The 141,751-nt window shown below is 44.5% G+C and overlaps 14 protein-coding genes and 3 pseudogenes across 15 annotated transcripts; 7 read left to right on the top strand and 10 right to left on the bottom strand.

The window, feature by feature from the left end:
• Positions 1-5,753: 5,753 nt before the first annotated feature.
• LOC133910778 ((+)-piperitol/(+)-sesamin synthase CYP81Q2-like) lies at positions 5,754-6,596 on the bottom strand. The gene is made up of 2 exons (XM_062353050.1): positions 6,097-6,596; positions 5,754-5,929 (listed from the first exon to the last, which is right to left on the bottom strand). Exons 1-2 carry the CDS (start codon positions 6,548-6,550, stop codon positions 5,754-5,756), a joined length of 630 nt encoding a protein of 209 aa, XP_062209034.1. The 5' UTR covers positions 6,551-6,596.
• A 4,660-nt stretch (positions 6,597-11,256) lies between these two features.
• LOC133913363 (cytochrome P450 81Q32-like) lies at positions 11,257-13,408 on the top strand. The gene is made up of 2 exons (XM_062356493.1): positions 11,257-12,264; positions 12,606-13,408. Exons 1-2 carry the CDS (start codon positions 11,332-11,334, stop codon positions 13,221-13,223), a joined length of 1,551 nt encoding a protein of 516 aa, XP_062212477.1. The 5' UTR covers positions 11,257-11,331; the 3' UTR covers positions 13,224-13,408.
• Positions 13,409-21,952: 8,544 nt separating this feature from the next.
• LOC133913364 (cytochrome P450 81Q32-like) lies at positions 21,953-23,698 on the top strand. Its single transcript, XM_062356495.1, has 2 exons — positions 21,953-22,971; positions 23,063-23,698. Exons 1-2 carry the CDS (start codon positions 21,979-21,981, stop codon positions 23,672-23,674), a joined length of 1,605 nt encoding a protein of 534 aa, XP_062212479.1. The 5' UTR covers positions 21,953-21,978; the 3' UTR covers positions 23,675-23,698.
• A 19-nt stretch (positions 23,699-23,717) lies between these two features.
• On the bottom strand, positions 23,718-26,594 carry LOC133913365 (TIP41-like protein). The gene is made up of 8 exons (XM_062356496.1): positions 26,374-26,594; positions 25,648-25,833; positions 25,191-25,281; positions 24,949-25,056; positions 24,821-24,880; positions 24,677-24,718; positions 24,131-24,265; positions 23,718-24,039 (listed from the first exon to the last, which is right to left on the bottom strand). Exons 1-8 carry the CDS (start codon positions 26,517-26,519, stop codon positions 23,935-23,937), a joined length of 873 nt encoding a protein of 290 aa, XP_062212480.1. The 5' UTR covers positions 26,520-26,594; the 3' UTR covers positions 23,718-23,934.
• Positions 26,595-27,003: 409 nt separating this feature from the next.
• On the bottom strand, positions 27,004-32,817 carry LOC133911252 (uncharacterized; annotated as a pseudogene).
• A 1,945-nt stretch (positions 32,818-34,762) lies between these two features.
• On the top strand, positions 34,763-38,722 carry LOC133911253 (uncharacterized). Of its 2 annotated transcripts, XM_062353452.1 has the most exons (8): positions 34,767-35,500; positions 37,037-37,123; positions 37,202-37,246; positions 37,337-37,432; positions 37,567-37,668; positions 37,947-38,033; positions 38,239-38,306; positions 38,413-38,722. In XM_062353452.1, exons 1-8 carry the CDS (start codon positions 34,943-34,945, stop codon positions 38,495-38,497), a joined length of 1,128 nt encoding a protein of 375 aa, XP_062209436.1. In that variant the 5' UTR covers positions 34,767-34,942; the 3' UTR covers positions 38,498-38,722. The 2 variants fall into 2 exon arrangements, with proteins under 2 accessions (XP_062209437.1, XP_062209436.1); XM_062353453.1 differs by lacking the exon at positions 37,337-37,432 and having other exon boundaries at positions 34,763-35,500.
• A 1,301-nt stretch (positions 38,723-40,023) lies between these two features.
• LOC133911255 (peamaclein-like) lies at positions 40,024-40,957 on the bottom strand. Its single transcript, XM_062353454.1, has 2 exons — positions 40,603-40,957; positions 40,024-40,451 (listed from the first exon to the last, which is right to left on the bottom strand). Exons 1-2 carry the CDS (start codon positions 40,697-40,699, stop codon positions 40,258-40,260), a joined length of 291 nt encoding a protein of 96 aa, XP_062209438.1. The 5' UTR covers positions 40,700-40,957; the 3' UTR covers positions 40,024-40,257.
• A 1,225-nt stretch (positions 40,958-42,182) lies between these two features.
• On the bottom strand, positions 42,183-44,149 carry LOC133913367 (upstream activation factor subunit UAF30). The gene is made up of 2 exons (XM_062356498.1): positions 43,508-44,149; positions 42,183-42,562 (listed from the first exon to the last, which is right to left on the bottom strand). Exons 1-2 carry the CDS (start codon positions 43,826-43,828, stop codon positions 42,443-42,445), a joined length of 441 nt encoding a protein of 146 aa, XP_062212482.1. The 5' UTR covers positions 43,829-44,149; the 3' UTR covers positions 42,183-42,442.
• Positions 44,150-44,302: 153 nt separating this feature from the next.
• LOC133913366 (probable protein phosphatase 2C 34) lies at positions 44,303-52,027 on the bottom strand. The gene is made up of 4 exons (XM_062356497.1): positions 51,547-52,027; positions 51,097-51,464; positions 45,044-45,280; positions 44,303-44,942 (listed from the first exon to the last, which is right to left on the bottom strand). Exons 1-4 carry the CDS (start codon positions 51,806-51,808, stop codon positions 44,667-44,669), a joined length of 1,143 nt encoding a protein of 380 aa, XP_062212481.1. The 5' UTR covers positions 51,809-52,027; the 3' UTR covers positions 44,303-44,666.
• A 13,916-nt stretch (positions 52,028-65,943) lies between these two features.
• On the bottom strand, positions 65,944-70,714 carry LOC133910779 (protein arginine N-methyltransferase 2-like; annotated as a pseudogene).
• A 384-nt stretch (positions 70,715-71,098) lies between these two features.
• On the top strand, positions 71,099-81,598 carry LOC133910780 (pentatricopeptide repeat-containing protein At1g77360, mitochondrial-like; annotated as a pseudogene).
• A 9,175-nt stretch (positions 81,599-90,773) lies between these two features.
• LOC133913368 (subtilisin-like protease SBT1.7) lies at positions 90,774-93,511 on the bottom strand. Its single transcript, XM_062356499.1, has one exon. It carries the CDS (start codon positions 93,341-93,343, stop codon positions 91,064-91,066), a length of 2,280 nt encoding a protein of 759 aa, XP_062212483.1. The 5' UTR covers positions 93,344-93,511; the 3' UTR covers positions 90,774-91,063.
• An 8,198-nt stretch (positions 93,512-101,709) lies between these two features.
• On the top strand, positions 101,710-105,610 carry LOC133913370 (probable prolyl 4-hydroxylase 9). Its single transcript, XM_062356501.1, has 8 exons — positions 101,710-102,256; positions 102,367-102,480; positions 103,444-103,601; positions 104,041-104,143; positions 104,503-104,598; positions 104,961-105,026; positions 105,095-105,214; positions 105,367-105,610. The coding sequence occupies exons 1-8, from the start codon at positions 102,113-102,115 to the stop codon at positions 105,445-105,447; spliced, it is 882 nt and encodes a 293-aa protein (XP_062212485.1). The 5' UTR covers positions 101,710-102,112; the 3' UTR covers positions 105,448-105,610.
• A 1,142-nt stretch (positions 105,611-106,752) lies between these two features.
• Positions 106,753-112,335, bottom strand: LOC133913369 (casein kinase II subunit alpha-2). Its single transcript, XM_062356500.1, has 10 exons — positions 111,984-112,335; positions 110,518-110,647; positions 110,154-110,348; positions 109,444-109,601; positions 108,855-108,945; positions 108,660-108,725; positions 107,622-107,704; positions 107,477-107,540; positions 107,333-107,401; positions 106,753-107,155 (listed from the first exon to the last, which is right to left on the bottom strand). Exons 1-10 carry the CDS (start codon positions 112,208-112,210, stop codon positions 107,096-107,098), a joined length of 1,143 nt encoding a protein of 380 aa, XP_062212484.1. The 5' UTR covers positions 112,211-112,335; the 3' UTR covers positions 106,753-107,095.
• Positions 112,336-112,750: 415 nt separating this feature from the next.
• LOC133913372 (uncharacterized) lies at positions 112,751-114,225 on the bottom strand. The gene is made up of 3 exons (XM_062356503.1): positions 114,136-114,225; positions 113,689-113,810; positions 112,751-113,590 (listed from the first exon to the last, which is right to left on the bottom strand). The coding sequence occupies exons 2-3, from the start codon at positions 113,767-113,769 to the stop codon at positions 113,012-113,014; spliced, it is 660 nt and encodes a 219-aa protein (XP_062212487.1). The 5' UTR covers positions 113,770-113,810; positions 114,136-114,225; the 3' UTR covers positions 112,751-113,011.
• Positions 114,226-122,423: 8,198 nt separating this feature from the next.
• Positions 122,424-124,041, top strand: LOC133911256 (peroxidase 50-like). Its single transcript, XM_062353455.1, has 4 exons — positions 122,424-122,711; positions 122,830-123,024; positions 123,164-123,329; positions 123,449-124,041. Exons 1-4 carry the CDS (start codon positions 122,487-122,489, stop codon positions 123,850-123,852), a joined length of 990 nt encoding a protein of 329 aa, XP_062209439.1. The 5' UTR covers positions 122,424-122,486; the 3' UTR covers positions 123,853-124,041.
• Positions 124,042-137,841: 13,800 nt separating this feature from the next.
• LOC133913373 (peroxidase 51-like) lies at positions 137,842-140,722 on the top strand. The gene is made up of 4 exons (XM_062356504.1): positions 137,842-138,384; positions 138,529-138,729; positions 138,876-139,041; positions 140,083-140,722. Exons 1-4 carry the CDS (start codon positions 138,166-138,168, stop codon positions 140,478-140,480), a joined length of 984 nt encoding a protein of 327 aa, XP_062212488.1. The 5' UTR covers positions 137,842-138,165; the 3' UTR covers positions 140,481-140,722.
• The last annotated feature ends 1,029 nt before the right edge of the window (positions 140,723-141,751 follow it).

A 141,751-nucleotide genomic window follows, 5' to 3' on the forward strand; every position in this document is an offset into this window, starting at 1 on the left:
TGAAATCCAAAATTTAATTCAAATATTTTGAATTCAAATCCTCTCCCAAAGCCAGAGTTTCAAATCCACATCCCAATTCAAATACTCTTAATTGAATTTATGCCAAATCCAAATCTATTCCAAATCCAAATTCAAAATTTCCTTTTAAATTTAATCCCAAAACCATTTCCTTTTTCTTTTCTTCTCTCCAGGCTTCCCTTTTTCCTTTTCCTCCTCCGCGCGGCCCATCTCCTTCTCTTCTCTCTCTGTGTTCCGACCCACGACAGACCGACCCAGCTCACCTCTCCGCTCCTCCGCGTGCCCCTGGACCGCGATGCCTCCCCGACCTAGCTGGCACGCCAGCCTAGCGCGCCAACACGCCATGCCGCCCCACTCTCCTCTCACCGCCACGCGGACCCCATGCCCAGACCCTTCCTCCTCCTCTAGCTCACGTTCTCTGAGTCGCTGCAGTCATCGTTTTCTCTCCTCACCATTAAGGCAACGAAGGCTTCCGTGCACCTCTCCGACACTCTTTCCGCGCTCTCGCTCTCTCTCCCTCTCCCTCTCTTTGGCAGAACACGCGCTAGTCGTGTTAGCCAACACCGCGACGTGATTGGCCAGTGGCCGAGCAGCCATGCCTTGCACGAAACCCGGGCAAAAGCCGCGTCGTCGTCGTCTTGTTCATTTGGAGACCGAAGCTGCACCGCCTATACTTTTCCTCCCTCTCCCTTCTTCTATAAGATGGAGACTCGGCCCCTTTTTTCCTCTTTTACCCTTGCGCCTACATCGCCGAATTCACCTCTGATATCATCACGCCACGTTGCCGTCGCCTTCCACACTTCGACCCTCATCGCTTTGTGCCAGTGGCTGAGTACGAAATGGAAGCCGAGGGACGAATTGACACCGTGGAGCCAAGCCGGGCTCACCAATAGTACCATCATGAGTCTTCACCGTCGGCCACCTTTTCTCCCCCACCCGGGCACCGGTGAGCCTCCACCTTTTCTCCCTCCCTCCTTCTCGGTGGCATGCTAAGGTAGGTAGAGCCCTCCCTCCCTTGGCCAGTGGCCATGCGTGCCACGGCACCTCTCACCGCTGGCACGCACATCCTCTCTGTGTGAGCCTGCCTTCGTGCCGAGGAGTCCCAGGAACACTGGGCTCCTTTTTCGTGCAGGTGAATTGCGCCAAACTCAGGGGAGGCTCTGCCCAAAGTTTGTGCCACCACCATGGCCATCTCCGGCCGTCAACTAGGCCCGCCATGGTGACCGGTTGCTGTCGTTGACCACCCTAAACGAGTTTGCAAGCCCACGTAGACCACCAGCCCCTAACCCTTGACCCAAGCCGTTGTCTCCTGCGCAACTTCGGTGAGGCCTCTATCGGGCACCACTGTGTTCGTCCTCTGTGCGGCACGGCGTGAGCCAGACGGGTCGACGCCCAGGTCCACTTGATCGGTGCATCGTGGACTAGCTCCACACAGCCCTTTAGTCCACAACACAATGAACTCGGTTCGTGGTACAATACGGACCGGTTGGTAGCAAGCCGCCATGGGCTCGACCCACTTCCTAGGCCTGCTCCTTCCCTCGGGCTGGCCTATTTTTCTTAGCCCAGCCCAGCTAGCACTATGTAGTAGGGCCCACAGGGCCCTGTATAGTGGGTCCCACCAGCACTATGTAGTGGAACCAACCAGTTACTGATTAGTGGGACTCACCTACGGGGCCCACCTATAAATAGGTCCTTTTATTTTGTCCTCAACTTAATTTTATATTAAATCTTCTAGGAGTTATAACTTCTCCGTCTGATTTTGATTCCGACGATTCTTTCATTTAAATTCATCTAAATTTGAGATCTATCTTTCTGTCTCAGTGTGATATCTATTAGAGCTCATTTGGTTTTTCATTTGATACTATTTGATTCTTCACTAGTATAAGCCATCGTTAATCGTAATCGTGTTTGTAGAACTGGAGAAATTCGCGAAGGAACCAGAGAACCCTGACTTCGACCAAGGTTTAGAAGAAGACTTAAGAAAAGACAAGTTCTATCTTATTGATCATTTTGAGCCTGTGTTTTCAATAAACTAATTTGACTTATCATCGCATGTGCTATGTATTGTATTATTTCAACTATCCACAGTAGTTAAATCCTATAAAACAATTGACAGCCTTAAAATGTCATTATCCAGAATATATATTACCCTAGAATTTACCTATCATTATCTATATTAACATCAGGCAACGCCTTGTTATCTAGAATGCTTAGGATGGAATACATATCTTCGAAGATGTCACTATGGAATACATCTCTTCAGAGATGTCGCTTCAGTGATCAATCAATTCAACTCATATGCTATGAATTTGATGATTGTGAAATCCTTGATGTCGTATGAGATATAGCGGTTGATGTGTAAAATAGGTGAAAACTGTTTTAGCAGGGGTAAGTGGAGTAGTCCTCCTATAAGAATACTCTTGGGGTCTTAAGTTACCTTTATGATATTCATTGCCAACTGAAGATGTTTGCCTCGACTGTATAAGTATCGGATCATTGCGTCGTCGTGCTAAGCAACCTGGTGCAATCATACGTTATGTATGAGCATAACTTGACTTTTCTATTTTTGACTAAGCTGGAGATTTTACTAGGAGGTCAAGGGATGCAACGAGAACCCAAGCGTCTGTCAGTTGCTCTATGTATGTGTTTCTGACCCAACCACACTATGATGGTTAATGGGGGAGTGCACTTTATACGAGACCTAGAACATTTGGGATATCTTGGTACAGTGTACAATCTCTGCAGAGTGTAAATCTATTCGAATAGCCGTATCTACGGTCATGGACATACAAAGCAATGATCTCATTGGTTAGACTTGGGGCATATGTATTTTTGATGGGTGAGTGTGTGGACTAGATATCCGTATAATGAGTTTGTTGGCTCAACCTGTCAGGAGCTGTGTGATACTAAAGATACAACAGACATATTGATAGAGACTGTGGAGTGAGATATAGCCCCTCTTTAAACTATTTCAAAGTTAACAGTAGATAATATAACAGGATATCTATATAAACTGCTTTGCGCTTAAAACTAAACTATAAATTCTTATCTTTGAGTTATCCTTTATACATCTATCAAACTCTTGCAATAGTATATGATTTGTTGAGTACCTTCCGTACTCATTCTTGCTATCATTCAGATGAGGAAACAGATACCGACTTCGTTGGAGATGAAGGTGCGAATCAAAAGTAGATTAGTGGTCGTGTTCGCACCCTAGCTGTCTGTGGCTTTAGGTTGTTGTTCTGTTGTGCTTTTATTGCCTTGTTGGCCAGGCTTGTAATATGCTCTATGGTTTAAGACTTTTGTATTTTTGTAACCTTAATACTTTTATATACGATATATGATTATGATGTCACAGTTGTTGTACTGTGCATATCAGCTACATGATCCAGTGACTAATACAGAAGGCATAGAAGATCCCAGAAAAAGGGTCTCACAGCGCCCGATATGCATGGGCATGGGTCTGAGATTTCACCAATGCGCATGGAAAGTCAGGTAACTGTGAAGTCACGGGTTAGGCACGACTAGTCAGGTACCACGAAGTCATGGGTCAGATATGGATATTACAATCCGCCTACGGGTATACCCATGAAGCACACCCCAATAGTCTAGCCCAATTACCTCGGGCTCTACCTAGTCCATCTAACTTTAAGTCTCTAACCCTAGATCTTCCCTCAGGCAGTTTGAAGTAAGGCACCCTAACCCCAAGCCGCATACGTACACCCCCACGCCGTAGCACACCGAGCCTCGCTCCAACCCCATCCGACCACCGCATCTCCTTACCCCAGTCCATCGCCATTCTGCCCCACCCCCAGTTGATCGCCGCCACATCCCTAGCCACAGATCCATCCGGTTCTGGTGAGTTTGATTCCCTGATATCTCTCTCTCTCTTTCTCTTGTGTTCGATCTGATTATAGTCCTTCGTTGAAAGGCTTGTCCGCATGATAATCGATCACAGATATGCGAGTGCTTCATTTGCTCATCAAGTTAGATAGGGTGTGCGTCAAGCATGGATACAAAAGGCAAGGGGATGAGCATCAAGGATGTGAATGCTTCTGTTCTTATTGTAGGTCGTATACCCACATGCAACCTGTGTTTTCGGGTACTCAATAGGTATGGGCATAGGTACAAAATTCTTACCGTCACCTTCGCGAGCATAGATCGGATAACCCGATTCAAGTTTCGCATCAGGTACAAATCTACTTCGACATACCTGATCTGACCCATTGCTATTTAACTAGTTATGCGAAGATTGAATTTCGCAGAAAATTTATACGTGTGCTGTACTCTTGGTACCATTGATTATTAATCGAGAGGTACTAAAAGGTGGTGCCTCAGATACTAAATTTTTTAACCTTGGTAACTAGGGATCTGATTCCCAATTTACCACGGGGAATTCCCCCATTAGAGGATGGGGATGGGGAGATTTCGTCCCCTGCAAACTCATATAGGGACGGGGATGGGAAGATGCTTCCCGTCCCCGCTCCCCGCTATATCCCTGATATCACATATATACATATTTTTTTTAGTATATAAATGTACAAACATTACATTACGTAGAGTAAATAATATATTACTCTTATTCTTTTTTGTTTAACCTACGATATTTAATCAATCTTGTATTAATTACCCTCGTATACATCAATAAATTACTTATTTATACAACGTGCATATTATTAATATATAAAAATAATCAAATATCATTCAATTTTACATCCTCATTAGGGACCCGATCCCCACAAATTCCCCGCGGGGATGGTGATAAGAGAAATCTTCCCCCCGATAGCTAAATGGGGACGGGGATAGGGAAGCATTCCCCGTAAAAATTAGCCCCGTTACCATCCCTATTGGTAACAAACTCAAGTTATACCTTTTTTACCTCTTGATACTTTTTCAAGGACCATAAAAATGCTCGTGGTGTATACCTACCTCTATGCCACTTCTATGTTCTCATCTATCATCTATGGCTCCTTTTGGAACTAATATCCAGTGTATAGCCACTAATTTAACAACACGGATTTCTCATTTGTCCAAGCGAACGCTCGTACTATCCATATTGTTAAATTGGTTTTAACTTCAAAGCTTTGTCATGTGAGGTCGAGAAGATGAAAAAGGTCCTGCCTATGCATCTACACAAAGGAAAAATCAACCGCTTTGAAACCTAGCCTCGAAGTATAAGTTGCACTCGTGGCCTCAACAAGTGATCGGAATTCGGAAGTACTAAAAACATTGCAAGACTGAATTTGCACTTTAGTGACACCTTGGGCAGCCAAGAACAAAAATTACAGAACTGCCAGGCAACATATCTGAAACAACATATCAAGCCCCACTTCTTTGATGCTTGAAAGCAACATTGACTCGCCTTTATTTTTCACTCCACTGAAAAACTCGAGTCTGTACTATATTGAAAGCAGCAGCAGTGAAAGCCAACAATCCATTCAAATCGAGTCTGTACCAGCTATTTTAATTTCGTTTTACAATTTTTATTTTCCTTTTAGTAGTGAAAAGACCGAAATTCGTAAAATTTCGATAAAATTTGGATCATTTTTCCTTCTTCTGCTATGTGAGCCCCACATGTCAGTGTAAAAGATTCTAGAATTAAATATTTTGTTCTCCTCGAAAATTCCCAAAATTCGTAAAAAATAGTCAAAATTCGGTGAATTAATATTATAAGCGTACATGGATAATGCTTTTATTAACGAAAGCATGCTTATTATACGTAGCCGCCACAAATATCAACGATTCAACGTCGAATCAAGCTTTCTCCCATTCATAACGAACATACTAACTTGATAACTAAATGCCAGCTTCTCAAGCACATGACCCATAGCTTGGCGTGGCTTGCACATGGCCTCAAGAGGAACAACCCTCGGGAGTGTGATCCCGGCCGCTTCAGTCATGTCAACCTTGCACCACCAGTAAAAGAAAATTATATAAGATTCTTCATCGAAACACTTCTATAAAATTCTGATTCATACCGTTCTTCTCTGATCCAACAACTAAGTATATACAACTGAGAAAAATAATAGAAACACGTGACATAAACAAGAGAGAATGTTTCTGTGAGACCAAATCTTCTACCGCCGATCGTATCCCAATCGAAGCACTGGATCAACATCCCCAGGACCAGCCCCACCGTCCGCACCGCGAGCGTCTCCCCGGGACAACTCCACCGTCCCATCCAGAACGGTATCATGAACGACCGTTCGGGCTTGCCATTTTCGAACCTCTCCGGCTTGAACGCGGTCGGGTCCGGCCATACCGCCGGGTCCCTCTGGATGGCGTACATGTTGACGAGCAGCATGGTTCCGCTCGGGACGTGGTAGCCGCCGGTCGTGCAGTCCGCGATGGGCTCGTGCGGCACAAGCATCGGCGCGGCAGGGTACAGGCGGAGGGCCTCGCTGACGATGCACTGGAGGTAGCGGAGGCGCAGCACGTCCTCGGAGCCGATCAGGCGGGAGTTCCCCACGGACGCGTCTATTTCCGCCTGCGCTTTCTTCACGACCTCGGGGTGGTTTAGCAGCAGAGCCATAGCCCATTCGGCCGTCGTCGCCGTGGTCTCCGTTCCGGCACTGAACAAGGTCTGCAAATTAGCAAAACAAAAGGGCGGGTTGTGTTGGTGACCACTGAGTTGCATCGCAGAGTTTACTTGAGATTGGGACGATGACAACGTACGAAAGATGTCTATCAGGATTCAAGAAATCGCAGCACGAACACAGTCACGGCATGGCACAACGTACAAAATAGGTATACCACGTTCTCACTGAGGTGACATGCTGCCCTATCACAAGAAGTTGACCACTACAACTACAAGCACGTAATTGACTCGGCAACGATGAATTATTGTTGCAACTCACTAACCAGAACGGGTATTTATAGCAGATTTTAAATTCTATCACATATAGTTATAAGTTACGTCTTTGTAAAAGTGTCTATAATATCGTTACAAAAGGTTTTAGAACCGTCTGATACACAAATGAATTTTCTAGATAACTGTCTGTACATAGTAGGAGTCACATACGGTATTATTTAAATCCGTCTGAGAGTGCTAAGAGTCACATATGAGTTTTGTTTGAACCCGTTTGTGTTAATTGTCGTAGATAGAATTTTTTTTTAAGATCACACTTTATGATTCTCAGACATATACACACTTAATGATTCTCAAATTAAACATATTGATATATTATTCAGAATATCGATCACATATTATTCACAACATAAAACATAGGTATTTACATATCACAAAGATTAAAAACATCACATATATATACAAATCATACATTGTTCAAAACACATAAAAGAATAAAATGATTGGTATCATGGCGACATCACACCTAATAGTTTGACATGTCAGTATCAACATGCACATTTACACACCTAACTATCAATTTCAATTCAACAAAAAGATACAATGTGTTTCATGACATGAACACCAAACTAACGATTTCTTTATTCAAGTTCATGAAATCCAATTGAGCATTCATTTTCAAGTACATGAACACATTTGAGATGTGTGCATACATATTCAGTATGATTAAGAAAGTTTGACATATTCAGTACCATGTGATCCTGTTTGGCCAAGACCTAAATATAGGTCAGCCCCAATCCCACCCCGATGTAGGTCCAACACAACAGCAAGGTCATCCTATTTTATTTCCTAAAGTCCAACACTAGTTGAATACATAAGCTTAGGTCCTTGAATCCCTAATAATAAAGAAACAAAAATGTTGAGTACTCAAGTTCATGGTCTTAAAGTGGAGCATATGTGATTCTGTACAATTTAATCAACCACAAGTCATGTGACTACAGCATGATATTCCAAACAAAAGATGCAATAACCTAGATCGATCTCAAATCTCAAATCTCACAAACTCCATCTCAAATCTCAGATCAGCACAAGATATACATTAACAACTGCATATCAAATCTCAGATCAGCACAAGATTTAAACAAGAACATAACCTAGATGGTTGTTGAAAACAGCACTGAATAAAAACAAATATTTAAACAAGAACAAAACATAAACACAAATGAACAAGAACAAGAACAAAGCCTACGCCACAGATGAACAAGAACAGTGCAATGCAGAATGGACTGTTTCTAATCTAGTTTCTCTGATCCCTGGTCAAAAGTTTTAGGTTAGGAACAGCCTAATGGCACCAATATGTTTATTAACTCAAGTTATCAAACTATACCTTAGAACAATGAATACATGCGGACGACCTGCATCGAATGTCTGGTTAGAAGATTTTAATACTGTGGTTTAGAGGTACTATGGTGATGATACTTTGATAAGTATGAAAATGATGCAGTCAGAAAAATTTAAGGTTTTCTGAGAACAACTGAAGTTGGCAAATGGTGACACATTATTTACCATGAAGAAGTAAATGTACGATAATTATTATAGTACTTTTTTTTCGGAAACATCTATTTTTGCATGTGCCCACACTTGGGGTCAAAACTAGATAGTGGGTGGTGCACTCATTCGACTTTAACATTTGCTAAAATACGAAATGAAGAAAAGAGAATATATACATGACGAGAGTATTCTTCTGCTCAGCATTTGACTTATGCTGTTAGACAAGACACTTATATAGATACCATACACGATATGATTATTACATGGACCTAATATGCTGATTTACGCGTGATGTTACTCAGGTCTAGATGGCATATTTTCTGACTATATCGTTATATCTAGGATAATTTGAAATAGTCTAGGCCAGTATATCAAATGATACCATCTTTCACAGGTTTAATCAATCCAAACACATACACAATTTTACTTGAGCTCCATAATTTCAGACGCTGACTTCTACTGCAAGGTGTCACAGCCGCTGCATGCTATGGATCTCTAACAGACTGCGTCTGTCGCTACGTTTGATGATAGTATATAAACACATATACTGCTCTCATCAATGAGTAATACACTTGGTGATTATTCCTCAAAGAAATATAATATATACTTATTTTTTATGAAAAATTTAGGTGTACATCTATATACCCATACCTTCACTTGGGCTCGCCCCTGCCTTTGACCGGGCTTGTGTGTTGATGTTCAAGGCAATCAGTAATATAATGCACTATTTAGAGATATTATAAACCGTGTTATCACCTTAAGATAATAAAAGGTGATTATATAATCTTTGAAAGTGATTAGTATATACAATGACAACAATAGAGTTATGAAGTACGCAGTGAGTTAACATCGCGGTAGGAAATATCAGTTGTACCCCTAGTTCTCTGCTCCTCACCGTCTGAACCCCACCCACTAATCGGTCGCTAGGATTTCTCGACGCCATGCTAAACAATATAAGCACAGGAGTGCATGAGCTCCAGATAGAAGTGCGGATCCTTGTGGCTTAGTCATTTCAAAACCCATGGGTCTGTTGACCGGGAGCCACTCACCGCATACATGTGTTGTTGCTTGTGTTGGCACAAGAACTAATTAGTTCGTGTGCCAACCTTGTTTTGAGATTATAATCTAAAGAAGAAGAAAGTTCAAGGACTTATATGGCCAATACGAGACGCCGAGGAGCAACCTGAGCTAAGAGTGAAACTTTGAGGACCAATTATTGCTCTATTTTTATGTGTTTTGCGCTTGAGATTCTCAATTAAAAAAAAAGCGATCGGAAAAGGATGGCTCCGGCTAACAATCAAATCACATTTGACATTGCTAACAACGCTTGCCACGAGGTAAACGGAAAAGGATGGCTAGGACACAAGTGAAGCTAAAAGTCCAGACATAGCCATTTCAGGCTCAAGGGCACATCCAATGCAATTTGGCTTCAAATAAAGCTGGCCAACTTTGTTACATATCTAGTTTTTTAATCTAAAATTTATAATTATTTTTTGGTATTTAAATGAATTTAAATAAAAAATATTTAGCTATAAAGATGTAGATATCATCGATATTTATAATTTTTATATAAAGATCGTCTTCATCCGATGTCATATGAAAAATTATGATTTTTTCTTTAAATATCGTCGAACACAAGACATATCGGCATACTGCCACGTAGCATGTCGGCACGTGAAATTTTGACAGATCTATATTTCTGCATATATCAGATTTTAAGTATTATTTTTATAATTTTCTAATAATCTAATATTATTATTATTTTAAATCCAGTACTGACGACCACACAAGGAGGTGACAGCTGCAACGAGTACAAGTGGGTGGAGTGGCTAAGGGCGAAGGCAAAACTAGAGGTCGAGTGGAGTCATGGAAGGATGAGAGTAGGAGCTCCATTGGATCTTAACGGTTGCAAAAGTAACTCGAAAACATGCCATTCGCTAAAAAGACCTAAAAACGTTCTACTTTTGCACAGAAAATCAGCTACGATCAACTTTTCTTTGAGAGAATCAGAATTAGAGTATCTAAAACTAAAACAAACATGCCACAAGACTGAAAAGGCTTATCGAAGTGGAAGTGGATAGATGGATATTAGTCCTGGCCGTCCTGTATATTTTTGGTTGCAAACAGGTAAAAACATATATATGTCGGGCCTGTTTCAGGTAATTGTGCGATGCTATAATCGGATGGAACCCAAACGCCCACGAATGGGCGGCCATGTCTATCCGCTTGCATCATTGGTCGCTGATGGGCCTGGGTGTCTGGGTCAATAATACTCAGCAGCGATGATGCAAGCGCGTGTAGTTTTATCCACACGAAGATCACTGCACTTCCTTCTTTTTCTTCTTCAGATGAGGTGTGCATTGACTAAACGCTCATCGGACTATCAAGTAGTATCAACTGTACGAATTGGTGACGGCTGGTTCTGTGACTTCGTCTCCAGTTCACGTATGCTGAATTATTGATCACAGGATACTCCGGGACAATCACCTCACTTACATTACTTGCAGAAGAATCCACTGACCAGGAAGGATCGCAGAACGAATTAACTAATCATCGAGTTCGAGCTTCTTGTTTCCAAAGAAATCCGGCGTTAGTCGTACAGATCTCGCAGTAGAATCCGAGGGGCAGACCTTTGGAAGACGCAATCAGACAGTGCTCTCTCGAGTCCCGTAGAAGCAGACGCATCCACACGACCACGCCCCCTCTCTGTTTCTCTTTCTCTGACAAGATCGTGCATATCCTGAGCTGCAGGAACCATCCTGCCCAGACGTCACTGATTGCGTCTGCAAACTATATGACAATATTAGCCATCAAGTCACTGTAGATGTTGGCTGTTGGATCTTGGGGTGTGTATATATGCAGCCATGCAGGATGGCGCCACATCAAAACACCAGCTCACCATCGATCGGTAGCACTGAAACACATCACTCTTCACTTCCCCAGTTCACCCAGTCATGGATAAGGCCTACGTGGCCATCCTCTCCTTCGCCTTCCTCTTCTTGCTCCACTACCTCGTGGGCCGCGCCGCCGGCGGCGGCAAGGGCAAGGGCGCGCAGCAGCTGCCGCCGAGCCCTCCGGCCGTCCCATTCCTCGGCCACCTCCACCTCGTCAAGACGCCGTTCCACGCGGCGCTGACCCGACTCGCCGCGCGCCACGGCCCGGTCTTCTCCCTGCGCATGGGGTCCCGCCGCGCCGTGGTGGTGTCCTCACCGGAGTGCGCCAAGGAGTGCTTCACGGAGCACGACGTGGCCTTCGCGAACCGCCCGCGCTTCGCCTCGCAGCAGCTCTTGTCCTTCGGCGGCGTCGCGCTCTCCACGTCCAGCTACGGCCCCTACTGGCGCAACCTCCGCCGCGTCGCTGCCGTGCAGCTCCTTTCCGCGCACCGCGTCAGCTGCATGATCCCCGTCATCTCCGCCGAGGTGCGCGCCATGGTGCGGAGGATGAACCGTGCCTCGGCGGCCGCGCCCGGCGGCGCCGCGCGGATCGAGCTGAAGCGGAGGCTGTTCGAGCTGTCCCTCAGCGTCCTGATGGAGACCATCGCGCAGACCAAGACGTCCCGCACCGAGGCGGACGCTGACACGGACATGTCACCGGAGGCCAGAGAGTTCAAGCAGATCGTTGACGAGGTCGTACCGTTCCTTGGCTCGGCTAACCTATGGGACTACCTGCCGGTGTTGCGGTGGTTCGACGTGCTAGGCGTGAGGAACAAGATCCTAGCCGTGGTGAGCAGAAGGGACGCGTTCCTGCGGAGGCTCATCGACGCGGAGCGACGGAGGCTGGACGACGGCAGCGAGAGCGAGAAGAAGAGCATGATCGCCATGCTGCTCACTTTGCAGCAGTCAGAGCCGGAGGTCTACACGGATACTATGGTCATGGCTCTGTGTGGGGTGAGTGTTTCTTCCAACTTGATCTCTCTCAGAGCAAAGTTTCATTAGCATTTGTCCGCATGCTTATTTCCTGCCTTTTTTCATTCTTCAATGATCGATGGTGAGTCAATGCTTCGTTTTTCCTGGTCACTTGAGTCAATGGCTTCACCTGTGTGGTGAATCTGCACTCAGTGGTCACTTGCCCGGTAGATTTGCCATATTACTATGCTGGATGAGATTATGCAGCTTATGCTAGTCCAGAGTGTGACATCTTTTGTCCCATGCGATGCCTATCGCCAACGTGACTGTCCACTTTTCCATCTCACTGACTGTTTTTTATTCTTTTTTTATTTGTGAACCAGAATTTATTTGGCGCCGGAACGGAGACCACATCGACGACGACAGAATGGGCCATGTCGCTGCTGCTGAACCACCCGGAGGCGCTCAGAAAGGCGCAGGCCGAGATCGACGCGGCCGTGGGCACCTCCCGCCTGCTCACCGCGGACGACATGCCTCGTCTCACCTACCTCGACTGCGTCATCAGCGAGACCATGCGTCTCTACCCTGCCGCGCCGCTGCTGCTGCCGCACGAGTCCTCCGCGGACTGCAAGGTCGGCGGCTACGACGTGCCTCGCGGCACGATGCTGCTCGTCAACGCGTACGCCATCCACAGGGACCCCGCGGTGTGGGAGGACCCGGGTACGTTCAGGCCGGAGCGGTTCGAGGACGGCAAGGCCGAGGGCCGGCTCCTGATGCTGTTCGGGATGGGACGGCGCAAGTGCCCCGGGGAGACGCTCGCGCTGCGGACCATCGGGCTGGTGCTCGGTACGCTGATCCAGTGCTTCGACTGGGACAGGGTTGATGGGGTCGAGGTTGACATGACCGAGGGCGGCGGGCTGACCATCCCCAGGGCCGTTCCCTTGGAGGCCATGTGCAAGCCTCGTGAGCTCTTACGCGATGTTCTTCATGAGCTCCGATAGAACGACTTCTTGGCATCTTTGAGTCTTCAATTCATGGGGAAAGGGGGCGTCAGCATTGAGTACTCTAGTACGCTTGGTTGACAGTGTGTGATGTACTGCTAAATAAGCTTGTGAGCATATTCGTGTTGCCGTCTGTAAATTGTGCGGGGAGATTTATATGAACAACTAGCAGTTGTTTGAGAGTAGGTGGTTTAGCAATTTGTGATCTTTTGCAGGTTGCCTTGTATCATTATTCTACGCCTAGTATTTCAGAGAAGCGTAGTTGCTACCTCGATCTTTTATTCTATACAACACATCAACCTGTGCATCTGAACGGGCTAAATTTTTAGAAAACACATGAATATTATAAATTCATGGAAAAAGTAGATAGCATTATTTTAGACATATCATTGGTTTTGGGTTTGTATCTGACATCATCGATTATATTATTATTTGAGTGTTAAAAGGAATTACTCACAAAATTGCCACGTAAATTGAAAAAGAAAATATTATACACTACTCATTGTTATTAATGGTCTAGATTAATAAATCAAAGAGTCCATATCAAACACGATTAATAAATAGCTAAATCCGAAATTAAAAATTATAGAAATTTAGCCGTTCAATTTTAATATAGATTATGAAGCAAAATATATAAATAAAAAGTCCAAATAAAATAAATTAATAATAATTGAAATTGGGATTAGAATAGAAAAAAAGAATGATCCATATCAAATATAGTCTTTGAAAAAATAAATTATTATAAAAGCAAATATCTAAATAAAGAGTCCACGTAAAATACAATTAATCAATAGCTAAAATTCATAATAAAAAATAATAATTTTTTTCAAAAATATTATTAAGATAATAGATTAAGAAGTACCGTGTAGCTCAATGTTATCATACAAGCAGACATCAAGTAAGGAATAACACGTAAGCAATGCAAATTTATTCTAATTTTGGTTGGGATCCCTATAGACGCACGATTTTAGTAGTTGATCAAAATGTATACAAACTGAATCAATACATGTATACAATTTAGGTATAAGTTTGGAGCAAAATAATTTTTATGTGTTTTGTAACTAATGACACTAACCTTATAAAAAAAACTAAAGAGACTAATTTTTAATCAAACGTTATCATGACAAAAAGCGAGGCTAGCCACGATATTAGCGTGGGTCTCCTGGCTAGTGTTGTTCATTCAAAACTCACATATCATTCACACACCCGCCTATGATAAACTAGTAAGGTGGCTCACATTAATAGCATGGCTATTCTGGTTGTAATATTTTATCATGACAACCTTTAATTAAAAATTAGTCTCTTATTATTATTATTATTATTATTTGGACTCTTTATTTAGATATTTTGCTTCTTGAACTGTATGGAAATCGAACTGCTAATTTTCTATAATTTTTAATTTTGAATTTAGCTATTTATTAATTGTATTTGATATGGACTCTTTAGTTTAATCTAGATAATTAGATGTTCATAATAATGAGTGGTCTAGATTTTTTTCAATTAACATGTTACTTTTGTGATCTTGAGAGCGAACATAGTGGCTCCTTTTAACAGTCAAATAATAATATAATAGATTCCATGCCTATTTAAGTTCTAGATTAGGATTAGTCAAAGCTAAACTCCAACTTAGTCATACTGGTGGCGACCAGAAAAATACCTAGTTCTTTTCATGCTAGATTTATTTTCTTAGGATTAGACCTGATCATGGGTAGCCTGGTCCGACATATCCGACCTGACTCGACCTGAAAAAACCCAACCCTACAGTGTATGGGTCGGACTTAGGCTTAACTTATTAGCATGTAGGTTTTTTTTTTGGCCAAGCTCAGGCTTAAAAAATCAGCTTAAAACCCGAACAAACCCAAGAAACCAAAAAAATCAAGACCAACCTGAAAAACCCACTGTCAAGCCGAGCTCGGGTCTAAAAACCTGACCTGACACCAGGCTCGCGCTGGACTCAGGCTTTTAGTTTTCATGTTAGGCTTTTTTTAAGCCTGACCCGAAACACGACCCGGACCGGCCTTTGAACAAATCTACTTAGGACCAGCCTAGTAAGACTTAAAAAGCTTAGGGCACATTTGTAATATGGGAATTTTCTTGGAATTCAGTAGGAATTGAACTATTTTGTAGATACATTTGGTAAAATTACTGCGTTCCAAAGAATATCTTATTAACTGGACGGATACCAGGTTTGCCAACCCTATATACTTTTAGCTTGGGGAAAACAAAAATATATGTTTTTAGGGGAAAAAATAAAACTATATGTGCTGTAATACGACTGGGCCCAGACGGCCATTTGTGTGTGTGGGCATGTGGGACATGTGGATGCATGGCTGCATGCATCGGCCTACTGCTTGCTGATAGCTCAACTATTCGCACGAACCATTTTTTTTCCACGTATATAAAAAACAATTAAATAATTAAATAAACCATGGCCGTGAATAGCTATGATGCAAGCCTGTGTGTATCTGACCACATGCATTATACAAGCTGCAATATATTTCCTTCAGATGAGATTAATTTACATGCACTGTACAAGGTTGCTGACTGCTAGTCTTGTGACTTCGTCCGTCACGGACACTGGACTTGCTTGGCCTCTCCCAGAGTCCCAGTCAATATTCTGCAGTGACTTTGCTCGTCTGAACTTTTTATCCACCGCACCCAAACTACTTGCGAAAGAATCCTGAGCTCGCGATGGAGTTTCGTGTTTCCGAAGATAGTCTGGTGCTAGTCGTACAGATCTCTCGCAGTACGACGTTCGCGAGCCCAGGAAGAAGCTGGGGAGTGGGGAGAATCGCGGTGGCCACCTCCCCAACCAGACAAAGCTTTCGAGCTAACAAACGCATCCGCACACCTCTCTGTTCCTCTTCTCTCTATTCCAAGATCGTACATATCCTGAACTACATGCAGGAACCATCCTCCCCAAACGTCAGCGATCGCGCATGCAAAATTTGTATGACAACTTTAGCATTCAGGTTGTAGATCCACATCAATCTATCAACGCTTGAATCCTGGTGTATATATATATGCAGCCATGCAGGATGGCGCCATATGCAAACACCAGCTCGCCATCGATCAGTAGCACTGAAACACATCACTCTTCACTTCCCCCAGTTCACTCAGTCATGGACAAGGCCTACGTGGCCATCCTCTCTTTTGTTGGAGCTAATCTTGATATTTTTGTATCTACATGTTTATTTTGTTCACGTGCATGTAGTGAACGTTTTGTATAAAGCCTTGCATATGGTAGTAGTGTGTGGCACCGGAAGAAGCCCACGGTAGTACGTGTGATCCGTACATAAGGAGATTGAGCCGGAGTGCATGCCGAGAGCCGTGCGATGCGGCCGGACGAGAGGCGCCAATATATCTGCGACGTACAAAGGCGGTTGCATCAGTTCAGCTACAAAGTAACGTCAGTACTAGTGATTAGTAGCTGCATGTACTCGGTTTGCGGTAGACCGTTTCCTATGGGAAACGTTTGCTCGTGTGTATGTGCTAGCAGAAGGATGGGTCAAAGTAGTTGGTATATGAATGCGTGTACGTATAAATGGCCATGAAGAGCTCCAGTATGGGTCAAGGCCATGAAGTGATATCGTGGTAGGAGAATAGGTCCTAGACAGTGGAAGCTTGCATGTCATCTGCACGTCGCAAGAGTTTAGGAGTCTCGGCCGAGTTGATTGGATTGCCTCTTGTTTCTTCTGTACTTGCGCGGCACGTGCTTGGATCGTTGCACGCCGGTGACGCTGCGTGGTGGTCGGGCGCGGGACGCGGCTGGGCCGTGATGCACGAGTCATCGTGGCTGCAAGCGGCAGTTCCACGTGCCGGGACGGGCTGGCACTGGATCGAGCGGCATTTTTGCGTCCGGCGCGTGCAACCTGTGATGATCCTAGGGGCGCCGGGAGAGCGCCCACTGGGCTGGACGTACCTGGCTGCATGGTCCACGGTGTGTATTCCCAAGCTCGACCGCCTCTCCACCGCATCGCCGCCACGTAGCTCGAGATCGCGAAGTAAGCCGCCGCTTCAACCACCTACCTCGCCCGAAATTATATATCGACCACGACAGTAATCCGGCGGCGCTCGTAGACGTCGATGTGGGTACCCTGCGATCGACGAGACAAACGGGGTGAGAAAAATAAGTGGATATCTCTGAGTTATTTATAAAGTTTAAATTAAGTTATATTTAAGTTATATGAGCATGTCTATATATTAGAATAAATGATTATGATTATGACTGAGAAAATAAGTGGATATCTCTGAGTTATTGATAAAGTTTAAATTAAGTTATATTTAAGTTATATGAGCATGTCTATATATTAGAATAAATGATTATGATTATGACTAACGGGAGATAAGGATTAAATGATTATGATTATGACTAACGGGAGATAAGGAGAAATAGAATTAGAGAAACTTATATGCTTGTCTTATGATGTGTAGCGATTGATGCAACTTAGCTGTCGATAGCGGAATGTTTAATGTCAGATGATTAAGGAGACCAGATGGAGTGAAGAGTGATCATAGTTGTACATGTAGAGAGCAAGCAAAGTTTGAGAAGATGGACGAAAACGGTGTGCTGACAAAGTTGAGCGAAAATGATGACGGTGCAAGTGATAAAGTGGATCGAGGGATTAGGAGCGAGAAAGACTTACCGATGATTGAGATCTCAAGACAGAGTACATGTGTTATCATCAAAAATATTACTTATGATAAAAAAAAATCTAATTTACTCGGGGTGTAAGAAATATAGAAAACTTGGGATGCAAGAAATCTAGTACATTTAGGATGTAAGGAAGCTCTCAAGGTCTATAAATATGAGAAAATGACTATGAGAGCCTTCTTAAGATATCTATTTGATAGTTGAGTTTTAGAGTTTCAGAAGAGAAAGATAGAAATACTTTGGTTATGGTTTAGGTAAAAGTTGTGTATCTAAAATCATTTTGTAATCAGTCAAAAATAGGACGTTCTTGTGTAGGTAATAAATATTGTGTTGCATCTTATCTGTGTATTCATCTCCTTCTAATTTTTCTCTCTTGGCTCTCTCGTATAATTGCAAGTTTTTAAGTTTTGTTGTGTTTTTGTTTTTATTGAAGAGCTAAATTTTAGCATTATATTAAAGTTATTTTTCTTATTGCTAGATGAGACTGCAAATTCGTGCCGGAAGTAAGTGACACCATCATATGGTGTTGGACGACTGACAGGCAATACTTTGCAAAATCAACCTACCAAGTCCAACTCAACGGATCCTTTGAGCGATACCACAACTTAATTTGGAAAGCGAAAGCGGAGACCAAGTGCAAATTCTTTGCCTGGACCCTCGTACAAAACAAGATTCTCACGGCGGATAACTTAGCACTGTGTAGTTAGCATCATCAAAATTCTTGCATCCTATGTAATGGTCCTCAAGAGACCGGCATGCATTTGTGCATGCACAACCCCTTTGCACAAGCTGTCTGGGCTCCAGTCTTGTCTTAGTAGCAGATTACGCTTAGCACAAATGTGCATCCCTTATGTTTCCGGTCCATCACGGAATGGTGGGAAGCTACAGTAAGGGAAATTTCAAAGAAAACAAGACGTTTCTTTAATGGTACCATCATTTACATTATGTGAAACATCGGAAAAGAACACAACCCACATATTTTTCAAAACAAAAATCTAACGGCCCAAGAGGTGATTGCGCGCGCAAAGAAGGACACTGAACAAAGAAGGAGAGCCTCATAATGTTTTGTGGCGATGTACATTAGTTTTTATTCATTGTAGGGCTATAGTCTTGGGCATGTAACACGTGGTGCTTGCGGGCGCAAGAGCTTACGCCAACCTCTTGTACTTTTTTGGTATTCTATTCCTCTTCTTATTTGAAAGGCAGAGCTCCTGCCACTTTGCTAAAAAAAAACTGCAAATCCATGCTTGGCTTCAAGCGTTCAACTATTAGTCTCAGGCTGCATGGACACTCGCCAGCATTGCCTCCTCCACCACGGCTCTAGTGTGCTCCATGTCTCCATGCCCAGCAAGTTTTGATCCGTGAACGAAACACCAGTCCATTGCATAAATCTCATAAACATCAAGTGCTCTGCAGTCTAATCCATGGCCGCTGCTTCTGGAGTGGTCGGTGAACCAAATGTCGGCCACGTGAGATCCTAATTTACCGGTGGCACCAGCGCGATAAAATCCCAGGAAAATTCATGGAAACGGGGAATGCAGCTTATAACTACCGTACAAAATTTCAGATTCATATACGTTCTCTAGAGGGAGAAAGAAAATGAAGAAATTTTAGTATGGGGTGGTTGGTAAATGAAAAACGACCACCCCATCCACCTGGAGATCGGCACAGTCGCGCAAAAATCCCGCATTTTTTTGGAAGATCGGGAATGGAATGACACAACATCACACAAAATTTCAGAGTCTGATTTGATCTCTGGAGGGAGAGACAAAAAAGAGAATTTTTTTGCATGAGGTGGTCGGTAAATAAAATAACGACCACCCCCACCTTGGCGCGCCACCCCTCGCCGCCGGACGCGCGCATCCCGAGCAAGATCCGCCCGTCCACGTCCTGGGGGAAGACGCCCAGGAGCTTCCCCCGGCGCGCGACGCCGCCCCCGCACGCGTGCTCCACGCCTACATCCTTCCGGCGGTAGGCCTGCTCCCTCGCCGGGCCTCAGGACGTGGTTCGCGCTGATCTTGCATGCGTGCGTGGCGCGGAAACGGGCCACATCCGGCGAGAAGGCGGTGTCAGCACTTCCGTACAGGATCCACGTTGGGGCGTCGAGCGGCGCGCGACTGGCGAGAAGATTAACATTCGACCAACGGGACACGTACGTCCGTGCATGCGCATCGCGCGGCGCCGTTCTTGCCGGCCATGAACGTTTCGATCAATATATATGACCATCTATGCATCGACTACAATCATTTTTTATCACCATTTATGGATTGGAACCCAACATGTGCAATTACATGACCATACCGAGGATGATATCACCTGGAAATTCTCCACCCATGACGTTTCCTCAGTGAGTTCGGCTTATAAGGTCCAGTTCCTAACCTCGATAAACTACAATTTTCACACTCTCTTTCGAAGGCTCTTAAAAGCAAGTTTTTCGTTTGGCTTACGAATCTGAATAGGATATGGACATCGGATAGGTTGGCCCGTAGAGGTTGATCCTACAACCAATGTTACGTGCTGTGCATGTGTAGTGCTGAGACCGGTCACCACCTCTTTGTTGAGTGCTGGTTCACTAGACACATCTATGCTGATTTGATGCTTTGGATCGGGCAACCGATAATTTATCCTAATTCATGGCTGGTAATTCCCTCAGTGCACCAATGATGGACCGCTATAACCTCTATGCCGAACATTCCAACTACGGGCCTCAAGTCGTTTATCATGTTTATCTGTTAGGAAATTTAGAAAAAGCGAAATGATAGAACGTTTGATTATAAGTTGGAATTGTCTATAAAATCAAAGACGAGACAACCCTTTGGGCCTTCACTGGTGTGCGGTCTCTCGGCCGTCTCATTAGGAGAGAATAGTCATTGTCTCTGTCATCCGTCTTTTTCCTCTCTCTCTTTAGAATCTTTTGTTCTCATTGTAAATTTTGTTTTTTAATCCATCGGGACTTCCTTAATCAATACAACGGTAGCTCTCTGCCGGTTTCGTTTCAATTTTTTATCACCATTTATACATCAGCAAGCTAAAACTGAGAGCTACCAACAACAGCCAACGACTGAAGAAAGCTACGACCGACAAGACACCAGCATCTCGACACAAGACACTCCCATCAATCTCATTTACTAGCACAGCCAAATCCTTGGAAGAGTTCATGAAAAATCTGGCACTGCGTTCCAACCATATGGAGCGAAGAGTGAGCGAGATCAAATAGTTGCAGCACTTGGCAAGCTCTGGGTCCATACGAGGAGGGGACAGGGAAGCTCTGGGAGACTCGAACCCAATCAAAGTAGGACAATGATACTGTTTTGCACGGCTTATTGCTGGTTTCTGATTCTCAAACCTTATAAGTTGAAAACTGAAATAAGCATGTTAGTTTATTGCTGATTTTTGAAAAATTAAAAAATTAATTTCAGATAAAATAAACTATAAGCTGATAAGCTGATTGAGATTGTTTTTTCTGAAAAGCTGGTGTGCCGAGAATTTAAAATTTTCTCGTAAAATTCAACAGCTTTTGAAAATAAGGTATAATCAGCTTTCAACAAAAATTACTTTTCAACAAAAACTCGTAAACTTCAGCTGTGCTAAACAGGACCAACGTCTCCACATCTAACGCAAAACTTTGAACCGGACTTGCCGCGAGAAGCTACAATTCCTCGTGCTCGGTCGGCCTCTGCCACTGCAACTTGCCTAGTTGCCTCCATCTGTCACTGTCGTCAGTGGGAGCTCGTCCCTACCGCGTTACTGATGTTCTTGGCATCTTCACATTTGCACACATGAATAGGAGTGAGAGCAAAGAGAGAGAAGTGCACGTAATGACTTGATCCATTGATCTGGCGTTTACATAAATAGCCGGTTGGCTAATGCCAACGATAAGCAGCTAAATCATGAGCTAATTAACATCTAGGGATTACAACAAATCGATCAAATATACAGCTACAAATATACGCGGTTATCATGCCGTGCCATGCACGATGATAGATGATTAGTCTAACAAGGATGGATCAAGTGTGGAAGAGGAATCACGGGGTGGGGACATATATATATATATCTATATATATATATTTTTAAAAAAACTTGTCTCCTTTTGTTCCCCTAATGTTTCAGTCCTATAAAGTCTGCCATGCAGCGAAACATCAGTTCTCCAACTTAACCATGGACGAGGCCTACATTGTCATCCTCTCCTTCGTCTTCCTCTTCCTAGCACACCAAGTCCTAGTCCGCGCCAGCAGCAAGAACAATGGCAGGAGCAAGAGAATGCGGCTACCGCCGAGCCCTCCGGGCGCCATCCCCTTCCTCGGCCACCTGCACCTCGTCGAGAAGCCGTACCACGCCGCACTGTCCCGACTCGCCGAGCGCCACGGGCCGATCTTCTCCCTGCGCCTCGGCTCACGCGACGCCGTGGTCGTGACGTCCCCGGCGTTCGCCAGGGAGTGCTTCACGGAGCACGACGTCACCTTCGCCAACCGACCGCTTCTACCCTCGCAGATGCTCGTGACCTTCGACGGCGCCGCGCTCGGCACGGCCAGCTACGGCCCGCACTGGCGCAACCTCCGCCGCATCGTCGCGGTGCACCTCCTCTCCGCGCACCGCGTCAGCTGCATGTCGGGCGTCATCTACGCCGAGGTGCGCGCCATGGTGCGGCAGATGTACCGCGCGACGACCGCGGCCCCCGGAGGCGCCGCACGGATCGAGCTGAAGCGTGGGTTGTTCGAGCTCTCCCTCAGCGTCCTCATGGAGACCATCGCGCAGACCAAGGCAACACGCCCGGAGTCGGACGCGGACACCGACATGTCAGTGGAAGCCCAGGAGTTCAAGCAGGTGATTGACGAGATCTTCCCGCATGTTGGCTCGGTCTTGTGGGACTACCTGCCGGTGCTTCGGTGGTTCGACGTGTTCGGCGTGAGGAACAAGATCTTGGCCGCGGTGAGGACAAGGGACGCGGTCCTGCGGCGCCTCATCGACGCGGTGCGGCGGAGGCTGGACGACAGCTGCGAGAGCGAGAAGAAGAGCATGATCGCCGTGCTGCTCACCCTGCAACAGACAGAGCCGGAGGTCTACACTGACACCATGATGGCGGCGCTTTGTTCGGTGGGCGATTCTTTTGTTCAGTTAATTCGTCAGAAATTCGACTCGCGCGATAAGTTCTGTATCACTGACGATCGTTTATCCTTCCTTGAAGAACTTACTTGGAGCTGGAGCAGAGACAACATCAAGCACAATAGAATGGGCAATGTCGCTTCTGCTGAACCACCCGGAGACGCTCAAGAAGGCGCATGCAGAAATCGATGCGGCCGTCGGGACCTCCCGCTTGGTCACCGCGGACGACATTCCTCGCCTCGGCTACCTCAAGTGCATCGTCAGCGAAACCTTCCGCCTCTACCCCGTCGCGCCGCTGCTGCTCCCGCACGAGTCATCCGCGGACTGCGAGGTCGGAGGCTACCACGTCCCACGCGGCACGGCGCTGCTGGTGAACGCATACGCGATCCACAGGGACCCGGGGGTGTGGGAGGAGCCGGACGAGTTCGTGCCGGAGCGGTTCGAGGGCGGGAGAGCCGAGGGATTATTCTTGGCGCCCTTTGGGATGGGGAGGCGGAAGTGTCCCGGAGAGGCGCTTGCGTTGCAGACTATTGGGGTGGTTCTGGGAACGCTGATCCAGTGCTTCCACTGGAGCAGAGTTGGTGTGGAGGTCGACATGAGCGAAGGCAGTGGACTGACTATGCCAAAAGCTGTTCCGTTGGAGGCACTGTGTAGACCGCGTGCAGCTATGCATGACGTTCTCCAGAAGCTCTGATAGAACATCTCGGTTAACGGTGTGTGCACTGTAGCAAATAAGCTTCTCGTAAGGATATATAAATCTCATCAAATGTAATTCAAGCATGAAGAGACTGCCAGTCTTGCGGTGAAATCTCATGTTTGTCTACGGTGATTTATGACAATAATTTTGATCATGTTAAAATGCAACATAAACGTGCCTCTACAACATGTGGCAAACAAAAGAGGCCACAGTCGAACACTCATGATGTACATATATGGTAAAGATGCGTTGGCGGGTCAGTTGGGTATTTTCAGCTTCTGGGTCTTCTGCATCACAATCGGAAGCTTCTGAGCAACAAGATTCGGGTCTGCGTATGCCGCAGAGTCAGAAGGATATCCTTTCTGCATTAGAAAAGGGATAAGAGATGAATATGTTTCAACATGGTCGACATGACCTTATGCAAAGTAGGTGCTTGGTTGAGTGTTAGCATACTGCAGTCAAACTAGCAAATGTTGCTTCCCTCCAGCAGCATTCGCGGAGTACCACAGGTTTTGCTTCATCGCTATTTCCAAAAGAACAATATATCCGAGTATCCCTTAATCTCATAAGTACACCATCAACTCTAAGCTGTTAACATGAAGGGCAATAATTAGTAGGGCTAAGCCGGTGGTCTATGTCAAAAAGTGTCTCGAAATGCAATAGATGTTAAACATTTGCATTTGAAACATGCAGAAACATTGACATTGTATTTCCAAGCAACTGCCCAGAGATGCCCCTTCAAAATTTATATTGTCCAAATTTCGAAGGAAGCAATGTAAGGTCCAATTCAACAAGTAAACCAATTTATTGCCCTTTCTTCCCATGCTTTCTAGAGAAACCTGGCTTATGAAGAACATTGGTTGGAGCCAACCAATTGGATTACTACTAGATCTTCTAAGAGGGTTTCCGTACGAATATAGGATATATATGCATTATCCTTGTATATTATCTTCACATTAAAGTGACATCAAGTCTAAAAAATGAGGCAGTAGATCTTACCCAAAAACGCAAGAGCAGAAACCAACCGGTCGGCATTACCCTCTACATGCACGCAACCAAAGATCATATCAAATGCGTGGAACTAAACATCAATGTTGAGATACAAAAATCCAGTTAAAATAAGGACAATTAGGAAACACTTACCACCCGCACTGTAAGGAATGAAATACCATTGTCAGCTAACTCATCTTCATACAAGATAACCTAAATACATCCTGTCAGGGGTAAACCATATAGATCAACCATGAACCATTTACTATTCCATTTCATACCTCATCATAGAAAAGAATTGGTTCTTTGGCTGAAAGGGCAACAAGGTCAATCCGGTCATCGGTATCCTCCCAATGTAAGGTGCTACATCCATCTAAACTTGCTTGCATCTGGAAAAGAAAAGTACATTAAATAAAGATATTTGTTTTATTGTGGTACACACTAGTAGGAGGAGTAAATGGGCCAAGGGAAACAAAAGGGAATTTGACAAATTAGGTGAAATTAATAGACATCAGGTCCATACAGTGCCTGGCTTCAGAACTACATCATCACTCCCGCTGTATGGTGTTGTGAATGTATAGTCATAATCAAGTATCACCTGATCAGAAGGCTTACTGCAAAACACAAAAACAATTATATGGAGATGCTCTTAGCTTTTGATTAATAACCTAAAAAATTGATGCATGGATTTTTTTTTCAAGGGCATCTCCTAAAGAACCAACAGTTACATTGTCTTAAACCCTTTCAGTAAAGACCAAAATAAACACATACACATCTAAAAAATTGCACCATTCAACTTCTCTTGAAATAATGCATAACACAAACAAAAGCAAAATAACACATTTGTACTTCTAACCAAGACTTCAAACTGAGATAAATCATAATGATTTGAAATAAAGGTGATGTCAAGCTAATACAATATATTCCACTAGAGTGTTTTCTAGTATGTTGAGTAAAGAAAAAGTACAGTTATAGAGAACCTTCTGAACTTCCATTTTGCTGCAGCAGGAACCTCAACAGGTGGCAATGCCTCTTTTTTCCATGCCTTGAGTGCATCAAGTGCATTGAAATGCAATTTGATGCCAGTTTGAATATGTTGAAGGGACAAGAAACTCTCTCCAAAAACCATCTCAGGTAAATGTGTTGTTTGAAGTTCATATTCAAAGCTGAAAAGGAACATAAAGACATTATATGGCAATTTGCAACTTAACATTAACTTTCTCTACCAGTAAGATTCATTTATTATTCATACAAAATCCTTCTGAACGCGGAACGATCTACTACCAGTGGACAGAACCAATACTACGTAGCAAGCATTGTGTACTTTTTAGCATCCTTTAAAAGGGCAGTGATTAAAAAATTAACTTGAAATGAACGAGAAATTTCTGACTGAATGTAGCAACAGAAATATTGATATACTGAAACTTTTAGTTAATTGCTGATTATCGCTAAAGAGATCACGGAGGATTCATAATTCAAATATCACGTACAGATCTGCACCATGTGATAGCCAAATGGCATGGCAACCACAGCACAACAAACGTGACTACCGTGAACGATGAGCGAAAAAAACAAATAGACACAAATTAATCAAACACCATCCAAGACTTCTACTGAACCCAAGTCTAAGATCCCGGTCCTCTACTTGGACGAATCAAAAGAACGGAGAACGGAAGAGCTAGGGTTTACGGTGGGGTGACTCGTACAGTTGGAGTGAGGCGGCGTTGAGGATGGGGCCCTTGTGGGACTGGATGACCCACCCCTTCACCCGCACGCCGCCGGGGATCGCCTCCGCGCCCGCCGCCTTCAGCTCCGCCGCCGTCGGGCCCTCCCACGCCGCGGCCGTAGCCATCTCCCCGTCGTTTGCTTCGCTAGGCTGCGTGATTTTTGGGGCTTTCGGCTGGTCGCTCGCTCCAAGCTGGTTATCGCAATACTGCCTCTTTGTACAGCTGCGCTTGGCAGTTGTTCGTTGACCGTCCGATTGAGTTTGGATGGCTCAGATTCACTGCTACACATATCCGCCACAGTGCTGGAACAAGCGAGCTACAGTTTCGAATGCACGAATTCATACAGAACTAACATATTTCTAGAATTTATAACCGATTTGGTGTCTAAACTTAGCCAAAATAGCCAATTCAGTCCAGATCAAAATTCGCGCACTCGCATATTCCCATGTAACCGATTCGGTGTCTAAACTTCGCCAAAATAGCCAATTGTGCAAAAAAAGTTGACTATTTTTCAGCATGTATGATGCTCCGTGTAACAGTACAAGCTACGGCAGGATAATCAGAGGGAAATATCCACTGTTGAAATCTCATGCGTAATCAGAATGGCAGCGTGTACAGTTCATTGTTACAGGAGTACAGGATACCCACCACTCGAGCTGATCCTAGTCAAACTTAAAATGCTCAAAACACCATTGACCAACTCAATACCTCGCATTGTCTATTGTCACACAAAAGTAACGAAAATTAGTACACAGGGGGAGTTTATCAAAGTAAACAGATAACATTACAAGTTACAACTTTACATTTAGCACAAGATTGGTAAAAAAATGCATCATGCGCTCCTCGTTCTGCTCCCAACTCCTCTGATACTCCTCGACTGCAATCCACAGAGCGACGCATTCAGCATATGAGACTTGTAATAGTACTTATATGCACATCCATCCTTTAACTGTCAATATGGGGTACTAGGCAAAACATCTTCAGAAATAGGCAAAATGTTGCACAAGTCTCTATCAGTTAGTTTTAAAATTCAGTGCGGTCATGTCCATTCTCGTATATAGGATGCACCATCTTGATAAGGTTAACTTACTGGTTAGCTGGCTGTTATCTTCTAATGAATCCGTAGCTGGGGCAACAAAATGAAGCCGCCAATCCATCATACATAATTAAAGTCCAAGGCTCTTGTAAACTTAGAAGCTGGTGGAATACACACACAAACAGTATTAATATATTGCATATAACCTTACCTTACCTTCCCCGTTAAGCTATACAGAGAACAAAGAAATTACTTTTGATAGTCTCTCCTTGAAATCCTCCCATTTCTTCTTTTTCCATCCCAATGTGCAAGCACCCAGATGGAAACCATGTATTTTGTCCAGAGCTGTAACCAAGAAAAAAATTGTTGCATGCAAATCATCTCATGAGTTTCAATGAGCACTTGCATACAACTTCAGTGTCATAAACCGAGGGTGAATGGGTGAAAACAATGAAGTGAACCTACCCTCGCATATTTTCACAATGAAACCTTCAGCAGTTGTGACCATACCACCCAACGTTCCACTTGCAAGCTCCATTCAAGTTCAGGTACTTCCACGCTAGCTGAACCTGACTGGAACAAAAAAATGCCAAATGAAGAAAGTCGTATTTTCGAAGATGGATCCAAACAGGCAAACAAGTTCCTTAGTCGAGACACTACTGATGCGAGTATGCAATTCCTAGAAAACCAAAACCACAGATTATCTGGTGTTGTGGAAAAGTTAAAGAGCTGCAAGATTCTGAAATTGCACACTAGAGACGAAAGAGCCCAAAAATAAAGCAAGAAAGAAAAGCTACTTGACATTTTCAGCATACAGTAAGATTATGAAGGTTTAGGAAGTTTCAAATCAAATATATTTGACAGCACATCAGGCCATTGATGTCAGATAATCACAAGTTGAAGAAGAATTATGAGGCCAAGATGAAACATCACTAATATTCCCCACCCTAGTCATATGTCCATCAACTCACGCATAGGCATGGAAATTTAAAAAATAAAGTGCACGCTGGAAAAAAAAGGGAAACTCCTGACCTTTATGACATCACGAATAAGATCTTTTTCATTTTGAACACGTAGAGTAATTCTCTTTCCTTTAGCTGGAATTACACCACCAGTCTTCAACTGAAAGAAAAACATTTTTTAGCTCACATGAACGTCAAAGGGTACCAGTCAGATTTTTTTTAAAAAAAAATCCCAGGTAAGAAACTGAAACTGACCTCTGAGTTGCAATAACCACACATGTCACATGTTATCGCCATAACAATCACCTCCCTGAAATATGGGATTTCTACCAAAATTAGGATCAAATACTTACTACTTGCAGCATTAAGCAAGAACAAGGAATCACTAAAAAGTTGTGCCCTTCTTCAAAAAAAAAAAAGTTTTGTACCCATATTCAGAAACCCAATCAAAGGGTTACAGCTATGATGTAGGATCCTGAAGACTTGATGAGTTCCTGTCAGAATGTGCAATAAACCCAGTAAAGCCATGCTTATTTTAAATGGTGTAAAGCTATAAACCATAACTCAGGCACCCAACACCAGCTAGGAACCGTCAAGAAAAGACGTGTGCTTTGTTTATTGCCAGTATAACCCACCCAAACTGATAATACTCACCGGTTCAAATGTGAAACACCATACTTAAATCGAACAGCAAAGGTTAGATCTTAATAGAACAGCCCAGGCCATATATCAGGAATATCACTGACTCTGATATACACCTAGGATTGAACCTCTTGATAGTGGCCTGGATTTCCAACAAACTGTCACTTAACAAAATCTTGCATCCTACCTAGACTTCCGACAATTGGCAAACCATCACAAATTTTCCAATGAACGGTTTCTACTATGAAGTAGTACATGCAAAATGCAAGGTACAGGAGGAGAGGCAGCATAACTCTTCTGACTGAAGTTACGAGATATCTTTGGGGTTTTCTTTTTCTGATACAACAGAATTGATCACACAATGAAACAAGCGTAACCAAGATACCACATATACTCAAGGACCAAGTTTGATCACACAGATAATGAAGTGGTACAGACATTATATGCACTCTATTTCTAAATGATTCCACATGGAAATGATGAATGTAAGGAAAAAAGGATACTTGTAGCAAAGAAACGAGTGACACACTCAGTTCCACAGGCCCCAGATGTTGATGGAAAAGTATCAACCTGTCCAAGTGAAATTTGTAAGGTACAAATGGACATAATATTTTTTTTTTGAAAGGGCAAATGAACATTGATGAGATCAGTGCCAACAACCAAGCAGATATACCTCTTCCGGTGCTGAATATCTACACAGCGCTGCAGCAACTTCATCAGGGTTTCCCTGACTTATAGCACGACGATCTGCAACAGCTCCAACTGAACCATGGGTCTCCCTTCGCGACCCAACAGAATTGGATTCCATTGCTGAAGCAGACAGAACAGACTCTCCATGTTGTTCTGGTGGTGGTTCAGCAAGAAAACCAAGTGCTGCTTGTTGTTCACGTGTCCTTTCATAGAATTTCACAGATAACAAAGGATCTGGTGACGGAGCATGCCTGTGGATTTATGAAGATTAATCAATATATGTCGAATTAAAAGAACCACATGCATGGGGGAGCTAACAAAAAAATCCCGACTATTACAGTTTTCTTATCTTCCTATGTACAATACCAGATGTAGCCATTACATAGTAGGGCACTCTATGTAACTCACATCACTACAGGTTAAGTGGAAAAACAATATTATCATAATGAAGGAGAACCCAAGTAGTTCAAACATTTGTACTGTGAGAACAATCTCTTGCCTATCAAAACAAATCTAAAAGTCTTATAGATTCTAAATCTTGAATAATAAGAATTCTGAGGGATACAAAAACTCTTACAGGTTCTCAATGAAGCTGTTTCCTGCAGGATCATCAAGAATAAAGGTAAAAGCACCTTCTCCTGACCCAAGAGATCTCAATTTTAGTAAAAAATTATCAATGTCTTCAGCCTTTTGAGGATCCACTTTCTGCAGGAGACAATTAATACATTACAACACAGCATAATTCAAATTCCAAAAGCTAAGCATACTGCATACAAGTCCCAAGATTCACCTTTCTTTCATTTTGAAGAGCCTGGAGCTCATCCACAGCTCGCATAATAACCCCTTCCACCTAATTTATGAGGTAAAGAAGTAAGCACGCTAGTAGCAAAAGGAAAGAAAATATAGAAAGGAACCGTTTCATCACAAAATGTATACAGAAAGGAATGAAGCATACAGTAGAAAGTGTCCCACGTTGAGCTTCTGGAGGGATCTCAAAGTCCAGTTCCGGAATCTGTCGATGAGTAATATGAAAAGTTACAAAAGTGGCGTACAATGTGTATTTATTGTAAATGTATCAACAAGCACAGATATCATCATACCTTGATAGTCGCTGAATCAGATTCCATGTTGCTATCAAGATTACCAGACCAGTTCATATTGCACAGACCATTAAACAGATTAACCTTTAACCCACCCAACTCGACAGCACGACTAAGCATTTCTACTCAGGATACCCAAACTACAACACATGCGACAAGGATAATCATGGAAGAATCTAGTAAACCCTAGCAATATGATTCATATTGTCAAACATGCAATAAAAGTAAAAAACACTTTTCCTACAGCAAGTTCGATATGATCAAGGACACTTGCCTTTAATAGCGGATTGCTCAAACTCCTCAAATGCCTGGTCTTGAAGATTTACGAACTGCTCGCCTCCTAATGCATTCACGAATACCGAAAATAAGCAACCACAAACATCTAAGAATAGTATACCAAACAGTAGCAAAGTATTATAAAAAGCATACTAACAGAAAGTACATGTTGCTACGATCGCGTGAGTGCAAGAATCGTCTAAAACAGAGCTATGATGAAAAAGTTATAAATGTTTGAAGTTATAGGGATCTTTCTGTAAAAGGGTCAGGACTATTTGGTAAAAATAGAAAAGTTTAAGGGCCATATAAATAAAATAAAGTTACATGGGCCTAAATGTAAAATAATATTACTGACAAGGGTCTTTTTGTGAAAGCAGAAAAGCCTAGGGATTAAATTGTAAATATACCTAATTTCAGATAATACTAGGATTTATTTTTGTACTTAAAACCCTAGTTATTGCGTAATGCTGATGTCATCGTTGACTGAGACTGCTGACTGAGCTTAGGGTGCTGACGTGGCGTTTACATGGCTGCTAACTAGGACAGTGGACCGGCATAATGGACTTGCTCCACTGGTCTATGGTGGACCGATTACACAAATAAAAGGGTAAGTGATTTTGGCCATAGGTTTTAGATCGAACGACTCAGGGAGATTGGGGGGATCAGCGGCTGACGGTGACTGAAGGATGGGGACGTCGCCTCGGGCCTTGCTGGAGCATCACCGATGTCACGTGTGGTCACACTATGAGTTACCAAACATGACGGGAAATGACACAAAACAGAGAGGGGACGACGGGGATCTCACCGAGGGCTTTGCGCACGCTGAGGAGGGCTCAGGGACGACGAGATGGTGACGACGGGTGGGAGCTCGACTGGAATGGTCGTGCGATAGCGTAGAGAGAAATATGAGAGTTGGTGAGGCTTGCTAGAGATCTTGCGAGGCTAAAAAGACGGTCAGCGAACCTCGAGGCGCAACGGGGCAAGCTAGTGACAGTGCGAGGCAGCGGTGCTCACCGAAGCACAATGTGGGCTATCCTGCGGCGACGGAGCAACGAAGAAGGTTCCTCGTGCTCATGCGAAGCCGGTGGCAGCCTCAGACATGCCGAGGAGGGCTCGGCTACGGCGGTCTTTGAGCGGCCGAGCTTCGGGTGGCAACAATGGCGGCTCGGTGACGACGAGCTCGGGCGGCAAGTTGAGGGGAAAAAGAGAGGGCGGCGGGGTTGGGTGGCTTTATAGAGATGAGGGAGGACGACAATTGTGGGTTTGAGGTCATTGGGTGCGACAGACGTGGGGGGTGGTGGTTTCGACCGACGGTTGTGCACGCGATGAGAAGAGGGGATGACAGGTAGGGCCTACATGTTAGTGAGAGGAAGAGGGGAACGGGAGTAGCGAGCTGGACTAAGCCACACGCGTAGGGAGATGGGCTGGCCTGACGGGAAAACGAAATGGGCGTTACACAGGGTCAGTAGCAGCCTAGTGGTGCCCTAGCCACGACAAAAGCACAGGTCTCAGGACCCGCAACACCCAGCCCGAACCGAACAGGACAGAAGCACGAAAATAAGAGGTAAAGTACGGGGGCACTCACGTTCTCGCCGCAGCGCATGCAGAGGGACTCAATCTCGTGCAGCGGCGTGGTGTACGCCTCCTCGTCGCTAGCCGCCGCCACCGTTGACTCCGCCGCGGAATGAAGGTCCACCACCACGTGTCCGTCCTCTCCTGAGCTCGCCATGGCAGCTTGAGATCGGTGTGGGTTGCAGCGCTCGAGGAGAGGATAAGCTTCCTTGGAGCTTCTCGCGATCGCTTCGCTGTGGTTTGCGGGAGTTCGTTCGGCTTCGTTTTGGCGGCTTCGCGTCGCGGCGGGAAGGGAAGGGAAGGGAATGGGGGAGACGGACGGAGAGGGAGTGACCGAGGAGTCCCTGGAAACAGCTGGGCGGACATAGGCTGAGCTGTTGAAAAGGATGAGGTTTACTGCATCCCAATTAGTTGTGGTATTTGGATCTAATGACTTTTCAACAGCATGCATCTCCTTCCTTTTCCAAAAAAAACATTCATCTCTTTTTAATTTTCAGAATAAAGATTTTCTATAGACCAAAAAAGAATAAAGTTAGTCAAGAGGAATCAGCAAATAGTTATTTCTTTTTAGGGCAAACGTGAGCTTTATTGATTAAGGAGAAACATTACAATCAAGATAAATCACCTGGGTAATATAAGTAGGCGCTTGTCTCAACCAGACAATAGTATGTACTTTTTGCTAGCTAATTGTGCTAACAAATGCATCGAATTGTTCCGCTTACGTTTAACCTGGACTATTTCTACCTCCTGGTATCATTCGCCAAAAAATAAAAAAATAAAAAAATAAAAAATCTCCTGGTATACTTGCACAGCTCTTTCACCTCCTTGATGTAAAAAACAATAATATCCGATCAGTCTTCCCTTCTCTTGGCGTACGCAGTGCAGTCACCACTCTGGAGCAGTTCGATTCAAGGATCACTGGACCATGTATCCATTGTGATGCCAGCATGAGTCCCTCCACGCATGCTGTATTTTCACTTCAGCAGGAATTAGCAAAGAGTTCTTAACAAACTAGATTTACGACGCAGGACATCACAACAAAAACCAGTCCTTACGACAAAACACCAAGAAATGCAATTACACATAAAGAAGATAAAAAAGGTAGCAAAAGTCTGAAATCGCCGAGCTGCAGAATACCTTGGACCATGTCTCTTGAAGTTAACCATGCGCGTAAAAGATGAACAACCAGCGATGGTCATTGAAAGGCAAGTTGAGAGGGGAATGCAAACGTTTACATGCTAAGAATGCGTTTGAAATTGCCATGGCTTTACATAATGTCGCTTGCTCTAGTACAGTACTAGTTTTTAGATAATATAAGTATAATTCATAACCTTTACATCAGCAAGACGTAGAACGTCATAGATACATCTAGTATAGTACCGCTAGTACATCTCTGTAACTAACATACTCCCTTAGTTTTTAATAACCGACTCTGTTGACTCTAAGCATCCATATCCATGTTTGGATGTCAATTTTTTACAAATGTACATGTAAATCATTCTAAGTATTATATACCTTAAAAATTATTAGTGGTCAAAATTGAAACAGAACAGCATAATCACACTGTGACCATTATTTAAAAATGGAAGGAGTATCTTAATTTTCTATCACAACATAGACAGTTATAGAGAGATCTAGTGATGGAACAGCCGATCTGTGGGCTAAACATGCCATCCGATCTATAGGTTGATCCCTACAGGACCAGTATGGGCTGTGAATAGGAGAGGATAGGATCGAATCAATCATTTACCACAAAAGGGCTGATCTGGGTTAAGTTCTACTATATGTAGCATATTGGAATTATTAGAGTACATCTCATAGGTTGTAATAAAAGTAGTAGTCATGGACAGGTGGAATGACTTGAAGATGTGTTAGCCCTTGATCTCAAATGGGTTAAGATAGGATTAGGATTGGATCCACCTCATCTACAAAGCTAAAGTAAAGCTGAATAAGGATTGTACCCTTCTTAAATTTTGTAGGGCTAGAGTGGAATAATGGTTGAGCTTTGACCCATTATCAGGCCTAGCCGCTTACGGCACATTGCTTGCCGGATACCAGCTGACCGCGGACGGGCCGGCGACCTCCAGAATCAATCGCCGATTGCGCCGTTTGGCACCAGCAAAATATCAACTTGGCCTCGAAGAGCCGCTTCTCCGTGGGCCATGGCAGCCAAAACCCCACCCATCCGGCAGCCATTTCCCTAGCTAAAACCCTACTCAAGATCAGCTTCAGTCCAGTCCCCACCAACCTCATCCCTCGCCGCCGCCACAATGCAGGCGGCCGGCGCCGTCCGCCACCCGCACCTCCTCGCGCCGTCCCCGGGCCGCGCGCGGCACCACCGGCGCGCCCCCGCTACCGTACGCATGGCGCTGCGCGAGGACGGGCCCTCCGTGGCCATCGTGGGCGTCACGGGCGCGGTGGGCCAGGAGTTCCTGCGCGTCATCTCCGACCGGGACTTCCCCTACCGCAGCCTCCGCCTCCTCGCCAGCGAGCGGTCCGCAGGGAAGAGCCTGTCCTTCGAGGACCACGAGTACACCGTCCAGGACCTCGCGGCGCCCGGGGCGTTCGACGGCGTCGACATCGCGCTCTTCAGCGCAGGCGGGGGCGTCAGTCGGAAATACGCGCCCGCAGCCGTCGCCAGCGGCGCCGTCGTGGTGGACAACAGCTCGGCGTTCCGGATGGACCCCGAGGTGCCGCTCGTGATCCCCGAGGTCAACCCCGAGGCCATGGCGAACGTCCGGCTGGGGCAGGGTGCTATTGTGGCGAATCCGAATTGCTCTACCATCATCTGCCTCATGGCTGCCACGCCGCTCCATCGCCACGCCAAGGTACTACCTTTTGGCATTTGGGATGACAAAAGCGCCATCTTTTAATCTGCTAGCTGCTTTTATTAGATTTCTTAAAGGCCATAACTTTAAAGGAAGGGATCGTTGATATCACTTTGATATTAGATACATGAAACCGACACTAATCTTATCTTTGGATTGATATCTGGAAACCAAATAGAAGAATCGGTTTGTGTAACCAAATATTGGTGTATCTGATTTGAGTTCTTTTAATTGGGATTTGGGCTTGATGATCTATGTAGCACTGATACGGATACGTGTATCGTATCGGGCTGATGCGGATACGCCATTTTCCCCAAAAACTCGATACGCGCTTTACTATTTTTTTAAAAATAATTAATATGGTGCATATAATAATACCAGGAAAATAAAATTAGAGAAAATATGTTGTGCAACTAATTTTGTATTGCAACTACTATTTTTTTCACATTCATGATTGGTCCACATAAATCTACGAGCAAATGCATCACATGTTTATAATAAGAAAAAAAGAATAGAAAAGAAAAAAGAAAAAAAGATTAGATGTATTAGGCTGGCATTTTTCAGCCCATCTAGGCACAACAATCGGCCCATCCCTTGCCCTAACTAACACCCCTACCCCACTCTCAAGTTCTCACGCCTCTCCTCCATGCCTCTACTTCTAGACGCCGCTGCCTCTCCTTCCACCCGCCGCCTCTCCTCCCTGCCGCCGCCTAACGCCCCCGCCGTCGCTCCCACCTCCACCTCCTCTCCCCCGCAGCTGCCTCCACCACCTCGCCCCCGTCGCCGCTGCTCCCGCCTCTGCCTCCTCGCCCCCGTGTTGTCTCCACCTCCTCGCCCCAGCTGCCGCCTCCGCCCTTGCCGTCGCCTCAGCCTCTCCCCTGTCACTGCCTCCTCCTCTCCCCCCTCCGCCGCCGTCATCTCCTCCTCTCCCCAAGGCTTGGGTTGGGCCATATCGGAGATGTATCGACCAAGTATCCTGCCCGTATCCGATTTTTGTTTTTTTCCCAATACGCGACCGATATGTATTCTAGCCATATTGGAGCCGTATCCGTATGGATACCATATCCGATATGGATACGCTCGATCAAGGGCGTATTGGTGTTTTGTAGTTGATGATAAAGATCGTGTTACCATTTGATAACATTACAATCACTTTTAACAGCTAATATGTGGCTGTTTTTGTGAATCTTCAATCTTGCACTAAAATAGATTTAGCCAACAAAGGTGCGCATCATTCATTCTTTTATATTTCACAGGCACATGAAATGCTTGTATTCTGCATTTGTCAGAAGAATTTTATGCATTCCTTTTGAATGATGATGTCACAACTTGTGTTTTTTTTTGGGTCAGATATAGTTATCCGTATCTCTGTGTTCAATTCTGCTGGAGTTGGTAACACGTTTCTATCGTGTGAGCTACAGTATTTTTGTAACATGCTTTCTGCTAATTGACGATTGGTTAAGCACATTTGGTTTGCATGTTGAGTGCACTGCAGAATCAAAGTAATGGCAATCTGTTGATTCATGGATGTGACAGGTGGTAAGGATGGTTGTCAGCACATACCAAGCAGCAAGTGGTGCTGGTGCTGCGGCAATGGAAGAACTTAAACTGCAGACTCAGGAGGTACATTTTTTTCTTCTCTATGTTGCTCTATCCAGTTATGTTGATTATTTGGTTACACGCTCAATGTTATACACTTAGGTCTTGGAAGGGAAGGTCCCAACATGCAACATTTTCAAACAACAGGTTTGTCCGGCTTACAACTTACATTATCCTGAACACATATCAAATTAATTTTAGTCATGAGCTCGCTGAATGCCTTTGTCCCTTGTACAGTATGCTTTTAATATATTTTCGCACAATGCACCAATTCTTGAAAATGGCTATAATGAGGAAGAAATGAAAATGGTGAAGGAGACCATAAAAATCTGGGTAAGTGAAATGATTGTCCATGGGCCCATTGATTTGAATAGTATCCTAGAAAGTTTGTTGATTAATCTCTGTCAAATTTCTCTCATCGTGAGTAAATATAAATGCCTCCTAACTTTATGCTCCTCTGTTCCTAGAATGACAAGGATGTGAAAGTAACTGCCACCTGCGTACGGGTTCCAGTGATGCGTGCGCATGCTGAAAGTGTCAATCTACAGTTTGAAAAGCCACTTGATGAGGTTAGTATCTGTATGTTATGTGCTAGTTAGCATAATTTTTTTTTTCTGTTTGTGGCAATATATTATTGGTGTAGTATTATTCTCATTGTCTGCACTAAGTGGATTATTCCTTGGTACCTGCCACTTTGTCATCTAGGTAGGTCAGTCATTTCATTCGAATTTGAGAACGTGGCAGAAATACAAATTGATGCATGCACCGACTAGTTAAGGCTTATGTTGGTTATATTTATGTTGTAGTACTTGTGCAACTTCTGAACTTGTGCCCATGTACTCTGAAGGATACTGCAAGAGAAATTTTGAGAGCAGCTCCTGGTGTTACCATTGTTGATGACCGTGCTGCCAATCGCTTTCCTACACCTCTTGAGGTAACTGGATATTGTTTTATTTCTAGATGAGCATCTTATAACCAGAATTTTCATTATTTTGGTTCATGCCCTTCAATCTAAGAGTATAGGAGATACCATTGCACATCATCATTACTCACACTCATATCATCTACAGAGCTGCACTGTTCCAGGGGGAAAAGTTCATCTAATGATTTTACTAAAGAAAAGCAACCTTCAATTTCAGGTATCAGATAAAGATGATGTAGCAGTGGGTAGAATTCGTCAGGACTTGTCACAAGATGATAACCAAGGGTATTTTGTGTAACAGTTACAGTTAACAGAAGCATTCTATCGTTGTACACTACTTGTATTTCAAATTGGACCATTATATTGGAACTAATCAGCTACACAATGGCAGGTTGGACATATTCGTATGTGGTGATCAGATACGTAAAGGTGCCGCGCTTAATGCTGTTCAGATTGCTGAAATGCTACTTAAGTGATTTCCCTTTTGTATTTCTCTCCTTGTTCCTAATTGTTCTAGCCATTGCTGGACTGTTGTACTATGGTTAGTTTGAGCTCAATTTTGGTCGCCTATTCTGTAAACTATCGATCTAATGGAATACTTGTGAGATGTGTTTGAGTTATCTGTTGCACATAAAAATGCAGCCAGAAGTTGGGAAATGAAGGGACCAAAGGCCCAGCTGAGCATTATCCTTTAAAGATTATATTTGTTCAGATTTTGCTTTAGATTCGTCTAACGCTCCTCCACAGCCGGGTCCATTGCTAGATTTACACTTTCATGTGCAAACACAGGGTCTGATGTAAGCTGATCCAGAAGCATCTGGTGCGGTTTTTATTGAGAGAAATATGTGTAACAATAACAACAAAAAGTTGGGGAGGAAAAAGTGAATGTGGTTGCATGATGTGGGATGCTGCTGTATTGGAATTGATCTTACATGAACTATGGTTTTCCTACTTCCGTACATGTGAAGGCTATATTTCAACGAGTTTAGGTGGTTTGTTGTCGTCATATTCTTTCCAGCACTAGCTTGTTATAGATATGAATGACATCGGCGAAGTCATATTTACTCTCTTCACTGTTAAAATAGCTTACGTAAGAGGTTGAATGAATGTACTTACCTGCTGCGTCTTGTTTTAACCACGCTTCGTGAGGTTAATCGGGTTCACCTCGAAAAGATTAAGCTTATGTTGTTCAAGAACAAACTGCATTTTAGCAATATAATATAGTGCACTACTGTAAAAATTATTGCAACCATCTAGAAAGTTCGTTCCGTTTTGGGCGCAAGTAGCGATCTTCTAACAAGAGGCCTAGTTGTGACCTGCAACATACATGTCATTTGGTCATGTTGCATCAACCAAAATGTTGTAGTAGAAAACATACCGGCCGAATTCAGTTTTCAGTCTCAACGCATACAAGGTTCAAGTGAAATGTACAAGAAAAAGAAAAGAAAAGAAAAGAAATGCACTATCACCGTGAATTTTTCATCCTATTTAATGCAGCTGTGAATGTCGTTTGTTCAGTAAGAAATCAACCGTGAAATACGGTTTCTAACTATCAGTCTTGTTGCAGTTGACAGTAATTCCCAGGAGCTGTATGGGTAGCGACTTCTTACTGCTCACTGGTAGCAGGCAGTGGGAACAATCAACACTGGATCCCACACTTGCCACTTTGAGCTTGCAGTGCCTAGCTGCAACGCAACCAGGAAGCGAGCAAACTCGGCAAAGACTTCAACTGGAGACTTAATGGCAGCGGTTCAGTGGGGCTGGTGAGAGAAACAAATTGCTGACGCGTCGCAGTCAGTCGGTTCTCGTTTCAGGAGTAACTGAAAGACTGGAGTAGCGCCGACGCATCTGCACGGAGCCACCGACGCTCGTCGCATGCTCAATCATGCCGCCCTGGAGCTGAGCTCTCACAAAGCTTGCATGCCGAAAGCACATTTGCGCAAGCTAAACTCTGCACTCCCAGTAAGCACGATCTCTATCATCTCATCTCCAAAGCCATGGCTTATTGTTACAATACATAACATTATTATCACCTCGACCAATATACATAGTACCACATCAACCCCATGTCCTGTCTCATGTACATGGCAGTAGTAGCTAGAGAAAGCAGAAACTTGAGATGCCAAGCAGAGTACCAGGACACAGATCTGTCCACACACATGACGCACATCCATGGCCTATTGGCCACGGTATACATGCATGTATGTATACTTAGTCTATACGCATGCCTGGGAAATCATGGGCACTTGGGCCGCTTGCGGTCGCCCTCTCCGGTGGTCTTGTCGCGGTAGCAGGGGCACTCGTCCTTGTTCCCGGCCGTCCCCGACGGCACGCAGTTGCAGTCGGCGCAGCAGATCCTGCAGTACTTCAAGCAGTCGTCGTGCCGGCTCGCCTTGGAGCACCTGATCGCGCACTTGCCGTCGCAGAACTCTACCAAAAAGCCAAAAAAAGAACAATTAACAGCAAGAAATCAAATCAGTACTAGCATGTACTCCGCTGCAGCGTTGATTGACACATCAGAACTGGCCAGCTCCAGTGCTATGTTGCTGCCCAGCAAATATAATGCATGTGAACTACTTACGTGCTCCAGCTACGGAGAGTTGGAGGGAAGGTGAGGCCAGGAGGAGGAAGAGGAGGAGAGCCAGGGTGAGGGTGGCGGTGGTGGTGTGAAGCTTCATCCTGTCTGAGATGGCTGGTGCTACTTGTGTGACCTTGTTGAGGCTGGGGGTGGTGGTGAAGTGGGGTGGCGGCTTGGGGTTTTGGGGTGATTTATAGGGCCATCCTTGGCTTTATGTTGAGCGGTGATGTAGCCAGGAGAGGGTAGGTGGGGCTAGCAGCTGGTGCAGTACTAACCTGTGGGCTGTGGCTTGTGTGAGCAGAGTTCACAGAGGCCAGTCCAGGCCAGGGCGTGATGGTGTTGTATGATGAGTTGTGAGGTGGCATTCGAAAGGCAGACCTTTCTTTAAGGGCCAACTGACCATCAGATAATTGTGGCAGTATCACTCAGTAAGTACTGATGCTTGGCATTGATGCCGTATATGCATGGATGCATGCTCAGAGTACAAAGTTAGAAATAAAACAAGCACACAAAGCAGACGATTGCTACCATCCAGGGTAGTCCTTTTGGATTGCAACTGCAAGGCACAAAGACGCGCCACACCATGCCCCGGGGGGGGGGGGGGGGGGGGCTGGATACACTCAGCTCGTGTGCTTTAGGTTGAGTGAATGATATTAAATGAGATTAGACGGATTAGATGAGTACCTGTCTCGTGCTCAGTAATAATTGGTTGTGAGATTTTCTTCTGCGATTAAGAGACTAATCATGCAAGCCCCATCTATTCACGTGATAAGATCACGATCTTAATAATATAAAATATCAACTGACACTTAACACTTGCCGGTATAGACCTCTCTAACAGGTACACTTTGCTCTTTACACCGAAAGCTGCCACACGTACCACTTTATCCGTGGTGTGTTCGTCGCTGATGGCCGCCGTCCTTTTGCTTCTACGAAGGTCGAAGGTTGGATGTATCACCGTCCAACTCCTTGGCTTCGGTCATGTAGCTTTCTTGTTTGATTCGGCTCCTTTGTTGTCTTTGAAATAGAATTATAATTTTATCTAGATCACGGATGTACATTTATATCCACCAGATTACATTAAAATAATATATACAAACAATTATATATATTTTTTAAATTACACACATTTACCGAGTCAGATTCTCCATGCAGCAACCAATCAGAACAGTCGTCCAATTGGCTGCTGTCTGCATGGAGGGTCACTGTAATGGCACGAGCGTCTTGTTGGGCCTAATAGGTTTGGAAGGCTGAGCGGCCAGTTTCAGCCCAACTCAGGTACGAACCAGTCTAAATATGTTTACCAAGTTGGTCGCCTGATTTACTTTGAAGGGTGACTGTATCAGATAAATGCAGTTTTTTACGCCCACAGAAGCGATGTACGATGAAACTTCTAAAACACTACTGTAAAGCAACAATACTTATGCATCATAACAGAAACTGAGATGCACAAGGCAATGCTCAAACTCAAGAGCACTCGTTAACACACAAGCTAACAGCATACGAACTCAAGGTTGTTAAGGCCATGTTTGTTTTTTATTTTCATTGTGGATTCTAGCCTCAAAAGAAAAGGCAAAAACAAATGACCACAATGTAAAAGCTGATTTTACAATTGGATGAAAATAAATCCACATTATAACAATCCATAGCAAAAACATACAAGGCATAAGGACATCCAATGATTAAGGTGACTACCACCAGGGGCACACTAACATTGTATGCAAAGAGCTAGAGCATCCTACGAAGTCGAGCTAACTCAGGCCACCAAAATCAACCAACGCACTCTCTAGAGTCTAGATCAGTAGAAACTATCTAGGCTAACTCATCTCCATCAAGAGGCTTCTCACTTCACAAAGTGGGGGTTGAGAAGCTTGGCGATCTCAAGGAATCCAACACGCTCCCGCCCAGCAAACAGGACCCTCAGCTTCTCATCACAAACGATCACCTTCTTGTCCACAGGATCCTGAAAACAAGGACGAAAGTGTTACAGATGCTAACGTGCAACGCCTGCTGTCAAAATGAGAAATATCTTCCCCGTGATCAAAAGGGAAGTACTGTGAAAAATGAATCAGGGTGGTAGGATGAACTTCATACATTCTGAATTATGAGGAATGCATCTAGTACATAATTAAGCACGTCCCCAAATTTATAGGACATCTGGAGCACAAGCAATCCTTTATGATGAGAAAAAGAACCTCACGTCATTTTTCAATCCCCATAATTAGCTCCACTCTGAGGTTTAACAACTCTATCATACCCAATCCAAAGTCCCAATATATGCATGCGGACATGTGGTGGGTTTGGATTCTATATAAACCTTAGGTTACATGGGCCAACTCATCCTGATCCAAACAATCAAACATTATATCTATCCAAACTCAAATATAGAATTGGGAAGAGGATCTTTCAGACAACAAACAATGCAGGCTCATACAACAGCATAAAAATCCAGAAACCATATGCTGTTCAACAAACATATTCACAAACCACCAACTAGCAGAGAATTACAACTGCATCTCATGAGATCGCCCACCACACACCACAGCAGATGCTACGCTATATATAAGACCACAATGCCACAAACTCCATCTGTTCTCTTTACCCGAATAGTATCATGTACTGACTTAATCGGAAAATGTCATGTATGTATAGACGGCATGATGGAGCATACAAGCTCCTCATTTACTTCATCTACGAATCATTGAACGACAACCAATTACTAAACAATACTGAAACGTTGCAGCGCGTATAGGAACAACGCTACACCGCATCTACTAAAATTTGGCACCTTTCGAAGTAAAATTGACGCATCAGTTCCTGTTAGATGCTACTAAACGTCTCTAATACGCATCCAAACAAGCCACACCAACCGCCACAGATACAGGATAAATAAGTAAGGGTTTCGGACCTGGAGGTTGTGCTGCTTGATGTAGGCCCAGAGGCGCTTGAGGGCCTCGGTGCGGGGGATCTCCGGAACGCCCACGATTTCCTGCAGCGCCGGCGACACGGGCTTCGGCAGGGTGAGGCCGGTCGCCCTCTTCTTCTTCGGGGCCGCCGCCGCCGCCGCCGCCGCCGGGGACTTGGACGAGGCAGCCGCTGCGCGCACGACGGGTGCGGCTACTGCGCGGCGCGGCAGCGCGAAGGAGGCGGTGGTAGCGGCGGCGTGGAGGCGCGGGACCGGGGGCGGGGAGGAGGAAAACAAAACGTTGAGCATGTAGGCGGCCGCCATTTGGGCTCGGTTCTGGTGGTCGGAGCTTGGGGCTTGGTCTGGATAATGGCGATGGGGAGCGAGGGTTTTGGAGATGGCGTTTGTCTCTCTGTGCTGTGGGGCCTGGTACACTGGTAGTATTTTGAAATTGGAAGCTTCTAGCTCTGAGAATCCGAAGAGACGCCTTATAGAAAGGGATCTGTCTTCTTAGAGGGAATGCGTGTTTCCAATGAGGTGCGTGTTAATGTTGTAAATCGTACGTAACTCAACATGGAAGGCGTACTTGGCAGAGAATACTCTCATCACTACAGAAAGCAGATTTCCGATTAAAAAAGAATTAAATGGCCATCTCCTCTTGCGACATCTCCCCAACAAACACACCCTCCACTATGTTCCACTGCTAAATAACTATTTCCCCAGCTCCAGATACTCTCGTCACTACAGAAAGTAAATTTCTGACGAAAAGTTATGTAAAGGAAATTGACGCATCCCGTCTGCTGCAAAGAGTATATATTCTCAGTTCTCAATCTATGTTTCTGTGCGTAAGCAGCTCCACTTTCACACTTTCAGTTCGTAATCAACTATTTCACGGCATTGGGGTATGACATACTGCTTACATTAGCCTTCCCGCTCTAATGCACGGGTTTACTGTTGGTTGAGCATAATTCGACGAAAAAGAAACAAGAAATGCCGCGATTAGCCAACTACGCTGCATAAATCAAAACCAAATGAGCTGCTCCGGCATCAGAATGCGACGCACCCACACTATCTATGTACATCTCGAGTCCTTCCGATGACAATGCCGCTGCAGTTCGCTCACTCTGATCTGCAACTCTTGCAAGCCGTCCAGTCCAGTCCACTACCTGGAGCTCTTATAAGATTGCAAGGGCTCCGCAGAATGGTGGGTGTTGGAGGAGTAGATGTCGACCGGAACGCTGGTGCAGTTGCTGCTCGAGTCGATGACCCTGGTGTGGCGGCGCCCACGGTGGTGGTCGAGGTAGGCCACCACGACGCTAATGTCATCGTGGAAATGCCGCCTCACTCCCCTATCTATCGTCCTCAGATCACGGTACCTGACCTCTCTCTTCCTTGAGGCTTCCTTCAAGGCAGCCTTAACCAATCTGTTGGCTATTCCCTGCACAAATTTTGCATAAATTCGTCTCATTACACTGACCAACAAACTATCTGAACATTGATAGATACCTTGTAGTGACATGATCAGTTATGATAACTTACTGTTCTTGGATTCTTGAAGACAATTTGCACCGCAGCATCATCACTTAGGTGCTCCCAAAGACCGTCCGAAGCAAATATCAGAAACATGTCATTTGGTTTCAGCTTGTGAACTTGAACAGATGGTTCAGCGCTAAGAGCTGGTCTCTTCAATGCAATAGGGGGACCAATTTGGCGAAACAAGGGGTCCATGCTATACTCCGGTTTCTTCAAGTAAAAGTCACCAATAGATCTGGACACCTGACATTACAATCATCAAATATTAGATCATGTTACTTCTCATTGATATGCTTATGTGAAACTCTAATAGACATCATAAATTCACCAAAGACAGCAGCTGACCAAAATAGTAAGCTAACAAACAATATAAAATGACTCTCTCTTTGGTTTCTCTGTTGTACGCTAATGATCAAACAATATGTCCAAATTCGTTAATTATCCAAGACATATAGACTAGCTTATAACCAAAAGACATATGCAAAGGTTGTAATCCCATAATCCCACAATACTATGCAAAGTTGTAACTAAGAAAATTGCAGAATAAACACCACAAAGATATGAAGAGGTTACAATTTGTGTTTCAGTGTTCACAAAATGAGAAAAATCTTAATCTTACGTGTCATGTGGGGTCGGCAATACCAGCGGCGCAACAAGGGCCACGGCGCAACAGACGCCACCAACAGTGGCTAGGCGCCATTAGAGGAGATGCATGCAAGGGAAAGCTAGATTTAGGGAGTTTGTTTCCTTCAAATTAGCAGGCCAAGTGCCTATATTATGGCTGTACCAGGAGACCTTTGGGATTAAGAAATAACAACCTATTTCCTGATCTCTCTCTTCTCTCTTAATCTCACCCCCTTCACTATTGCACGCTCCGGCGAACAGCCGGGCGCTCCTGCCGGCCCAGGCTACGAGCTACGTAGCCGGGGTCCTGCTGTCTTGGGCGCCAACGCCCTTGACAACCTGGTATCAGCTTCTAGGCGATCCTCGTCAACCTCCACTCCACCACTCCACCCCACCGCGCCACCTTCGCCCACATCCTCAACATCCTCAATGGCCGACCCCACCTTGGCGGACCTCGCGACGCTCATCCGCAACCTGACCACGACGGTGACCACGCTCCAGGCCAAGGTCGACACGCTCCAGCAGGAGCGCCCGCCAGGCCCCTCGTCGTCGGGCACCGGCACGCCGGTCACTGACGAACACCACAATGATCGCCCCCCGCGGTTCCAGAAGCTGGATTTCCCCAAGTACGATGGCAAGTCCGATCCCCTCGCCTTCATCAATCAGTGCGAATCCTACTTCCACCAGCAGCGCATCGTGGAAGAGGAGAAGGTGTGGATGGCCTCCTACAACTTGAAGGACGCCGCCCAGTTGTGGTTCATCCAAGTCCAACGCGAGGAGGGCAACCTGCCGTGGCGCCGCTTCACCGACCTCCTCCACCTTCGCTTCGGGCCACCCCTCCGATCCAATCCCCTCGGGGAATTGCTGGCCTGCAAGCGCACCGGGACCGTCGTCGACTACCAAGATCGGTTCGAGGCGCTGCTGCCACGCGCAGGCTACCTCACGGAGACACAGAAGGTACAGATCTTCACCGCCGGTCTCCAGCCGCCCCTCAGCCTCGACGTCGAGATCCACAACCCGCAGTCCCTCGCCGTCGCCATGAGCCTCGCCCGCAAACTGGAGCTCCGCGATCAGTGCGCCGGGATCACCGCGCCACCCGCCCGACATCACCAGCGGGGACTTCTTCCGGTGCCCACGTCCCGCCTGGCGTTGCCCGCGCCCCCGCCACCGGCCGCCCCAACGTCAACTACGGCGATCGTGGAAGGGCGACCCGTGAAGCGGCTCTCACAGACCGAGATGGAGGAGCACCGTCGCCTCGGCCTCTGTTTCAACTGCAACGAGAAGTTCGGGCGCGGCCACAATCGCGTTTGCCAGCGCCTCTTCCTCCTCGACTTGGCGCAAGACGACGACGAGGAGGGCTCCGAGGCGGACGGATCGGCCACCGACGAACCGCACATCTCGGTCCACGCCATCGCGGGTGTCCGCACAAGCGAGACGATCCAAGTGCGCATTCAGATCGGCGGCGCCTCCCTCCTCGCGCTCCTCGACTCCGGCTCCACGCACAACTTCATCGCCGAGGAGGCTGCCACCCTCACCTCGCTCCGCCTCCTTCCCAAGGGCGGGACACAGGTCACGGTGGCGAATGGCGAACGCGTTCCGTGCCCCGGCGTGTACCAAGGCGCGACGTTCTCCATCGGCGAGGAGCCTTTCACTGGGGATTTCTTCGCCCTCCCCCTCGCCGGCTACGACGTCGTGCTAGGGACGCAGTGGCTCGCGTCGCTTGGGCCGATCCTGTGGGATTTCGCCTCCCTCACCATGTCCTTCTGGCACCGCGATCACCGGGTGCGCTGGCAAGGCGTTGCCGGACCGCCGGGACCCTCCCTCAAGGTGTTAGCCAACGACGACCTCCTCCTCGCCATACTGGATGAGCTCGCCGCAGTTTTCACCGAACCAACGGGTATGCCACCTCCACGCTCTTGTGACCATGGCATTACCCTCGTCCCAGGGTCGCCACCGGTGGTCGTCCGCCCCTACCGCTACCCGGCCGCGCACAAGGATGAACTGGAACGCCAGTGCGCCTCCATGCTGGCTCAAGGCATCATCCGAAGGAGCTCCTCGGCGTTCTCCTCCCCGGTGCTGCTCGTGAAGAAGCCCGATGGCTCTTGGCGCTTCTGCGTCGACTATCGCGCGCTGAACGCCATCACCATCAAGGACGCCTACCCAATCCCGGTGGTCGACGAACTCCTCGACGAGCTGCACGGCGCCCGATTCTACACCAAGCTGGACCTGCGTTCGGGCTATCATCAAATCCGGATGCGCGCCGAGGACGTCGCCAAGACCGCTTTCCGCACCCACGACGGCCTCTACGAGTTCCTCGTCATGCCGTTCGGGCTGTGCAACGCCCCGGCCACGTTCCAGGCGCTCATGAACGACGTTCTGCGCCCGTTCCTTCGTCGCTTCGTCCTCGTCTTCTTCGACGACATCCTCATCTACAGCGACTCCTGGGCAGAGCACCTACAGCATGTGCGCGCCGTCCTCACCGTCCTCCACCAGCACCAGCTCTTCGTCAAGCGGTCCAAATGCGCGTTCGGAGTCGACTCCATCTCGTACCTGGGCCACATCATCTCGGCCGCCGGCGTCGCCATGGATCCGGCCAAAGTCCAGGCCGTCGCGGATTGGCCGGCCCCAAAATCCGCACGGGCGGTGCGCGGTTTCCTCGGGCTAGCTGGGTACTACCGCAAGTTCGTCAAGGAGTTCGGCACAATCGCCGCTCCCCTCACAGCCCTCCTCCGCAAGGAGGGGTTCACCTGGAACGCAGAGGCCGCGGCGGCCTTCGACGCGCTCAAGACCGCAGTCACCACGGCGCCAGTCCTCGCGCTGCCGGACTTCGCGCAGCCTTTCATCGTCGAGTGCGACGCTTCGACCTACGGGTTCGGCGCGGTCCTCCTGCAGAGCCAACACCCCGTAGCATTCTTCAGCCGGCCCGTTGCACCACGACACCGCTCCCTGGCAGCCTACGAGCGCGAGCTGATCGGCCTCGTCATCGCCGTGCGTCACTGGCGCCCATACCTCTGGGGCCGCCGATTCCTGGTAAGGACGGATCACTTCAGCCTCAAATTTTTGTTGGATCAGCGCCTGGCAACAATCCCGCAACACCACTGGGTGGGCAAGCTCCTCGGCTTCGACTTCACGGTGGAGTACAAGGCCGGGAACACCAATACGGTGGCCGACGCCCTGTCCCGACGCGACACCGATGACATGGCCATCCTCGCCATCTCTGGCCCCCGCTTCGACTTCATCGACCGCCTCCGCCAGGCGCACGACGTGGATCCAGAGCTGGTGGCGCTCCGGGAGGGGATCAGGGACGGCCAACGCACGGCCCCGTGGTCCCTCATCGACGACCTCGTGGCGTTCAGGGGCCACCTCTACATCCCGCCGTCGTCACCACTCCTCCACGAGATGATCACGGCCGTGCACGATGACGGCCACGAGGGCGTCCAGCGCACCCTCCACCGTCTGCGCCGCGACTTCCACTCGCCCAATCTCCGCACGGCCGTCCAAGACTACGTCCGCTCGTGCTCCACGTGCCAGCGCTACAAGTCCGAGCATCTGAGCCCGGCGGGCCTTCTCCTGCCGCTGCCCGTGCCCACGGCGGTCTGGACCGACATCGGGCTCGACTTCATCGAGGCGCTGCCGCGCGTGGGGGGGAAGTCCGTCCTCCTCACGGTGGTGGACCGTTTCAGCAAGTACTGCCACTTCATCCCCCTCGCACACCCGTACACAGCGGAGTCGGTGGCCCAAGTCTTCTTCGCCGAGATTGTCCGCCTCCATGGGGTACCGCAGTCCATGGTCTTGGATCGGGACCCTGTGTTCACCTCGGCGTTCTGGCGTGAGCTCATGCGCCTCACCGGCACCAAGCTGCACATGACGTCGGCCTTTCATCCCCAGTCCGACGGGCAGACGGAGGCCGCCAATAAGGTCATCGTCATGTACCTGCGTTGCCTCACCGGAGATCGTCCCCGACAGTGGCTTCGCTGGCTTCCCTGGGCAGAGTACGTCTACAACACCGCCTACCAGACGGCGCTTCGCGACACTCCGTTCCGCGTCGTCTACGGCCGCGATCCACCCACCATCCGCTCATATGAGCCCGGCGAAACGCGGGTGGCCGCGGTGGCCAAGAACATGGCGGACCGGGATGAATTCCTCGCCGACGTCCGCTATCGCCTCGAACAAGCACAAGCCGTGTACAAACGCCACTACGACAAGCATCACCGCGAGGTACGCTATGATGTTGGTGATTGGGTCTGGCTCCGTCTCCGCCACCGCGCCACAGCTTCCCTCCAAGCGGGGACGAAGGGGAAGCTCAAACCCCGCTTCTACGGGCCGTACCGCATTGCTGCCGTCATCAACGACGTCGCCTACCGCCTCGACCTGCCTCCCCGCGCCCGCCTCCACGACGTGTTCCACGTCGGCCTCTTGAAAAAGTTCGTTGGCACCCCACCGTCGACCCCTCCAGCCCTGCCTCCCGTTCACAACGGCGCAGCCGTTCCGGAGCCAGAGCGCGTGACCCGTTCTCGCCTCGCCAGGGGCGTCCGTCAGCTCCTAGTCTACTGGAAGGGTGAACCAGCGTCTGCCGCTTCCTGGGAAGACGTCGACAGCTTCATCGACCGCTATCCCCGCTTCCAGCTCGAGGACGAGCTGCTTCTCCAGGGGGGGAGAGATGTCATGTGGGGTCGGCAATACCAGCGGCGCAACAAGGGCCACGGCGCAACAGACGCCACCAACAGTGGCTAGGCGCCATTAGAGGAGATGCATGCAAGGGAAAGCTAGATTTAGGGAGTTTGTTTCCTTCAAATTAGCAGGCCAAGTGCCTATATTATGGCTGTACCAGGAGACCTTTGGGATTAAGAAATAACAACCTATTTCCTGATCTCTCTCTTCTCTCTTAATCTCACCCCCTTCACTATTGCATGCTCCGGCGAACAGCCGGGCGCTCCTGCCGGCCCAGGCTACGAGCTACGTAGCCGGGGTCCTGCTGTCTTGGGCGCCAACGCCCTTGACATTACGTGTGTCCTAAAAACATGTGAAAGGTTTTTCCTTTGTGTAAGTTTCCATTTCTGCCATAGTGAAATCTTTAACCCCTAATAGAATCATCAAATGCATAGCAATCTAACAAATACAAAGTTTTCAGAGCAGGTAACGGAAGGAGCAGCAAATTCTGGCTTGCTACCTGAAAATTCAGTAAAAGATTGAGGAGGTAGCTTAATTTTAGAGTTTAGGGCTCAACCTGACTTTTAGCTATAAATTAGGTAACTATTACAGACTTACAGTGCTTCTATGTCATATTTAAACGTGCAAACAACTAACCAAAATTCTAACGCACCCACACCAACAAGCAACCCAAAGGTGCATCACCAAGCAGCAATCTTTGTCCCCAAATCCTCACGGAGATGGATCAAATCACTCAAGGGGGATGGTTCACTGATCGCTCTCACCTGAATTATCCCCTTCACCCTCCAGGCCCCTTTGGTGTGCAACACGATCTGGGCGTCGTCGGGGTTGAGCGCGGCGAGCTCCCGCCGCACCTCCTCGGACGCCGCGTTGTGCTCGCTCGAGAGCCGCTCAGCGACGGCCACCCCGCCCCCGACCACTCGGCGGCCGAGTACGGCGCGGGAGTCGCCGAGGTTGGCCACGTACAGCGTGTCCCCAGAGATGGCTCCGAGCAGGCAGCAGGAACCCACGGCGGCCATCCGCGGCCGCTTCGGCCACACCTGCCTCACCTGCTGATGGAACTCCTCCTCCGCCGCGCCGAACGCCCTCCGGATCACCTCCGTGCTCATGCCCCCTTGCTCCATCGCGAAGCCTGCCACAAGAATCGCAGAATTAGCACCGCACGCACAACACGACACGAGACCCGGCCAGCAACGGAGAAGGCGGATGCTCACGTTCGACATGGGGGAAGAGGCGGGACCGGAGGAATCGGGACGCGTCGGGCCCACCGTGGCCGTCGTAGACGCCGACGAGCGTGGTGGACGGGGAGGCCAGCACCTGCGCCTGGTCCTCCATGGTCACGTTGGCCTGCGCCGCGGCCATCGAGAACTCCCCTGCCGCGTGCGGCCGCAGCTCTGTCTCCCACAGCATCCCGTCCGCCGCCGCCGCCGCCCCCGGCGGCCAGAGCCCGCAGCACCTCGCCACGGCCCTCAACATCTCTCCTCACCAACCACAAAAATAAAAAAATCCAACCTTTCCTCGTCACCACACACGCGCAAGACGACTACCTCTGCTGCTTCTTGGCTTCCGTCCTCTAGCTAGTCGAATTAGTTGTTTGGAATCGGAAATGGGGAATTGTTCCGGAGGGGTTGGGTTAAGTAGCAGCATAAGGCGCTTTGGTGCGGGGAATGCGCGTGGGTGGGGAGGGCGCCGGCCGCCGAGTGCCCATTTAGAGAGCCTAGCTTCAACGATGTTTGACCATTTGTAATGTTCAGAATCTTTTTACGATAGTATTTTCTCTCTCTACAGTACTCTAATGATTTTTTTTATAATTCTGGTTACGAAAGGATTTTTAAGGTTATTTTTTACAGATATGATTATCTTTTTTTTTTTTACGATTTTTTTCAAAGAAAAACTATTGGAGATAAGAGAAAATAAAGAGAATGTGAATAAGGAAGGGAATCAGAAAGAGAATGAAATAAAGAGAATATGATTGGAGATGGTCTTAGATTCATTTGAGTCGGGTTATATATAGATACTATTATTTATTTAGTTGACTATATATATTTTTTCTGATTAAGAAAATATTATATTTGATTGCTCATATAGTATATGTTGTATAGGATTTAAATTAAAAAAATAAGTGGTAACATTATGTTTATTTTACATAAATACATTATATAGTATTTAATTTATCATATTAATTCTTAATCAATTTAAAATATACTAATATAAATTAATAATCACTAATTATATACTAAAATTATCACTGTTGCAGCATGATCCAGAAGACAGGCTGCAACAGTAATTTTGCATCCACTCGTTCAGACTCCTGCTCGCGTGCAGCCATCCAAACAGTCTGGAGCTACATCCGGAGATGCAAGCCAGAGCTAGTGCAAACTACCAAATATGCCGAAATAAGTTTGGATGATTAGATATGTTGTTCTTGGAAAAAAAATCTTTGAGCACCTGTGTGCGGTTTGTTTCACCTTCGCTCGACGCAGCGCCGGCGAGTCGCATGACTCGCGTACCGCCCGAGCAATCGCTCGGTCTCTACCCAGGAATCGTTGGTTCCAGACAGGTGTGTGCATGCTGCGTGGACCAGGTTTTGGTGATAGGTAATTGTTGCGTCTATCGCTGTAATTTCATCCTCTTTTTCTTCGAACTGTGAGTGTATCTGATTCGCGTCTTCAAGTTTAGACCCGTTATTAGGAGAACGAGAATACTCCATTTCCTGGTTCATGTAGGGATTGAATTGTTTCATCAATTCGTTTTGTGAATCCTCAATGTTTATGGTCTAAACATGCCTTTAATGATTTGTTGGCACTGTACTTGGTTTGAAATCTAAGTGTCGTGCACCACGTCGTTGTGGCGATATCGCAACAAGGACAGTACCACGTGGTTGTACACAAACCAAGGTGCGTGATAGCTCGTAAGTCGTAATACTCCCAGTACGAGTAGCTTGGACGGCGGCCACATATGGCTGTAACGGTGGCCACATACTACATGAGGGCATGGGGCAGGGGCAGCGGCAGCGGCAGCGGCGGGGCATGCATAGTAGAACGGTGGACTCTGACACTCTGTGGTGATAGCTAGACGTCGGAAGAAAAAAAAAAATCTCCGGATGCGTGGTGCAAAGGAAGAATGGATGATTTGCTATCGAAAACTTGAGCCACTTTGATTACAATCTTATCAAAATCAATAATAAATAGGCTTCTCTGTGTCTATGACCATGAGACCGGATGGTAAATACGAAACTCATTTTTAACGGTGACAAATTGCCAATTGCCCCTAGTGCAAAACCATATTTCTACTGCACAATTTAGGGGTTGATTGGCTGTCTGCATAGGAGAATCTTGGTCGAGTGAATATATATAATCTTAGAGATGCCTGTTTAGTTGTTTATATATATTATTTTAATCTAGTCTGATGGATATAAATGTATGTTCATAAATTGGCTTGTGCATATGTTCATGCAGGTTGGTCCACATGTCAATGTCAGAAGTCATTTTTATACAAACAACCAATCATAATCTTAAATTTTGCATCTACTCATACAGCCTTATATTTGATTAATCAAAACAGAAACTCAGCTTAGCCTATCTCGATAAATACGATTAAACAAACCCTCTTCTTTTCAATAAATATGGCTTACTCAACTTGCTTCCTATCATCATGCAAATACAGTCCACTTAGGCGAGACCCATATGAACAACCAATCACACTTTTAACTTTCCTCAGCTGAGCGCAATTTACTTTCCTCGGTTGAGCACAGTTTACTTTCTTGAGCGCATGCAGGTCCATGCACATTGGCAGATCCAGAAATAAGAATTAGGAGGCTCAACCTCTTCTTCCTCATTCTCCTCTTTTTGTCTCTTTTTCTTCCTCATTCTCTTCTCTTCTTCTTCTTTCATATTAAAAAAATTATAGGACTTAGGAGATTCTCAAGTGTGCCTGGAAATAGAGGGCTTAAGCCCCCTTGCCCTCTAATGGATGTGTCCATTTCCATACAGATCCTGAGTCAGGTGATGCACTGCCAGGGCAACATGTGAAACGCACATTGTGCGTTGCCCGCGCCCAGCGACATTTGTGTGGGCCTTGGCAATGAGATTGACGAGGAAGAGCTTGGTGGCGATCGTGGGGAGAGGGGAGAGCAAGCAAGGCACCCATTGCGCTTGTTGTCAAAGTCATCCATGTCATGCTCGGGTCGCCTCTTGTCGCAGGAGAGCACCTCGGATTGCCGATTTGGAGCTTGCTATCTGGCGGCGGCGCTTGAACTATTGTCTCGGCTGCGCATGGTTCAAGGAACTCCCTTGTATTCCAGAAGCTCGCTTGCCTTGCTCGCTCGGCTCGAATTCATTGAACTTTGGCATTTCGATCTTTGAGATGTACGCATGTGCACACATAGTGGGCATCCGGGGCATGCTGCATGAGAATAGATTTTTACACACTTCTAGAGGATATTTTCCCTAGACCCCAATTAGTTAGGGTGCAAATTAGTTAAATTAGGGATATACACCTATCTTCTTTAGTTCAATCAATTATATTAATTTTTTAAAAAATTACTCATTTTAAAAAAATAATATTATCAGTTAAACTATAGAGGATCTATAAATACATTTTAAGGTCATCAATTTATATCCTACCGACCAGGATCACATCCACAAAATAACGTGGAGTAAACACCGTGGATCGGAGAAACTGTGACTGATACAAGCACGTACGTCGCGATTCAGGAAACGTATCAGCTGGCTAATCTAGCACGCAGAAGTATTAAGTGATGCGATTAATCTTCCACAAAACCTGTGATCCCGGAACAGCTGTGATGATAAGTGGACTCTCTTGCGCGCCGCCTGATGGGTAGGCGAGCCGCGAGCGGCGGGCTGACCGCAGATATTCGGGAGACAGCTGTTGCGTGCCGATGGCCGATGGCTTCTAGAAAAACGGAACCGCAAGACAGCAACGTGACGGGAGGATGTGCCGCGTGACGGCGGCCATGAACCGAGAACCGGTGGGCTTCCAGCAGTCGGCCGCTCTATCCATACGTGCGAATTCGCAGTTCCACATTCTGGAAACCGGGCCGGCGTCGCCATATGGACAGGGAGCGCGCGCACAACTTGGCCTTGAAGATGACGAGCATGTCTTAGCCGAACACGTGAGAACGGGGCAAGTGCTTGCACCGTTCTGCTCCGTGTGCGGCCGTGTTCGGTGAACCAACCTTCTTGGCCTTTGGAAAGACCGCACCGGACAGCGACGGTTTCGACTTTCTTTTCTTTTTTTGAAAGACGGTTTGGACTTTCGATCGAGAAAGTCCTAGAACTTGACTAGTACTAGCCTGGCACCACGGGGAGGTCTGCTGCCACTGGTCCACTACTCCTAGTTGTGGCCGAGTGGATGTTGTTCCGTGTCGCTTCCAACGACGTCCAAGGAATGATGGGGCACCGTGGCCGACGATCCGGTTGCGTGTGGAAACAAGGGCGACGCCGCGGTGGTGTGGAGAACATGGGAACGACGTTTCTGACTTGTGAGCAGTGCGCACTTGCCGGGTGGTCTGTAGGTGGCTCACGAGAACGCAAACGGGTCACCAGAGTCGTAGAGACAGAACGGGGCACGATCCTTTCCTGCTTCAGATAAAGCAAGATGCGAGAAGCAAGAGCCGGTTTTTTCATGCTCGGCCAAGCTCAAGTTTGCCATGGAAACATGCTCGTTTTTTTTAGTTGCTGCAGGTAGCGATCGCGGAGAGGGAAAAAAAGGGCTTGCCCGGGCGCCATCCAATCGTGCGTTTGGACTGCTCGCGTCAAAGAAGGCTGTAAATTACGGAAAATCAGTTCGAGAACAATGACATGCACCTCACGTCTTCAACGAGCCTAATCACAGGGCAACCCCATGCACTCGCGACTTTTCCAACTTTGAAGTGAATCTTCAAACTACACTGACCCCTGGAAGAATGATAGTACCAGTACTACTGGTAAGTGACAGCGGCTGTTTGATGCGAATATCACATCCGGTCAGCAGTAGGCACTGGAGCCGCATCTCAGCAGTAGGCTACGTGGTGCATGTATACAAAGTGCGATTGTCAGGAAAGCCAAATTTTCACGGGAGTTCGCTTTCGGTGACCGCAAACGACGCGCATCAAGTAGTTTGAAACGATCGCAAAGAACGGCGTGCGTGGCAATGTGACAGCAACGGTAGTGCCACGTGGCTAGTAGCTAGGAGGAGCAGCTTGGACGGCGGTGCATGGCTGGTGATAACTGTGGACACATGTATAGTGGGTAAAATAGCGCTTTCAAATTTAATTTAATTTAATTTAATTTTTAATAAAACATGAATAATAACATATACAGATAATTAATATCGATTAGGACTCGACTAGTTCTGATGAGTCTCGATTAGATTCGACTAGTACTCGAGTAGGATTCGATTAGATAGCAGTATACGTACCTGATGTTGACATGTGATGTAGATGCCCCCTGATGTCGAAACAGTAGACGATGGCGACGATGATGAAGTAATCGAAGTAAATCACGACGATGCAGAGAAAGCAGATCGTGAGCAGTCACGACGAGTCGCTTACCAAAAACCACAATCGCTCTCACCTAGTGTAGATTCCAAGAGCGATGGATTCCAGAGACCTATTATCTCATTCTTTGGTGCACGCCGGCACAGTAGGATGGAGTAGACTACGTGTGACGGTACATCAGAGAGAAATTGATAAAACTCTATTTGCGTATATTCTATGTGGCAGGGGCTCACAGATATATATAAAGGGAGGATTGTGCGGTTGAGGCGCGTCACGATCAGACTCTGTTACATGTTATGATCAGACTCTTAACCGATATGATTTTCATATAGTTATCTGTTCGCCCATATAGCTAAAAAGAATAAAATTGCAAAAGGAAGTTGCACATGCGCAAGCAACTGGACCAGATTTCGACGTACTATTTTAAAAGTGCATCTAGGCCCCTAAGTGAGTTTTGGTGATAATGACAAAGCAATTAAAGAACTAATTAGATTTATAAGTTATGGACAGGTGTCAGTTCCATCAAGCAAAAAATGTGACGTATTGTGAACCCCAAAGACGGATAAAGGAAAGCGGCATGGTTCCTAAAGCTCTTAAATTCTTTTATGCTTTGAGTTTGAGTTTAGGATGCCGTACTATAAAGGGGGACATAAAATCTACTTGTTTGCATAGAAACAGTGCTCAAAAGTCCAAACAAACCCATAAGAGTCATAGAAAGTTAGCCCTAAATCTTTTGTTTAAAAAAAAATACAGAAAATCCGCACTTGCACGGAAGGTCCGTATTTTTGTGTGGAGGGTCCGCACTTCAGCGAGTTCTCGGCTAACTGCGGAAGGTCTGCACTTTTCTGCGGAGTGTCCACATATGTGCGGAGGTTCCGGACTTATGCGGAGGGTCCGCACTTTCCAGAGAGTAACGGCTAGTTTTTTAGAGTGGAGTATTTAAACCCCACACCTTTCAATACAACAGCAACTCAGGCTTTCAATTCCGACCAACCTTGAGACAAAAGGTCTCTAGCTCATTGAAAGCTCCTTTCCTACTCCCCTTTGTGATTCTTGTTGAGATCTTTGCTAGGGTTGAGTGAGATTGAGTAGTAGTGCTAGTGAGATTCAAAGCCATCCTTTTGAGCACTCATTTCTTCGTCAAGTCGGTGGTTTCAAGTTTGTTACTCTTGGTGGTTCGTCCACCTAGACGGCTAGGCGTCGCCCGTTGAGCTCCCAAGTTTGTGGTGAGCCCCGGGACATTTGTATCACCCCGACAAGTTGATTAAGAAACCCGAAGCTCGATTTTTGTGATCGCTTTGGTGAGGATAGGGTTGAAAAAAGATCCGGCACTTTGTGAGCTCATCAACAGAGACGTAGGCACTTCTTTGTGGAGTGGCCGAACTCTGGTAAACAAAGTCTTGTGTCAATCTTGTCAATTTCTTGTATTTGGATATACTCTCTTGTTTGAATTGAATTCTAGGGTTTAAACCCGATCTATCTTGTTGTAAGGTTTGAGCTGCAGGTAATTGGTCATACAGGTTGACATACATCTACTGGTGCTTGGTAAATTGTAAAATTGATACACTTTATCTCTGAGTTTGTTCCAGTTCGAGTTTTCCCCAAAAGTCCGATGTATCCGTACTTTTCTGCGGAACCTCCGTATAAGTGCGGAGGTTCCGACAAAAGTGCGGAAGGTCCGCACTTTTTCTGATCCGCTGTTTTAAGTTCGCAGAATTTTAGATTTCGCCTATTCACCCCCTTCTAAGCGACATTTCACATTTACGCATGTGTCACGCGCCCGTGCCCTCCGTCCCGCCTCGCCCCGGCTCGGCGAGGCGAGCGAGTGTGCATGTGTTCTCCTTGTCCTCTCATCCACACATGCTAAGTGGGGGAGAAAAGAATTTCTTTTAAGTTGGTCTTCCTTGACCTCCATTAGTAAGGTAGGACTAAAAGATACACTCCCACCTTCACATGGTTGAACATTTGAGATTTATTTGAAATTACACAAATATAATGGGACAAACATATATATTCTAACAATCCCTCACCATATCTCAAAGTCCTACGGAGATTTATCTTTTTCTCAATTATGTTTGATATACCAGTGTTTCGATGGAGATCTGTTAGGGTTGAACATCCACTGAGAACATTAAATTACACTTATTCACAACTTGGATAATGGACTGAGTCTTGAATTACAAGTTTTGTGCAAACATATTTCACTTAAAATCATAACTGATACTTAGCTGTCAGTAGGCTATCCCTCGGGTGGAGCATATAAGTCTTACTTTGTGGTCTATTCATGAGTTTATTAGAGATCACTCAAGTCTTATAAACTGCGACCAACAATCAGATTCATATCGGTGTGTTCTTTCAAGAATATCCTGTAGGATAATATCTTCGCTAATTAAAGCCAACATAACACATTAAGGAAATAGCCAACATGCCTTATAAATTTCGAGAGTATTGCATCTTGACTCGAGTGGGTTATGTGGTACTCTCCTTTAGTTAACTAATAGCTTGTTCTTCACAAATTCTAATTCGCAGGATCCTCGATCACATAAGTTGAGTTATCACTATGGTATAACTCACATGGGTCTCATAACTATCTCCTTCGATGTATTATCAATCACATTCTGTGATAGTCCGTTTGTAAATCGATTTTCCAGGTTTTTAGTCGTTTGGATATAATCCAACACTATCAGTCTAGAGTTTCTCAATTTTCTGACAGATTTCAATCTCCTTTTTACATGTCTTGAAGATTTTATGTTGTCCTTAGAACTGTTCAATGTGATAATAATCGCTTGATTATCACAATTTATAAGGATAGCCGGTATCAGTTTATTAACCACTGGTAAATCCATCCAGAGTGCCACAGTCATTCTGCCTCAACAATAGCTATGTCTAACACTGTGAATTCTACCTCAACAGTATCGGTTTATCAATCACTGGCAAATCTATCCAGAGTTCACACAACCATTCTGCCTCAATAGTAGCTATGTCTAACGTTGTGAGTTCTGCTTCCATTGTTGACATTATGAAACAGCATCACTACCAAGAGTTAATATATATGTACTTGTGACCTTAATTTTATCAATATCGGATATTCAATTTGAATAACTATAACCCTCCAGTACTGATGGGTATCCAATATAGTGAAGTCTATAATTCTTAGTGCATGCTAATGATCATCACTCGGGTTAAAAGTAAATCAGCTTAATTTGCTCACAGCAAATAAGATATCAGGCCTCATAGCATTAGATAGGTACATGAGTGATCTTATTATCTAGAAGTATCTCAGTTGATCCTTATCAATCCTTTTATTTTTATGAAGTATTAAGCTAGGATCATAAGGTGTTGAAGCGATCTCGCTCTCCATGTAGCCAAAGCAACTTAGGATCTTTTTCACATAATGGGATTGCGAAAGTGTAATCCCATTCTCACCATTGATCAACTTGATATTTAAAATCACGTCAGCCTCTCCTAGATCTTTTGTATCAAATTTTTAAGACAAAAATGACTTAACCTCATTAATCACATCAAGATTTGTCCCAAAAATCAGTATGCCATCAAAATACAAGTACAAAATAACTCCCTCACACCCACCATGGCGATAATACACACATTTATCAGCTTCTTAACTGCAAAGCCTACAAATGTTAAAGTTCTATCGAACTTCTAATGCCATTGCTTAGTAGCTTGTTTGAGACCATACAAATATTTCAGCAACTTATATACCTTGTCCTCCTGACCTTCTAATACAAACCCATTAGACTGATCCATATAGATTTCCTTGTCTAACTATCCATTAAACTGATCCATATAGATTTCCTTGTCTAACTATCCATTAAAGAAAAATATCTTAACGTCCATCTGATGAACGAGAAGACCATGTGAGGAATCCAAGAAAAATAATACTCTTATCATGGTCAATCTAGCGACAAGTGAATAAATATCAAAGAAATATTTGCCTTGTTTTTGGGTATAACCCTTGGTCACAAGCCGAGCCTTATAATTTCCGATAGTACCATCATGTCTAAGATTTTTTTAACACTCACTTGTAACTCACAGGTTTATAACCATAAGGTCTATCTGTGACTTCCCAAGTTCCGTTGGCGAGAATGGAATCTATCTCGTTACGAACTGCTTCATTCCAATAGCCTTCATCTGGAGATGCATACGCTTCTGAAATAGACTTGGGAGTATCGTGTATAAGGTACACAGTGAAATCATCCCTAAGGGATTTTATTGTTCTTTGTCTCTTACTCCTTTTTGGAGCTTCACTGTCATCCTCCTCAGGAAATAGCTCATGTGCGTTAGAATACTCAATTGATATGGCATGTTTAGGAATTATCTTAGAAGTTTAACTAGAAGCGTTATGTATATCATTTATGGGAAAAATATTCTCAAAAAAAGTAGCATATCTAGGCTCCATAATTGCATCAACAAGAATGTCAAGTACCTTAGATTTAACTACTAAAAACCTATAGGTAATGCTGCAATAAGCATATCTCAGAAAGACACAATCCACTGTTTTATATCTCAGCTTGCACTTCTTTGTTATTGATATATTGACTTTTACCAAGCATTACCAAGTGCACAAATAAGAAAGTGATGTTTTTCTCCCTTTCCATTCTTCATATGAGGTTTTCTCCTTATTCTTAATAGAAATATTATTTAGAACATGACACAAAGTCAACAAAGTCTACCCCACCATACCTTAGATAATCATGTAGTGTCTAACATGATATTAACCAAGTCAGTCAGGGTGCGGTTCTTCCTCTCAGCTATCCCGTTTGATTGGGGCGAATAGGGAGACGTTCTCTCATGAATAATTCAATGTTTCTTACAGAATAAGCTGAAATCACTATAGAAAAACTATCCACTACGATCTGACTTAAATCTTTTGATTTTTCTTTCCAATTGATTTTGGATTTCTGCCTTATACATTTTAAAGTAGTCTAGATCCGCATTTTTAGATTTCAACAAATACACATAAAAAAATCTAAATGCATCGTTAATTAAAGTCATGAAATATCTTTTTCTACCATTTGCCAACACACCATTCATTTTGCATAGGTCTGAATGTATGAGTTCTAATGGTACTAGTTTCTCTCCTCAGCTGCCTTGTGAGGCTTACGAGGTTGCTTAGATTGCATATAACTTTGGCACTTAGAAACTTTAACAATGAAAAATTTGGAATTAAATTCACACTGTAAAGATGAGTCATACAACCAAAGTTTATGTGATATAACCGTGACTGCCAAACTCTAGCCTCATCTCCATTAATACTGCCACAAATATGGTTCACAGATTTATTGCAGAAATCAAAAAGGGGAAAATGGAATAAGCCTCTACACTCCTAGCCTTTATCAATAAAAAGTCCATACTTAGACACAACTACTTTATTAGACTCTAATACCACCTTAAACTCATCTCTATAGAGAAGGAAACCACTAATTATATTCTTGTTTATTGAAGGGACATGCTGCACGTTCCTCAATTGCACGATCTTTTTCGAAGTAAACTTCAGATCTACTGTCCTAACACCATGAATAGAAACATAAGACCTATTCCCCATTAAGACAGAAGAATCCTGAGCAACCTAATAAGAAGAGAATATTGAAATGTCAGCAAACATGTATACATTGGCCCCAGTATCAATCCATCAACTGGTAAATTTATTCACTGAAAGAACAATAGGTAAGTTAGCATACCCAATAGCTCTATCTCTAGTGTTGCCAATAGTCACGTTGACATACTTGGTGTTTTTTTTTTCTTTTATTAACCTTTTTTCCTTTGCAGTCTGGACAATCTTTAGCCCAATGACTAACGTCGCCACACACGAAATAAGGTTTATCATCTTTGTTCATCTTCTTCTTCTTAAAGTTGATGGTTTGTTTGGCCTTGTTATTTTTTTCTTTAAACTTACCGTTAGATGACTATTGCACCACATTTGCATTAGATTATCCATCACCTCTTTTGTTATGCATATCCTTAACCTGAGCTTTCTCCTCAACATTAAGAGACGTAATCAGACTCTCAATAGATATTTCTTGTTTCTTGTGTTTTAGAGCAATGAAAAAATTCCTCCACGAGGGATGAAATTTGGCAATGATGCCCCTGCCTACAAACTTATCGAGTAAAACACACTTTAGGAGTTTAAGTTCCTTTACAATGCACTGAATCTCATAAGCATGCTTAACTACCGATCGATTATCGGCTATCTTGTAGTCATGATATTGCTCCATAACATATAGTTCACTGACTGCATCTGAGACACCAAATTTTACATTCAATGCGTCCCACAACTCCTTTACGTCTTTTATGTGCATGTACATGTCACAAAGACGATCATCAAGAGCACTAAGAACACATCCTACAAAGAACGTGTTGGCTTCCTCGTATTTCTTCTCCCCATCAGAGGAAAGAGTTCCTTTAGGATTGCCAGACGCAACCTAGGTGCAGCTCATAGCTGTAAGCCGCAGAGTGGTTTTGACCTGCCATCTCTTAAAGTGCACACTGGTAAACTTGCACGGCCTCAGTGCATCGGCAAAATCAGCCATCATTAGATCAAAGTGCCTACAATAATGTTTTTGAATGGTTGCCAAAAATAGTACTTTAAGATTTAATTTATTCAATTTCTGATATAACATAAACAAGAACATATACTAGATAATCAATACCGACTGGGTTTTGACTAGCTCCGATGAGTCTTGACTAGATTCGATTGTCACTCGAGTAGGGCTCCACTAGCTCTGATGAGTCTCGACTAGATTCGACTATCACTCGACTAGGTTTCAACTAGATAGCAATATACGTACCCGATGACGACATGTGATGCATAGGCCGCGTGATGTCGAAGCAGGAGACGATGACGAAGATGGTGTAGTTGAAGTAAATCATGATGATGTAGAGAAAACAGGTCGTGAGTAGTCGTGATGAATGCTTCCCAAAAACCTTATTCGTCCTCTCCTAGTACAGGATCCCAAGAGTAACGGGTTCCGGAGACCTGCTCTCCCATTCATCAGTGCACACTGGATAGAGTAGACTACATACGACGGCACAACAGAGAGAAATTGATAAAACTCTAATTGCGTATATTGCTTTGTGACGGTGACTGAAAGATATATATAGAGGAAGGATTACGCGGTTGAGGCGCGTCACAATCAGACTCTGTTACACACCACGATTGGACTCTTAACCGACACGATTTTCATGTACTTATCTGTTTGCCCGCGTAGAAAAAAAGAATAAAACTACAAAAGGAAGCCGCACATGTGCAAACAACTGAACCTAATTTTAACGAACCATTCACGTAGGTGCCGCGCACCCTCCGCCCCACCCCAGTGAGGCGTGATGAACACGGACGTGTATTTTACTAGTCCTCTTATCCACACATGCTAAGTGGAGATAAAAAATCTCTTTTAAATTGATCATCCTCTACCTGTACTGGTAAGGTGGAACTAAAAAATACACTTCCACCTCCATATAATTAGGTTTTTAAAACTTATTTAAAATTACACAAATATAATGGATCAAACACATATATTCAAACACCTATACGTGGCACTAATGAGGAATGGAGAATAATGGTGGACCGACTTGTGATAATACCTGGACGGTCGTGACCACTACCACAGCTAAGGGGACCATCATCTCCTGACGTCTCGCGTTGTTACTGACATATCAATGACACCCATATATCAACGACAACATTATGATAATTTTGATAACAGGAGATCTCAATCCCAACTAAGATGGCGTCAAATAGGGAGGAGATCGATCGGAAACGGAAGGGCACACAACACACGAAACGTATTGGCTTTCCAATCTGGCCATCTGGCACTAAAATAAGTGTGCTCAGCAAATAAAGTATGGCCAGTCTTACAGAAAACCTATGATACTGGAACCGTTGTGATGATAAGAGGGCTCTTTTTGTGCGTTGCCTGATAGGTAGGTGGGGATGAGTTGACGGTAGATACAGTGGTGCCCTAAGAGGCAGATGTTGTAGAGTTTTAGCTTAAAAAGTTAGAGCTGAGTATTATTAGCTCTAATAATCTATGTAATTAAAGTTATAAGTACTTAGAGATGTCTAAGTGTTTATGTGGGATATCTAGTTTTAATTTTAAACTATAATTAAAGGCTTAATCTACTTTATATTAGTCTAAAAACTTCATATCTGAAGTGAAGCAAAGATCTAGAACCATACCAAATAAGAAGAAAAAAAAATCACTGCGAAGTGCAATGGCGATGTCAAAGCTGACGTGACGACGGCCATGGAATCAGGACGCCGGTGGTTGAGACCCGCGCGATTCCGCAGTTTCAGTGCTTCACGCACTGGGAAGGAGATCGGGCACAACTTTGCCTCGATCTCTTTGCTCCTAAACCTAGGGGTAGTACTTAGCCGAACACGTGAGACGGCCGGCCGGCCAAGTGACTCTACTGCTCTGCCCCGTGTGCGACCGTGTTCGTCGAACGAAGCCGCTGCGACTGCGTTGGTTGAACCCTAACCAACGCTTTTGGACGACCGACGCGTTGAAGGAGGGTCAGAGTCCTAGAAAGTTCACTGCTATCACGGGGAGGCGCTACCTGAGACCGACTGAGGAACACGTTCCGTGTCGCTTTCGACAACGTCAGCGAGTCAGTCAGCCGCAGCTGGAGAACCGGCGGATCGGCGCCACTGGCTCACGAGAACGCACGCGGTCGCGGCAGCATGTTGCTTCGCAGAGGAGCCGAAGAAAGCTGGAGTAGTTTTCTCTGAGTTGCTAAAGCGAGGAGAGGGAAAGGAATGCCTAGGCTCCATCCAAATTCCAAACGTGTGTTTAGATAGCTGCCGGGCAACAGGAGAAAAAGCGCGCTCAGAGGATGAAAGATCTGTTCCAGAGCAATGGTAACAACGCCATGCAATCGCGACTTTTCTCTAACTTTGACGGTTCCTGCCCCCCTGTGCAGCCCCGCAAACGCAGCAGGGATGATCTTGTCACTTAAGTGACAGTGGCCGCTTGACGCGAATGTTACCAGTCAGCGGTAGGTGTATCGGAAGTTTGGAACCACATCTCCAACATGAGAAGGAAAATGGTTGCCAGGGAACAAAATTTCCAGGGCGAATTATCTTCCATGGACAACGTACAGGCACACATCAAATTATACGAAAGGCCAAAGCATCACAAGCTGAAAGAAAGTTCAGCCCCTGAAATGGTTGGTGTGTGTACCTTGTAATACAGCATGATAACAGATGTCGAAGCAGCCAGTCGCTAAACTTCAGACGCAAATACCCCGCCAGTTCATTGTTTCTCACTCTGATTCTGATTCCGACTGGCAAACTGGGAGTTGGTACGTATCCAGCTGCCAGTACTTCTGCTTCACGCCCTTCCACACTTCATCCGGCAGGCAATCTTTCACAGGGAGAGGGATGAGCTGCGTCGAATAGCCCAGATTCGGCAGCTCTAGCGCGACAAGCTGGCAATACACCACGTGGAAGAATGAATGCATTGTCACCGCAGAGACCGTTGAAATACGAGTTGATACCTCCGGGTTTCAGTAGCTTAGGAATATGTTGGTGGAACTCTCTCATGTCCTCGTACCTCGTAGTATTCCCCGTATGTGTCAAAGAATGTACCTGTGCATGCCCAGAAAGAACAGCATTAGATAAGATTTCGCAATGATGATTATATATTAATATACCTTTACGATGTTGATGTACTTTCCAATAACTAATGGAACAAACTTGGCCAACTACTTTATAGTTTAACACATCAATATACATTACCTAAAATATCATTTGAAAAGTGTATTGGCTTATTAAACTCCCAAGACGTACTACCGATGGACCATCAGAAAGTTCCCTGTTTGTTAATTGCAGTGCAGTATAGCAGACGAATTTTGCAACAAACTGTTTTTCAAGTTGTACTTGAGGAAAGTCAAGTTATTTGATGGTAGTATTCTATTCTGAGCGTGGATTCATATTCATATTCATCTCTGACAGTAAAGAGATGATAGCTTTTGCTGGAAAAATCAAAAGGAGGCCGTCATCAAGTCAGCAATTAGATATCATTTTCAGTTATCGTACCAAACACTTTTGTTTAGATGCTTGCAAGTTCCTTTCTTTCATTCCTGTGATATTGTCTAAAAATCGAGAATAAGTTAGTGGTGTATGCGTAGGTAGAAGATGACAAACAACATATGGTTTGACATATCCAAAACTAGATTTTACGAAGGAACTGCAGTTAACTTGAGTGATCAAGATTCTACAATTTATCCACAAGGAATGGCGACCATGGTTTGAATTGTCTTGCATTGGACTACTTCTACTTGAACATATATTTGGTCTTACTTCTTATTCAGCACTCAAATGGTCAAATCAACAATTATGATAATTAACCAGTATGGAAGAAAAAAAACGTATGAAAAGAAATGATCTAGAAACATACACATCTACACTGTCTAGATAGATACCTCTCTCAGGTCTTGAAGAAAATCCTAAAATCCAAATCGGTTATTTTGAACAGGTTTGCCATACTTTTCAACCAAACCACTATGGGGTCAGTTCCAAAAAAAGAGGAAAACCATGGAGAACACTAAAATTATTGAGTTGTGTGTGCTGTTTGGAAAGGAGGAATGTTGTCCCGATGCTTGTGTTCTTCCCCTAACAATGAGAACAAGGAGAAACAGATAATGACAAAGCAAATTAATAAGAACAGAGAGATTTTTTGTTTTTGTTTTCACACTTCATGATTGATGAGTGTTTTGTTTGTTAGAAGTATCACATCATCTTCTAAGTTCCTGTGTTTCCTAACTACCTACCCAAGCAATATATCCTATATTTTTCCAATGATTTTCATTACATTCCTATGTGGCTGTGCCTTTCCCGTGTTTTTGTCATCCATTTTGAAAGCGTGAATAGAACAGCACGCAATGATTTGCTCATTGGCTTTCCTTGTGTACAAATACACAACGCATTTACACTAGGCACTAATGACTAGAGCTAATCAGGCTAGCTAACAATCAGGAGCTAATCAGCCTAATTACAGTAGGTACGCATGCATTTACACCAGGCACTAATTGTTGTCACTTTTGGGATTTTCCTGTTGGAAATTGTCTTTGGATCTTTTCCCTGCCTCTTCTCTCTCTCTGCTGGTCCACACTCCAATTCGGCCTATGGCCCGCCGGCGTCATATATCTCCAGAGAGGGCTCTGCCCTAGGGGAGAAGGACCCCGTGCTCTCCCTGGAGAGTGCGGCGGCGGCAGCTTCAGTTGGGATTTCCGATTCTCCTGCTGTCTCTTCCCTCTGAGGCGTGCGAGATGAGGAGAAGGGAGTGGATTGAGGCCGATTTTTGTGGGAGATCAGTGCTCATCCGGTTATGGGAGCGAGGTGAGTCTCTCGTATATATTTTGGGGGGCTGATTTCCTCTAAAATGTGTGGGAGAAAAGAGATAGAAAAGAGGAAAAGGAAGTGACTTGCATCTCTCTGTTCTTGGGTTGGCTGTTGCTTGCTGGACCGAGTGCTGCGCGCTCGGTGGTGACGGCCGACGGTGTTCCTCCTGTTGGAATCTGGAGCTGCATCGCTTAGGCTCGCCAGCTCGTGCCGATTGCAGAGTTGTTGGCTTTGTATCTCCGATCTCCTTCACGTCGCCGGCAACGGCGGGTGCTAGGTTTTCTGGGACAGCGGCGTTCGAGCCGTGCCTAGCCTCTCTTAATTTCAATTTTGGTCGAATTTCACTGTGAGTATCCTCTTCTCCTTCTTCTAGTCAGCACTATGCTATGTGATGATTGCGAATGATCTGAGATTGGGCTATTAGCTGAGTACTATAGTGTTTAGGCTTGAGTTGCACTGGACATGTGAGCTGTTCGGCTCTGAATGTTATCCTGTTCTGAATTTCATATATGTTCAGATAGCGTTCTTTCTGTTCAGTGGCTGTGGTCTCCTTGCTTCAGTTCTGAACTCGTGATCTCATATGTTCAGAGAAGGCTTAAGTCACTGAATTTTGGTCATTGTATATACATGTTAATTTCTGAATACATGTGAGAATAACATTGACTTAGACATTCAGTTTTCAGACCCTCTGTTCCTCATTTTTCACTGTCCAGTGCTAGAATTGTTGATCTGTCCAAGCTTCAAATACTACTTGAGATCTTAGTAATAGCCCAATCATTGATGAGATCATTAGAACAATTAGGGGGCAAGACTTATAAGTCTTGGGGCCAATTGTTTGACTTAAATCTGAGAGCAATCAAGTTTTTCTTTTCATATGTGCTGTCATCCTTTGGAGTACTTGCTCATATGCTATATTCTGAAATCAGACTGTTTAAGATACACATGATAGGTATTTGTACTGTCCTTTTTCAGATATACATTTGTTCTACCATGTGTATAGGTGGCTCTCTTTTCAGTTATTGTATTTATATGATTGGAATTATATACATGCTCATTTTATGGCATATATGTCAACACTAATGACTAGAGCCAATCAGGCTAGCTAACAATCAGGAACTAATCAGCCTAATTGCAGAAGATACGCATGTATGTATGTGGACACATGCGTGAACCTAGTTAAGTTATCCAACACTTCTCCATTCCTGCATTCCAAACAACCCCTATACACTTGCCAAATACTTCTCCTAGATAGCGCTAATTAGAAACTCACGTATAATTATTAATGAAGAGTACGCAACCACAAAATTTGTTTCTTGATAGATGAAGACAGTCGAATGATAAGAAAATAGTTTTGTTGATACGTTAAAGTAAGAATCCAATTCAAAATAAAGTTTACAAACGAAAAGAATAACTCTGTAGATAACGTAGAAAATTGTTTCAGCTGAAGCAAAACCAGCCTTCCTTATGCCGTGCCAGGCCATGCACATCCTGTTTGTAACGTAACACTCACATGATTAGCGCTTTTACTGAAGCCTGTGAAGATGTACCATGGGAAAATGCATTCACAAACCATCTAGATGCATTCCATTCCTGAAAAAGGCCCGATATCACCTAGTTCGGAAGCTTTTAGAAGCACTGAGTTGAAAATTACAACCAAATCCTATGACATTTACAGAGCATGACTGCAAGAACACAAATAGAGAATGACTATCGGCAGAAACTGTACCAATCTTTTTACCTTTCAAATTTTGCATATTCCTCAGCTAGATTATGCCCAGAAAAAAAAATCGCAACATTTGGAGCTATTACTTTAGACACAACACATGGTGACATGATTAATGATAAATTCATGAGAAACTAACCTAACAGTCTATCACCTACAACACTCCGAAGCAATGCAGCATGGAAACTTATCCACAAACAAGCAAGCAACGCAACATTTGAAGTCCAAACATGACAACACTGAACTAAGCGAAGCAAAGGTGAAAGCTTTCGTATACCGTCATAAGATCCGAGCTGTGGCATCACGTCCTGCCACCGCCCGAACACGATCCTGACATTCTTCTTCTCTCCCCACCCGAGCTTGAGCATCCGCGCGTACACCTCCGGGTGGGCCTCCACGATGGTGTGTGTATTGCCTCATCCACGAGCCCCATCCCGAACCCGACGTTGAGCACCTTCCCTTTGCCGCCGCCGCCCGCTCGTGCGCCTCCATCAGCGGCCGCTCCCACGCCATCATCACCGCCTTGCTCTCTGCGTCCATCACCCTCTCCTCGCTGAACGAGACCCTGGAGTCGAGGTAGCTCTCGGAGAGGACCCGTCGGAGGCGTTCGCGGGCGCCGCTTGCCGCCGCGCGACGGTGCCGAGACGAGCTCGGAGCGGAGGGCGTGGCCGAGGAGGATATCGTAGGTGTCGGGGTTGGAGGCGAGGTCCCCAGCGCAGAGTCCTGAGGGAGGAGGGGGTGGGCGAGCGCGTTCCAGGGCGCACCGCTGTCGAGGAGGAGGCGCGCGACAGCAGAGTGCCCCCCCCCGCCCCCCCCCCCCCCCCCCCCCCGCCGGCAGCATGAGCGGGGTCAAGCCGACGGCATCGAAGTGGGTGGCCATTTATTTTAACGGCCTTATGGACCATTTGTTTCTGATTCGATGGCCCAAGTCGTTAGTTCGTCGCATTCACTTCCCGAATTGACACTTCGATTTGGCGAAAGTAGCGGGCGTTCAGTCGCCGCCGGACACGGCGGAGCAAGACGAAGCCCTTCACTGCTTCCCCTGTTCTAGTGCCTATCAAGATGAGGTGGTGAGTGGCTAGGCTTTGCGACGGGCTCAGTCACAGCGGGTAGCGTGTGCTGGTAGAGAAATGGGTGCAAGTCACACCTGGTTGCAGGCACGCAAGATGTTTGCAACTTGCAAGAATGCTTAGCGGCGGGAGCGGTGGCGCTGATGTTCCAGTGGACGCCGCCAAGCGCCTCTGCAAGCTCATCATCTTCTGCAGGAAGGCCTCCGGGCTGGAGCACGAGCTCAACCACGGTGGCATCCGCGTCACGCCGGACGTTCCAGCATATTGTATTAGATATGTATCAAATAATTACATGTAAGTTGGTTACGTATATAATTTAGAATTATATTAGTAGAATATGATAGAATTGTAAGTAGGACTTTAGGTGAAATCTTGGTAGGATTGGTATAAGCAAGGTCTCTTTGTAGATATAAGATGAGGTTCGTTATTTGTAACAATGACGGTAAAATGATAGGTTTATAAGGGACGATAGTTTTATCGGGAACCTTTATTGCTAGATAGGGAGGAGTGCACGTAGTCATGTACCGGAGATATAGGCTTCGGCTAAATCTCATTAACAAGCATCGTGTCTCTAATATCGTTGTGATCGTATGCATCATCTCAATTGATCCATTTATTATTTACACAAATAGCTAATTCCCTAACAAGTGTTATCAATGTCACGGTTAGATTGGATCATAAGATGATATGTAGAAGATCATATAGAGGTATAAGGATTATATATCTACATGACGTCGTGTAATACACAAGCAATGTCGATGGACATGATGTAAGGTGGAATATGGTGATGACCAGTGCGCATAAACGGTGCACGTGTTGCTACGGCTAGTCGACGTGAGCGTCGACAGCACCTAGGGTTACTAGCCAGACGTCGTCGTCGTCGGGTGGCATGGATGTCGTTACGGCGGAGTCAGGGCAATCATGGTCGTGCTTGTGATGGCTCATGACGCGATCGTCGCGGACGCCGGTGAGTACGGTTCATAGGCGTCACGAGCAGGGAGCAGAACGGCTGGTCGCCGCTGGTTAGGGCTCGCAAGCTCAATTCACAGCGGCATGGTGGGACTTGTCAAGTCTAGGTCGGCTCTGGAGTCGAACACAGTGCATGTGTGCTTCGTCCTTGGTATATAATAAGAGGTTCTGTCTCGTATATATAGTACCAAAAATCCTTGAGAGATAGAATCAATTTTCAAGAGATTGAGACGGACCCATATTCAGTTATAAAACTACAAGTTTTCTAACAATTTCCCTTGTGCACTTCTCGTGAAATGCATATATATCATCAAAACTTCTCAAAAACACAGTAGAAAATATTATAAGAAAGAATACATAACTCGTGATATGATCACACAAATTGTTTCATTAAAAATCTTATCATGAGAAATTTAAAAAAAAACTCATATAAGCGGAAAAGAGTACAATCCACTAAAATGCTTAATATAATTTTTATGATTAACTTTGATCACTTAATCTTCTTGACTAAGATTTAATTTCTTGTATCGGTATTATGTAAAAATTCTCCCCCTAAAATATGCAACTTTCTAAGCCTCATCATCCCAATGTCATGAACACATCTTTCGAAATTATATATAGGAAGAGACTTAGTGAATAAATCTGCAAGGTTCTCACGTGATTTGGTATGTATTAACTTTATTTCATTCATTTTATGCAATTCATAAGCATAAAAGAATTTGGGGGTGATATGCTTCGCTAAGTTGCTTTTCATATATCCCGATTGCACTTGTGCAACATATGCAGCATTATCTTCATAGATAACAATGGGGGTGTTAGTAGTGTTCAAACCACATGAGTGTTGGATATGATTGATCACTTTTCTAAGACATACGTATTCATGTGTAACTTTATATAAAGCTATTATTTCCAAGTGTTCATCGAATTAGGTATCACTACGTGAAAAAAAGTTATTAGTTGAAAGGATCGAATAGCCCAAGAGGGGGAGGGGTGAATTAGGATATTAATTAAAACTTCTACCGCTTTAGCAAATAAAACTAAAAGGAAATGCGACTAAGGGATTTAACTAGAACTAGATAGCTAATCAAGCAAGAATTAACTAAGAAAGATAATCACTAAGAAGAACTTGCAAAATAACAAAACTCAAAATAAGATGCAAGAAAGTAAGGAGTTGGAGAAGACAACACCGATTTTTTCCCCGAGGTTTCGAGAAGTTGGCACTTCCCTCTAGTCCTTGTTGGAGCATCCACCAAGGATGTCGCTCCCCCTTGAGTCACCAAGGCTCAAGTGCTCTCTCTTGATTACCCCTTCTCCATCTCCGGATTGGTGGGTATCAAACCAAGTACATCCTCCTTCTCCCGGGGCTCCCACAATTCCTCCAAGAGCTCACCGAGAAATCCTTCGATCACCAAGACCGTCTAGGTGTTACCAACCACCAAGAGTAACAAGCCTCAAGCTTCGCTTGACAAAGACAAAGCCTAGACAACAACTAGATGCACACTTACTACTCTTCAAGCATTCAAAGAAGTCCTTAATCCTCAACTAAGAACTTGGAATGGACACAAGTGCTCTCTCTCTCTCTTGCTTTTAAATGACACACCAAGTGTATGAGCTGCTACAGAGTCGCAAGAGCCACTGTTGAAACCAACTGAGTGGGTATTTATAGCCTAGAGATAAAAAATTAGTCGTTGGCTAACCACTCTCATTTTTCTGTAATCACCGGATAATCCGCTGGATATATCCTTAAGATCACCGGATAATCCGGTGGGTTCAAACCCAGAGCCAGCTGTCACTAGCCGTTGCACGGCAACATTTGTCCGGTGATAAACTCCGGTGAACAACAGTCATCACCGGATAATCCGGTGAGTACAACTCACCCGACCCTTTAAATTTCAGAACCTTCTGCAAGAAATACTCCGGTGATTTTTTGCTCTCACCGGATAATCCGGTGAGTTCAATTTGTCTGAGTTTCTTCACAACATTTCTCCGATGGTCTGTCAGCTAAGTCACCGGATAGTCCGGTGACTGTAATTTTCCACTGTGGCCCGAAGCAATGCTCTCTGCAAGAAATAGTCCGGTGTTCATATTATGCAGCATCGGATAATCCGATGAATACAAAGTTGTTTTTCTCCCAAAATTTCCTCTGCTGGAAAAGCTCCGATGGTCACCGGACTTCCATCACCGGATAATCCGGTGTAACACTTCTGAAATTTTTCATATAATTCGGATGCCTCAATTAGTGTTTATCCGGTGAGTATTAGACATCCATCAGAGGATAATCCGGTGAATAAATTTTTGTGAGCTCGTCCAATTCAATTCTCTTTGAGCTCTAATTCCTTGACAGCTTCACCATGGACTTGTATGCTCTACCTAGTGCTAGAATTTAACAAGTGTGCATCATCTATGTCTAGACTCACTAAGTCAAGCTACTACTTTTAGCCCCCTTTATAGTACGGTCAAAAGACTAAAAGAAAAGAAGCCCTATACTACTCTAAGTATCCTCCATCTCCTTTGTGACACTTAGAACTAGAAGATCCTTAGTCTTAAAGCATATGTCCTTTGATTGTCCATATAAGCACTTTAGGGACCAAGATTACCCAAATGTCATTGTATACTGAATTTTTTTTTATTACCTTCAAAATAAATTGTTAGTCACAATAATATGGTTGTCATTAATCACCGAAACACTTACCACTTACCTAGAGGCCTAGATTCTACATTAGTGATGGATGATAACCATCATTAGTGACGGGTCACGTACCCGTCACTCTTATCACGTCATTAATGATAAGTCATTAGTATAGGATGATGACCTGTTACTAATAAGGTGATTAGTGATGGATCATAACGTGACCCATCACTAACTGAACATTAGTGACGGGTTATAATCTTGACCCGTCACTAATGAGCGATGAACATTTTTCATATTTTTTAACATAAAAAATTCAAAAAAATATTTTTTTCACCTGAACCATCCCAACGCAGGCCTATCTCATATGCCTCACAAGCTATATTTTTTTCACATTGTTTTAAGTTTATGTTCCATGGGAATCGAGCCCGTAACCTCCTCCTCACGCGCGTATTCACCTTACCATCTCTTCTATCACATAGTTATGATAGAAACCATATATTTTATCCTTTTAACCTTTTTTCTGAAGGTTATTAGTGACGCGCTATAACTATGATCCGTTACTAATGACTAATTTTACCAATTTTGTTAAGGGTTATAATTTGATAGATGACCCAGTGTGCATTATGTAAAACAGGCATAACTTTTGCATACGAACTCCAGTTTTAACGTTTTTTTGACTCTACGAACATCTACAGAAAAAGTTAAACCCGTTTCTCCCTAACTTTATCGGGTTCAGAGAATTTTTCGAGGCCAAAAATGGCGTAGAAGATTGAGTTCTTGCCCCTGTAAGTTTCTGCACCATTTTTGAAACGCGCATTTGTGTCCATAGCTGTTATACTTTACATCAAAGTTGAGCAGAAATGTGCAATAGTTCATATTCTAGTGCTACTGAGGTGAGAAAAAATAAGAGAAAAATAAAAGAAAAATAAAAAATGTACAATGGTCGCTAATGACTCGCATATGATAACTTGTCATTGATGACATGTCACAACTTGGTCCGTCACTAATGACTGGTCTAGGACGACCCGCCACTGATGATCTAGTCATTAGTGACAGGTCACAACTTAATCCATCATTAATGACTGACTTAGGACGACCCGTCACTGATGATGTTATCATTAGTGACGAGTCACTAATGACTGGTCTAGAACGACCCGCCATTGATTACCTAGTTATTAATGATTGGCTTAGTACGACCTATCACTGATGACCTTATCATTAGTGACAGGTCGCAACTTGGCCCGTCACTAATGACTAGTCTAGGACGACCCGTCACTGATGACCTAGTCATTAGTGGCAGGTCACAACTTAACCCGTTATTAATAACTAGCTTAGAACGATCCGACACTGATGACCTTATCATTAGTGACGGATCATAACTTAACCAGTCACTAATGACTGGCCTAGAACGACCTATCACAATTTGACCCATCACTATTTTCATCAGTGACGGGTCATGTTACGACTCGTCACTAATGATCACTCATTAGTAACAGGTTTATATCTGGTTCTGATCAGAAGGCACATTAGTGACGCGTCCGTATTGGACCCGTCACTAATAGGACATTAGTGATGGGTTTTGAGCAGTCGTCACTAATGTGGTGTCTCCTTTGCTAGTTTCTTACGTAGTGTATAAGATTTTGCTTTGATGATTTCTAGTATATTGCAGTTCCACCACATAGGAAATACATAGCCAGTCTGTGATATTCAGTATCTGTGTATCCAACCTGACTTAGGTCATGATTCTTTCTATAGAACAGACTCAGATATTTACTACCTTGCAAGTTACGTAGAATATCCTTCACACCCTTCCAATGCCTTTTAGTGGGTTATGCATTGCATCATGCAAGTAGATTTACCTTAAATACTATGCCTGGCATAGTGCAATTAGCCAGATATATCAACGCACCTATTGCACTTAAGTATGGGAATTCAATCCCAACACTTCATCTCCCTCTTCTCTAGGTCTATAGGTATCTTAATCTGCTTGCAATAACCTTCCGACCATGGGGGTTTTAGAGGGAAATAATTTTTCAAAACCAAACCGCTCTAACACCTTCTAAGTATAGTTTGACTGATGTACAAAAATTTTATCTGTCACATGTTCTAGCTGCAAGCCTAAGCAAAACTTGGTTTTACCCAAATCTTTCATTTCAAATTCAGACTTCAAGTACGAGCTTGCTTCGTCAATTTCTTCTTCTGTACCGATGATATTCAGATCATCTTCATATGCAAAGATCAACTTTGGGACCTGACTGTTTCAACCCATATAGTGATTTCTTCAATATACGCTATAAAGATGTCTATTTCTTCTATTCTGATTTGGCAATGGCATTCCTTCATGTACATTCATATAAATATTCGAATCAAGGCTCCCATAAAAATATGTGGTCACAATATCCATCAGTTTCATTTTCAACTCCAGGTTGATTACCATCAAGATTAAATATCTAAAGATAATACCACCCATCAGCGGGAAATATGTTTCTTCATAATCAACGCCTGGTCGTTGACTGAGACCTTGTTCAACTATTCGTGCTTTGTACCTCATAATTTCATTCCTTTCATTCCTCTTAGGAACAAAACCCCACTTATATCCATTGGTTTGACGTGAGGAGATATGCAGCATACTGGCCCAGAAATCTCTCTTTTATTCACGGGCAATAGTTCAGTTGTTATTACATTATGCTAGTCTTACTAATCTAACCTCATGCTACATTAAGTGAGCGATGTAGGCTCAGGGTCACGATCTATAGATGTGACATTTTTATTTACGAAATATATGTTGATTATTGTGGTTGCTCTGTTCCAGGATTCCCCTGAATTCACATAGTTCATTGCTATTTCATCATAGGTTACATTTGCAGGTGCTTCTTCATCGTGCTCTTCATTATTTCTTTCAGGTGCACTTTCAGGTGTTTCTTCATTATTTCTTACTATGGGAGCATGGTCCTCTAGTTTACCAGCGTGGATTTCAGCGCGCATATTTTTGATAGTTTCTTTCTGCGTAGGAAGATTCAAATCTGGTATTAAGTTCCATACCATCGCCAAGTTTCAACTAGCTCTCCTTCTTTTTTCTTTGGGGAATTTTTATGAACGGCTGTGGTAAGCTCTCATTTCCCACTTTCGCGTTCTTGTGCAGAGGAACAACAGCCAGATTTCGATCGACGACATGGTGGCGGATGCGGGCCCCACCAATTATACGTTGTGTTCATTGCGATGCTATTCATGATACTATTCATGTTATTCATATATCTATTTTGATGCAAAAATAGTAGCAGCAAGAAAAACGTACCAGACCGATCTTGTACGTTTCAATTTTTGCGAAAACAAATTCGTGCTGCGTAGGGCATATAGGCTAGGTCATGACCTGCCCCTTGATGATGATGTTGATGCAATGCAGATCGATCGTAGGCAAATTTGTTCCGCTAGCTTGGTCTCTAGCAGAGCTTCATGCTGACAATATGTTATGAAACCACTGCTAACGGGTGTAGTCTAGAGATCCCTCTAGAAAATAATTGCACAAAGGAGACACAATGTAAGTGAAAAACTTTATTTTCTTTATTCATCTGTGTACTATAATTAGGAGTTCGTTCTGTATATATAGTACTAAAACCCCCTAAGAGATAGAATTAAATCTTTCCAAAGATCGAGACAGGTCGACATTTGGTTGTAAAACTCTAGGTTTCCTAACAATATCGTTGTTACTAGTCTCTTCATCTCTGCTACCTGTGGGTTTTTTTCATGCCACCAGCCGTGTGTGCGTGTGGGAAATGATAGGACACGCGAGTGCTAGCGTGGACAATTGGGAAAGCAGGTGGTTTTATTGGGATGCAAGTACGGACATGGGTCCGAATAGTACACGGTTGATTGAGACTCCAATAAGGACACGAGGGGTAGATCGATTTGGAGCTCGGTCAGGAAGATGCGGCCTAAGAAATAAATACCAGCCGTGGCCGATGGGAATAGAAGCGTAGCAACAAAGCAGGACATGAGGGAACCAACTGAAGGATAAGACCACGGGGATTGAGAAAATTGCAATTAGATTGTTCATGAACAATGAACCATTGCTTATGATGGTTGATGGCGAACAACGAGTGACGATCGAGTGGGTTGACTTTGTCATATGAGTGTGGCATGGTTGTGGACGTGGTATGATAGCGGTGGATCATGCACAATAGGTGTGCAAGGCAGCATGCGCGCGGTTCGACGTGTGCGTGGTAGTATTCGGTGAGGCAAGACCGAAGTTCTAGTCAGTTACTAGATGTATCGGCATATAGGTGACAAGACGTGTCGTGCGGGCAAGTGCACGAGGTGCGTAGGTGTTGGAGTGCAACCGGAGATCGCATACACGACGTTCGCAAGTGTTGAAGTACGACAGGAGATCATATAGACGCTAATGAATATTGCAACAGGCAAGGGAGGACAGACTGTCGACCTATTGGCAGACCTCAGGTTGTTGTTGCGATGCTTGGTGATGAGCATGTGTTGTCAATAGTGTTTGTTTGTGATGCGCATGGTGACTGATAAGAATTTGACAATGATGGCCAAACAGTTTGTGGACACATGACAGACAGTCCAGAAAATGTTGGCAAATAGTTCACTTGAAAGGTGAACATACGCGTAGCAGAGAAGAAGAGACTGGTAACAACAACATAGGAGCGTGTGGGCCGATGGTGATTATTCTCTATGGCGTGGCAGCATGCGGCGTGAGCTTAGGATGTAGGATGGCATTGGAGAGAGCTTGTGTGCTTCCAAATCAGCAAGAGCGTGGATTGATTAGAGTTGTACGTATGGGTTTCTTTGTGTGGATTGATGGACGTGAAGAAGCTTTAAGGGCTGAATTGGAAAGAAATAGACATTATGGAGATCTTTACTTGCAACTGGAGTAATCTTGTTGGTTTGGAATTACATGAGACTATGGTGTAAGACGTTGGAGAATCATAACCTAAACAGTAAGGTGAAAGAGCAATGCTAGTGTGGTGATTTCTATGTGTGACTTGGAAGCAATATTGAATTTTTCAGTATCAAGAAGGAGTCAATTGGGAGTGTGAATGTTGGATTCAGTTGGTTTTTTCATGTGACACCTAACCAGGAGCGATTTTTCTTCATGAAGTCTGGTGATTCTAGTTATATCTACTTATGTGACGATGTGGGCTACCGTACTGTTGGAGTAAGGTACTATTAAAATCAAGATTTATTATGAAGTTACATGCTTCGGAGAGTCAGACATGTGTAAAGGTTAAAGAGGAATCTGGTTTCACTTAAGGAGAGTTGGTTGATAGAAGAGAAAAATGCTCTGCTATAGGTGGAGTAATGGAGTATGAAGTTGGAGTGATAGTAAAACTTATCGACAGCTCTCGTTGAGTGGCAAATGTGATAACTCAAGTTCGGTGTACATGAAAATTCGCGCATGATGGCTTTAAGTGGCATTTTATTCGAAAAGGTGGAGTTTGTTGGATATATGCAGAATAATTATATAAAGTTAGTTAAGTATAGCACTTAGAGTTGTATTAACGGTATATGACGAAATCTTAATAGCACTCTAGGTGGAATCCTAGTATGATTGTTGTAAACATATCTCCTCATAAATATGAGAGGAGTACCGCTGTTTGTAACAATAACAGTGTTACGATAGGTTCGCAAGGGGCGGCGAACCCTCGGAAGCAGCCGATGTTGCTAGTTAGGGAGTAGTGTCCGTAGTTATGCTTCGGAGATGTAGACTTCGGCTAAACCTCACTAACAAATATCGTATATATGATATCATTTATAATTATGTGTATCATCTCAATAGATCTATCCGTTACTTACGTGCATAGATAATTTCCTAAGATGCTGGAGTACCGCTTCTTCGAGTGGGTGCGACCACACCGTCTTCTCCTACCACACGGTGGTAGCGTCCCTAGCCAAGGTCAGGCAGGCTACCAGCTCATGTGGGACGTCGTGACCGTCGTGCGCCGGGAGGGCGTCGCCAATTTCGAGACCTTCGGCATCATCATGCGCAAGTATGCCCGGGCGCGGAAGGTCGATGAGGCCGTTTACACGTTCAACGTCATGGAGAAGTACGGCGTTGCCCCCACCCTTGCCGCATTCAACAGCTTGCTTGGCGCGTTATGCAAGTCCAAGAACGTGCGTAAGGCCCGGCAGATCTTCGACAAGATGAATAGAGTCGGTTCACTCCTGACGCCAAGACTTTAGCATCCTGCTTGAGGGATGGGGAAGAGCACCAAACCTCCCAAAGATACGACAGGTCTACAGTAATATGCTTGACACTGGTTGCCAACCTGACATCTTCACATATGGCATCATGGTCGATGCGCTTTGCAAGACACGCCGTGTTGAGGAGGCTATCCGTGTCGTGCAGGACATGAGCTCTAGGGGTTGCCAACGGACAGCCAGTGTGTTGGTGCATACTTACGATGTTGAGATGAATTTTTTTATATGGAGAAGGATGGGATTGTGCCTGACGTTGTTGTGTACAATGCACTCGTCACTGCCTTCTGCAAAGTGGAAAAAAAATTGAAAATGCTTTTAGGATCATGGAAGGCAATGGGATAACCCCAAAGTCAAGGATCCGGAACATCATCCTAAACAGTCTGATTAGCCTTGGGAAGGACGATGAGGCACACAAGGTCTTCCGCAGCATGATCAAGCGCTGCCAACCAGATTCTGATACTTACACCATGATGATAAAGATGTTCTGTGAGAATGATACGTTAGAGATGGCACTAAAGGTATGGAAGTATATGGGGTTGAAGCAGTTTCTGCCGAGCATGCACACATTCTCCGTGTTGATCAATGGGCTGTGCGACAAAGGTGAGGTTAGCCAACTGGCCTGCTCTCTTTTATTATTTTGTCAATTTGCAGTAATTTTATGCTAAGCTACTTTTAAATATCCGTTGCTGATATTCTTCAGGGTTCATGCATTTTAATGTGGCACTTCAGATATGTAGCTTCCGTTTAGGCATTGTGGGGAAATGTTCCCAGTTGGAGGATGACAGGAGGCTCAACTAAGCCCTGGCCTTGTCATTACATCAAACATCTCATGCCCGAAATGTTGAACTGCTGCTCGGATGCTCATTGGCAACGCGTTGTACTATAATTAACGGTAAATGGATCCAGAGAAGTTGTTAGGCGCAAGCACCCTGCAAGAACCAGTGTCAGATACGATTGTCCATGTTCTGAACTCAAGCACTTCGTGCCAACTTTCTCAGTCTCAAGTAACCACTAAAAGATCAAGAAACTAGAAAGTCTGTGAGCACTTTATTGATGAAATGGGGCACTGCATGTACCAAGGAGTTTCTTTAGTATGAATATGATGGGTGTAGTAAGTAAGCAATGGTTGCAACTTGCAAAGACAGTTGGAGTCTTGCCTGCTGTGCAGTTAGCTCCATGAAAGTGCAACAACAATGCTGTTGAAATTTTTGCTTTCCAAAGGGAGTTCAAGAAGATATCGAAGGAAATCCCTGAGCTCAAGAAGGCTCCGAACCGTATGTTCACTGTTCCGGTGCTGATAACATGATAAGAAAGGTAAATGGTACGCAAACTTGAGAATGTTTCTTTTCCTACTGACTTGAAATTTCCATATTACATGTGACCTTAGATAATACATAATTTTTTTATCAACACAAGTGGCATTGGCCTTTGTAAAGCTAGATTAAAGATGTACAAGCGTAGGACTAAGATAGACTATTAGAGAGAGGTGAATAGATATATTATAATTTTTTTTAAATAGATGGTCTACTTTTTATTCATCCAACGCTAAAAAAATATACAAACATAAGCGTAAATTTTAGATAGATAAAAACGAAAGAAAAAGTTTTAAAGCAACATAACTTTACGGATGTAATATGTGTCTTTGTGCACAAAAGTTTGAAGCTTGAACAAAGAAAAAAGCAAATGACAGTCACTGAAAGAAGCAACTCTCTAAGTTGATGGTCTAGAGATAAGGAGATTTAAGACCATCTCAAATACATAGGAATATGAACATTATGCCTCTAGCAACAAGAAGAATAACTTCTCAAGGTTGAAAAATTACAGCTTAAAAGCAAAAACGAAAATCAACAAAAAATTTTTTGAAAAACTTGCACCGAAGGTAAGGAAAACAAAAGAAAGATATTAGAAAAAAAATGAAATAATCTCATGCAAGAAAATAATCTTCATTAAGCATATAGGTCAGCCCTAATTTTAGCATATTATAAAGTTATTTTTCTCACAAAAGCTATAGCCTATTACAAAGACTAAGTCTATCATCTTCTCTCCTCCAAAATCTATCACAAGACTCTCAAATAGCTGACTCAAGACTCTCCCACAGCTCTACCTCTCTATTTATAGCCATTGAAAGGTTCCTTAACGCTTAAATTTCCTTGTTCCCAAAATACCTTTCACTGGTAGTGCATTCCTACCTACAACCGTGGCATTTTGGTCCAGAGTTTGCTCCTTCCATCAAACGGTCATAACTTCTTTACGACTTATCTTCACATCGACACAAACTTCGTGATGATGTCATGTGACCCTCCAGTCATCCCATGGTTTTGTGGCCAAACTATGAAACTATAGTATGCTTCTCAAAGCGTGATTAGTCGTCACTTGCTTTGCTTCAAACAAGCGTTTTGATGTCGACGCGTATACTCCGTCTTGCGATCTTGACCGCCGACAAGTCTCTCCCGCTCCCGATCTCTTGGGCCACCTTTTCACCTGCACCGCCATCCTTTTTGCTAGACTTTGTCAACATGCCGTCTTCATACTTATCCATCCATGCTTTGCTTGACCTCTAAGTGCGCCACTAGGATCATCCTTGGCTTCGCCCAGCCTCGTTGATCGTCTGGCACCAAGCCTCCCGCTTGACCCTGATCATCTCACCGTTGATCACCAAGTCGCTTCCATTTCCTGCACACCATAAAACAAACAAATATGTTTCTTCCACTCAAAACAAAAATCCTTAGTTCAAAGCACATTCTGCAGAACTCGAGGTGCAAGCTTCCAGTGTTAACCCTTTAGTCACCGATATGTTTGGTGAGTTCAATTCCACCTTATCAGCGACTGGCAACCTCTCTGCAAGAACTACTCTGGTGTACCTTCTGGTGTTCACAAACACTAACACCACACTATCCGGTGGCTACTTCAGTTTTGACTCCAAACTCAAATTTCAAACTTTGCCGCGCACTGAACAATACTCCGATGCTCTTGTAAGCACAACACCGGACCATCCGGTCAAGCTAACTTCCTAGACATCGAATATTCTGGTGAGTTCATTTTTCCTAGATTAAAAAACAAACACACCAATTCCTTTTTTTCTCCAACTCGAGTTAATCATGAATTGTTAATGGCTCATTATAACCAAATCAAGGCACAATAAGGGTGAATTACGATGTTTTATCAAACAAGCAGGTGATCTTGATCTGGCGTTAGGCATTGAACCACTGAGTGGTCTTGCACCTTTCTTATGGGAATCAACTTCTTGTGCTTTCCATCCAGGCATCCAGTACACTTGGGCCTTAAATAAACATGGCTGCAATTCATTTCAAAGAATTGGAAACAAGGGTATGTTTTAATTCATGGAAGTTTTTTTTTTTTTTTTTGCAAACTAAACTGATCTTCCAAACAAAAAGAAAAGGTACGGTGCAGGGTCATATACAATCAATCTCTTATAGAAAAATTGTTATGTTAGATTGTGATTGTGATTTTAGTGATTAATATCATTGAGATCAATGTTTGTCAAGAATATATAATTAGTAGATCTCATGGATGCAATACATGAAGAAACGACCGAAGTCGGAATAAAATTTGATTGAATTAGAAAAGTCCTAAGAAAAATGACTACACTGGATAGTCCAGTGATACAACAAGTGTACACACCAGAGCATTTTTCAGAAGGATGTAAAATTGAGCTGAAATGAGATTGTACTCGCCGGAAGGTCCGATGATTAGAATCAGTGTACACCGGAGCATTTAACAGAAGCTCTGCAACTGTTGGAGACTGAAGATCAATACACTGAAAGGTCCGCTGATGAAAAGACAGTGCACACCGGAGTGTTTTACAGAACTTAGAGAAGATGAATCTACACACACCGGAAGATTCGATGATCAGAAGATCAATACATCAGACAGTTGGACAGTGAAGAAGTTGGATCGGTCAGGCTCAAGTATACACAACAGACAGTCCGAGGATGGAGATGAAGTATATGTCGGACAATTTAGTGTTCAAAACTAGTTCTGAGTGGGTTCTAATGGCTAGTTTCTAACATGGTCCGGTGCTTGTATTACTGTTATCACCAGATCATCTGGTGTTCACAAAAATACGCCCCTACCAGGTGCGTCAAATGTCGAGGGTTAGTCCCTGACAATGATACTGGGGTATACCTAACGACAGACGTGTGATCCGCGACCTGGGGTCGTATGTTCTAGCTACGTATGTGTGATGAACTCAAGAACACCAGGAGTTATACAGGTTCGGACCTCCTTTGGGATAATAGGCCTACATCATGTGTATTTGTCACTATGGGTCTGAATGAACTGGATACCCTCTCCCTCTTCTCCGTGTCTCCCTCCCTTTATATATTCGAGAGAGAGTATTTACATAGTGACCCAAGCTAGACCCAGAACTAGCTAATCCTTCTAATCTATACCCATCATTACGGCGAGTGGCCACATTCCACTTGCCCTGTCGGCTTGTAAGGTTTGTGCCATCGGTCTCACGCTCGCGCTATCCTTATCGCCTGGTCTACCAGGTCCCGTCCCCATGTGTCGTCTGTGCTCCTGCAAAATCTATTGTCACGCTTTGTTAGGTCGCCCTGTAGTGTTTAATGCTACGGGATGGGACACGACAAGCCTGTGTGCCGGTCACGCCTAGGTCCGCTTGGAAGGACGTCATGGGTAAGACATAACACTTGAGTGAAAAAGTATGTAATGAAATTAGACTGATTAGGTACATACCTGCCCCGCGACCAGAGAAAACTGGTCGTGTGGTCGCTGGCTGGAAGCATCGGGGGACCATGCTCCTGTCCAATCATGACATGTAGAAAAGGTTGATACTTGACCGCCGTGGGTCCCCCTACCAGGGCACCCTATTATTCTTTACACTGACAACCGCCGTGGGTCCCCTTGCCAGGGGACCCTATTATTCTTTACACTGACAACTACTGTGGGTCCCCCTGCTAGGTGACCCTATTATTCTTTACATCGATAGCCGTCATCTTTGAGTCTTTGTGACTTGCCGGTAATTTGTTGACCATCTGACTTGGTGTGAAGCGGTGGTAAGAAGATTGTGCAAGGACGCAGATGCCTTTATCTTTGTGACTAAAGCTCCAAAGTGAAGACAACGCATAAGTGATCGGAAGAGAGATTAGTGGTGAGACCTTGCTTTAATGGTGTGATGGCTCATCGTACTTGAGACCTTATCTTGGTGACTCGGTATCTTAAGAACGTGATCGGAAGAGACTTGGCGACCGAGAGCATATCCTCTGTAGAGCTCCAACATGCACTAAGGGTAGCTTGTGTGCCGACGATATTATAAGATAAAAATCTCTATACGGAGTTTGTCTCTCTATCTTATTTACGTTTCTACATTTATATAGTTGTAATTTACCTTGCTAGAGTATGTTTCAATTCTCTTAAGTGATAGAGTAGATATACTAGATAAACGTAGAACATATTTAAATAGAAATTAAGATAGATTTATCCTCCAAAGTTCTTAGAGCCATTAGTTTTAAGACATCATAATTCATCTTCTCTTAGAACGTCACCATTTCTCACATCTTTGCTATATAAAACATAAATTATTTCTCGCGTCACATTTTTCTTACTCTCCTCCTATTTAATAAAAACACATAAAATTCGAATATTTTACCCACTTTTACCATCATCTTTGTCATCCATTCAATCTCTCTGTCTCGTTACTAGCTATGCATATAGAACATATTTTACAAGTGAAAATAAAAAAAGAAAATATGAGGAAAATTAGTAAAATATCTCATATTCTTTTTCAGATCTCATCTAAAATCAAATTGCAGTATCATTTTTAACGTATTCATTCGACGACGCTAACGTAGCGTATTTATATCTATATATTTTGATTTTATTTTTAATATTATCATATTTAATATCTATATTTTCACTATAATACATGACATTTAGCTACCTATTTAAAATTTGGCACGCCCTACATCAGACCAGTAGTACGGTGTAGTCTGTTTGAGTGATCACGGCCATCCTTGGAGTGGTAACATGGCAGCATTTATTTTCGTGGCACCACCAGGCCATCTCATCAGGACGTTGCGTAGGGAGGAGGCAAAACCGATTGGACGGAGTGCGGACTGCGAATCGGAGTGCGGACTGCGAACGGAGGCATGGAGCCTCCGTACCGCACGGCGCCTGAGATGCGCTGCGCCGTACACCGGCCACCGGGGGCCTCTGCCTTCATCGTCACCGACTCACCGTATTGAATTCGGCGCCCGTGAGACGGTGTTGGTTGCCTGGTTGGTGGTGGCAGCGGCGGCGGCCCACGCGGTCGCCCACCACATGCCCCGACCCGGGTTCATCGGCCTGCTCACCGCACAAATCACGCTTCCCCATGCCAGTATCGAGGAGAACACCCCAACGGCTAGTCGGGTTGCGGCACGGGACCAACACAGCACGGCACAACTCGTCAGTCGTCCCGTGTCTACTACCTGCTAAGCTTTTGTTTCTCCCAATACTACGGAAACTGGATCAGCTTATATTGAGATCCTAAAATAGGTACTTAAAGTATAGTTGGGACACTGGTCAATGATAGATTATTCTGTCGGGTACTCTTGTTTAGAAATAATACGTGTTTTTAGACTCGGTCTTCCACGTTGAATTTTGATTAAGATTCTTTATAAAATATATTATTTATAACTATAAAAATTATATAGTGTAAAATTATTTTTAATTATGAACCTAATTGTATAATTATGAAATCATTCTTAAAAGCTATATACTTAAAATTTGATTTTTAAAAAAGCATGTCTACTATTTCTTAAACGGATGAAGTATTATTTAGTGCATAAGCTTTATATTAGTGGATATATGCAAACACCCAATATTCCCCATTGGATTCAATTTATGCGGTACAAGTCGTAGTATCACTAGATCCAATTGTTAATATTTATTTATTTATTTAGAAAAAAGTAAAATATATCGGCGGTTCTTAAAATTATCTTGCAGTGTCATCTAGCCTTTAACTCTTAAAATGCATATTTGTTTTCATCAATTTGTTAAGTGGCCCACATAATGTCCAAATCACTTTAATCAGTATAAACATGAATCAACTTACGACGTGCCGCATATACAGTTTTATGCTAATTAGTGTAATTTAGACCTCAAGTGGTATACTTAATAAGTTTAGAGACTCATATGCATTTTAAGAGTTAGACACTAAATGACACTGAGAGTAAGTTTATGGATCGTGGATGCATTTCACTCTGTAGAAAATACAAAACAAATCACACACTCAACACATATCACACCTCTCGCCATCACCCATATGGGCTAAGGTCTTAGACTACCCTTAACTATATTTCCTTCATTTTGTTCCCTTTCCGATTCTTTTCTCCGTTCCTATTACCTTTATTTCCTCTCATCTCCAACAGCTTTCCTTCGAGGGGAATCGCGAAGGGAACGGAGAGAGAATCCCGTCCTGAAGAGAATAACCCTGAGAATCCCGTCGTGAAGAGAACCGTAAAGTGAAAACGTTAGGAGCGCTGAAGGGAACGAGAATTCCTTCACGATAAGAATCTGAGCCGCGAAAGAAATATGTTGGGTTTGGTCTTAGGGGTCGTGACTCGTGACTAATTTCATTGACGTGCAAGTTTGTGCTCTTAAAACTAGTGAACACCAGTACTCACACTCCGGTGAGCTGGCTTCTTACATACAGTCCTTAGGGCATCCCATCAATACCACCAGCTAGCGATAACATGGCATGTCCGATTTCCGTCACCGCTGGAGGAGAGAGAAAGGGTGGGAGAAGGGCAGTACAGGGGTTGTTTGACAGTTCTAGCGAGATTTGTATTTTATAGGATAAAAAATTATAATTTAAACATACATTTTTAGTTGGAAATAAGAATAATATAACTTAACCAAATATCATATATCTTCCCGAAGCTTAGCTAAAAAAAATTCTAAAGTTAGAAATGACTAAATTCTTCTAGTAAAGCTCCATCAACCATGTCCTCTGCTGTAGTGGCTCGGTCTCCAAGGTGACTACGATGGGGAGAAAACATGTACACACAATGGGGCATTGCCTGGCTCACAGGGTAGCACACGACTGCGGTTCTCAACGACTCAATCGCAACCAGGGGCGAAGCGAAGTTAAATTGCCGTGGGGCACATGTAGCAGGGTAAAAAAAACACTTGTTACTAGTCTATATTTAGTAGTATATCGTTAAAAATTAAATATGCTATCAAGTGACGAACCAGGGTTGGCTGTTGGCTCTAGCTTCGCCATGGACCGCAACCATGCCGATCCCATGCCATTTTCACCGCGGCCGCGTTGAATCAAGTGAACGGACGAAGGGATCAATCTGTAGCCACCAATCTGGAGGGTGGAAAAGCGAGGACATAGCTACGACCCAGGCCGTCCGTGATCTAAGGGCGTGTTCAATTTGGTGCCTAGCTCAATCAAGCTAAAATTTAGTCAAAAGCTAAGTTAAGATAGTGCCAAATTTTGATTGTAAAAATAATGTTTGGTTTGAGCCAAGTCATAATTTGGTGGGCTAATTTTTTTTCCTGTTTTTTAAGCTCGAGTTGTAATTTTTTTATATAATTAAAATTTAATCTTAAACCAAATAAATAACAAGTTATCAGGACATGGCTAAATTTTAACTCACTTTAGCCCGAAAAAAAACCAAACACCCTGTGACCACGGCACGGACACGCATGTGGGGAGGCTCAGGTCCAGCCAGGGCCCCGTTGATGCGACGAGCTAATTGAGGTTAAAATCTAAAATTAGGTAATATATGTGATCCTATTTATTAAATTAGGTAATATATTATCGTATTTATAATTTTAGTTTTCGTATTTAATATCTCATTTACTGAAAACTGACTTTCGATACACCGTACGTCGAAAAAACACGAACCAAACTATATTCGACACACAATGTACCGAATATGACACTGTAGCCTATCCACCTCATATACTAAAAATTAGATGTATTTAGCACACGCGGTATCGAATATAGCACTGTAACCCATATTCAGCACCTCATATACTAAAAATCAGGTATATTCGGCACATGAGGTATCGAATATGGTCTGTACCGACACATAAGGTTCCCGGCATAAAATGACAGTATCAAAGTTCCAGCAACGGTACTATAGCACATATTCGACACCTTATGTACCGAATACACCTGATTTTTGATGTATAAGGTGTCGTATATGCCATATTCAGTATCTCGTGTATCGAATATGTTATATTGGGCAACTCGTGTGTCGAATATAGGTGGACTCATGTTTTTCGGTGTATGATGTACCGAAAGTCAGTTTTTGATAAATAAGATATCGAATACGAATGTTAAAATTATAAATACGATGATATGTTATCCATTTCGATAAATATAAGCATGTATATTGTCTAATTTTAAATTAGATAAATATAATCACGTATATTGTCTAATTTTGAATTGTGCTCGCTAATTGAGGGCTCATATGTACAGTACCAGTACAGGAGTAATGCTGTAGGAGGCTAGGAGCCCTAGCACGCAGCAGGATGGTGCTGAGGTTTGTCTCGAAGCGTTGATGCTGCGCTATGCTGAATTTATCATAACGAATTGGGAGATCATTCCGATGTTGTGAGGTCGATGTCATGGCTGTATGCATGCAACGTGATGCTTTGCAACAATAGCAGTGGCACTGTGGCAGTGCCCTCAGAGCACGCAGGATGGCAGGATCAAGATTTTTGCGAAGAAATGGCAAGGATCACGATTTTTGCGAAGAAATGGCAAGGATCACGATTTTTGCGAAGATTTGGGAGCTTCTGTTGCATTCGGTTAACACCTGCGTTCAGCAAGAGTGTAATGGCCGAAGAAAAGGCAATGGAAGTACCTAGTAATCTGGGAATCCAGTGCTGGATTCCACCTAAGACCGACCTCTGTCGGAAAGCTGGAGCATACTATTCGGAGATTCCGCAGTTTCAAGAAGATGAACAGAAGCAGCAGGAGAGCCGAAAATATCAAACGATGCCAAATTGCAGACGAATCGCCGGAGGGCAGAAACTTTCGTCTGTATTTCACCGGAGTACCATTTGCTGGTTCGTTTAGTTTAATTCCCTTGCACACGAGCTAAAATACACTGCGACCTTTTTTTTCTAGTTGCCATTTGGCCACAGTGTCACCAGCTACAATTGAGATACAGTCACCACGCTTGCTACGCCGCAATCCGAGAATGGCGCACGCCATTGCTATCTCGCTTGGGTTTATCTCAAGATCTAACAACACGCTTGCTACGTTGCTACTGCCGGTCAGGTCCAGGTTGCTGCGATCGGGCTGGCGACCACGTGGTGGTCGCTAGACCAGACGAGCCGGCCGAACCCGTTGGTGCCCGACGGCATCCCGGCCGCCGTGAAGCTCACCGTGTAGCTCTGCTTCTCGCCGGCCTTGGTGAAGCTCAGCGTCGACGGCTCCACGGACACCGTGACGGGGGTACTGCCCGCGGCGGCGCTGGCCGTCACCTTGTACGTGCCGGGCTGCCCGACGTTGGTGACCGTGCGGGTGTGCTTCACCGTGCCGCCGGAGGCCGGGAACATGACGGAGAAGGACGGGTAGTTGAGCGCGGTCACCGCGTACGTGCGGTTGGCGCTGCACCCGTCGGACGAGTGCTTGGTGAGCGCCACGATCTGCATCGGTCCGTAGTTGATAGCGCAGAGGAAGTCGACGTAGTCCGCGGCAGTGATGTCGTACACCAGGCCCGGATCCACCGCCTTGGCGGGGTCGACGTGGCCGGCGCCCACGTCCAGCGGCGTGGCGGGGTGGCCGGTGGCCACGTCGAGGATGCCATTGCCGTTGGGGTACTCCGCGTACGCCGTGGTCATCAGCGCCGAGCGGATGGCCGCCGGGCTCCACTCCGGGTGCGACGCGCGGAGCAACGCCGCCAGCCCGCTCACGTGCGGGCACGACATGGACGTGCCGGATATAATGTTGAAGCCGACGCGCCGGCTGTCGCCGGGGAGCCCCGAGGGGCCGACGGACCCCGACCACGCCGCGAGAATGTTCACACCCGGCGCGATAATGTCCGGCTTTAGGACGCCTGGCGTCACGGTGTTTGGCCCCCTCGACGAGAAGGCCGCTACCACGGGAGACGGCTGGATGCCAACCTTTGTGCCGGCGAACACAATGGTGGCCGTCGGCTTCGGATCGGACACGGCGTAGTCCCTCATGGCGTTGCCGGCTTTCTCGCCCACGCCGGAGCCCGGGAGAACGTGCGCGTCCGCGACGAGCTCCTCGCCGTTCGCAGCGGTATTCGCGAGAACCATGCCGGCGCCGCCGGCGTCTTTGACGACGAAGCCCTTCTGGACCCTGGCGTTGGTGCCGCGATCGCAAAGGACGATCTTGCCGGCGACCTTTTCCGGGATGAGGCTGCCGGACATGCAGAGCTGGCCCATGCTGCTGTTCGACGCGTTTCCCGCGTAGATAAACGGCATCGGCGTCGTGGGCAAGGGCTTGCCGCTGTACAGGGAGACGCCGGTGTAGTTCTTGCCGTTGCCGAGCATGACGTAAGCGGGGAAGTCGCGGTCGATGGTCCCGGCGCCCACGGTGGTGATCCACGGCGCGCCGTTCGACAGCGTGGCCGCGCCCGGCCCGGCATTCCCAGCCGAGCAGGACACAAAGATCCCCCTTTCCATAGCGCTGAAAGCGCCCACTGCGATGCCGTCGCGGTAATAATCCGCCGTGCCGCCGCCGAGCGAGAGGGAGAGCACGTCCACGCCGTCCGCCACCGCGACCTCCATGGCCTTGAGGATGTCGGAGCTGAAGCACCCGCCGACCCAGCAGACCTTGTACGTCGCCACGCGCGCGCGCGGCGCCATGCCCTTGGCCGTCCCGGTCGCGTAACCGAGCAAGTCCGCGCCCTGGACGGCGCCGCCCGCCGCTGTGCTCGACGTGTGCGTCCCGTGCCCGTCGTTGTCTCTCGGCGAGCGCGACTCCTTGGACACGTCCACGGGGCCTTTCGCCGCCTCGTACCCCGTCAGGAAGAACCTTGCGCCGATGAGCTTCTTGTTGCACGCGGACGCGTTGAAGTCGTTGCCCTCCTCGCACTTGCCCTTCCAGCCCGCCGGCACGGGGCCAAACCCCGTGTCGTCGTAGCTCGGCCTCTCCGGCCACACGCCGGTGTCGAGCACCCCTATAATGACGTCGCTCCCGGTGCTCGACTGTGGGAACAGCGCGTCCGTGCCGTCCAGCCCAAGGAACTCCGGCGTCCGGGTGGTGTGCAGCTCGTACCGCACCTCCGGGTTGACGAGGAGCACACCGGGCTGCGACTCCAGCGCCTCGGCCTCCGCCCGCGTCAGCCGCGTCGAGTAGCCGTGGACGAGGGTGTCGTAGGTGTATAACACGGTGGCGGCATCCGACACCGATTGCAGCGACGCGGCGTACCACTCGCCGTGCTCAACGAAATCGTTCGGCATGGCCGAATGCGACATATGGACGATGTACGTGCTGCGCTCGTCCCGTCCGGCCGCCGCCGCCGCCAAAAGGGCCGCGGCGGCCACAGCAAATATCACGCATCCGTCGCCATGGCACCACATTGTGAGTGAAGCTGGAACAGAGTGGCGATTTTGGCAGTGACAGTGAGGGTGAGATGGATCGGGACACTGGGACAGTGGTTTTATAGAATCCAAGAACGATGTCAAATGATTGATTGCAACAGGACAGGGAAACAGATGGACCGGTGCTTCAGCTGATCGAACGGCAAGGTGTGAAGAGAGAGAGAGAGAGAGAGAGAGAGAGAGAGAGAGAGAGAGAGAGAGTGGCTGCACATGGCTTGGCCACTTTTATCTTTCGGCTCCGGCATCACCCCCACATGACCGTTCCAGGAGCAAAAGATGCTTGCGTTGCAAACCGTGAATTTTTTTACTGGCACAGGGTCCAGTAGTGGTCAAGAGCGGGGTATTAGCTTTTTTTTTTTCGCTATCGGTGACCATAGTGCACATAGTGAATTGTTAACTTCCTTCCTCCCCATGAGCCTGAGGACCAGGTAGAAACCGATGGGATTAAAAAGGTCGGTCTCCCTCTCTCCCATGGTGGTGACGGTGAACTTCTCCCGTTGCTCCGGCCAGGCCTCCAGATTCCCGTGCATGGTACCTGTAAAGGTTCAAAGAATAATTTTTTGAAGCTTGTCAGAGGGATAACAGTATCATTAACAAGATTATGCCCCGCAATGAAGCTTCTGCTCGATGTCGATTATGGTGGGAGGTGGCGGTGCCTGCCGTGGGCATCGAGTGGAACGTGGCCGGCTGGGGGCTGGCCGTGAGTGAGCTAGAAGACAGCATTTCATTTTTAGATTTGAGAGTGACTTGTTGTCTCACGAATACTTCAAGAATCAGTTGATTAAAAAAAACTTGAAAGAGGTGATTTTAATGTCCAAGATTATTGGAAATTGATAAAGAATACCTTGAGAAAATTTTGTAAAGGATGGGGTGCCAATTTAAATAGCCAATTGAGAAGACAGAAAGAAGAGATTCTTAGACAGATCAATACCTTAGATAACAAAGCTGATTTGGAGGATCTAAGACCGAATGAATAGAATGAGAGATATCGTTTAGAAGAAGAACTAGAGAAGATTTATCATTATGAGGAAATTTTATGGCAATAAAGATGTGATGTTAAATGGTGTCTCAAAGGAGATACTAACACTGGGTACTTCCATGGTGTAGCTAACGGCAGAAAGAGGAAATGTTCGATCTTTTTTCTTGAAGATGGAGATTGTCGGAGGATTAACTCCTATCGCAGGGATCCCGAGAGACTCTTTTTTAGAGATTCGGCCGGAGGAATGATCCTGAATAAGTTCGTCGGAGAAATGAATGAGAGTAAATGCAACGACCGGTGGTGGGGGTGATGATCTAGTGCAAAGAGAAGTAAATGCACCGGAATTTAAACAGATTCGGACCGCACGGGGGCGTAATACCATACTCCTATATGGATGTAATAACTGTCCTGAGAAAGTCCCTCAAGGATGTGTTGGTTACAAGAATATTTGTCTAACTAAGAGCTTGAGGCTCCTTATTCTTGGGCAGAGACTGTCCCTTGTGCGTTGTGTTTGTCTATGGTTCCGTTCTCACTGCTTGGGTGCTTGCGGTCTCTTGTTCCCTTGTTTTGGATTGTTGGCTTGCTTCTCTGTTTTTTTTGTTGTCTTCCTTCTCTTCTGTGTGCCGACTCTTTTATGCACTCGTCGGCTGTGACATGCCCCGAACGGGAAGGAGGGGGGCACAAGTTCCAAGACACCATGACTGGAAAAGGCGTCATCATTTCTTCTGGCTGAAGTGACCGGGGGTGGAAAACGCGGCGCACGCCCGGTCACCTGCCATCATAAACGCCCTAGCAACGAGCGCTGTAGAGAGGGCCCACCGGGCAGCCGCATAGCAACCCGGTGTGCCCGCCCTGTCTTGTTCCTCTGCCACAGCAGGGCGGCAGACGGAACGCCTTGATCCTAGCGATGTTATCCCGAGACACACCGGATGATACGGGACGGGACCCGTGCAATTAATAGCTCCACGCCTCTCTGCCAAAACATGGCAGGAACTGACACTGCGGCGGGAGCAGTTGGGGATGTCAGGCCACGCACGCTCATTGAATGCGGCCTCGGACCTCTGACTGATTGACACCCCATCGGCGGGTGCCTCGGAGGTCTTTCTGAGTCGTCGGGGCACCGAGTGCTCGGGGGTACTGTTCACCTCCCCGAGCACTCTCTCCCGAGAATGCCTATCCTTGTCCTCGGGGTACCGGGTGCTCGGGGGGTACTGTTCACCTCCCCGAGCACTCTCTCCCGAGCACTCTTGCACGAACCTTCGGGGAACCGAGTGCTCGGGGGCTGCCACGTGCAACCCTGAGCACTCTCTCCCGAGCACTCTTGCATGATCCTTCGGGGAACTGAGTGCTCGAGGGCTGCCACGTGCAGCCCCAAGCACTCTCTCCCGAGCACTCTTACGCGGATCCTCGAGGAACCGAGCGCTCGGGAGCTGCCACACGCAGCCCCGAGCACTCTCTCCCGGAACTTGGCTCTTCTGGTCGTCGGGGGACTAGGGCGCTCGGGGGTGACCGGGCACCTCCCCGAGAACTTTCTTTTCGGTACTTAAACTCCGCGGATCATCGGGGAACTGGGGTGCTTGGGGAACACGGACTGTGGCCCCGAGCACCTTCTCCCGGGACTTGAACTTTCCTCACCCCGCAGGAGGGACCTCGCGGGATGGCGCCATATGGCGGATGTCTGGCCTGGCCTCGGGACTCAGGGACCCCCGGTTCTTGATACACCGATAGTGTCCCTGTCCAATGTCCCTGATACTATTAGATGGATGTTGGAAAGTTCAGGTTTTTTTTCAACTTCCTCCTTGTATAAACACATTACCTTCACATGTGTTAGAGATGTTAGAATGGTGGAAATCTAGGATGCAAAAATTCCTTTAAAGATATTTTTTTTCTTTGATCCTTACATAAAAACAAAGTCCCTTCTGTTGATTAGTTACTAAAAAGGAATTAGAGAGGGAGTGAATGGTGCAAGCTTTGTGGTGTTAGAGAAACAGTTGATCATATTTTCTTCCAATGTCCTTCGTCGAAATTCTCATGGTGTGTAATTAGAGATTTCTTTCTTTGGGGCTATGCACCAAACTGTTCGAGAGATTTTGTAGATATGATTCTTACTCTGAATATAGATAATTCTTTGATGATCATTCTTCTGGACGCCATTTGTTGGTCCCTTTGGCTAACTAGAAATGAATATATTTTTCATAATAAAATTTGCTTTTCTTCTCAGCCTGCTGTTTACAGGATGATTTCTTTCGTGCGACGGTGGATGCCTCTTAGCCCAGCAAGGAGGCGTGAGACATTAAATATGATGGTGCTCAAGATCAAAGAGGTAGTCGATGTTCACCAGCGTTCCTGTCTCCAAATTTGCCCTCCGATCGGGATTGGATGATTCTAAGGCTCACATCTGTGTTTTAGAGGTTGTGATGATTTTTTTCTTGTAAGAGAAGTGCTTTTAGATGTCTTGTTGTTAGATGAATTCAGTCGGTTAACATTTAGAGGTTTCTTACCTTCGACGTTTTTGCCTGATTGGTGATTTGAATGCTTTTATAAACTAGTGATGCTAGCATACTTTTGCTTTCGATATAAAGCAGGGCAATGCCTTTGGTCCGAAGAAGACAGCATTTCCGTTCGCCGAACCTATGCTAGATTGTTGCCCCAGCAGACCAGTCCACGATTACAGTAGCAATCGCTTGTCCGCATCGACCTGGACGAGTGGGGCCGTGGACGAACGCGAGCGAAAGGCGTTGTTGTGCTTTGCTTGGCCGCGAGACGGTTTACACTGGAACATGCGCGGCGCGCTGAACTGGCAGAATCGGATGCACGCGGTGTGGAAGGGACCCGAGAAGGCGACTCGTCGGCCCGAGGTTCGGGTGGGCCGGCTAGCAGCTGGGCTAAAGTGCCGTAGGCCCGAGACAGCAGTAAGATGTCGAAGCACCGAGAACTCCCAAGCCAGCCTCAACCGTTGTTGAAAGCCAACCTGTCCTGCTGAACCTTTTCCATTCTCGTACTGCAGTCTACAGAAATCGATCTTCCAAACAGATTATTGAAAGCCAATATGTTAATTTGTGGATTAATACGTTCATTTCGTTAGGCAGATGGATTTGTAGCCTCTCCTCTCGAGTTTCTTGTTAAAGATGCGATTTCTTGGGTTCTCCGATTTGAATCAGGTTCTTGGCTTGCAATTTGCACCGGTCTCCTCGGCTGATACTCGTTTTCGCGATCTGGCCAACTCTGTGGACTGTGAATCTGTGGTGCTTCGCCGCAGTAACAACAGCTCATTCATTCGAGGTGGCGTGCCGTACGGTACCCACCATGTCGGCTCCAGTAACTCCTCGACGCGGAATGCCGTACCCGTGTGAACACGGTTGGCTGGACAGACGCCGCAGTGGTACGAACACGGCACCGGTCGTACGCCGGGGACCACCACCAGCGACCTTTCGGTTCTCTTTCCCCGGGCAGCAGCTTTGTTGGGCTGCGTACTCGCGTTGCGTCAGATCGGAGTGGCAAGTGGACGGCATTGCGCAGCGGCGGGAACCCGTGACTGCTCTGGCGAGCGACCATGCAAAGCCGGGGCCGCGGCAGGCTGACAGGAACGCCTCGAGGGGCCTGCCGCGCTCTACTCGCTGCAGCCGCGTCCCCGTGCCTGTATTTTTTAAGGCAAGATAGCCATAGCTCAACATTTTTTTAAGCTAGATATTTTTAATTTTAGAAATTCGTAAAATTAGAGCTATGAATATACCGAAAATGTTAGTAAATTATTTTATTTTTATTTTAATCTAAAATAAGGATTTAAATTACTTTATCTAGGTTATATGGAGCTGTAGCGGGAGCTCTGCGTCTTCCACGCTGTTCGTCAGCACAGCTGACATGCAACGCGGCCTAATGGTACTCAGCTTTATTCTGCACAAGCCTCTTCTATGGCTTCCACCTGATCTAGGCGCGGTATCAGCCCAAACATGAAGATGGGCCGGGCCATAGTGATGAACGGCCTGGAACCCAAACATGAAGATGGTTATTAGAACGAATCGACACTGATACTCAGTATCAGTACCGATTATTAGAACGAACCGATACTGATACTTCAGTGTCGGTTTATAACTATGAGCCGGCACTGATACTGAGTAGTGTCGGTTCGTTTTACGGGCTGACACTAATAATTATACGTCTATTAAAGTCTCGCACCCTCTTCTCCCGTCAGCAGAAATCTCTCCCTTAGACGGAAAGCTGACAAGGAGCTCGGTCGTGCCGTCTCCATCATTCTTCTCCGGCCGATCGGGCACCTCGCGAGCTCTCCTCTGCCTCCACACCCTCCTTTGCCTCCACGCCGACTGCAGCCACCTTCGGCCACTCTCCGACCAGGCCGAAGGTATGGTGACACCCCCTCCTTCTTAAGTAGCTCATGCTCTCCTCACTTCTCTCTATTCCTCGCCAGTTCACCTAGATTGTAATAAAATGAGTCAAACTAATTTTGTTATGTTTGGAAAAGAGTAAAACTAAATTTGTTAAGATTATAAAATACGTAGAAAAATAATTAGAGCTCGAAAAAGGGTGGAACTAATTTTGTTGTGTTCATATTGATGTAATATACATGTTAAAAATACAAGCACACTTGAAAAGTGTACTGAAATTCTTTTATTCTATTAATTATGATGTAAATTATTAATTCTATAACTAATTAAGGAGAAATCCAAAAATGATGACACCAACTTTGTTAAGCTTTTTTTATCATCCTCTGTACAGTAAAACACCATCAAGTTATGAAACAATTGATTAACATAATTTCTTGGTTAATGTTTTATTAACCATTTACGTTTCATTAATTTAAAAACATATAAAATGGAAAAGTATTGTTCTTAAGACTTCTCTAGATAGATTAAAACCTAACTCTAATTTTTAGTAGTGATTTAAGAAAAAGAATATTTAAATCACCTCTAAATAGATTAAAACCTAGATCAAATTTTCTAGTAGTGAATTAGTAAAAAAAAATAACATATTGAATATGAATATTGTGCTATAGGGATAGCAAATCCACCCACTAGTCGCAAGCGGACGTAGCAGTATTTAGAAGGTGGGTCCTCCGACTGAGATCAAGTGTCAGAAGGTGATGGGTCATCTGACATGGAGCAATCAAGATACCAGGTAATTTAATAAATTAGATTTGTATTTTGAAATATTGTATGGTTATCATTTCTTTGGTTTTTTATTGATTGGTAAAATTAATGATAATCATATATTTACAGATGGATTGGACATGGATGTACAACTCTAACCGTCGCGGCCAAGAGTTCTTTCATGACGTAGATGCTTTTTTAGGGCTGCCGCGACGTACAGAAAGCCAAAAAAGAAGAGTGATGATCACTATATATGTTGTCCCTGCGTTGATTGCAAGAATGAGAAGCAGTTCTCAGGCATAGGAGAAGATCCGTGCACACTTGCTTCGCAGGGGTTTCAAGCTTGGCTATATGCGCTGGATCACGCACGGTGAATATGAGGAGGTTGTGCATGAAGAGCAGCCCACAGTCGAGGAAGACAGAGGCAACGATATGACGGCTGACGGAGATATCGATATGTCGGCGTTCGAAGATACTTTTATCGGCAACGATGATGATGACCTACACGAAATGTTACGCAATGCGGAGGGAGACTTCACCAGTGATAGGCAATACGAAAAGTTTGAGCGCATGAAGGAGGACATTAAAACACCGGTGTTTCTGGGCTGTAAGGAAGAGCACAACAAGTTGCATGTTGTGCTGACATTGCTGCAAATAAAGTCTAGCAATGGTTGGTCTGATAAGGGCTTCAATGAGTTGTTATGATTCATGAGGGACTTGCTTCCAGAGGGTAACGAGTTGCCTAAAAACACGTATCACGCCAAGCAAATTATCTGTCCGTTGGGGTTAGATGTAGAGAAAATACATGCTTGTCGAAACAACTGTATGTTGTTTCACAATGGAGATGTAGATTTGGAAGCGTGTCACGTTTGCGGTGTATCACGGTACAAGCGCAAAGTTGACATGCCTCCTTTTGGAGAGAATGTTAACCTGCCTCTCATTGATGACACTGAGGAACCTACATACATACATCGTGATCATAAACGAAGCTATAATCATTAAATAAAAACAGCTTTGATATAATAATTAATTTAGGATTCACTGTAATTTGTATCAGGGGATGTAAAAAAGTGAGGCCGATATTTTGTAATAAGTTGATGTTTTGTGTTATTTCACTCAAAATCGATCTACAGTCAACGACCGCCTCAAACATCGTTAGACAGCTAATTAAATATCAGAAAGTATATGCTTTGACTGTTAAAATAATTATCAGAAAGCTAATTAAAAAGCTGATTTTTTAACATAAAACAAGTTAAAACGGGTTTATAAATTTATTTGCATTTTCTAGAATTAAAATAATTTTCAGAATTAATTTACATTTTCTGATACGTCATTGCCTGACCGTTCGGATCACCGCCACCCATCATCGACCGGCCGACGGAGCGTGAAAACCATAATAAATGAAATGAACAGAACAAGTGAAAACTTATCTGAAGAATAAATTAATATTTTAATCTTTTCTAATTAAACATATAATTTACAAGTTTGTTATAGTTTTTTATTTCCAATTTTGCTCTTATGATATCCATGATACTCTTAATAATACTTATAATATTGGTGGATAATAGAATATCATTAAAGCAATCTGAATCACTGGATAAAGAAAATAAACAATATACACTTATTTAGATGTACTGTAAAAGTCTTTCATGTTGATATATCGTCTGTGCCGAGTTGCTGTTTCTTTTTTTCTTTTTCTTTTTTTTGAGAGGACCGAGTCGCTGAATATAGCCTCCAGTTCATGCAAACTTGCATTTCGATCCTATTGTCCTCCTAACTAACTACATTTGTGGGCTGCAGGACTGCAAGTCTGCAACTAAAAAGTCTGTTACCACCTGAAGTTGCTCTACGGCATGTGGATGTTTCACTCGTCACCTAATGAATATAGCCTGTACTTTCAACGATTCTGGGAGCAGGAACATGAGCCTTTCGATACGGAGTATGCTGACAGCCAGCGGCGGATCCACGGCTGACAGCTAAGCCCCCTTACCCCATGTAGCCCTCCTCGCCCCCTTTCCTAAATTTTTGAGCATGAAGAGGAAGAAAAAGAGAAAAAAAACCCTTATTTGTTTGGATCCGTCACTGTTTATAGCTCTGATTTAAGCCCTACTTCTATTCTTATGAACTCTGTACTGTAAAGCAAATACTACGTACTCCATTCAGTTTAAAATAAACGTCACTTTTGGATTATGTATAGTGAACTGTTTTAAATTTTAACTATAAATTTGGATATTTGAAAATGATATTGATAGATTTATTTTGAAAAATAATTTTATAATAATACAATTTTACTATATTTTATTAATATATTATAATAAAAATAATAGTTAAAATTATATTTTAATAATCGTGTCGATATATATAGAACACTTATTTTGGACCAGTGGAATACTTCATGCACTTCCCGACATCTATGGTTGGGCCCACCGTAACGGCCCGTCTTCCTGTTGTACGCACGCACGCACGCGACGTACCGTCTTTTGAGTATTCTGGGGCCCACCCGTCACCGTCAGATCCCCGCCACCTGACGAACAAAAATACTCTAGAGTCGAGACCACGGAAGGAAAAGACCCGCCTCCTCCTCCGCTGTCCTCTCTCTCGCGAGCACTCTCCTCGTCTCCCGCTCCCCCCATCCATCCATCCATCGGCGAGACCGCGCGCGGCATGAAGGGCGGTGGAGTCGTCAGGGGCGTCGGCCTCGGCGGCGGCGCGGGGCTGATGAGGACGCGGCTGCGGCTCCCCGTGGTGCTCCTGTCCTGCTCCCTCTTCTTCCTCGCCGGCTTCTTCGGCTCCATCCTCTTCACCCAGGTAGGTATAGCGTCTAACGTGGCGGCGAGCCGTGCCGCGGTTCCGATTCCTTGTCGTGCGGCTCCTGATCTAGGTCGGGGGTGGCTCTGGTGGCGGGTGGTGCGGTGCAGGACCCGGAGGAGACGGACCTGCCGGCGCCGAGGGAGCGGCTGCTGGAGGCGGCGTGGCCCGAGATGCCCTTCGGAGAGTCGGGCGAGCCCGCGCCTTCCTTGATCCCGTTCCAGGTGATGTCTCGTCCGGATTCCGTGCCGCGTATGTTGATTGCTGTCGTCGCTTAGACGCTTATCCCTTCTTTTTTTCAAAGTTTGGCCTGATGTAATGACGCGGCGGGCATTGGTGCGCGCACGAGTGTTCTTCGTGAATTTTACGCTAGGAGGTGAATCGTGTCTGCTAGATGGTCACGTTCCTCCTTGGTTGCACAGTTGGTCTAGGTGGTTCGTTGTGATGGACAGGAAACTTGGAGTGAAAGTTATTTGTCAGTTCAAATTATCTTACAATTTAGATTGTATCTTCTGTACAACGGATTATGTGTGATAGCCTGATAAGTAGCATTTGATTCTGGCGGACTCCAGGGGTTGTTGCGCCCATGCAATTGTCGTGGGCGTGGATCAGTGGGCATGACGGAATCATGGTAGGAATTTGGAATCTGGGATGGTCGTCTAGGCGTCATGACATAAGCAGCAAGAGGTGTGGATGTTGTAAGAGTTATGTGGTGCTCTCACCAATGCAGATTTTACCTGCATTCCTGCCATCGTGCGGTCAAGCTAGGTTCCTGTTACTGACGAAAAGTTGCTGCAATGAATGAATGTACTTTATCTAGGTTTCTACTTCTTGCCTGATACATAATTATGTATTAGAAAATTGTATATGTTATTGACTACGTTGAGAAAAATTATTTCAACTAAGGGATGGAACATGTTGATGTCCTGTAAATCATTTAATTAGGCACCCTAGATTACTCAACATACCTCACGCTTAGCACATTATTGTGTTTCCAGTGTCCTAGTCCTCAACATCGTACTTGTTTTTAGGGTAAGACCTCAGTGAAGAATTTTTTTAAAGTTATTTCTTACTTCAGCTATATATTGCACCATAACCTCAACTGCACCGAACATTGTTGTTTTCCCACCTTGTCATTTTCTTGAGGAAACCAATGATGATGATAAATCTGACACTCTTGAGAGCAGATTTTGAGTTGGCAGCCTCGTGCATTTTACTTTCCGCAATTCGCAACATCAGATCAGTGTGAAAATATAGTACGAACTGCAAAGGAAAGACTTGCACCGTCAACATTAGCTTTAAGGAAAGGAGAAACCGCAGAGAGTACAAAAGGAATCAGGACAAGGTAATTATAGTGAAGGAATATGTTAAGAAAATTGAACACATTTTTTACTGTGGTGAGATTATACAGTAGTTTTGTTTATGGGATGCACCTTTGCTGCTATATCATATCAAAACATCTGCTTATTACTGGGAACATAAACTATCTGATAGATGTCTGTTGTGGACCTTTGCTTGTTGGCTGTTGATTCCACATTTTCTGAATTTTCTATTAGCAATCAATTCATTTGATTTTTCATGATTTTTTATTTTTCTAATGAATTCTCATTAAAATTGGTTGGACATCTAAGAGTGCTGAGCATATTCTTCATTTTGTCATCCAATTCTTTAGCGATTACTTTTCTTTTATTGCAGCTCCAAATGATGCTTTGTCTTGCACACATAACCATGAAATAACTAGACCTGTTCTCAATGAACTAATAATGATTCCTTATGCCAAACAGTTCAGGAACATTCCTCAGTGCTAATGAAGATCCAAGTGGAACTCTTGCAGAAGTTGAAAAGAAGATTGCAAGGGCTACCATGATACCCAGAAATCATGGGGAGGTACTTTCCATAGAGTTTGCTATTGTATACCATATTCTAGTATGCAAAAAATAACTTCAAAGATGATCATATTGTCTGCATGGTGGGATTAGCGGGAAGCATGCATTATGTTTGTGATTTTAGATTTGTCCTTGCAGTACCTTAGACTATCTACATTACACTTGGTCATTTTCCTTTCCCTGAAAATAGGTTCATATTGATCTGTGGATGCTGTATTCTTTGTTTTGTGCCACTGTATAGTTTTCCTCCATTGAATATGACATATAACTTTAGGATCATTCAGAATTTATTGGAAAAAGAACTTGAAAAATGACCATTTACTTCATTGTTTGATTGGTTATGCTTGCCATATGTTACAGCTCTTTAATGTCCTACGGTATGAGATTGGACAAAGGTATGCTTCACATTATGATGCATTTGACCCAGCTCAGTATGGTCCACAAAAAAGTCAAAGGGTATGTTGCAGTTTTGCTTGCATTCTTCCTAACTTTAGTTTTGTTGTGATGTTCGATGGATTGCACTCTTTTTACTCTTACATGAAGAAAGGCGCTAGGATTTTAGAAATACCAGCTATTAATAGCATGTCATTTTTTACCATGGAATCCTACATCTGAGATCGCAAGGTTTCTGTAGTCCAGTTTGTCTCCTGGACTTCCTTTTGTTTCTCTCTTTGGTTTCCCAAATTTGCCGCACACTCTGGATCATTTTTTCGGAAATATGTCGGTCTACTTAATTGAATACTAGAGAAAAGTAATTTTAGTTAAAACATTCAATTAGAGAATGTAACCAAGTGAACTATTGAAATGTGGTTTCTCAGGTGGCATCTTTCTTGCTTTATCTCACGGATGTCGAAGTAGGGGGAGAAACTATGTTCCCATATGAGGTGAGTGCCAAGGAAATTTTGCTGCCATTTTGTCAGTAGATTCTAATGCATTCTGTACTGATTTACAGAATGGGGAGAATATGGATATAGGCTATGACTATGAAAAGTGCATTGGCCTAAAGGTAAAACCAAGGAAGGGTGATGGTCTCTTGTTTTACTCCCTTATGGTGAATGGAACCATCGATCCGGTACGTGCTACCCACTTAAATTGTTCCTGGGCTTTTCCATTCTCAAAATTTCACTCAAAGTATGCATTTGGAGTCATCTTTCATCAGTATTTGACTCTAATTCTGACCAAGGTGAATCGAGATTGCTAACTTGTGTTCGCCTCCTGTTGCAGACTTCACTTCATGGTAGCTGCCCAGTGATGAAGGGCGAGAAGTGGGTTGCCACGAAATGGATTAGAGACAATACGGTGTAGATGCGGTTACGATGCTCAAGACTCCCTCCAAAATAGATCATACGCACATATACTAACCATTATTGTACACATTTTTGTACTCTTACACATTGTATTTGTCCAATTCTCGTGGACATTAATGAACACCAGTGAAAGAAAATGGACCATTGTGTCAATCAAGGCAGTTACAAATTCACGCCTATTTGCCTTACAACAGTGCCATTTCAAGATCATGTTTCTTTCATCCACCGTAGATATTTGATCAGTTCTGTGCAGGTTTGATGGCGGAAGGCTGAGGGCGCGAACGACCGACAGCCGAGCGCGCTCCTGGAGTTGACGAATGGAAGGTGGCCCGCGTCCGCGACCCGGTAGCAGCTGAGCAAGCGCGGCGCGGCGCGACGCGACGGCAGGTGGTGACGACCAGTGGCGGGCGAGGCATTGGCCCAGCACGGAGCGGAGGGCCAGCGCCTGATGGCTGGCTCGGCAGCTGGCAGCGAGCTCCTCGATTGTGTCTTGCCCTCCTTTTTTTGTTAGCTCGCGCGCAGGCGTGCGTGTATGCTTGCTCGGCTTGTGTTACCAATTTCGACGCTGTGACCCAAGAGCCGCTGTGTCCTGCTCGGCTTGTGGCAGGACAGGAGGAAGCACGCTGCGCTAGTCGCGTCGTTCGGTCTCTTCTCTCCGTTCTCCAAGCCAATCTTGGGCACATACACCGGCATCTATCTGAGCTCCAACGGATCAAGTCTGATTAAGCTCGTGGAGTCTGTACGCTGCACACCGGACTGACGGAGCGGCAACCAGCCTCAGCCGGAGAAGTTCGATCGGATGTCTGCGGGATAGTGGAATTGTGCCGAGGAAAGGTAACGTTGCGAACGGCTCCCGAATGCCAAATAGACTTAACGCCACCAGCTAACCATCACCATGATCCATTCGGATTTACCATGTTTAGCATTAAGTGGGTTGGCACCCGGCCATAACCGGGCTAAACAGTTGACAACAGTGCGACAAGGAAACGACTACAGACCGTGCTGCAATGGCGCTGCACCACTCAAATGCTGAATGAAAATGAGTTGTATTATACATCGGGCTTTTGACCTTTTGTAAGTCAAAATTTCATCAGATATACATGTAACCGATGATACTAGCCTAACTCATCTCCAAGCATATTTCAGCAGTAAAGGAAAAATTGACTTTACTTAATATCAGGCTCCTAATAATTAGCGAAACCGTAATTTCAGAACTGTCTGCTGTCACTCTCCTTTTCTTCCGAACTAATCATAATCTCCCCAGTCAGAAAAAAATCCACAACTTTGACCAACATCAGCAGAATAGGCATCCAAAAAATCCTTTGCATACACATTACACAGTACAACGCCATGATACAAGTATATATCGCATCTTAGGATTGCGTTGTGTTCCACAATGAGCCTAGAGCACGAACAATTTGCTTACCATATTACAGAAATAATTATATGCATGCCATCGCATTCCCCAAGCACAACCAGCAGATTTTTTTTTTTTTTTTTTTTGCCGGAACAACATTGCCACATGAGTCGTACTATTTAACTCATTGCCATGGCACAAATAGTTGGAGCAAGTTGCTAGAGTAACAATCATCATGCGATGTTCAGCAACTGTAAGAAACAGCTCCATTTAGGGGTGTTCACGAAGATTATTGTGGCCGTGTCCTGCTGTTCTCCGCGGCTCTCACTTGAAGGAAGTAGGGATGTGCCTACAAGTATTCATGCGTGCAGCATTAATGCAACAAGTCGATAAGAAACATTATTCTATTCAAACATGAAGAGATGCGACATTATCCCTAAAATCCGTAAGATACGTGAGCATCAAACATCTAGCCACATGCATGCAACTGATTGAGTACAGAAGTTCACTCATCTGTCTGGCTTACCATAGCTTCACGTGCAGTAAGCCTATCTTGGTGATCATAACGTAGAAGCTTATCAAGAAAATCTATGGCCTGCAAAAAGACATGAAATCAGTCTGAGCAACTACTTACGGTTACACATTAGAAATACAAGCGCTATCAACAAACCTCAGGAGATACTAGATGTTGGCTATCAGCATTAATGAACTTTGACCAGGGTTTTCTACTATGCCTGTATACGATATACATGGAAGGGTTATAGATCATATTCAAAAACAAAAATGACCCAACATCTCAAAGCATGGCAACTTACCTTCCAACAAGAGCTTCAAGCTGAGGGTCAAGCTCAATATGGTACTTGTTCAAATAAGCATTCAGCCCATCTGTTCCAAGAACCTGAGAATAATGGGTGGTGCCAGCAATTAGATACTGTCATGTACAAAATCTCGTTTTGATCTCTCACAGTTCATATTGCATACCCGAATAAGCATTAAATAAACACGCAATCTATAAAATAGTTTCTTAAGTTTTTTCATCTCTTCAAATTCTATATACATGTATAAACTGCCACTTTGCCATTTATAATTTCAGACCTGGGTCAGATGCTGAATGTTACATTATGCATGAGGTACAATATTTTAACAGTATAGTTTTCCAATGCTTTTAGGTTGGAGTCTGCCCCAACTCAAAAGGTGGCTCAGGTGCAATTTCTTTGGATGACTAGTATCATTTCCAAAGAGACAAGGCACCAATTGCTGCAAACATGCAAATCTAACTGAGTTGTGGAGTTCAGTAAGTCCAGATTTTCAGGTTTGAAATGACTAAAAATGAGGTACATGCTATTTAACAATGAATCAGACAACACTGCATCGTGTTGAGATGGAGTGGGAGTTGACATGATGGTATAAGGTTGATCATATCTTTAACTAAAATCAGTTATATGGTGCCACATCGCTCCCTTCAAGTTTTATCCAACCGTGGAATAATCATTTCATATAAAAGCACATAACAAACACATAAATTTGCAAGAAAAACTTGGTCATTCAGTTAATACCAATAATTTACCAAATTATTATACATCAACTGTTGCTTTGTTAATGCTATATTAACAGCATGTCGGTGCAATTTCAGAGGAAAACATCTATATTAAAGAAACCACTTTCTTTATAATTCAAGGAAACAACAGAGTGTAGCATAAATTTCAAGGTAAAGAAGACAAGATGCATAATATAACATTTTTTGTCTTACCAAACGACCGAACTACGAATTGCATAACTCAGCACTTCTTACCAATAAGTTCAAACACCTTATGCCACAAACATGAGAGATGAAGAATCAAACTGAGGCTCACCTTTGCAATCTTCACAAGTTGGTCGTGGTTGTCATGACCATAGAAGAATGGCTCCTTGCGAAATATCTGCAGCCACGAGCCATGACGTGTAATATAAGTAACAGACGGGATATAGGTTATTGACTAATAGTCAATGCCCTTTGATTCCAAGATATAGCATCAACCTACAGACAACATTTTTACAGCCATACATACCATTCCAGCAAACATGCACCCAAGACTCCACATGTCCAAGGAATAATCATAGTCTTGTAAATCAACTAGAAGTTCAGGTCCCTTGAAATACCTTAATTAAATTTTAGAAAAAAGGTGGTCAACTCAAATGTTAAAAAGAAAGCATGAATAGATAAAATTGAAAATTAGAACATGCGATGTGCGGATTGACACATCAGCAAGAAATAAACTGCAGAGTATAGCATACTGATAAAAGAGCATACAGAGTAATTATGGCTTTTACACCTTTTGCTTGGTTTGCTCAGTTGTCTATGTAACTGTTTAAGATTCAATCACATTGTCGCATATTCCAGCACTGGAAAAGTATTTTGTTGTACAAAGAATTCCATTAGGAAGTTTAAACAGTAAACGTAAATTCATATCAATTTAATTTCTTTGTTCATAACTTCATAAGTTGCTTTTACAGTAAACTGATCATCAACATCCAACAAAATAACTTACCAAGTTATCATATTACTCAAATCCACGTGATTGAAGGGATGAAATATAATCCCGTTACGAAACAACAAATTCATAACTGAACAAGTGCTTCACTCGTATCTACACCTACCTTGATGCAACACGGACGTTGTACTCCTTGCCTGGATGGTAGAATTCAGCCAAGCCCCAGTCTATCAAGCGAAGTTTACGAAGCTCATGGTCTATCATTACATTATGGGGCTTGACATCTCGATGCATAATGCCTTGTGAATGGCAATAATCCAAAGCCTGTAGCCATAAGAAAAATTGTAACAAAAAGCAAGTAGATTGAAAATACAATGACTTAATACCACAAGATCAAGGGTACATTGATGCTATCACTTCTGATTGGAAAAAAGGTGGATTTTTGTAAAACTCACAATGCACTAAAATTGTGAGTTTTTTCTTAAAAAAATAATTATGAGTTGAAAATATTAAACTATAAATGAAAAAACAAGTCACATGACATGAATTCAAGCTCATCATTAGCTCCATTTTTGACACCAGCACTTACAAATTTTAAAAATTTCATATGATGGCGTTTTCAGAAATCCCAGGTCATAAAACACTTTTAAATGTGTAACATTCACGGACCATGTTTCGAAGCACATAAAATCTACAGCAGTTAGACTGATGAGATCAGACTAGGGTTATTGCCAGGGAGCTTTGTCAAGTGGGAGCTTACCCAAATAAGCAAATTACTAATTGGAAAATGTTTCCACAAGAACAATATCCTACAGATCTAAAGAGAAATTTATCTATTGATTACACAGTAATATAAGTTAGGATAACAATAAAAACCTTGAGTAGCTCGTATATGTAGTAACGGATGTCGTAATCCGTCAACGTGGGGTACAGAACTTTGAAATCTGTGTTGTTGACGTATTCAAAGATCAAGCTGGGCGTCTTTGAATGCTGATCTCTGACAATATCAAGCAGCTTCACAATGTTTGGACCTCCACAAAGATTCTGAAGTATTTTGATCTCCCTTTTGATCTGCATAAACATATGAAAGGTATGTTAAATTATACAACATGAAATGCCATCCTCATCCGTAGCAACACATAGGCTTTCAACTAGTATCATGAAAATTTTAACTTGCGAACAAGAAAAAAAAATCAAATGAAAATGTTAAAAAGACCGGTCAGTACAATCCATGAAATACCTTCTTTTTCTTGACAGGCTTGAGGATCTTGATTATGCATTTCTCATTATTGTTAACATTGATGCCTTCAAAGACCTCACTATATTTACCCCTTCCAACTTTCCTGACAACTTCATAGTCATCCTGCTCACTGGTTAAAGGCGTATCACAATGGTTAGTAAACCAATACCTTGATAGAAACCCCAAAGACACCATAGACTACAAGATCCCCAATGGACTTCGATGAAAAGAATTAAATAAACCAAAAGAATGGATTTAGAGAACAGCTGCTTTGGAAAATTGAAACTGAACCAAAACTGGTCTGCAATTCCCATGGAGAGGACATGTATTCTCAAGTAAAAATTTTAAACAAATTTCAAGTTTTTATCAAGACACCTTGTAAACACTTCACTGCAAACAAACAAATCCATGTTATAAGAAATCTAACTGATCACAGAATCAAAAGGTGTTCTGCACCAAGAGAAAAATTGTATACATTTTTGGTTCTCAACTTTCAATAGATAAAGAAGTGCATTACTCTAAAGGCTCAACTATTAACTTAGTGACATAATTTTCACTCAATATGACGATTTCCAATGGGATGGAAAATATGAGTTAGGTATCTTTGATAGTAGTTTAAGGTATTGCAGCATGAATCTCAAATATCTACAAGGATTCCAAAATTCTGGATTTAGCATGCCTGGCAATCCAAAAAAACTCAGATTCTTAATCAGATGAAAAATTCAGCTGATCCTTTATCCTAAAAATAAAATAGATTAAATTCTATGGCCTATCACCCAGAATCAAACAAAATTGATCTGTTTTGAGACGGACTCCAAAACTAAATTAAGGTCCAGTGAAATTTCATATTTGTTTGTTCAAACACTCAGGCTTAGTTCATCAAGTGTGTTCTAAGCACCAAGATGTGACTCTATTCATGTTTAGCGAATGGGTGACCAAAGCTTATATTTAAAGCTAAGAGGTTCAATACACCAGATCAACAAAAATGTAGAAAAACCTGAGGCTACCAGGAGCCTAAATATCACCCAACATCACTAACCAGACAAAATAGCTAAAGAAACTAAGTTCTATTGATGCCACTAGTCAGCAGCAGAGGGAAATTTGATAAACCTCTCAGCTATACTAAGCCTGAGCATTGCCATTTTGCACGTTGCTAATCAGAAATTTATCACCTTGATCTTTCATACCACCTTCTGCGCCTCCTTCTAAATTATCATACAACACTAGTTTGATCCATCTCAACAGAAAATAGGGATCACAAGCTCAACAAGCCTTGTAACCAGGATAAACTACCGACTTGATACACTGAACATATATCGAAATCCACACGCATCAAAGCAAACTACCCAATCCCACGATCCCACCTAATGCACCGCATGCAGGCGTGTGCAGATCACAAAAACTTACGCTCGAACGTTACGAGCTGTGCCATCTGGTTAGGACGTGACATGACGTAAGCGCCTTACCCCCATTGGACGGTGAGCGCCTCGTAGTCCCAGTACTCCTTGGGGCGCAGGACGTTGACGTCGGTGTATACCCTCGCCTTCGACATGAAGAGCCTGGATCCCGCGGCGGCCGGGGCGGCGCGTGGAGGGCAGATGGAGATGAAGGAGGACGCTAGCGCCGCTACGATGACGGCGGCGGGAGCGGCGAAGCCGGGCAGTGGGCGTTTCCACGGCGGCGCAGCGGTCATGCGGCCATCGCCGGCGGCGAGGCGGGGCGGGCTAGGGTTTCGGCGGGCGGAGGGGGAGGTGGAAGGGGGGGGGGGCGAGGAGGTGGAGACGAATCTTAGCGTGGAGATAGAGGTGGAGTGGAGAGAGAGAGAGGGGACTCTGGAATCTGCTGGCTTTTCGTCGCTGACAGGTGGATGGTTCGCGGACGTGGGGCCCGCTCTTCTCTTTTGTCGAAGACGTATTTCTAATATTACGCTTTCTGGGTTAGGTTGACACACTGTAGTACATCTTCCATTCAGGAAGGTGTAACTCTTCTTTTACTTGAGGGGGCATATGGGATCAGCCTCAAACTGCATAAGCATGAGTTTGCATGAGCCTATATTTGCACATGCTTGGTGTGTATGTGATGTTTCTTTCAGGATGCACAGGTCTGGATCAGTCACTCGATTAACAGCGCGCATTAGCCATTCAGCAAACAATTGGTTTAGTCCACTTGATCTGCAAGAAAGTTCAATGTTTTACTGCACTCTTAGCGGGCTTATAATTTTGATGATTGGCAAGTTGACTGTCAATGAAAGCAGGATCACTTGCACTAAGGTAATCATACTTGTAGCTTCATCTGAAAAGCCCCTACATTCTCCTCCTCTATTGGAAAGTGGATCCTGCATTCTCCTCAACAACTAGTCAATTATTGATTTCTAGACTCGATCCATCACTAAGCTGCAAACACAGAAGCATTCAACTGAAGAACAGTACCAAGTCACACACCCTGACACTATGAGCAGCAAGCAACACATGCATGTGTTCTTGCTTAGTTCCTCTCATGCATCTCGTGCCATCCTGAGGCTGAGCCAGTGGAACAGCAGCGGCGGCGCCGGCTGCACCCCGACGCCATCCTCCCCCTGCACCACGTCCGGCCCGGCCGCCGGCCTCCGCTTGCGATACGGCGTGCCGCGCGCTGGCCACTCCCCGCCGACGACGGTGAACACGTCAGACTCCGTCGACGACGACGAGAGGCTCTCCCCGCCGGACGGGTACTCGCCGTACCTCTTCTTGCCCCCGCCGGAGCCGCCGCGGCCCACGGCGAGCGTGAGCTCCAGCTCGGCCTCGCCGTCGGTCTCCTCCTCCGCGTCATCCTCCTCCTCTGCGCTCCGCACATACTTGACGGCCGGCGCCACGACGTCGAGGCTGAGCGCGGTCCGTGTCGCTGTCGCCGCTGCGTCGTGGCTGCCGCGCGCGGCGTAGCGGTGCTCGTAGGAGCACACGGCGAGCGCTCTTCTGACGTGCTCGGTGGAGCCGTCGTGCGGGGAGGTGGACACGTTCCTCTGGCTCTTGGTCTCCCTCTTGAGGTCTCGCATCAGAAGCTTCTGAATGCTGTATAAGCGATGGAGCTCGTGAACCTGCACATCAGAGAAGATGATTTTAGTTAGCACATTGCTGTTCTCGTCTGAAGATAATGAACTCGAAATGTTGCAGAGATCGAAGCTTTTGATATTGCCTGCTGCCTGAAAGTCTCCTCATGCTTCAGCATGGCCACCTTTAGTGTGCCTTTGTCACAGTGCATGAATACTTGCTCCATGGCTATTGTGGAGTCGCGCTTCTTACTCTATTTCTGTAGACCTAAAACGAATTTAAACAAGAGATAAGTACCATGCAACTGTAAGAAAAGAAGTCTTGGAACCGGAATCGAAGAACAAACAGTATAAGGCTAAAATCTGTCTATTGGCTTTCTGAAAAGGAAGACTGAAAGAGGTGTGGTTGTTATGTGAAAGTCTTCATCCAAAATATATGCTTATTGCTTACAACAAATGAGAAGGCCAAGAGAGCCTGAAAAAGGATAAACATCATAGCCAACTCGACTCCAAAGCTTAAAAATGATTGAACAGAGCATTGAAGATTGATGAGCAAATCAGAAGGAAGGGAAAGGAAGGAGCTCATCTCTAACCTCTACTATCAGGGGATGTCAGAGAAGTGACTCAAGAACTGTATCCTACTGAGCTCTAACTACTACTTGGCTCTTGCCACTCTCAGTTTCTGATCATTGTATGGCTCCAAAGGCCACAGGCTTTCCCTTTTATGCGCATCCACTGTCCACGCAAACAGAGCATGCAGCTCTCTCTCTCTCTCTCTCTCTCTCTCTCTCTCTCTCTCTCTCTCTCTCTCTCTCACACACACACACACACACACACACACACACACACACACACACACACACACACACACACACACACACACACAACTCTGAAGAAAAAGCAGCAGGAGGCAAGACATGAATGATGTTAGATTCCTTTCACAGTGGTATTTTAATCAGGCTCTATGGACATGCCAAACGATAAAAGTACGTATTCCTCTGGCCTTATTCTTGCAGAAGTTCAGGAACAAGATGGAAAGAAGGAAGCAAAGGAACAGGAGACATGTTACGAAATGGACCGCCTAAATTACATGTGCCTTTGTGTAATCATTCAGCTGTAACGGACAGTTACTAACAACTTAAAACGGTGAGTAAAAGAGTGTTCATCGAGTGGAAAAAGTGTGATTAATTCAAGGTTTTGGATTCAAATGTACGGTGCAAAGAAGCTTTCGACGACAGCAATTCGTCAGTGGACATCTTCTTTCGATGTATATACTACAAAGCCGTCAACACCAGCTTTAAATCATTTTACACCGGACAGTCCTTTTTCTACCGTAGCACCTGTTTTCATTTCAAAGTTAGGGCTTGGTTGGTACAACAGGGAAAGATCCAGTGTACCATTATGATCCAAGACGAGTAACAGAACAAGTTACTTCCATGTTCTTTCAACTCAAAGCTGTTAATATAATATATATGCCAAAGCCAGATCCTTCGAGGTCAAGTACTAATCAGACATCATCTAATGGGGTCAGGAAATGAAATGCATTAGCCGAGTGGCCAACATTTTTTCTAAATGCACGCCAAGGGACTTAGTTTGACTGCTTTTAGGTAAGCAGATGATGATGGTGCGAGAAACAGTCCTGTGACATTTGATAGCCTTCATGGTGTACAGTTTCTCCATGGACCATCCAGCGTTCATTATCGATTTGGGCCAAGGACTGATTCGCTCTCTGGTCGGTGTTTCATGGGGGCCCCGGCCAGTCAAGTGGTCCAGCCATTCCTCCTCAGTCCTCACACATTAGCTGCATGCCCAGTCCTAACCTAATTGCACCTGGAAACTAGCATTAGTAGAAGAAGCAGGATGTGTTGAGCCAGACAAACTGTGTTTTATACAATGGACTTAACACAGCAAAAGTGCCTTTTCCATTTGAACCATCCAGTCCATCATGTAATAAAATGATGATTTGCCACTAAAAATATTAACACTTTGATTAGGATACCACTTATGTCAATGAAATGTGGAATCATCTGAGTCAACGAATATGTTTCAAAGTAACAAATAAGCAAAACCATTTCTTGACAGTGGCAAAAAATCACCTAGAGGAGTTAGCCATGCGGTCATGCCTAGATACGGTTCCAAGAAAAAGGGAGTTGAAAGGGAGGGAAGCAAGTGAACAATGGCTGAGGAGTAGTGGCTGCTTCAGTTTTACAGGAAGCTAGCATGCATGCTTCGTCCGATTGGTAGGTGCTATGGCCTCTTGCAGGGAGATGCCTAGTTTAGCTTAACGAAATGAGCCTCGCTTATGGCAGTGGCATTCCAATAACTCGGAGTAGAACTGAGGAAGTATAGAGTTAGAAATAGTCTCGCTTCTCAGCGGCGCTGTGGAGCGCGAGGAAGGGGATGGGTGGCAAGCCAGCCGACAACCGAGCACGCGCTGCCGCGAGGAAGAGGAGCAGGCGGGCCAGGTGGCGGGACCCGCTATCTCACTGGGCCTACAAGATACTATCACCGGCCCATGGGCCCCGGCGTCCTAGGCCAGTGCGGATTCTCAGTGCCGTATCGCGTGGTACCACTCCGTGTGGCTTCCTAAGAGCATAGTTCGTCTCAACAAATTATTCCACACTGCTTAATCTAGATGCTGATTACATCATCTTAAAGAAACTAATTGTTTCCGTAGATCTAAGATAGTTTGGGATGCCACCGTCATAGCACTGAACATGCACATAGTACGAAATAGAAAAATCTGAAGCTGTCTAGCTTCAAGTGACAACGAACCAAGCATGCACGTTAATCGTTCCTCATGAGTATTTTTCAACGCCGTAGCATTATCCACTATACCACTGTGGAATGGAAATGGAAGGTTCATAAGCTCAAAGAAGGGATCGAAAGGAGCAAAACGGCAGAAAGTTTGTGGAAAGGGGAGAAAGCCGCTGTCCACCTTGTCCTCCTTTCGCCGTAGCAACCCTATGCTTTGTGATGAAACAAGCAATCACTTTGGCACGTAACAGCCGGGCACGAAAGGCTCTCTTGCTTTTACGTGCTAGCTGCTGATGAATTCAGCGCGCATCATTGCGCCGTTCATGACGATGCACAGACTTGCACCCAGCTACTAGAATGGTTTAGCTCAGCTCGGTAGTAACCTACTCTGCGTCATCTCTGATCAGTTGTTGCAAATGCAATATATAGCCTCAACAAAGCAGTGCACTAGTTTTATTTTGAAATAATAACCGAATGGTAACATCCAGCCCTTTTAGTACCACATTGTCAATTCACAACTAGTTAAGTGGCAATGCAATCAAAATCTCCCCTCGGTACACGACCATGTCACACAATGAGGGTTGAAGTTTTCATACCACATGCAATATCAATTTGCTCCTCGTCTACGCGTGCGACACGCAAGAGGGTTAATTCAGAAGTTGGGACAAAATATATTAGATGTCCCCGTAAATAATATAATTGATGCTAATGCATCGATGTGAAAATGGCAATATGGTGCTAACAGTTGGGTTGTTACAGTGATGTCTGCTAGATAAAAATGTAAAGAGATAAAACAATTAGTAAGTTGTAGTACCATAGTGGAAAAAATCTACTCAACTGTTAGCACCATAGTAAACAATTAGTAAGTAGCAGTAGTTTTCATCTGATACCGGTGGCAGAAATCGGAATGGCGGGAATGATGATGAGGAAGCATGCTTGGCAGCAATCCAGAAGCTAAGCCTAGCCACTTAAATTCAGTGCTGAACTTTCCCCAAAAGCGCATTGGTTTCAGTAACTTAAAGGACTTAATTACTTGGTTCTGTTAAACAAATCACCAAGCATGCCTTCCATGGGTTCCATACTTCCATCAGCAGCTAGTGACCTCATCATGCTCTGTGAAAACCTAACATTCCTCTTGTGCCTTGCGCCAACGCTATCATGCTCGTGCCGTTGGGATCATCATGAAGATGGCCAGGAGCCAGGGTAAGGATAATAATTTCTTAATTACTGACATGTTAGTATTCTTTAGTGATAAACCTGATGGCATGATGGTACACTGGAAAGCTTTTTTTGGCTTTGCCCTTCTCCCCTCAATACAGAAGTGCTATGAAGAGCAAGCCCCGATTAAGTATTAAGTATGCACACCACTGCGAGAAAATGCTTATTTTTTAATACTTTCACTCCCTTTTCACGAAGATTGGTCGTGACTTGTGAACTCTGACGTTCACTGAAAAAGAACTTGGGTGGGCAGGAGGAGGTTAACCAGCCTTCATACCACCGGACATTGATCTCTTTTTCTTTGCACACTTGTGTTGTTCCTTTCTTTCCAGTAAAGCACAGTCACAGCCTCTTTCTTGAACTCAGAATGTTCCTTAAAGCAGACACATTCATTGGTGAGAGAAAACGAAAGGGGAAAATACAAAGAAGATAAAGTTATGTTGCTGCAGTATGTGTTCTTGGTAGAGATTACAACCTAATAAATCAACCATGGGTAAAGGATCACAAAACAAATCCTAGACAACTGCCGTTTTATCAAATTGCCAAATTGGATATCCTGACAAACAAATAGCAGTCTGGTCAAAACCAAAAGCACATTTCAGGCCTACCAATACACATGATCTACATGCACAATCATGCATACGCAGTGTTCAAAAGGGCACATTCCACACGCCAGCATAAAGCCATTCAGCAAAAGCACCATGGGACATGCGTCTTGTAGCCCTCGGCCCCTCGCACCGGATCGATCGATACAGAGGATGGCCAGGCCCGGTGTTGATAAGGCATAGGCGTTCGATCACTTTGATCAGGAACAGAGACGGCCCAGCTGGTCACGCATGGGCCCTTACGCTATTCTCCTTTGCCTGGGACATGGAACCCAAAAAGGCTGGGCACTTCGATCTTGACATCAAAAAGGCATGGTTGGTCTCTGGCCATCACTTAGCTTGGAGATCTGGTCCATGCTGAGTTGCTGACCAAGTGACCATGCACATGCCAAGTAATCAAATTATGAAATGGAAAAGGGTCCATATGTTCATGAGCAAAGCAGATCATGGTCGAAATCTGCAATAGTAGGGTGAGAAATGGGACCGGTAACCATTTCTGAAGTTGTATGTTTGTTTCTAGGATACAAATTCAGACACTGACCTTGCATGTCAACTTCAGGAATGCAGCTATTCGTTCTCGAAGACGCATTCTTCAGACAACTACATTCAGTTCTGAATGTTAAACTACTGCAGTTTTTTCTTCAAGATTAAGAAAGGTAGTCAGATTTTTGCCTCAAGAGAAGTGGAAAGTAAAACCTGTAATTCTTTAGAAGTGATTAGGTGAAACCGCGTGTATGTTTGTCAAACAATTTGCATATCAAGCAAAGAGGAACTGGTTTCTGGCGAGCTTAACTGGCAATTACGAACGGAAAATGTACTTGGCTCGAGAAGCATGTGATTGGGCCTTTAAGGTTGGACCGGGTCAATGACGAGTTTGAACTTTGGGGGGTCATACCTGATTAACTTGACCACCACGTTTTAGTTTGGACTTGAACGATGTTCAATCTCCCTCTATCTGTATTATATTATTATTTGAGTTGAAAAAAAATCATCATGTTCACTCTTAAGATCACGAAATTATCATATTAATTAAAAAAATCTAAATCACTCATTATTGTGAATATCTATCGGTCTAGATTAAACTAAAGAGCTCATCCAAATATAATTAATAAATAGCTAAATTCGAAAAACAGAGAGTCCATATCAAATATAATTAATAAATACCTAAATTCGGAACTAAAAATTATAGAAAATTAGCAAATTGATTTGCATATGGTTTAGGAAGCAAAATATCCAAATAAAATAAAATAAATAATAATTAAAATTGGAGTTAGAATAAAAAAATAATGATCCATATCAAATATAGTCTTATAAAAAATCAAATTATAAAAACAAATACCTAAATAAATAATCCATGTAAAATACAATTAATCAATAGCTAAAATTCATAATAAAAATAATGTTTTTAATATTTTTACTAAGATAATAGAATAAGATACAGCACATAGACAAGGTAAATATATTCTGATTTTGTTTAGACTATCTACATCTGACGTATGATTTTGATAGTTGATAAAAATTATACAAATCAAACCAATACATGTATTCGATTTGGGTACAAGTTTTGAGCATAAATAATTTTCTTTTTCACTAACATAATTTTTATTTTTTTTTCTGATTTTATCCATTTTGTAACTAAATGACACTAACCTCATAAAAAATTAAAGAGACTAATTTTTAATAAAAAATTATTTGCCTAAATATTGCAGCGAGGCCAGCCACACTATTAGCGTGGGCCACATTGCTAGTTATATTATTATTTAAGATGAAAAATGAGTCACCACCTTCACTCTCAAAGTCACAAAATTACCACGTTAATCAGAAAAAAGAAAATGATCTAGACCACTTATTATTATGAACATCTGACGGTTTAGATTAAACAAAAGAGACCACATCAAATACGATTAATAAATACTAAATTCAAAAACCAAAGAGTCCATATCAAATACAAGTAATAAATACCTAAATTTGGAACTAAAATTATAGAAAATTAGCTGATTGATTTCCATATAGTTTAGGAAGCAAAATATCTAAATAAAAAATAAAATAAAATAAAAAATAAAATAATAATTAAAATTAGCGTTAGAATAGAAAAATAATAATGATCCATATCAAAGATAGTCTTATAAAAAATCAAATTATTATAAAAATTAAATACCTAAACTAATAATCCATATACAATACAATTAATCAATAGCTAAAATTTATAATAAAAAATAATGATTTTTTAACATTCTTACTAAGATAATATATTAGGAAGCATAGTGTAGCTCAAGGTCATCACATCAAGTAGGCAGCAGGCTAGGCACAGTACATATGTAAGACAAACATATTCTGATTTTTGTTAGACTCTCTCTACCTGATGCACGATTTTGATAGTCGATAAAAATTATATGAATCGAACCAATACATGTATACGATATAGGTACAAGTTTGGAGCATAAATAATTTTCTTTGCTACTAAAATATTTTTATTTTTTATTCTAATTTTATCCTTTTTTAAACTAAATGACATTAACCTCATAAAAAACTAAAGGGAATAATTTTTAATCAAAGATTATTTGCTCGAATATTACAGCGAGGATAGCCACACTATTAGCGTAGGGCACATTGCTAGTTATATTATTATTTGAGGTAAAAAATGAGCCATCACCTTCGCTCTCAAATGTCACAAAATTTACCACGTTAATCGGAAAAAATAAAAAAATATAGATCACTCGTTATTATGAACATCTAACGGTCAAAATATTATAGCGAGCCTATCAACACTATTCAAACCTTGTTTTCAGGATTTCATGCATGCCGACTTCTCTTAATCTATCGGTTTCTCAAATCTAAGAACTAATCAAAGTACTTCAAAACTGTTCGCTTGAGATGTGAAGTGCATGATGCGCATCAGAAGTTTTGGGACCTTTTCACAAGTCGCCCAGAAATGCGTTGCAATCCACCCACAGAGGGCTACTTGTCTACGAAAGAGAGATATATGGCTGGTTCGATTTAATTTGAGTTTCTAAGGAAGCAGATGTCATGATCGAGTTATTTTATCATACTGCACTTTTCAACGCAGCGTGGCGAGTAGCAGGTAATGAATTCAAATTCTTGGTTTAAATAAGAAAGATAATCTCACGAAATAACTCCATTTGCTGGCAAATAGTACCGCAACACTTAAGGGTTTTTTTTTTTTTGCTTGCGTGGGTCAGTGTTAGTATGTAGTCATCAAATTTTAGAGCATAAAATAGAACAAATGTACTGTAGTTGCAGTGTCCAATTATGCATCCTAGAAGAACAAGCTGATACCGTTGGTATGCCTCCATTGGTCAGATGTTAGCAGGCACACCTGGCTCTCCATCAGGGCACTTCGGAATCGTCTACAATTTATCCAACGCAACAAGCGTGACACATAAGAGGGAACGGATCGAGGTAGGAGTAGTACTTGGAATCATGTGTAATTTCATCGGATAAAAGAGATGATGCATGATTCAACGCCGAAGATGCATGGCTCTAAAGTTTAAAACTTGTGTATCCGCGTACATCCTTCTAATGTGCTCACATATTAATGTACGAAATTTACGAGGAAGCTTCTCGTTAATGATCAAATGATGTAAATTTGAACTTCCAGGAACTTACTGAAAGTCAAGCAATGATATAGTTAACTGTGAGTTTTGAGGAAACCGGTACTCTACAGTGTAATGGTCGACAATAAGGTATGGTAGCTGGATCAACCAGAAATAAGGTTGCAGTAAAAACACCCTAGTTCAAGAGTGATAAACATAGCGATTATCAATCTATTCGTGTCGATCCCGAAAGCAAGTTAACTTTTTTAGATGATGAAATAAATATTATCCCAATCTCTACATCAGATGATGCACATAGCTATTTATTATTACAAACTTAAAGCTAAAAGTTACCACACCATAAAGAAAAAAAACCTATAGACCCAAAGGAAACCAAAACATGAAAATAAATAGAGACTCACACTTCATTCCTTACAGATCAAGTAACTAATCAGCTAGTGCACAATATTAATTCCTTGCATGAGCTAAGCACCAAACACGACATTGAACGAAGTCACGAACTATCTCCTTTTAAGAAAGTCCTCAAAGCATCCATATGCATGGACAAAGACTCAGTCCTAAGAGAGTACAAACACATGAGTAGGTACAATATTGACAGTATGACACAGCTCCCTGGTAGTCTGATGTGTATCGAAAATGTCAACCCGTCTCGCTTTCTTCCCACTGCGTGCCAGAGTTTTTAAAATCACGCTCGACGCTTCATCACATCCATCCTTGAACTCCCCGTAGTATATATCCACCATTACTGCACCGCTTGGTTACCTAGAGCACGAACAAAATCAACACAAGATGGTTAGGCCGACGACGCCGAGAACGGTGTCATTGATCGTCCTCGCCGTCGCCGTCGCCTTCTTTGCGCGGCTCTGCGCGGCCGACCTGAAGCTGAACTACTACGCTAGCACCTGCCCCAACGTCGAGACCATCGTGCGCGGCGTGGTACAGCAGAAGAAGGATGCCACGATCCGGACCACCGGCTCCACCATCCGCCTCTTCTTCCACGACTGCTTCGTCGAGGTGACCGCTGCCGTCAATTACGCCTGCTGGTTTGATCGATGCCGCGGCGTGGCACTACGTCTCAGGAAACTAAAAACGTGCGGCGGATGAGTAACGATCGATATATACGTGCGTGCAGGGGTGCGACGGGTCGGTGCTGATCAAATCGACGCCGGGCAACCCGGCCGAGAGGGACGCCTCCGACAACCTGTCCTTGGCCTTCGAAGGCTTCGAAACGGTGCTGAGCGCCAAGGCCGCCGTCGAGGCCGCATGCCCCGGCCAGGTCTCCTGCGCCGACATCCTCGCACTCGCCGCTCGAGACGCCATCGCTGATGTACGCACGATTCTACAAGCTTTAATTTCTGCCATGCCATTATGTATCTTTTGTTCTACAAACGTGCATGTACCGTGGACTCATGCGTGCAGCCTGCATGACTAGTTTGCAATATTTTTTGCATTGTGCGGTTGTGCAGAGTGGCGGACCCTTCTACCAGGTGGAGCTGGGCAGGCTGGACGGACTCGTCTCCAACGCCAGCAGCGTGCCAGGCCAGCTGCCCGAGGCGAACCAGACCATTGACCAGCTGCTCGAAGTCTTCAAGGCACACGGGCTCAACATGTCCGACATGGTCGCGCTCTCAGGTAAGACACACGCATCTCTACTTCCGAACTCCAACTACTCGTACCCTGCATGCTTGCGTACGTGTCTAACGGTACGATCGCTCACACGGATCAATTAATGTGTGACGACGTACGTGCAGCGGCGCACAGCGTGGGGCTGGCGCACTGCAGCAAGTTCGCGTACCGGCTGTACAGCTACCAGCCGGGGCAGCCGACGGACCCGACGCTGAACCCCAACTACGCGGCGTTCCTGCGGAGCAAGTGCCCCGACGGCGGGCCGGACTGGATGGTGCTCATAGACCAGGCCACGCCGGCGCAGTTCGACAACCAGTACTACCGCAACCTGCAGGACGGCGGCGGCCTGCTCGGCTCCGACGCGCTGCTCTACACCGACAACCGGACGCGCCCCATGGTCGACTCGTGGGCAAACAGCACCGAGGCGTTCAGCAAGGCCTTCGTCAACGCCGTCGTCAAGCTCGGCCGCGTCGGGGTCAAGTCCGGCGCGCAGGGCAACATCCGCAAGCAGTGCGACGTGTTCAACTGAAATGTGTGTATGTTAACATGTTCCAGAGAGGAGGAGAAATTCGTTTGAGTGTTTTAATTTCGGTGTTGCATTTGTACCTCTATCTTTTTTTGTTTAATTCGTTCCGTGAGTTGAAAGTGTATATGTAATGCGCTGGACTGTGATTGTACACATTGATGAATAAAACATTCTCAAAAGAATATTGAATAAGCCATAGCATAATATATACTACCACTATGTCGTTTTGTAGGGAGCTAACTGAATTACCTGTAACTTGTCCCAACTCCCAACAGCTGTAGTTTTTTTCCATATATGCAACACTGCAGTAGAGCAGTTTGGGTGAGGGAACGATGATCAATAATACTTCTCGAGTCTCCAACATTCCTCCTGTGAATCGCGTGCCGTCACCATAATATTTTTCGTGTTGAACCTTCCAATCTCCAAAGGAATTATTGGTGGGGGTTTGAATATGCCAAATATCTGGCCAATTATTGTGCCGAAAGTCGATGTCGAACACGTCGTGATAAGTACAGCCTGAAGAGGGTGAAAACTTCCAACCAAGTTCCTCTAGCAAATTCAATGAACGCATTATTCTCCTCTTGTCGCTAGCTTCTTCCGTAGCACCACCACAAGTTGTGTCTATTAATTCATGAAAAATCGAAGACGATTTCAAAGTTCACATCCTGTGAAGAGCAGCTCGTTCACAAGTCCAAAATCCTCTGAAAGAGCAGCTCGTTCACAAGTCCAAACTCCTCTCGCCGCCTTCGGAACACGAAGAGCCGCCGCGGCCGCTTCACGCACCAATCAACAAAGGCCAGCGAGCCATTCCGATGGCGCACGCGCGTGTCGCTCAAGAGCAGCGACTGCAGCCTGCGGTGCCGTGGCAGGGATGGCGCGCAAAACCGAGCCGCCCGCGGAGTACGTGCTTAACCTATTATATTTCAATAACTTTAAATAAAAATTAAAGGTCTAATTATACGAGGGAGATATGTATTCTTTAGTCTCACTTTGTTAATAAAAATAGATAAAGATAAATTTAAAAGGATTTCTCTCCTCCATCCACTGAGTATGTGTAGATAAGAGGACTAGAAGAATACGCGCACGTTCGTTTGTCTCGCTAGGCCCGAGAAGTGGGCAGGGGCGTACGACACCTGCGTGAATGGTTTGCCGAAATCGGGTCCAGTTACTTGCGCAGGTCCGACCTTCTTTTGCGGTTTCTTTCTTTTTATTGCATGGACAATAGATAAATATATGAAAATCGTGTTGGTCAATACTCCGATCGTGGCGGCGTAACCTTCTCCGATCGTGGTGCGTCTCAACCGTTTGACTCTCCCTCCATATATATATGTGACAGCCGTCGCACAACGGAGAGACACGAGACATCACACGCAATTAGTTTTTTTTTTTCAATTTCTCTCTACTGTATCATTGCACATAGTTTACTCCGTCCCGTTGCGTTTGCGTGCACCGACAAACGGGAGAGCAGGTATACGGAACCCGTCACCCTTGGGATCGGATCCTGTAACAGGAGAGGGCGAATAAGATTTTTAGGAAGCGCTTGTCGCGACTGCTCATAATTTGCTTCCTCTATATCATCGTAATCTACTTTGACTACTCCGTGTTTGTCATCGCCTACTAGATCAACGTCACGGTGGCCTCTGTATCGATTACTTCATCTTCACCATCATCTAATGCATCAAGCATCGACACTACGGGACGTCTGCATCTCACATTACCATCGGGTACGTATGGAAATCCTACTCGAGTACCTAGTCGAGTACATTTGTTGGTCGAGTACCTAGTTGAATATCTTGTTGATGACATACTCTAGTCGAGACGTGTTGAGACTTGTCGAATCCTACTCGAAGCTAATCGAATCTAGTCAGGGCTAGTTGGAACACAATCGTTATTGATTATTTACATCCATTCTTATTCATTTTATATCAGAAATTAAATTAAATTAAATTTGAAAGTGCTATTACTTCTAACAATCCAAAAATCTTATTGTATGCACTTTGATTTAACGATGACTGGTTTTGCCGATGCACTAAGGCCGGACAAGTTTACCGGTATGCACTTTAAGAGATGGTAGGTCAAATCCACTATGTGGATTACGACTATGAACTGCTACTGGGTTACGTCTAGCAGTCTTGAAGGAACTATTTTCTTTGATAAGGAGAAGAAGTTCGAGAAAGGCAACATACTCTTTGTAGGATGTGTTATTAACGCTCTTGCCGATCGTCTCTGTGATGTATACATGCACATAAAGGATGCAAATGAGTTATGGGATGCACTGAATGCAAAATTTGGCGAGTCAGATGCAGACAATGAACTATATATCATGGAGTAATATCATGACTATAAGATGGTCGATAATCGATCGGTATTTGAGCAGGCTCATGAGATTTAGTGCATTGTAAAAGAATTCGAGCTCCTAAAGTGTACCTTATCATACAAGTTTGTGGCTAGGGGCATCATTGCCAAATTGCCTCACTCGTGGAGGAATTTTGCCACTGCTCTAAAACACTAGAGACAAGAGATCTCTATTGAGAGTCTGATCCCGTCTCTTGATGTTGAGGAGAAAGCTCGACTAAGAATGTGTGTAACAAAAGAGGCGATGGACGGTCTAGCGTAAATGTGGTGCAACAGTCCTCTAATGGTAAGTACAAAGGGAAAAATATCAAGGTCAAACAAACCACCAACTTCAAGAAAAAGATGAACAAAGATGATAAACTTTGCTTCGTGTGCGGCGAGGTTGGCCATTGGGCCAAAGACTACCGAGACCGCAAAGGAAGAAAGGTTAATCAAGGGAAGAACACCAAGTCTGCCAACATGACTATTGGTAACACTGGAGATGAAACTAGTGGGTATGGTAATTTACCTATTATTCTTTCAGTAAATCATTCTACCAGTTAGTGGATTAATACTGGGCCTAATGTACACATGTGTGCTGATAGTTCAATGTTCGCTTCTTATCAGATCGCTAGAGATTCTTTCGTCTTAATACGAAATGAGTCTCATGCTCTTGTTTATAATGTTGGCATGGTAGATCTAAAGTTTATTTCAGAAAAGATTCTGCAACTGAGGAACGTGCAACATGTCCCTTTAATAAACAAGAATCTAATTAGCAATTTCCTTCTCTGTAGAGATGAGTTTAAGGTGGTACTCGAGTCTAATAAAGTGGTTCTATCAAAACATGGACTTTTTATTAGTAAAGGCTATGAGTGCGATTGTTCTGCTTTTCTCTTTCTGATTTCTGCAATAAATCTATGAACCATATTTGTGACAATATTAATAGAGATGAGACTAGTGTTTGGCACACGGTTATGTCACATAAACTTTGGTTGTATGACTCGATTTTCCAGCTTAAATTTAATTCCGAATTTTTCCATTATCAAAGGTTCTAAGTGCCAAAGTTGTGTGCAATCTAAGCAACCTCGCAAGCCTCACAAGACAGGTGAGAAGAGAAATTTATCGATGTTAGAACTCGTACATTCTAATCTTTGCGAAATGAATGGTGTGTTGGTGGAAAAAGATATTTTATGACTTTAATCGATGATGCATCTAGATTTTGTTATGTGTTTTTGTTAAAATTGAAAGATAAGGCAGAAGTTGAAAATCAATTGGAAAGGAAAATCAAAAGACTTAGGTCGAATCATGATGGAGAGTACTTCTTGAATGATTTCGACTTATTCTGTAAGGAATATGGAATTATTCATGAGAGGACTTCTTCCTATTCACTCCAATCAAACAGGATAGCCGAGAGGAAGAACCACAGCCTGACTGACCTGGTTAATGCCATGTTAGACACTCACGGATTTATCTAAGGCATGGTGGGGGTGGTCTTGTTGACTTCGTGTCATATTCTAAATAGAATTCCTACTAAAAATAAGGAGAAAACTCAATATGAAGACTGTAAAGGGAGAAAACCATCACTTTCTTATTTGTGTACTTGGATATGTTTGACAAAAGTCGATGTACCAATAACTAAAAAGCGCAAGTTAGGACCTAAGACAGTGGATTGTATCTTTCTGGGATATGCTCATCGAAGCATTACCTATAGTTTTTATAGTGAAATCTGAGGTATTTGATATGTTAGTTGATACAATTATGGAGTCTAGAGATGCCACATTATTTGAGAACATATTTCCTACGAATGATATACATAACATTTCTAGTCAAACCTTTGAGATGATTTCTGAACCTATCACACCACTCGAGTATTCTGAGCAACTACTCGAGTTAGTTCCTGAGAAAGATGATAGTGAGGTTCCGAGAAGGAGTAAGAGACAAATGACAATAAAATTCTTTGATCATGATTTCACTGTGTACCTTGTAGATAACACTCTCAAGTCGATTTCAGAAGCTTATGCATCTATAGATACAAACTACTGGAAGGAGACTGTTCATAGCGAGATGGATTTTATTCTCACCAATGGGACTTGGGAAGTCACAGATCGACCTTATGGTTGTAAACCTGTAGATTGTAAGTGGGTGTTAAATAAAAAGCTTAGGTCTGATGGCACTATCGAAAAGTATAAGGCTCAACTTGTGGCCAAGAGTTATACCAAAAAAGAAGATGAAAATTTCTTTAATACTTATTCACCTGTCGCTGGACTAACCATGATAAGTGTACTACTTTACTTGGTTGCCTCAAATAGTCTTATCATTCATCAGATGGATGTTAAGATAGATTTTCTTAATGGAGAGTTGTGTGAGAAAATCTATATGAATCAACCTAATGGGTTTGTAGTAGAAGGTTAGGAGGGTAAGGTATGTAAGTTGCTGAAATCTTTGTATGACCTCAAACAAGCTCCTAAGCAATGGCATGAGAAGTTCGATAGAACATTAACTTCTACGGGCTTTGTTGTTAATGAAGCTGCTAAATGTGTGTATTATCGCTATGGTGGGAGTGAAGGAGTTATTTTGTGCATGTATGTTAATGATATCTTGATTTTTGAAATAAATCTTGATGTGATTAATGAGGTCAAATCATATTTGTCTCAAAATTTCGATATGAAAGATCTGGGAGAGACTGTTGTGATCTTAAACATTAAGTTGATTAGAGATGAGAATGGAATTATGCTTTTGCATACCCATTATGTGGTAAAGATCTTGAACCGCTTTGGCTATATGGACAACAAGATTGCTCCAAGACCTTATGATCATAGTTTAATACTTTGAAAGAATAAAAGAATTGCTAAGGATCAACTGAGATACTACCAAATTATCAGATCACTTATGTACCTAGCTAGTGCTACAAGGCATACCATCTGATTTGCTATGAGCAAATTGAGCTGGTTTACTTCTAACCCAGATGATGATCATTGGCATGAGCTTAATCGAGGCATGCACTACTTGCTAGGTATTATGAATTTTGGACTTCACTATACTGGGTACCCATCAGTACTGGATGGTTATAGTGATTTAAATTGGATATCCGATATTGCTGAGATAAAATTCACAAGTGGATATGTATTCACTCTTGGTGGTACGGTTGTTTCATGGAGTTCAACCATAGAAGCAAAACTCATAGTGTTAGAAACAATCACTGTTGAGGCAGAATGACTGCGTGAGATTTTGATGGATTTGCCAGTGGTCAAAAATCCGATACTAGCTATCCTTATGAACTGTGATAATAAGCAGTTATTGTCAAAGTGAACAGTTTTAAGGACAACATGAAATACTCAAGACATTTGAAGAGAAGATTGAAATCTATTTTAAAATTGAGAAACTCTAGAGTGATAGTGTTGGATTATATCGAAACGGCTAAAAATCTGGCAGATCAATTGACAAAGGGACTATCACAAAATGTGATAGATAATGCATCGAAGGAGATGGGTATGAGACCCATATGAGTTATATAGTAGTGGTAATCCAACCTATATGATCAGAGATCCTGTGAATTAGGACCTGTGAACAATAAGCTATTGGTTAATTGAAGGAGAATACCATACTACCCACTTGAGTAAAGATGCAAGACTCTCGAAATCTGTAAGGCGGTTGGCTATTGTCTTAATGTGTTATGTTGGCTGGTTTTAATTAGTGAAGATGCTAACCTATAGGGCATTCTTGAAAGAATACACATATATGAGCTTGACTATTGGTCGTACTCTATGAGACTTGGATGATCTCTAATAAACTCATGAAGAGACTATGGAGTATCACTTATATGCTCCACCTGCGGGGTAGCCAACTGGCAGCCTAGTAGGGATGGAAATGGATGGCAGAAAATCCGAATTATCCGATTCCGTATCCGTTAAAATGCGAATATGGATATCCGTATTCGTATTCGTTTCTGAAATGGATACTAAAATGGATATATCCGAATTCGTTTTCGAGATTCGGATTCAAATGTGGATATCCGAATTCGAGATATATCCGATTCGTATCCGTATCCGCCAACCAGGGAACTAATTTTGCTAAAGTTTTAGAAATTTCAGATATTAACGAAATTCCAACCCAATCAAATTGGAACAATTTCAGTCAAATTTCATCAAATTTCAGTTAAATTTGATCAAAAATTTAAATTTTCAACATGAATTTTGAACAAAATTTGTAAAATTCCGGCCCAATCAAAGTAGAACAAATTTCATTCGAATTTTATCAAATTTCAGTCAATTTTTTTCAAAAATTTAAATTTCCAACCTGAATTTCGAAGATCGAGTAGATATCCGAATGCGGATTCGTATTCGAACTATCCGATTCGTATTCGTATTCGAAGATATCCGAATCCGTATTCGTATTCGGATTAAAATATGGTAAATCGTACTATCCGAATTCGATTCCATGCGTATCCGATCCGTTTCCATCCTTACAGCCTAGTATCATTTATGACTACAAGTAGAACTTGTTTACACAAGACTTGCAATTCAAGGCTTAGTCCGTTGTCCTGGTTATGAATAAGTGTAGCTTGATGTTCTAGGTGGATATTCAACTTAACAATCTCCACTGAAACACTGGTATATCAAACAATATTGAGGAAAAGGCAAATCTTCATGGGACTTTGAGATCTGATGGGGGTATTGTTAGACCATATGGGCTTAGCCCATTATATATGTATAATTCCAAATAAATCTCAAAGGTCCAGCCATGTGATGGAAGTGTGTATTCTTTAGTCCCACCTTGCTAATGGAAGTGGATGGAGACCAACTTAAAAGGATTTCTATCGTCCACCCACTTAGAATGTGTGGATGAGAGGACTAGAAGAACACACGCGCGCTTGCTCGCTTGCCTCACCAGGCTGTGGCCTGGGCCAGGGCGTGGGAGGAGGGCGTGGGTGCATGGCACCTGCGTGAATGGTCTGCTGAAATCAGGTCCAGTTGCTTGTTCAAGTCCAGCCTCCTTTTGCAGTTTCTTTCATTTTGCTGTGTGGGCAAACGGATAAATATATGCAAATTGTGTTGGTCAAGACTCCGATCGTGATGGCGTAACCATCTCCAATCGTGGTGCATCTCAACCGTGCGACTCTATCTCTATATATATCAGCCAGTCGCCACACAAAGGAGAGACACGAGACACTGTACGCAATTAGGGTTTTGCCAATATCCCTCTATTGCACTGTCACATGTAGTCTACTCCATTCCGCTACGCCGACATGCACCGATGAATGGAAGAGCAGCTCTCCGGAACCTGTTGCTCTTGGGATCCTGCATCGGGCGAGGGCGAATAAGGTTTTTGGGAAGTACTTATCGCGATTGCTCACGATCTGCTTCCTCTACATTATTATGATCTACTTTGACTACTTTGTCTTTGTCATCACCTACTGGATTGACATCTCGATGGCTTTTGCATCGACTACTTCATCTTCTTCATCATCTACTACATCGAGCATCGACACAACGGGGGTGTTTGCATCTCACGTCACCATCGGGTACGTATGTAAATCTTACTCGAGTACCTAGTCGATTACATGTGCTGGTCGAGTACTTAGTTGAATATCTTGTCGATGACATGCTCTAGCCGAGGCGTGTTGAGACTTGTCGAATTCTAATCAAGGCTAGTCGAATTTAGTTGGGGCTAGTCGGAGCAAGTCAGAACATTGTCGTTATTGATTATTTACATCCATTCTTATTCATTTTATATAAAAATTAAATTAAATTAAATTAAATATGAAAATATTATTACTTCCAACCGAATGCTTACCTGCTTTGCTAGGGACCCAGCAACTACCCCATAAATTGACAGCCCAACCGAACCACCAGAGTCACCGTGCCATTTCATTACCTTATCACACGTTGGATAGATAACTTCCCCAGCATGGGCCACATCATGTCACGTAACGATCAAAGCTCATCATGCGTGCTCCAGTCAAGCAACTTGAGTTTCCAATACACCTGATGTGTGCTCATGATTAATCAGCTAATCTGAAATGGAAAACGCTGGATTGGGCAACTGTCCGAATTGTTGCTTCTTTTATGTTGTTAGAGTAAAGGGCTTTTCCCTTGTGCAAAACCATGGGTCAGCCCAGTCCTTTTGTAAAACCATGGGTTGGCCCATGTAGGGGGGGGGTTGCAATTTGCTGGGCCATTTGAAGGATTTGGACTAGTGGAAAAAACAAGTGCAACTATCAAATAATTTTGGCCCCAGTCTAATTTAGACCTTGTGCTAAGATGTACTCGTGCCCGCATGTGGGCAGACGTGTGTTGTGTGCGTGCAAGACGCATGGGCCGGAGCAGGCATTAGAGGTAGGGATAGGGTTGCAATAGGCTCGACCCTCTACCCTCTTTAGTTTGTTATAAATAAACTTAAAAGTCACATTTTTATTTAATTCATGGATTCCTTATCCATACAAATGAATTAAAGAGGGTCAGATAGTACGTTAAGATTCACCTGTTGGCATAATAAGCAAGGAAGGTTACGAACGACCAATTAGGTGGTCATGCGGTGCTGCTAGTATTACCTACTCGTTAATTGGCACCAAAGATAATCGGATGATGGGGAGAGAATCAATTCGTAGGCAAGTATTCTAAACTCATAGAAAGTCCGACTATGATCTAGGGTTAGGGATTTGTTCAGGCGACTGGCGGCGCCGTCTGAATCTGTGAGTTGATCGTCTTCTGGGTTGGAGGTTGATTCTGATCCGCTAGTGGACTCCCTTGGGGACATGCCATGTAGCATCTTGGTGATGGAATTTGTTCTCGTATCCTCCATAACAGGATGTTCTCCGATATGAAGAATGAGTCCCTAGGAGATACGAGTTGGTATGATTACTCAGATTGGGAGGACCCATGCCATGCTAGACATGGGATCTTGGAATTTGATTGGAAGTTGAAGTTCCTGAGATACAAGCTAGATTCTGGGATGGAAAGAGCAGATCAAATTCGTACATGACATACAGTGCTTGATTTGTCCTGGGGCTATAAAAGCAAGATGGAGCTGCTGGGTGAACCAAAGCAGGAAATTCATATCGCTACTGAGCACATCTTCGATCTAGGTGATATATCGTCGACTGTTTGGACCATGTCGTTGTTGCCTACTAGCGATTGGGGGTGAACAAGGGGATCTCGCTGAGAGATCCGCCCACCCGCGTTGTCTAGCGGCAGTGCGATGCGGATCTTGTAGGAGTACGGGACTGGGAAGAAGTTGGTGCTTGCAAGGGATGTGGCACCCCAAATTGTGTTGTCAATGCCAGAATCCAGCAATATGCTAGGACAATCGGTGGCTGGGGAATACAATGACAATACTAACATTAACGCAGGGTAATATCAGAGGGAGAGAGGATTTACACATGAGTCAAGACATAGACCCAGGCCTAGCTAGAACTTATCACTAGGCCCATCATTACTAAGAGCAGACGTATCTCACTTGCTCTACGACGCTACAGAGCCTGTCCCATCGCTCCACCGCCTGCGTCATCCCAGTCGCTCGGACTGCCCTGTCCCGTCCCCACGCGTTGCCTGTGCACCTGCAAAAAACCTCCTGAAATGCTACGGGACCGAACACGACAGCTCTGCGCCGACCATGCCTCGGTCGACCAGAAAGAGGACATGGGGAAGGGAAACACTCGAGTGAAAAAACATTTACTGCAATTAGACTGTTTAGACACATACCTGCCCCGTGACCAGAGGAGACTGGTTGCGCGATTTGCTCCTGCGACCTAGGGACTGGTCGTGCGATTTGCTCCTGCGACCTGGGGACTAGTCGCTGAGCTTGGTCGGAGAGCCTGGTTGCGTGGTCGCTGGCTAGTCGCGTGGTCACCGGCTGGTCGCACAGGGTGGCCACGGTTCCGAAAAAAACGTGGCATACAACACCTGCTAATATCTTACCAGCGTGGATCTACCTGCGAGGGGACCCCACTATTCTTTATACCGACACTGACCCTCTGTTTGAATGTGCAGAGACCGACAAGTGCTTAAAAATGGAACCTGACATTCAGTACAAGACTTCTAGTACTTGGGGGTAAATCTCATAGAAAAGCACGGTAGGGAAGGTGATTAAAGTATCTCGGTATGATTCATTCATCCGCTTGGAAATGGTTGGATGCTGAGCATATCGCGTGGGTATAATGTACAACCTCTGTATAGTATAAACCTATTCGGATAGCCATGTCAAGTCATGGACATGTGAAGGTATAACTTGTTTTATTAAACTCTGGGTGCGCGTGTCTTGATGAGTGAGTGTGTGGACTAGGTATCCTTGTGATGAGGTTACTGGCTCAATCCGTCAAGATCTATGTGGTACTAGAGGTACACCAGATGTAATGATTGGGACTGTAGAATGAGGTGTAGCCCCTCCCAGTACCGAAAAACCCCCGGATACGACTTCCTGGTTTTGAACTATTTCAAACTGTTTTAAAGCTAGCAGTAGAGAATACAATTGAATAACTGCATAAAACTGTTTTACGCTTAAAACTAAACCGTAAAGTCTCATCCTTAAAATACTTTTTATGCATCTATCAACCATTTGAAGTAATATAAGGCTTGCTGAGTACCTTCCGTACTTACTCTTTCTATCATTCAGATGAGGAAGCCACTATCGACTACATTGAGGATGAAGGCGCAGATGAAGAGTAAAATTAGAAGTCACGTTCGCACCCTAGCTACTTGTGGCTTGGTCATGTTTTTCGCCGTGGTTTTGTTGGCAGTTAGACCAGGTTTGTAATATAACCTATGGGTTGTAGCTTTTTGTATTTTGAATCTTAATACTTATGTACGAAATTTAACTATGATACTACAACTGTTATACCATGCATATCAGCTACTTGATCCAGGGACTGATATAGGAGGCATAAGAGATTCCGGGTTTGGGGTCATCGCATTCAACTTCGGGAGGTTCGTGGTGAGGCTGTTAGCTTGCTCCCGGATGGCCATAGTCCTGAATGGGATTGCATTTGGAAGTGCCCTGTCTCGGCAAAGGTACGCATTTTTGCTTGGAGGGCTTCCACAAACGGTTTGGCAACTCAAGAGAATAAACGACGTCGTTGACTCGAACTAGAGGATATATGTTAGTGTCTGTAGCCAAAATGGAGAAAGAAGATGTATATCATGCCCTTTGTCGCTGTCCAAATTCCCGGGCCTTATGGGGTGCCATGGGAGAAGTTTGGTGGCTGCCACTGGCAGAGGAACTCCAAAAGGTGTGCAGTGGTTGCTATGCCTCTTAGATAGTATACCAGTTATGGACCGTATGATGTTGCTTATGCTATTATGGAGTGTTTGGCATGTTCGGAACGAGGTGGTACACCACAAACAGGCTCCCCCGTTAGAGGCTTCCTGGTGTTTCTTGGAAAGCTATGTGTAGTCACTGTTAATGATCAAGCAATTTTCTCAACGATACGTGGCCAAAGGCAAACAGGTTGTTGACTACTCTTTGAAGGAGAGGTGACATCAACAGCGAGACACAACCTCGATATCTTCGGTGATGAAGCATTGGTCTCGTCCCCCTCCTAGTTGGCATAAATTGAATATCGACAGATATTTTGCCACACAGAATTGGAGGGGGGGGGGGGCATGGATTGGTATGGTGCTATGGGACAACTGTGGTAGGGTGGTCGTCACTTCGTGCTGGCCATTGGTACATTGCATTGATGTTTTGGAAGTCGAACTAACTGAATGCAAAGAGGGAATTGAGTTGGCGCTCCATCACACAACACCACCGATAATGGTGCAATCTGATTGTTCTACAGTGATCCACCTGACTAAATCTCAAGAGGAGGATATATCAGTCCTTGCTCACATAATTCAAGAGGTTAGACTTTTGCTCACAGGCGAAAGGGTTATAGAATTCAAAAAAGTTGAATGCTGCCAGAACAGAGTTAGTCATGAGTTAACTAATCATTCCTATGTGCATTGTATTACTATGACATGGTTGGGTTAGTCCGAAAACGTTGTAACTCGTCTGATTCATGACGGTTGTGTAATTTCTGTTGGTGTTTAATATAATCCCTTTCCAAAAAAAAAGGATGATGGAGAAAGAAAGCGACTGCAGGTACCGTGATAGTATTAGCGTACAAGCATTAAGCCGATGATTGCCGTTGGGGCCTTGGCGCGGGGCGCGGTTTTGCACGTACGTTCGCATCACACCCACCGTTCAAAACACCCGTCATTTTCCGTTCTTTCGACCCGACCGTTGCACTGAAACCGCTCCCCTACGCGCGCTGCTGCTGCGTACTCCAGTCCTAACCGAAGAAGAAGCTGTGTTGGGCGAGCACGTACCTAGACGGACTTTAACACGTTTGTTCTGGAAACGAGGGGCACCTCTGCAGCTACTACAATTCAAGTTGCCATTGCCAAGCAGCAGAGCGATGGTGGCTGCTGCCATAGGAAGCAGGAAGAAGCAACGGGACTCTTTTAGGTGTCACCTCGCCGCGAAAAGCGTCATGGGGCACACAATTATGCCTCCTTTTGGAAATTTTGGACATCTAGCCAGCAACAGCTGGACGTCTCCGATCATAAAAACCTGCCCCGGTATGCTGGCCAAGGCCGGACGCCTCGCCTTGGCCGCGTTCGCCTTTCCAGAAGAGCAGAAACCCTCGTCTCCTACATTGATCTTCGCATCGGCTAACGAACGTGCACGGGACCGCGGCGTTCGCGTTCATGCATCGCGTGATACATGCGGGATCTTAATTAATTTGCGTCTGCGCAGGACTGGTACACTTATCATGGGAGCCTCGTTTTCAGGTCGTTCGAGTTAGATCAAGTACCGGTATGCATATGAACATCGAGAATGTCAGAGCCTGTGTTGACAGCAAGGGCACAACAAGGTGATTCTACTGATCACACTAGAGGCCCAGATCACACGTTCCGGCAGGTACTCTGTTACTTGCCCATCTCTGTGATCACTGTGAATCTCTGAAGAAGCGTGAGTCGCTAACGCCAAACTAAGAGCCTTGTTACCCGTGCCTCACGCGTCGTAGCTGCAAACTCTGCGCGATTTTCTTTTTGGAGCACGCAGCATGTACATTCGCGCACCAACCGCGCCATGTGGAGGTTGCGATCGCACACATGTTCGCAGCGCAAGTAGCCAGCTAGCCATACCGCATATGCGCCCACGGGCCACGAGCCGCTTCTATTGGACTTTTTACAGATCGCTGGAAGATTCTGATACATACTGTTTTTTTCATATAACGGTCGACGTATATACAGAGATAAAAGAGGAGCGGACTTGTCATAATGAGAGGAGTTTTTGAATGATCCGATCTTATATAATTCCTATATAATTTTCTCCCTTCCGTCCTGCCCGCTCCAGGCGGATAGACAGGCGCATACATCCGCACGGGACCGCTTCTAGATTCTCCCGTCCTCGCCATCCATCGCCGCGCACAGATCTCATGGCGCCGCCGCCTCTGCCTCCACGCGTATTAATGGCATGCTTGGTTTACTTAAAAAATACCACACTTTTTTTGCCAAATACTATTGTCTAAGATGTGGCTAATAAATTGATAGTAATATTTTAATTAAATTTTAACAAAAGAATGAGTCTATGACATGTAGATCTAATATTTGATAAATTATAGCACATCACAGTTACGGTAACGAAATAAACAGTTATCTAACAAGATGCGACGAAGTATGTCAAAATGTAATAATGAACCAAACGTGCCCTAACTAGCTCCTCCCCCACTCCGAGGAGACTTCGCTTCTACTGCATCACTTCGCTCGCTCGACCATAACCGCACCACCACGCCACCACTACTACCAGCCACAGCTCAACGCTCGACAGCCTCATCATCACTCGCAGTACGCCACCCGCGCGCGCCGCTCGCTGGTGTGGTGGTGTGATAAGCCGCTGCGCAGGCACGAGTGCGCGACAGGCAGGGGCGAGCTAGCTCTGCGCGCGTAGCCGGTGGAAAGGCGGGGGAAGAGAGAGAAGAGGAGAGCGCGCGCGGCGGCTACCATGGGCGCCGGGATCAGGATCCTGGCGGCGCTCCTGGCGCTCGCGTCCGCCGCCGGCGTCGTGACGCGGTGCGCGGCGCAGCTCCGGCAGGACTACTACGCCGCGGTGTGCCCCGACGTGGAGAGCATCGTGCGCGACGCCGTGTCCAAGAAGGTCCAGGAGACGCCCGTCGCCGTCGGCGCCACGCTCCGCCTCTTCTTCCACGACTGTTTCGTCGAGGTCCGTCCGTTTGGCAATCTGCCTGCCCAGAATCTTGATTCGAGTACCAAGAGGAATTCAAGGATAGTGTATTGAGTACCGTGCTTGGTTGCGTGTGCACGTAACTGTGCGCCATGTGACTCTGATTGTGATTGTGATTCGCAGGGATGTGACGCGTCGGTGATCTTGGTGTCGACGGGGAACAACACGGCGGAGAAGGACCACCCGACCAACCTCTCCCTGGCCGGCGACGGCTTCGACACAGTCATCAAGGCGAAGGCGGCCATCGACGCGGTGCCGCAGTGCACGAACCAGGTGTCGTGCGCGGACATCCTCGCCATGGCCACCCGAGACGTCATTGCCCTGGTGCGTCCGCGAATTAATGCGACGGATCGGACCTTTCTACCGAAATCTATCTCCGCAAAGCTTCCGAACTTTCGAGGATTCCTCTCTGGAAGTGTAAAGTGTACAGTCCCTGAAAAATTTTGTGGCGTCAATCTTGATTCGTGCAGGCTGGCGGGCCGTCGTACGCCGTGGAGCTCGGGAGGCTGGACGGGCTGAGCTCGACGTCGACCAGCGTCGACGGGAAGCTGCCGCCGCCGTCGTTCAACCTGGACCAGCTGACGTCGCTTTTCGCCGCGAACAACCTGTCACAGACAGACATGATTGCTCTATCTGGTAAGCAAATATACTAGTAATTTTAAAGAGAATAGTAACTGCTAATAAATTAAAGTACTACTCCAACTGCCTTTTTCTTGTCCAAAAGGAAAATATTTACGCCAACTGCTGTACTAGTGGGAGTAAAGTACGTGCACTAGATTTCCACGTGCTCTGTTTCATGTCTTTGAAGTCGAGCAAAGGGTCCAAGCCAACGCTCCATCTCTGCAATTGAAGTTACTACAGCATTTTGTACAGGCCCGAGAGATTCGTAGCTCAATAGAAAATGCCCGAAATGCCTTATCCCTAGGTTAGAACAACAGAACTAACTAGTATATGTCTTGAGAAAATCTTTGATTCAAACAAGCACATAGGTGCGGGTGCAAACAGTAAATAATGTCTGTTCGATTCTCATTCAAATATTGTATAGTTGATCTCAACATTTTATCATTGGAGATATTATTTCATAATATTTTGTGGTTGCACAGCTTTTCCTGCAAATCAACCTCCCTATGGGTGTGATGGCGAGAGCAACCTCATTATTTGTTTTCACAGTAAACGAATAGCGTTAGTTTGTGTGGCACTGTAGCTGCTGGTCAGTAGATCTAAGATGAGTCAACATAGGCGACTGGCTGGAGAGCCTTGCTTCCGCGTGGAAGAAGGTCAGCCTTGTATTATTGTACTCCATGTTGCCAACAACTTAGCCATAATCCAAACTCTGACCGTTTGCAACAGAGGGAGCGTCCAGCTCCATAATTTCGGCCCATTGATTGAGCTGCCAATTGTGCTGTCGTACAAAAAACAAAAGCTTGTGGGATCAGTGTCCCGTAGTAGTAGCAAGTAGCATCTTGCAGGAAACCTTTTCAAATGGAAAAAAAAAAAGGCCAAAGCTTGCTTGGGTTGCAAATTGCAATTGTCTTCACAGAAAATTTCCAAGAAACAGTGTAAAATTCCTTTCTTTGTTTTTTTTTTTTTGAAAAATACGTGTGTTCCAAAAGAGGATAGGTTCTGCTTGGGTAGTGAGAAGTCGCTCAAATAACGTGTTGTTTCGCTTGCTTGCAGCGGCGCACACGGTGGGGTTCGCGCACTGCAGCACGTTCTCGTCGCGGATCCAGCCGGCGGCGGTGGACCCGACGATGGACCCGACGTACGCGACGGACCTGCTGGCGGCGTGCCCCGCCGGCGTGGACCCAAACGTCGCGTTGGAGAACGACCCGATCACCCCTCACGTCTTCGACATCCAGTACTTCGTCAACCTGGTGAACGGGCGCGGCCTCTTCACCTCCGACCAGGTGCTCTACTCCGACACCCGCTCGCAACCCAACGTCATCGCGTGGTCGCAGAACGCCACCGACTTCGAGCAGGCGTTCGTCGCCGCCATGACCAACCTCGGCCGCGTGGGCGTCAAGACCGACCCGTCGCAGGGGAACATACGCCGCGACTGCGCGTTCCTCAGCTGATCCGATCCGTCTCTGGAACTCTGAACCGTAGCTGTAAGCTGATGGGAGAGAGCATGAACATATAAGGGGTGATCTCAAGTGTTGATATAGATTTTAGCGTGCAAGTTTAATCATATCATCACAAGGTTAAACGGTTGATGCCAAGAATATTGAGCGAATGATAGTAGTACTTAGGCAAATGTATTCGTTTTCCTTTTTGTTCAATCTCGGAGCAAGATTTAATCGAACATTTCTTCTGTTCTTGCCTCTTGGATCTTGTGGCTGTGTCAGTGTTAGTCGTGGTACCTAAATAGCTTCTGTTGCAATGTTCTTGTGAAGCTATCCTTGTTGTATTCAAGGAGCAAGAGAACCTATGCTTGATCCAGACTGACGAGATCCAGAGCAAAAAATAATGGAGCTATTGCTGTTGCTGAGACAGTTGGATCCACCAAGCGTGCACACTGCACTGCACAGTCGTGAGACGGAAGTGGTCTTCCTGTACAAGAATGTTGCGGTGGACAATTTCTTAGATATTTATTAATCATGCCACTAAAGGTTCTTGATGGGATGGCAGGAAATTAAAGAAGAGAAATAGGAAGATAGTGTATTGTATAAGAAACATCCAAAACATAAGAAATGAGAAAAAATGCACTGTGACGCATGAAGTGTCTACGGTACACATTTTGTGGGACCCGCCGAAGAGGACAAAATACGCCAACAGAGTGGTGATATGCTTGGTCTTTGACTGGAAGATATTATTTTTTTATCAAACAAATACTACTCCAACTATCATAATAAATAATATTAATATTATTTAGAATATCAAGTTTAGAAATCAGACATCTCAACCAAATAATTTTCTTTACAACTTCGGTAGCTAAAATATATTCTATTATAGTAGTAGACGGAGCAATAACAAATTAAAGTGAAGCTTTTCAACTAACGACTGAACTATACAGAGAGAAGACATATCTAGAAAATAGATATTCCTTTATCAAGATCACTAGTATAATTAGAATCAATAAACACAATAACATGCGTGTAGCAAGTCCGCTTGTTTATCGCACATGGGATCCATCCCCAGTCAACTAGATTCTCAAGAGGTTTTTGACTAACCTCAGTATTAAGCCATCCACCTTCTATTCTTCTCATATATAGGTGGCAGGTGAAGGCCTAAAGAACAAATTGATCATCGACTCTGTTTGTTTGCGTCACATGACCAAAGATCCATCATGGTTCTCCAGCCTCATCCCAACGAAACATCATGAGTACATCACATTCGGGGATGATCG

Source organism: Phragmites australis, chromosome 3, assembly GCF_958298935.1.
Source record: "Phragmites australis chromosome 3, lpPhrAust1.1, whole genome shotgun sequence".
NCBI lineage: Eukaryota > Viridiplantae > Streptophyta > Magnoliopsida > Poales > Poaceae > Phragmites > Phragmites australis.

Coding starts and splice junctions, on each gene's coding strand:
- LOC133910778 (XM_062353050.1), bottom strand. CDS start 6,550: ATGGCTCTGCTGCTAAACCACCCCGAGGTCGTGAAGAAAGCGCAGGCG. Junction 5,930..6,096: donor TTGGGATACGATCGGCGGTA/GAAGATTTGGTC, acceptor TTTACTGGTGGT/GCAAGGTTGACATGACTGAA.
- LOC133913363 (XM_062356493.1), top strand. CDS start 11,332: ATGGATAAGGCCTACGTGGCCATCCTCTCCTTCGCCTTCCTCTTCTTG. Junction 12,265..12,605: donor TGGTCATGGCTCTGTGTGGG/GTGAGTGTTTCT, acceptor TTTGTGAACCAG/AATTTATTTGGCGCCGGAAC.
- LOC133913364 (XM_062356495.1), top strand. CDS start 21,979: ATGTTTCAGTCCTATAAAGTCTGCCATGCAGCGAAACATCAGTTCTCC. Junction 22,972..23,062: donor TGATGGCGGCGCTTTGTTCG/GTGGGCGATTCT, acceptor CCTTCCTTGAAG/AACTTACTTGGAGCTGGAGC.
- LOC133913365 (XM_062356496.1), bottom strand. CDS start 26,519: ATGGCTACGGCCGCGGCGTGGGAGGGCCCGACGGCGGCGGAGCTGAAG. Junction 24,881..24,948: donor CAATTCTTTTCTATGATGAG/GTATGAAATGGA, acceptor GGATGTATTTAG/GTTATCTTGTATGAAGATGA. Junction 24,719..24,820: donor CATTCCTTACAGTGCGGGTG/GTAAGTGTTTCC, acceptor GCGTGCATGTAG/AGGGTAATGCCGACCGGTTG.
- LOC133911253 (XM_062353452.1), top strand. CDS start 34,943: ATGCAGGCGGCCGGCGCCGTCCGCCACCCGCACCTCCTCGCGCCGTCC. Junction 37,247..37,336: donor GCAACATTTTCAAACAACAG/GTTTGTCCGGCT, acceptor TCCCTTGTACAG/TATGCTTTTAATATATTTTC. Junction 38,307..38,412: donor TCACAAGATGATAACCAAGG/GTATTTTGTGTA, acceptor ACACAATGGCAG/GTTGGACATATTCGTATGTG.
- LOC133911255 (XM_062353454.1), bottom strand. CDS start 40,699: ATGAAGCTTCACACCACCACCGCCACCCTCACCCTGGCTCTCCTCCTC. Junction 40,452..40,602: donor ACTCTCCGTAGCTGGAGCAC/GTAAGTAGTTCA, acceptor GCTTTTTGGTAG/AGTTCTGCGACGGCAAGTGC.
- LOC133913367 (XM_062356498.1), bottom strand. CDS start 43,828: ATGGCGGCCGCCTACATGCTCAACGTTTTGTTTTCCTCCTCCCCGCCC. Junction 42,563..43,507: donor TCAAGCAGCACAACCTCCAG/GTCCGAAACCCT, acceptor CCTTGTTTTCAG/GATCCTGTGGACAAGAAGGT.
- LOC133913366 (XM_062356497.1), bottom strand. CDS start 51,808: ATGTTGAGGGCCGTGGCGAGGTGCTGCGGGCTCTGGCCGCCGGGGGCG. Junction 51,465..51,546: donor CCTCTTCCCCCATGTCGAAC/GTGAGCATCCGC, acceptor TTCTTGTGGCAG/GCTTCGCGATGGAGCAAGGG. Junction 45,281..51,096: donor GGGTGAAGGGGATAATTCAG/GTGAGAGCGATC, acceptor TTGTAATGTCAG/GTGTCCAGATCTATTGGTGA.
- LOC133913368 (XM_062356499.1), bottom strand. CDS start 93,343: ATGTGGTGCCATGGCGACGGATGCGTGATATTTGCTGTGGCCGCCGCG.
- LOC133913370 (XM_062356501.1), top strand. CDS start 102,113: ATGAAGGGCGGTGGAGTCGTCAGGGGCGTCGGCCTCGGCGGCGGCGCG. Junction 104,144..104,502: donor TACCCAGAAATCATGGGGAG/GTACTTTCCATA, acceptor CATATGTTACAG/CTCTTTAATGTCCTACGGTA. Junction 104,599..104,960: donor GTCCACAAAAAAGTCAAAGG/GTATGTTGCAGT, acceptor GTGGTTTCTCAG/GTGGCATCTTTCTTGCTTTA.
- LOC133913369 (XM_062356500.1), bottom strand. CDS start 112,210: ATGACCGCTGCGCCGCCGTGGAAACGCCCACTGCCCGGCTTCGCCGCT. Junction 109,602..110,153: donor ACATATACGAGCTACTCAAG/GTTTTTATTGTT, acceptor TTATGGCTACAG/GCTTTGGATTATTGCCATTC. Junction 107,402..107,476: donor AACATCTAGTATCTCCTGAG/GTTTGTTGATAG, acceptor GTCTTTTTGCAG/GCCATAGATTTTCTTGATAA.
- LOC133913372 (XM_062356503.1), bottom strand. CDS start 113,769: ATGGAGCAAGTATTCATGCACTGTGACAAAGGCACACTAAAGGTGGCC. Junction 113,591..113,688: donor AGGAGACTTTCAGGCAGCAG/GCAATATCAAAA, acceptor TCTGATGTGCAG/GTTCACGAGCTCCATCGCTT.
- LOC133911256 (XM_062353455.1), top strand. CDS start 122,487: ATGGTTAGGCCGACGACGCCGAGAACGGTGTCATTGATCGTCCTCGCC. Junction 123,025..123,163: donor CTCGAGACGCCATCGCTGAT/GTACGCACGATT, acceptor GCGGTTGTGCAG/AGTGGCGGACCCTTCTACCA. Junction 123,330..123,448: donor CGACATGGTCGCGCTCTCAG/GTAAGACACACG, acceptor ACGTACGTGCAG/CGGCGCACAGCGTGGGGCTG.
- LOC133913373 (XM_062356504.1), top strand. CDS start 138,166: ATGGGCGCCGGGATCAGGATCCTGGCGGCGCTCCTGGCGCTCGCGTCC. Junction 138,385..138,528: donor TCCACGACTGTTTCGTCGAG/GTCCGTCCGTTT, acceptor TGTGATTCGCAG/GGATGTGACGCGTCGGTGAT. Junction 139,042..140,082: donor AGACATGATTGCTCTATCTG/GTAAGCAAATAT, acceptor GCTTGCTTGCAG/CGGCGCACACGGTGGGGTTC.